This window comes from Ixodes scapularis, unplaced genomic scaffold (genome assembly GCF_016920785.2).
Source record: "Ixodes scapularis isolate PalLabHiFi unplaced genomic scaffold, ASM1692078v2 PGA_scaffold0__279_contigs__length_252992795, whole genome shotgun sequence".
Taxonomy (NCBI): Eukaryota; Metazoa; Arthropoda; class Arachnida; order Ixodida; family Ixodidae; genus Ixodes; species Ixodes scapularis.
In genome coordinates this window covers 251,035,936-251,162,280 of record NW_024609835.1, presented here as the reverse complement: position 1 = coordinate 251,162,280, position 126,345 = coordinate 251,035,936, and the positions used below count along the sequence as shown (strand labels likewise).

General features: G+C 47.0%; 1 protein-coding gene across 1 annotated transcript; it reads right to left on the bottom strand.

Annotated features, from left to right (window-relative positions):
* Positions 1-4,751: 4,751 nt before the first annotated feature.
* On the bottom strand, positions 4,752-74,336 carry LOC8026581 (venom protease). The gene is made up of 7 exons (XM_042291244.1): positions 74,267-74,336; positions 52,702-53,040; positions 47,696-47,772; positions 41,777-41,895; positions 41,028-41,305; positions 8,869-9,014; positions 4,752-5,034 (listed from the first exon to the last, which is right to left on the bottom strand). The coding sequence occupies exons 1-7, from the start codon at positions 74,334-74,336 to the stop codon at positions 4,879-4,881; spliced, it is 1,185 nt and encodes a 394-aa protein (XP_042147178.1). The 3' UTR covers positions 4,752-4,878.
* Between the last annotated feature and the right edge of the window lie 52,009 nt (positions 74,337-126,345).

The following is a 126,345-nucleotide window of genomic DNA, read 5'->3' as shown; positions in this document are numbered from 1 at the left end:
CGAGTCTATGCGCTCGCTCAAAGTCTCCTGGGGCGATTTCAATGTTAACCATTCGTTGAAGTATGTCAATTATTTTAATTTCCGGTTCCGACCGTGTCTCTGATCTTGAATCGTCCACACCATAAAACAGCAGATATTCACGCCGTGATCTATCCTCAAAGTCGTCCAAACGGTCCCGCTGGGAGGTGTTCTCTTGTTGTACAGAGGAAACCATTTTTCGTGTTTCAACCAATTCTTTCTGAGTTTACTCGAGGGCAGATGTGTCTGATTCAACCACTTCAAGTCTTTTGACAAAAGCTGCGATTTTATTTATAATCGAAGCTTGGGTTCAACTTGATCACATTAACTGTTTGAATAAGGTTAGACTGGCCATTTTCAATTTTAACCGAACGCGTGGCTAGGTCTTGTAGCAAAGTAAACATCTCATGAAACTGTTTCACTTGAGCCTCTGACATGGGTCCCGGCTTAAGTTCCACATCCCCGGACAGCTCTAGCAGCATCGTGCGAAAATAATGAAGACACTCGGCAAGTATACACATAATTGTGACGGGTCACGGCAGCACTAAATAAACAACATTATTTCTCTTAAATACATCTATGAGATAGTACTTCTTACTAACCTGCACGATAACAGGAAGAAGTTTAGCCAACATGCCACGTCTCGAGCTGCCCTGCCCACTCGTGAAGTCGTGATGAGCAGATTTTTTTGTAGGCGATGGGGGGCCCTGGCGTCGATGCTATGAAGCCGAAGAGGGTGTAGTTCATGTGACGAAAGTGGTGTACTGCGCCGAATCCATGTTGTGTAGATGACGCATCAGGAATGGAAGCGCGTCCGTTGCCAATCAGTAGAAGCTGCACGATAGCAGTAAGTTTAGCCGACATGCTACGGCTCGAGCTGCCGTGCCCATTCGAGGCGGCTAATCGTAACGGTCCGTCGGCTACCTAAGTATAGTTTGTTAATTAAGCTTTTAATTATTGAAAATAGGCTCATTGTTCCAATTCGAAACTTGCTGAGTGTCATCAAAAACCACTAAATTAACACTCTTTAAAACAATATAAAGCAGGGGCAACCTTTTACGGCGTTCTAAAGAAAAACGCTGAGTTTGGATGCCTTGTTTCAAGGTGTCGGTTTCTTAAGGGAGCGCATCTTTACGCCCGCTGTCGTGCTCCCCAGTGGTCACTGCGCGAGGCCACCACTTCGCCTTCCTGGTAGGATGGAGGGAAGTAGGGCGCCCGTGTGTTGCGGGTCTCGGCCACAGAGGACCAGGACCGCAGGCGCAGGAATGCGCTCCGATAAGAAACCGAAACCTAGAAACAACGCATTCAAATTGAGCGTTTTTCAGAAGGCCGTAAAATGCTGTCCCTGCCTTATATATTTCTATAAAAAATTCGGTTGAGTTTTTTTTTTTTTTTTTTTATAACACTTAAAAAGTTTCAAATAGGACCATCTCTCTATGTGCACTAATTAAAAATATAATTAACAAGCTTTACTTAACTAGCGAACTGATCGTTCCGATTATCCCCTGTACTATGTCCCTCAGGCCGCATAACTCACCTGCACAAGCCGCATAAATGTAGCTTTCAGAGCTTCTTTTTTTACGAACTTATAAAGATGAATAAAATATGTACGCTTTAGAGTTACACTCTTTTGTTGTATGATGTTGCACATAGCGCTAGACCTTTTCGGGTCGTTTGTTTAGGTTACGCTCCAACTGCCTGCGGTATTGATACTGGTCGCTAGCCAGCAGCTTTTTTGTTAGATCTCGACATATGCTCTAGATTTGTACCAAAAACCTAGGCCGCATTTATTTTTTTTTTTAGTAATTTGTGATAATGTAATGTTATTCTTAAGTAATATTGAAAATATTTGGGAAACCACTTAGGCTACTTTTCGATACGTTTGGGGCACTGAGGAACAAACAACTTCATGGCATCATTTATGATCGCTGTGAAACTATGCACCATGGAATCTACATCAGAGTATTGTAAGGTATCAACCCAATCATATTCACCAAAATATTTGTAGAAACCAAAGTATTCGCCAACGCTCTATGCGTACAATAGTGAACCGGACGAGACCCTTGCTCTTAAAAACAGGCGAAACGAGACTGTAAGTCGAGGTTGATAAGCGTCAACAGTGACCAGCGGATCGTCTACACGAGTCGCTTCCGAAAACGGGATGTTACATAAAACTAGATCCAAAATATTACCGGAACAATTTGTGACCATATTGTATTGTGTAAAATTGTTGAAATTTATGAGGTTAAGGAAACAATACGCTTTTTGACGTGTGCAGTAGCTTTCGCGGCATGCTACCGAGGAAGTGGTTGCTAATACAAGATATTAATCTATTATGGGCTGAATTCACATCATCATCAATACTCTTAATGCATCAAGTTACTTTTGACCAAAAAGAAAGTATTTCAACCAGGACCTGCCAACCATCTTTGAGAATAACTCAAAAACGTTTTGTAATCTAATTTCACCAAAATGCAACAGTTGCTTATTTCAATTAATCGATGAGAGCGGAAACCCAGTCGACGAACAGCTATGCTCCGAGGTAATGAACAAATTATCCGCTTCCACCTTTACAAATGTGAGTTCTGTAGACATGCCTGAGTTACCAACTTCCCACTATCAACCTATGCCCCCCTTAGTGTTCTAGCAGCCGGTATGGCCGCCCTTATCAGATGGCTAAAACTCTCATCGTCCTCAGGACCAGATAACGTATCATCCAAAATACTGAAGAACACTTCGGCTATATCTACTTCCCAATTACACTTGAAATTCGAGTAGTCACTGTCCGAAGGCTGCCTCCCGTCTGATTGCAAAATGGGCAACATTGCTCCGGTCCACAAAAATGACGATCGCTTAATGCCCTCAAACCATCGTCCTATCTCACTAACCTCTGTCTCATCGAAGCTTCTCGAACATATTACCTACTGTCATATAACGTCTCATCTAGACAGCGACAACTTTGTTCTACAAACCCCAGCATGGGGTTTGTAGAAAAAAGTTTCCTTCACGTCCTTCATTTTTTGAGGTATTTCGATCTCGCGATATACCGTGCTAACAATCTGAGAAAGATATATATGTATATATATATGTTGTAATTGACGAAGCGCGTAATAGTCTCGATGTCATCCCACTTGCTGTCAGCTCTGTCGAAGACTGCTCGGCGTTTTAGATTTCTTCAGCATCGATCTTGAGCGCGCTTCCCCGAGATGCAACAGCAGAACAGCGAGTGCACGTCCCTCGGGGCCAATGGCAAATTTTCCTGCATGACTGGTATGAAGTTCTTCTTTGTCTTGCACGAAATATTTGGTGAGTGCCGTAGGCAAGAGATAGAGCTTCCACGAGCAAGCCGTTGTCGACCTCGGCAGCACACATTATCAACTTCGTCTGACGTCCCACAGAGATCGAGGGTCCAGCATAGACCCGTACTTATGTAGATGGCCACATGGATAACGACCAAAATAACGAACATCGACCAATTTTGAGAGATTTTAACCTTTCTTGACATGGATTCCAAAGGCGTGACAGTTCACGTCGAATTTTGAAATCCTTGTGGAGACAGGCCAGCATTGGTTGATGAATATCTCCAAGGCGGTTACAATTTTTTTTTTTCAATTCTGTAAATTGATTAGGTCCTTTCCGGTTGTTCTCTTCAAAATAGAAACTGCAACATCGGACATAAAACAAGAAATTATCCAGTTAATGAGTACATTTGTGTTAATTATATAGCTAATTAGTAATTTTTCTGCGTTCCCAGACGTCCGACGAGGCTGGGAATTTCTTCCAGCAAGGTTATATTTGAGCTCGAACCGTACTTTTTATCAAGTTTTGTCAGTCTTCGCTGAAACGCCCGGTATATCTCTCCTACGATTTCCCCACCTCTTCGCTCGTTATGCGAGGCCAGTATCAAAACTTGCTTTGAGGTCATTCCTATTCTTTCATTTTTCCAATTCACGACAGTTGGAATATTGTCACTTACCAGTTGGGACAAATTCAGTCTATTGCCATTCGACCTATTCATTATTTCATACTTGATTCAATCAATGGTACGCCTGATTGGCGCATGATTCCCGAAGTGGGTGACCATAAAAGAAAAATAGTTTACGGGCTTATTTTACACGGTGCATAATAAGGCCAAAACGATAAACCCTAATTTTTTCGCCCTGGTAAAAATATTGTAAGGACGATCAAAGTTTTAAATTATTCCCTTTCATGAAATGTGCCCGCGAAATATCTCCAGAATCACTAGTTGGATACAAAATTTGAAATTGACGAGTATTTTACGTAAGGCAAGACCACAATTTGAACTTCACCGATGGGCGTATTTTAGCCATTATCAGCGAGAATTGTCGGCGTACACTGAGCCAAACTGGCGACGGAGAGAACGGCGCACATGACGATGGCAATCATGGGGCGCCATCTACGGCCCAGCTGTTCTGAGGGCCGGATCTGTTATACGTGTGAAGCGGAAAGACAGCACACTGCATTTTGAGTGATCATTACGCTTCCTCGTTTCCCCGAATGCTAAGTGGCGCTGTGGAAATTACTCTGGCCCGACTGCTCGCTCAGAGGGAGACGACAAAAGACAGGATTACCGAAGCAAGGTAACCCAACCCCAGGTTTATCCGAATAAAGGAAAACGAAAGCTACATGTCTGACACCGAGTACAGCAAAGACAAGTTCGCGGGTGGACACCGGCTCCATCCGCAATGTCGTTTAGACTTGTAATATTTGTGTTCTCCGCACGACGCTTTTATTCCAAGCCCTCTCGCTGCGCTGGTTCAGCTGGTCTCACACTTGCTGTCATTATGTCCGAACGACGCAGAGTGAGCCGATAATGGGACACTGAGTGGAAGGGCCTTTTCAGTTGATGATGCCCTTGAGCCAGTCCAGGTAGCTGGTCACCCTGGTGTAGATGCCCGGAAAGCCCGGAGTGGCGCAGTCCTTCCCGGACGACACCACGCCGAGCACGTAGTAGCGGCCCTCGAAAGGAAGCACCAACGGACCTCCGGAGTCGCCCTGAATTCGGGAATAGACAGAAGCAGAAATGTGAAAACGTCAGTGTAGCAAAGATTCTTCGATGTACTGCCTTTACTGGTCCAGAATGCGTGCCTTAATAATGTAACATATCGGTGAAGATACCTGAGCTTCATGCACCAAGTAATATACTCCGTTTCACCGGAACGTAGCAAACGGAGAAGGCTGCGGTCCTAGTGGGCCAATCAGCGCGTCGGAGGGAGGCATGGGACTATACTTTTTCTTCTTAGCTGTGCGCATTGCTGTCAGAGCCACGGGCGGAAGAAACGGGAAGGGAGTTTTTTGTACAATGTTTGAGTGACAGGCTAATCTCACCAATCTCACTTTTTTAGTGGGCGAACCCACTAAAAAGGGTTCGGGTAGCAGCGCTATGTGTTGGCCAGTCTCCTAGTTTGTCATCATCTGGAGCGCTACCTGCTTTTGAATATCCAGTACCAACTCGCCCAACAATCTTCACTAATGGGGTAATAAGCGTTCCTCCTTCTCCTCTTCTCCATTGCAACTGCTTGGGTTCTGCTCTCGTACCGTACCTATGGTGTGGGGTGTCCCTTGCTTCACCTCCTTTGCTTTCATTGGTCCAGAGAGGCCGCAGCGTTCGATCTTTGCCAAGGTACGATAAAACAAAGTATATATAAAAATATCGACGCAGACTTTTGTGAAGACCACGAGGGTAGTAACATGGAGTGTAAGGTAAGGCGTGCCTGCCTCCCCCAAACTAGAGCACTGCACGGGCCCGGGCCAGCCCGAAAGCCCGAGCCCGGCCCGGCCCGCGGGCCGGGCTCGGGCCGGGTAGCACGTATTTTCTCGGGCCCGGGCCGGGCTCGGGCTTGAACAAAAAAGTTCTCGGGCCGCGCCGGCCCGGGCCGGCCCGAGCCGTGCCTGGGCAATTTTATGCCGTAAATCATAAATTGTTGTTGATAGCAAGAAGTTTGCTCATTAATCTTTTAGGTTCATTGAATACAAAAAAAGCGAAGTGCAAATTCACTACAGCGTCGTTAAAAATAATAACTAAAAGACATCTTGAAGCTAGAAAGCCTTCAAGCTTTTTCCGTGTGAGCGAGGGTTGCGTTATAAGTTGTAAACAAAATGAAGTCCCAGTCATATGCTTGTCAGCCTGTCTGATTCATCCCTCTCAAAAATATCTAGTTCACTATTAGGAAGATTTAGAAAAACGTACGCAAGCGCTTTGGGTACCGTAAAAATAGCGTTGCGATGTAAAACCTTTGGCGATGCTAATTTTAGCTTGCCCAAAGTGCTTGAGTATGTTATTCTAAGACTCCCTTATTGCACAGAGCGCGACACTATATTAGCGCGAACAAGCGATCGTGTTTTTATGCTTATCTCATAGAATCAAAACGCTGTTTTCAAAAATATTAGTGTCTTTAGAAGTGCTCATCTGGGCCACAGACCTAAGCGGTATACTTTGGTGCCTACTAAAACCATTCCGAAGTAAAATTCGAAAAAAGAGCCAACGTCCTGTTCGCGGTATCAGTGTCGCGCAGAGTACAAAGTCCGTTCCGCGCTTGCACGTTTTGGGAACCGTCTTGAAACAAATGTTTTAAGGGATTAACTAGGAATATATTAAACTTAAGTTTGCCTGAAAGGGTTGTATATTTTAAGAACGCGTTGACATGCAAAGCTACTTCAGGACATATTCTTAAACAGAAAAGGTGCGCAGACCAGGCTTAGAACGATGGAGACTTTTTGCGAAGAGGTTGCGATGTGCAGGGCCTTATAAAAGTAGGTTGAAACGGGACACGTTCAAACGCAAAGGGTGTTTCGGAAACTGGTTCAAATAAGAAGGGCGTTTAGGGAATAAATCGAAACAGGACAAATTCAAACGAGAAGGGCGTTTAGGGAACTGGTCGAAACGGGACGGGTTCATATGGGAAGGGTGTTTAAAGAATGGGTCGAAACAGGACGGGTTCAAATGGGGAGCTCGTTTCGGGAGCGGGTCGAAACAGGACGGGTTCAAACGGAAATGGGTTGTTTCGGGCTACAGCCATCGGGCCGGGTCGGGCGGGGCCTTGAAATTAACAATTCTGTCGGGCTCGGGCTGGGCCCGGGTCGTGTCTCTTTCGGGCCGGGTCGGGCCGGGCCTAGAAATTTAAAATTCTGTCGGGCTCGGGCCGGGCCCGGGCCGTGTCTCTACCGGGCCGGGTCGGGCCGGGCCTAGAAATTCCGGCCCGTGCAGTGCTCTACCCCAAACACTCACCCTCAGAAAGCCACTGGAAGGCTTCGCTGGTTCCATTCAAACCGCTGAAAGAGGCCGATACATTTCACGACTGGGGAAACCACACCTTGTTCCTCTCTTCTCTTCTCAGCAAAATGCTAAAACTATTGATTTGAATAAATACTGTCAGATGGGCCAGTTGGTACATGATCTCCTTTGACAAAATGCGCCGCAAGACAAGGAAAGAGTAATTCGTTGAAATTAGCACTTCCTGTTGTCTTCCACCTCCAGTACCTGTCTTGCGGCGCATTTTGTCAAAAAATATTGATTAGAAGCACGCCATAGAAATTTTTTTTCTTCTCATGGACCCGCGAAGGCTGCAGTAAATTGAAAATAAATTTGAGTTCCGGAACTGCTGACCCTTTCTTTATATTTGCCGGAATATCTCTAGAAAGCACTAATAGGATCTGTAATACGCGATGGAACCTAAAAATATAATATTTCAGTTACTCGATCCGACATGTATTTTCTGTACAGAGCCTGAACAACTACAACTGTAATGTCTTGAATTTTCGACCGCTATACTGAAGTCACTAACCATTATATTTCCGAGAATTCGAATAGCTTTGAACCTATTGTACATACCTCGAATAAAGTTTCAATATTTCCGTGCGATATCTTTTATTTACATACGTATAATAGGATGTCCGGCACTCCATAAGAAGGTTCAGTGTGTACCTCTAAGAATTAGTGGAGAAACTAATTAATGCGACCACGGCTTGCAGGCGTGCATAGGACTCCATCAGCGGCCGTAACCAAAAATAATTACTTGGAAAATTGGGGGCTCTTGCGTTTTAGAAACTTCGGGGGCGCACAAGATTACACGAAATACGGCATATTCAGCATGACGCTTATCTACACAAGGACGTTTAACCTACATAAAGACTGCAGTTGCGCAACGATTGAGCCGGTGATTACACTCGGGTTCGGGACATTCTTAGGGCTAGAGCTACGAAGCAAGCTACGCTTAGAAAGCCGACACTTCCCCAATTGCTTCGAAGCCGAAGCCATTTAGTTGCCTATTGCGGGGTGGGCTTAATAAAACTTTTGTAAAAAGTCTCAAAATTGTGCGTGCAATGTCGTTCAAGCTCCTCCTGGCCCCTGTAGCATCTACCACGTGAAACTGACGATAGGAAGAAATAAAAAAAAAGGGATAGCAGGTCAGTTGCTGGCCTGCTTTTTCCCAATGGCCACCGATTCCTCCGTCGACTCCGACGTCTACTACAACCGGCTTTGTGTAGATAGTTCTTGGCATTCTATTCGGCGCAGCAGACGCCGCAGCACGCTTTTCAACACATTCAACGGTTCTATGGCGATAGTTGTGATTCGAAAATGGGATGTTCTGAGCTATAGATGCGAAGTTAGAAAGCACATATGATATCGTATCGCGGTCTAATTTAATATTTCTCATGAACGGATAACTGCTTCGTGCGGTTTCGGATAAGATGCCGGTAAGTGCATCAACGATTTGAGGCAACAAGCCGACTGAAGTGCCGTTATACTCTGAAGCGGTGCCTATTTGGTGCTTTCAATGTAGGGGCGTATGAGTTGGCGAGAAGGGCGACTGGTGACGCCGGGCGTACCTGGCAGGAGTCCTTCTTGCCGTTGGCGTCTCCCGCGCACAGCTGAGTCTTCTCGATGGGCAGGTGTCTCTCGTACGCCTTCCGGCACTCGGCCTCCTCCCAGATGGGAATCTGGGCCTCCCGGAGCACGCTGCTGCCTTCCCCGGCTGTGTGGAGAAAAAAAAAAAAAGAGCGTCTTGCACTCAGCGTGTCTTCTATACAACCACAGCTCTATAGTCCCTGCTTAAGAAAAGGAGGGAGTCGTGAGTTCCAGAAATCCTATTATGACCGTGCAGCCACTGCGAGCATCTGCTGATGGAAAGGTCGCAGAACGAATCACGAACAAAATATTGAGAACGTAATGAGCCACCCCTTGCGTTTAATTAAGCTGGCACTGACTATAGCGATACATCACCGGTGCTCATTTCACACCAAAAACAAACGGGAGGCGTCATTGCTAAAACAGCCTCGAATACGTTGCATGCTCAAGGCGTTAATAGATACGAACGATGAACTAAATGATCACGATGAAAAACTGACGCACAAAAACACGAGGACCGGGACAGGAACGCAACACAGAGGAGAGACACGCGCTAGCTCACAACTCAAATGTCCGTTGAAACGAAGGAAGAAGCGGGAACGTGCAGCAGGTTCGAGGAAAAGAACACTGCCACAAGAGGCGCGGCAAGGACAGGAAACGCATTCACCCGGATGGCCCGGGATTCAAAATCACCGGGACGAGGGGCGCCGCAACGACTTTGAACACATTCGGTGCTCTTCAAAAGAAGCCATTTACTTGCCAGTTAGTGACGCCGAGGGCTGGCTGACACAGCGGTCTCCCAAACCGGAGATGTTAAACGTTTCCAATACTTACCTTGTGGGTATGTCTCTTTATTGACATAATAGAGTAGTTTGATTTGCGTAAGCTACGCACGAGAAGGTTGCGCAATGCAATGGTAGGTGATCCTCACTGTAGACTCTAGACAGAGATTATGTTCATTAAGCCGATCATTCAAACACCGTTCAGTTTGACCGAAGTAAGGTCTACCTCAGGAGAGGTAGGTGTTATATATAACCTCAAATGAACAATGAAAGATACATGTTTCTTTAAGCAAGTGTGTTTTGCAACATTTTCTGCTTTAATTCAGACCTTAAAAAAAAAATGCCTACTTTTTTTTTTGAAGGGGGGGGGGGGGGGGTAGAGAGCACTAAGGGGACACCATACCGATTGGCCACCTGTTTGAGATTAAGAGGAATCTTATGAAGGTGCGGGCATGACCACCGCCATTTTATTTTTCCCTCTTGACTGGCTTTTTCGGCCCCTTTCTTTGAGGGTACCACCACTTCTGCTAAAACCTACGACGGATAACTAGATGATTTTAGTCTTATCAATTTTTGCTTACAAACTAGCTTTGATGGCATGAAAACATGACTTATGTAGTGTCCGTGATAGGCAAGATGTAGCTCCGCTCCTTTTAACGACTTTAGAATCTCAGAATCTGCAATGTAGGATAGCTTTTTTTGAAGAGGGTGAAAAGGACCGGCAGAGGTTAATTGGGTTGGGAAGATATCGAAAGTCAGAAAAATGCATAATGCCTGTTTTAATCACTTCAAAAATGAAGTAAAATTAAACACCACAGCTTAGGAAAATGCTCAATCATTAGGAACTATATTGTCTTCTGTGGGTCGTTTGCAGATTAATAGGAAGTCACCTACACATCGAAACCGATTTGTAAGTGGCGGAGAGTAAATTAGGACTTCCATAGCGCTGTCAACCCTTGAGATAAATATGGGACTAAATGATCAATTTACATCTAAAACACACACAAAAAAGACACAGGTACACAGAAACAAAACATTTTTTTAAATACATGAAAGTCTTTAACTCTACTACCAAAACCCAAATTTTGTCCGTCCGTCCGTCCGTCCGTGAATTTTCCGCTGAATTCAGCGGGGAAAATGGTTTCATTTGACGTCACCTGACGTGACGTGACCTACAAACGTTGGGAAAGCTGCACGTGACCTATATGTCAACTCAGCGTCTGCGCTAAGTTTAGCGGGAAAATTCACGTCTTGTTTCCAAAACACCAATTTAGTTTCCCTGCTAAATTGAGAGAGAAATTCACGTAACGTGACCTAACACCCACTTAGTTACAAGATAAATTTAGCAGGAAAATCCGCGTTTTGTGATCTAGACACCAATCGAATTTTCCCACTTTATTTAGTGGGAGAATCGGACCTTACGTGACCTATACAACCATTCACTTTTTCCGCTAAATTTAGAGGGGAATATATACCAGTTCCCTAGCCAATTCTCTATAATGCATTTCATGCATTATAGTGCGTCGAAGGTAAATTCGCTAATAATTTCTACCAATATCGTATACGATAGTAGAGTATGGCGAATCGTAGGCTTCGATACCAATCGCGCTGTTCTTGCTTCTAGGCAAAAACTATTACTGTAAATAGGGAATACAATTATTCTAAACGTAATTGGAAACATCCTGCTAACGGTGGTTATAAAAAAGAGGTCTAGTGACTAGCTTCCCTAAGCGGATGAGGGTCACACTTATAGAAATTGAAGGTTTTCATTTATGAAATTAACATTGATTTCTAGTTCTTTGGCGGTGATATGATTCTATTTTAAGGTATGCTTCACTAATGCAGCTGATATTCAAAAATAGGCTTAAGGGCGTATAAAAGCCCCCTTAGGTATAGTAAAGGTTATTACAGAGTACTTTCGAGGAAAGAAAGCTTTCTGTTTTGGTTTTCATTTTCCCGTCCCGAAACAAAAGAGCACGAAAATACGTATGTATCACAGAAAGAATCGCCAAAGTGAAACCGTAGTAGAGGCATTGTTGCTGAATGAATACACAGGCAAGGATGAAGCACTTTTGGGGTCGGTCACTTGGTAAGTCTTGAATGCGGTTTCCCTAGTGTTTGTCAGCGAGCTCGCTACCGACCGCATTCGACACACCCCTTCGCACATACACATGTTTAATTTCGTGCCATGTTTTCCGATTACTGTCGGCTAGGGAAAAAGAAACGCGCACATAACTGCAAAAAAATATTAAGGCACGAAATATTGTGGCACCGTTGTGCCGCAATATTTCCCAAGCAAAGCACGGACAAAAACTAAAAATAAAGAAGTGATTTTTTCTTGTTCTAACCTTTCGTACACCCAAGGCGGGCAGTTGCGCCACATATCACTCTTCTGGCAGCCTGCCCTTCGTTGTTACAAAATTAAAAAAACAAACAAAAAAACAGAAAAGTAAACTTAAAAAAAAATTTTAAAAACACTTATATACACACTTCTCTGCGCTCCACACACACCGCATCTTGCGTTGCGTAATATATTAAAAATATGAAGCCCTGAGCGCTTAGCTACAATCCAAGCTCTTTCCTCTTTCTATAATTTTGCGAAATGTATATTTTATCGAACGTGCATGAGCCAGCAGTAGCCAAATCTGTTTTGAACGCAGTATATGGTCCTTAGTTTCCTCGTGTGCGGAAACGCAGTAGTTTTAGCCCTAGCAAGTTTTTATGCCAGATGTGTATCTGATCTACAGGGTGTCACAAAAAAGCAATTGACAAGGTTTTTTTTTTTTTTTTTATTGCAAAAATAAACCAGGCATTGCCGAATGCTCATTCTCCGCCCAAAGGTAGCGCTAGAGGTCACAACCAGATACCAAAGTTTCCAGCCCGATCCAATACCTTATTCAAAAGTTAAAAGTCATTTTTTGAACATTTCAATGGGAAAATGGCGGCCGACAGAGTTTTCGAACATGTCGGGCTCTATGGCACTGGAAACTGAAATCGGGCAAAAATGGGCTGCGTTTTCCCATTTAATTTTTCATAAAATCACTTATAACTTTAGAATAAGGCATCAGATCGAGCTGAAACTTTGGCATCTTGTTTTGTGACCTTTCGCGCTACCTTTGGGCGGAGAATGCGCGTTCGGCGGTGCCTAGTTTATTTTTGCGATGAAAAAAAGCCCTGTACATTTTTTGTGACACCCTGTATTTCGAAGAAATTTATTGAAAACATACCCAGGCAGCACAAAACGTCGTGAAAACGTCGAGAAGAAGTCCCGGACGTCCGTGACGTCCCGCACGACTTCGATCACGTTTTTTCGATGTTGAGGTGACGTCCTTATATAACGTTCCATTAGAGTCCAATCAGTGACGTTGTGACGACGTTGTATTTCAACTCGAACGTCGTCGACGTTCCCACTACGTCGATGCACGACGTTCTCACAACGTCCAACGCTCACGTTTCTTTGACGTTGAACTGAAGTTCATAAATGACATTCCTTTATCGTCCTGTCTGTGACGTGCTGGCGACGTCTCGTTTCAACTTTAACTTCGTCATGGTCACTACGACGTCAAGACAAGATGTTTTAGCAACGTCGAACACTCACATTTCTTCAAAGTTAAAATAAAGTCCAGGATGACATTACATTATTACCCCGTCAGTGACGTTTCAGCGACGTCGCGTTCACACTTAAATGTCGTAAACGTCATACAAGACGTGCTGGCAACGTCGACCACTCACGTTTTGTTCGACTTTTTTAGATTTTCCAGCTCCACCTCCAGCCGCAGAATCACTGTGGTCAAGGTGACAGTGCTCAAGAGCCGCAAACAAAACTTGATTTTTGAGAGGTTGAGGAATTTAATTATTTATACATTAATTAGCGTATTTCAAAATGCTCTTGATTGCACATCGATGACGCTAGGGAGGGCATTTACAAAACTCAATGTACACGGAAGAAAAAAAAATATTATGAAAGCATGTTGGGAATATCATTCCAGTTAGGTGTGCTTGTTATAATTTTGGTTTGTTTAAAATATTGTTACGGGTTTAATTTACGACTAGAACGGAGCGTCTAGAACGGATCGAATTGTGAAATTCTTGCATTTTGTATCACTATTGCGTGGTGCACGTTAAGACGCCAGGCTAGCGGTTGTACTGCACTGGCTAATTTGCTCATCTACAGCGAGAGACTCGTCGCAACTTTCAATGGCTGACCAACTAGACGCTGTATAAATATCCCCATAACCCAACTTGCTTTTTGCACGCGCGTTGTCGTCTTTCATGGGTCCTGGGCCCTGGCACGCGCCTCAGGGGCGCCGCTACACTGTCCCCTCTCCAGGTGATTTCAGGCCTGCATCCTTTCCTAGGAGCATCCATACTGCTCCGCGACCAACCGAGATCGTTTTAAGGTTGGTCAATTTCTCTTTGTATTTTCTAACCCATGCTCACCTGCGCACAACCAAAAAATTCGTATCAACATCACAGTTCATCCACAACACCAACTTCCAGCGCCTTAGCGTTTTCGGTAGATCGGGACGCAAAGTCACGTGACTGTCAGTACAGATCTGGCTTTCGTTGCCACTGGTGACGTACCGAAACGAAAATCACATGCCAGCACAGACTATATCAGAGCACAACTTTACTGCACACTTGCGCATTTTTGCAGTTGACTCAAAAAAAAAAATGGCCGGCATGACGAAATCCGGTAGATACTGTCAACTTTTTGTGGAAACTGAATGGCCCAGATGACGGTCCAAAAAGCATTCAAGGCCAGTCCGCACCTACGTGTCGGAAAAAAAAAAAACACAAAAAAAGGAAGAAAAAAAAAAAAAAAAAAACCGGCACGGCGCGAAAGAGAGGGGGAAAGGTAGGAAGAGGAGATGCCAGTGGCATCCCCATAGAGCCCCATGCGATGCGTCGGGAAACTCGGCAAGAAGAGGGCGAGAGAAAAGTGGGGGAAGATAGCGACGGACGAACAATTGACAAGCGTAAGTTCCGGGCGCACGCATTTTCTCAGTCGTTCCCAAAATATTTCACTGAATGCTCTGTTCTTCGAATTTGCCCAGAGAGAACAGCTTTGGGACCCGCTCCATCTTTTTCCGAAAGCCAGTCACTAGCACCGGCCGTCACGTCTACTGGTCTACGAGGCAGGCTGCTGTATCGGCGTGATTTTTTTTCGAGTCTGCATACAGTGTGAGTGCTGCGGTTGGATGAGTCGTTCAAGTCGCCCCTATGAAGAAGTCGGTGATTGCCAAAAACGCCGTCGTATTCAGTCACGGCTCGAGGACCTTTTTCAAGGCCATAACGTACGCTTCACACGTTGAATCGTACTACTGCTCGGATCAAGGTGCCTGTGAGGATATGAATGACGCCCCCCAGAAAACAAGTGGCAGTGCACATAACGGCGCGTCAAGTCCAGTCTCGGATCAAGACCCTTCAGACGCCTCCGACGATCCCAGTCAAGAACGCCCAGCGGACGGGATACCACTTCTGAAACCATTCCCGTGCACGCAGCGAGAGTACCAGCTATGTGTGATGGGGTGGCTAAAGCACGCGCGTCAGCACATTAATCAAAAGCAGAACGAGGTAAGCGGTGGAACATTCCGCGCTGCGTGACATCGTCTCTTGTTCATTTATTTACATGAATTTGTTTGTTCGTTTATATTTTTGAGGCTGGCACATCCAGGGACGTCTTTTGGAGGCGCTCCGTATTGTATCTCGTGTCTGAAAATGCTCAAATAAACAGTTCGTACCAAACCTGTGTTTTAGTTACTTCCTTCGTACTTGCATGATAGCAACTTGCCTTCGCAATAATACTAAAAAATTACTATTTTTTTATTGGGGGGGGGGGGGGGGGGGGGACACAACGTTTTCCCACGACGGCTAGGGAACGTAATTTGGAAAGGTTTCTCGACGTTCTGTGAACGTCGTTGGCAGTCCGGATGTCGTAAACACACGTATCATAAACGTCGAAGGAGGACGCAACGGCCCACTGAGACGTGCATGTGACGTGCGACAAACGTCATTTCGAACGTCCCCTCGACCTTCTGTGCACCTTTGCTCGCGGACATTTAAAGGTTTCATCGACGTCGAAGGAAGGTAACGTCCGGACCTTCGACGTTTTACGACGTCACGTTACAGACGTCTTCGACGTTATTTCGACGTTTTCTTCACGTTTATGTGCTGCTTGGGTAGTCTTAGAAGGAAAACCTGTAGACTTATTTTTATTATTGATTTCTGATAGTTATACAACAACTTGCGACGTCAGACTGCCGCTGTGGCGCAGTTCTGAATGTAGTACACGCGCAAGCACCTTATTTCACTCGAATAATGCGAATGTGCTCTACCTACACTTTGTGTGAGGAAACGCGGACTTTTGGCAAGCAGCTAGTTTGTTTATATTGCTTTTGTTGATACAGAAAACATATACATACTAATGTAAATACAGGCTGCTCCAACATATTACACAGCTAGTCATCGTCTCTGTGTCTCGCAGTCTGCTTAACAAGGTTCTTAAGCCTCGCAGCAACGTCCAGCAGCGGCGTCCTGTGCGCGGATATAGGTGTCAGCCAAACTAAGTCGCGGAAATTCCAATAGGTGCTGCTTTCAGGCGAAGTACCCCGCTCTGCTCCAATGTTTTGCCGGATGAATGGATGAATGGATGCAAATGGCTGAACCCTTTAAATTAGGCGGCGGCTCGCGCCACCCAGCCAGTGAATTTAATACTCATATGGTGTTATGTCAGGTGATTAATACCACGGCTCGCTTTATAAGCTTCGGGATATATTGGTGCTTGTACACGGCGATTCTAAATGTTCACTGACGCTGTCATAATTGTGGTGTATATCACCTTCTCAAACTTCAAAGCATATGTCTAATTCTGTAGAAAACTTAATCCAGCAGCATTGACATGCTGGACGGCGAGTGCCGGCAGAAACTTCCGAGTTTTCCGAGGATCGCACTTGTGATGCTACCTTCCGATAGGCGCATCGAGAAGGCGACGGCGTCATCTACTTTCGACCGAGAGTGGTTTTTGCTTGCTGAACCTATTGGGAGATGATACCACCAGGCCTCGACATGGCAAACTAATGTTTACTGCATTTCACCAGATCACAGGAATTAGTTTTAAGCTCAATCTTCGCCTCTGTCCGGTTGGATTTGCATAAACAAGGTAGCGACATGCGATTCTGAAATTCCTTCTAGAGAATGCTAAGCTGCAACCCTACACACCAGTCCTATGTCAAAGGCCAAAATCTTTAGTATAGCAAAGACAACAGGCACCACCGTAAGGCAGATCAACTTCGTGCTCTCCTCTCATTTACATGACAGCAAAGTCTTGCAGAAGCGTTATGACGACAGTCTGCATGATAGCTCAACCAGAGTCCTCCAATACGCTACTTGCCCCGAAACTTGGGCCAAAGTTTGGTACAGGCTCAAAAGGTTCTGCTAGGTGAGCAACTGTCTTGAAAGGGGATTTTGTTTAGCCTCTTTTATTAAAAATAACACTTCAGCCCTGATGCGTTATTTGACCCTCTCAGCGCTTCAAACCCCTTAAGCCCGTTAGACCTCCAGACCCCATCAGCTGATTAGACCCTTTAGCTTTTAGACCCACTCCATCCTTTAACCCTTCAGCTTTTAGACCCACCCAGTCCTTCAACCCTTTAGACGCCCAAATGACAGTGAACCATAGACCAAAAACGCAGTTTAAAATCTTATTGGAAATTTATTTCAGACCAGTGTTGTGCCCGTTACCGAAAAAAAGTAACGAAATAGCGTTACTCGTTAGTTTGGTAAGAAGTAACGCGTTATCGAGCTACGTTACTCTTTTACAAACGTAACGATATACCGTTATCGTTACTTTTCAAAAATAACGAACGTTACTTTTACGTTACTTTTACGTTACTTTTCTGTTCGAGTACATATGTTTGGCAGAGATGTATGATAAGCCTCCTCAACAAGCTTGGATAAAGATAAAAATTTACAGAGTGGTTTCATAGTCTTTTGATACGCGAAGCAGCTTAATTTTCGGCATGCAGATTAGGCATTGAAACTGTAAATTACCTGATTCTGTCTCCTTTAGTTGATACATTTCATTCAGACCTGCTGATCTGAATCATAATTCAGACCAGCAGGTCTGAATTATGATTCAGACCTGCTGAAAACATAATTCGGCGCGGGAGCGGCTCGAGTCACCGTAAACTTTTTTTCAACGTGGATTTTGTTTTTTAATCTGACTGAGGTACCACTGGCAGAACACGAATCGCATACTTGGAAAGTATGTACCGTTCTATACTCCATCTGAAAACTCATATAGCTGGTTGAGTCAATGCAATACTATCGCATTGGTTGAAGCTCGATTTGTTGATTCGAACTTCAACAAATCCCCACACGCACCCATTCTCCCTATTTCTGTTTACTCAGCCATAGTCGTTCCCTCACGATGCAATACGAGTACAAGTAACGGCAGTTTATGCAATCTTGACGTTGCACAGCCGTGATCGCACAGTTTTTAGAAGCGCTATAGAACGAGCACAAGCGTCGAATTTCGGTACACTGGTTTAGTTTTTGTCTCCTCGCCGTGACGCCACACAAGAAAAGCGATTTCGTTCTTGTCTGTGAAATTAGGAACACAGAAATGAAGATATAATCCCGGTAATAAAACAAAGCAAAATGGCTCTCTGCAGCCAATACCAAACCGTTCACGAGGTGACTAGGCAAAAGCATATATTACCTCCGTGCCTTTACCCTCTGCACACCGCCAGAGAGGGTCACACAAACTCATTTGCGCTACTATCAACACAATTGCGTTTGGAAGCCGGTAGTTTGACCCGGCTGGGATTCGCCCCTTCCGGCTTTCTTAGCCCTGTATGAAACCAGGGCCGGTTTTCTCGAAGCGATGGTAAACCCATTTTGGTAAACCACGGTGCCTAGGAAGGAAAAAGTACCTAGGTACTGTAATAAACGGCTGGATGTAGAACAATAATTATTTTTGATCGGGCAATAAGATGCGCCATCTATCGGTGAAACAAGCCAGTCATTTTGTTTATCCTTTTTTTTTCCGCTGGTTGTCATCGATCTAGTGTGGTATTTTAAGTCAAAATATAGTAATGTTGTACTTGAAGACCAATTTATTTGCTTCCGATGGTACGAAGAAATTTTAGCTACTATGCTAGAGTTTGTCGACGAATATTCGAAAATGTAAGAAAAATTTCCTTCAATATGTTTCGCCATAAACAACGCATAACTTTCCCGCGTTTCTTTCAGTCTGGCAACGCCGGTGCTGCAGTCTCGTTTTCGTTCCTTGCGACGCACGTTTCTGCGATTCCTGCTGATCTCAACTGTTTGCCCTCTCTTCCGTTTGCCCAACTGATTCACCGGTGACGAGAAGCTAAGCTTCTCGTCACCGTTGAATTGCTGGCCACCGGGGATATGTGGAAACCTCAATGCTGTCGGCATACTGCGAACAAAAAACAGTACAATGTCCCAGCTGTTCACCCAGAACGAAGACTTTATCGAGGATAACCCCCTTTCTCCGCAAAGTAATCGCTGCTCACGAGTTGGCGTGCATAGTGTAACAAATTAAACGTATTAGTATAAATATGTACCAACACTCGTTTGCGAAAAATTTTTTTACTCACCATAAAAGCACTTGCAAGGCTTAAGCACCGTCATATGTCTTGGATCCCGGACTGCTGAAGAGTGATGCGTTCGCGGAATGCTGCCGTCGGTTAGTTTAGTAGTCCCTCTGAACTATCGCTTTGCTTGACGTGCTAATAGGTTGATGGTGAGTCATTAATATAACAGCCAGATCGAAATGAATGTTCAGCAGAACCAAGCAGAACTATTAGCCCTCATTAAGCGACGCTGCGGCCATTTTGCTTCTAGGTACTGCTCCTCCCTCGGCGCCCCTGCTCTCCTCAGTCACGTGACCTAGAATTCCTTCTTCTAGCGACAATAGTTAACTTTAAACGACGGTTCGCGTTCGAGAAAACGGGCCCAGAAGGGTAGATACTTTTCTACATTGGGTGGGTTTGCCCGGGGCCTCCAGTTATTTACGGCCAAAATCACACTGGAGGCGCTTCAGCAATGTTCACTCTGGTCGACACATGTGCTCTCTAAAAATGCATGTCGTCTACATTCCCAAAAGATACTTGAAGAGCCAATCATAGAGACCGACGAATAACGAGGCCGAAACTATGCTTATACCTAAAAAAAAATTATAGCACAACTTTGGCCTCGTCATTCCCAAACTGGTTGCCGGACGAAATTCTCTATGCGAACTGCAAGCCAGGGTTGGTAACAGTAACATAAGATAAGTATACGGCAGAATTCCGTGCCATAAAAAAAAAAAAAAATATGGCTCACACCAAAGTAACGCGAAATAGGTGCAAAGAGTTTTGCGAAAGACAGCGTAAACCGAAAAAATGGGAAAAAAAAACAACCAGAAGAAAAGGAGAAATAAGAAAAAGAAATCTTTGGTGACGTGGCCAAAAACAATTTTCTGTTCATGTGATTTTTCTTGTCACGTGACCGAACAAAAAGAATAAACGAAATAAAAAAGAACACGAGAAAAAAAAAAAAACATCCTCTGCCAGGTTTCCAGACTATGCCCTCTTGATCGTGAAACTAGCGCGCTATCCGTTGCGCCAACATAACTCTGCCTGCAATGCTCACGCATTCTCACATCATAGCAGAACGCTTCTGTTGCCTTCGTAGTTTTTCATGCATGTATTATTTTTATTTGTGGCAAGAGTTCACGTTCCAGAATGCTTTTAGAGTTTTGGAGCAAAACGAGTTTTCTTCATCTGAGTCACCTTCTAGAGCCAGTAGGCCGCACTGGGTCGTCCAGCTAATCAAGCAGCTATTTTCAAATTCTCTGACGTGTCCGTCCTCGCATCCGAGGTCACCGTTTGACAAGCTTATCTTTCTTCCACCTGTAGCCGGAACCCCCACGGCAGCTTTGTTCCGTCCCCACTCCCTCTCGAGAGGATGGCTCGCCCCGAGGCTAATCCCATTCTCTAGTCTAGACGCTCTTTCCGTCCAACGCTAGCCCTTTCCCTCCCCGTCCCCCAGCTTTGGGAGAGAAGGTTCTTGTTGTGGCTTATGCAAGCCGAGTCATGACGGCAACATACACCTTTAATGGAGACAGGCGTTCTTCAGTGACCATGGCTGGTTGCCGATGATCGAACCACACGAGCGCGGGGGCAGCTCGCGCACCTCAGAGTTCACGCGCCGGTCACGCCTGCCGGTCATGCAACCGCGGCATTGTTGCACTATATTACATTCCTTCCCCCTTAGGTAGGAACAGTTCCGTAGCGGATGACTGGACGTCGCTCTCGTGCTGATCTTCTGAGCGGCTGCTCCGGCTGAGCCGCTGGCGATGGCACAACCTGAGGAACAGGTCTTTCTGGGTTTCGCCTGGCAGGAGATGCATGTGGCGTTCCATGTCCAGGCGCAGCCGTTAGTGGCAGCTTGACGTCGTAGTCAATGTCAGCTTCAAGGTTCTCATCCCAGTCAAGCCAAGCCTTCCTGAGGTGATCACGATGACGGCGATGAACTTCTCGATTGGCCAGCTGTACCTTGTAGGATACTGGTCCTGTGACTGCAACAACCTTTGCTGCTTTCCATCGTGGTCCCGTCACAAAATTTCGGGCGTAGACGGTGTCGCCTACGTAGAACCGCTTGACCTGTGGTTGATCCGCTCCTGGATCTCTCTGGAGGTCAGGATGCAGTCTGTCCAACGGCGACCGCAGCCTCCGGCCCATCATCACCTCTCCCGGAGTCTTCCCGGTGTCCGAGTGTGGTGTCGTGTGCTGCTTAAACAAAAAACGTGAAATCTTGCACTGTGTGTCGCCTTGAGTTAGCTTCTTTAAGGCAGACTTGACTTCCCTCACCATTCTTTCTGCCCTGCCATTGCTCGCAGGATGGTACGGGGCTGTGTAGATGAAGCGAACAGCATTAAGTTTCAGGAACTCTTTCATTTCTGCACTTTTGAACGCCGTTCCGTTGTCCGACACAATTACGTCGGGCAACCCATGTGTCGCGAATAGCTTCCTCAGCGCCGTAATCACTGCAGCTGATTTCGTGGACGGCATAATCTCGACTTCGGCCCAGTTAGAAAAGGAGTCCACCACAACGAGAAAACTTTCACCTCGAACGGGTCCAGCGATATCTACGTGCAGGCGGCTCCAGGGCTGTTCTGGCTTTATCCAAAAGTGAACAGGTGCTTTTGGATCGCTCTGCCTGTTTTCCTGGCACTGTTGGCAATGGCGCACAAAGTCTTCGATCGCTTGATCGATTTTAGGCCACCAAATGTACGCCCTGGCCGACGTTTTCATTGCTGTCATTCCTGGGTGGTTGGCATGAAGCAATTGTAGGACCTTCCTTGTGGCTTGCTCGGGAATGACCACTCTATTTCCCCACAGAATACAATCTCGATGCAAGGAAAGTTCTGTGCGTCTCACCTCAAAAGGTGCAAAAGATCCTCCCACGGTTTCTTGTGGCCAACCCGAGAGTATCCATTGCTTGACTCTTGCCAGCGTAGGGTCTTGCTTTGCCAGCTTTCCGATGTCTGCTGCCTGCAGTGGAGGGTACTGGTCGGCCTCGAGGAGGAGTACGTCACCTGGTGGCACTGGCTCGTCGACATCGCTTGGTGCTGGAAGGCGGCTTAACCCGTCTGCGTTGGTGTTGTCGATTCCTGATCGAAACACAAGCTTGTAGTCGTACGCTCCCAGCAGCAAGCTCCACCGCAGCATCCTCGGTGACAGGATTTGTGCCATTGGCTTCTCTGTGTCAAAAATCCCAAGAAGCGGTTGATGATCGGTCACGATCGTGAATTCTCTTCCCGCGAGATACTGGTGAAAGTGCTTAACACCATAAACTACAGCAAGCCCTTCTTTGTCGATTTGAGCGTAATTACGCTCACTTCGCCCCAATGTTCGTAACGCATATGCTATCGGCACTTCTGCACCATCATCGTCCTTGTGAGAAAGAACTGCACCAACACCAACCGGTGAAGCGTCACACGACAAGACCAGTGGACGGGCTGGGTCGTAGCGTACTAACACTGCGTCGGAGCTGAGAAGCCCTTTTAGGTTCCGGTACGCTTTTTCATGCTCCCGCGTCCACGCCCATTTTCTTCCTTGGTCTAGAAGGCGGTGCAATGGCTCAGCAACTTCAGCTTTCCCTTCAAGAAATCTGCTGTAAAAGTTGACAAGTCCCAAAAAAGCTTGTAGTTCTTTTTTGTTCTTTGGGCTCGGCGCACTCTTGATTGCAGTCACTTTTTCTTCACTTGGGTGAATGCCAGTAGAATCAACTCTGTGACCCAAATACTCTATACTTGTATTACCGAACTCCCATTTGTCTTTGTTTACCCGCAAACGCGAGTCTTGCAACCGCTGCATGACTGCTCTTAGTCTTTCATCATGCTCTGCCACGGTCGAGCCCGAGACAACGATATCGTCAAGATATACGACGACTCCAGGTATACCTGACAGTAAGCTGTCTACTACACGCTGGAACAATCCTGGTGCGACTGATATACCGAAAGGAAGTCGGCGAACTTTGTACAGCCCTTTCAACGTATTCACGGTGAGGACTTCTGATGACTCGTCGTCAAGTACGAGCTGCTGATAGGCCTGGGTTAGGTCTAGTTTCGTAAATATCTTACTGGACCCTAGAGTGGCAAACAACTCGGTGACAGTCGGTAGTGGATAGACGTTGCTCTTAACCGCCTTGTTGATTGTGCTACGATAATCTCCGCACAGGCGTAAAGTTCCGTTTTTCTTTCTCACCACGACGAGCGGTGTGGCCCAGTCGGAGTACTGGGTCGGCTCCAGGATGCCTTGCTTCTCCAGGCGATCTAACTCCTTGCTCACATCCTCTCGAAGGGCGAACGGCACTGGCCGACTCTTTAAAAACTCGGGTTGCACGTCGTTGAGCTCGATGTGGATCGGAGCTCCCTTGAATCCGGGCAAATCGGTGCGAAAAACCTCGGAAAACCGCGCTGTTAGCGCTTCGTCGGACGTGCTGAGGTGTCGGAGGCCGTGTAACTCGATACCTAGTGGTCGAAACCAATTTCGTCCCATCAAGCTTCTTCCGTGCTGTGCCACAACCATGATTGTCAAAACAGCCTTGCGTCCTTTAAACATGACGCTCACCATTGCTTTGCCAAGTGTAGGCAATGTCTGCTTTGACCAGGTTAACAACTTGGTGGGTGTGCTCTCGATGGGAATCAGTCTCTGGTCTATCTGGCGAAACGTTTCTTCACTCATGATAGAGCAAGACGCTCCAGAGTCAACTTCCATGATTATTTCTTGTGACTCTATCTTTACTGGCACTAGAAACTTTTCTTCGGTTTCGTGCACCTCGCAGATCAAACAGAGTTCGTCTACTTCGTAAACGCTGTCTCCCTTTTTTGTGTCTTTTCCTTTCTTTGATGTGGCTGCCTTACTGTGGCATGCCTTTGCTATATGCCCCTTCTTCTGGCATTTGTAGCAGACGGAGTCTTTAAATTTGCACATGAAAGGTTTGTGCTTACCGATGCAACGGTGGCAGTTTTCGCTGTGTGGTTGCTTCTGAGGTTTCATAGTTGTCGCTTGAATTTCACCATCAGAGTCAACTTTGCCGCTGTGTTGCCGTTGCTTTCTGATGTCTCGCTGTTGGTGTGACGTTGCCTCTGCAGTGACGGCCAAGTCATAGGCTACGTCGAACGTCAAGTTCCGTTCAGCCAAAAGCCGTTGCTGCACTCTCTCGGGCGCGATGCCGCAGACGAACCTGTCTCGCATCATGATTTCAAGTGGCAGTTGTCTATCTCCGAAACCGCAGTCTTCTGCCAGCTTTCGGAGCGCTGTCACGTAGTCTGCAACTGTCTCGCCGGCGTGCTGGTCGCGCTTGTAGAACAGGAACCTTGCGTTGAGTTCCGACGGCCTTGGGTGCAGATGAGCCTTGACTGCTGTCACTATCGTGGTATAGTCTGCTGCTGTCGGTCTCGTCGGCTTCACCAAGGTTACGATTAAGGAGTACGTTTCTTCTCCGCAGCAACTCAGCAGGACGGCACGCTTCTGCTCAGGCGTTGTCAGACTGTTGGCTACGCAGTACATTTCGAGTCGTTCTACGTACTCGTCCCAGGAAGCGTTGGTGCTGAGGCGATACTCGCTGATACCGCCCACAGCCATCCTTTAGGTCCGGACAACGGATGCTTGCCCGTTGTCTTCGTCCGCTTCGTCGCCAATTGTTGTGGCTTATGCAAGCCGAGTCATGACGGCAACATACATCTTTAATGGAGACAGGCGTTCTTCAGTGACCATGGCTGGTTGCCGATGATCGAACCACACGAGCGCGGGGGCAGCTCGCGCACCTCAGAGTTCACGCGCCGGTCACGCCTGCCGGTCATGCAACCGCGGCATTGTTGCACTATATTACAGTTCTTCCCTGCAGAACGTCCCGTTTGTACAGCAGCCTTTAAGTTTTCTTTCCAGGTTTAAACTTTTTTTTTTTTTTTATATTATGACCTTAGGGAATTAAAGACTAATCAAGCGAAAGATACTTCTGTGTACAAAAGTGGGTCAGGAACTTTCAGGCAGCGAGGGGGAGAGCGAGGGTAAAAATATTCCACAAAGGGTGATTCTTTTTTTTTTTTTTGGAACTAGAGAAATGAGCAAATCGCTTCGCCACTAGTTGTCAACTGTCGTAAACGGATGTCTCTCCACGGCTACCCCCCCCCCCCCCCCCCCGCTGTCCACTTCTGCTGCACAAAGCAGGGGGGGGGGGGGAAGAGGAGGGAGGGGAGGAGGCTGTAACGCAGTCGTTCGTTCAAGCCTTATGGGTGGTGACACTATGAAAAAAAAAAAAAAGAAAAAGGAGGATGAACGGAATTAGCTGGTAGCCGAAGGTTTTTTTCGCCTTCGAGAATTCAGTTTTTTTTTAACTTTACTGTGACGGATGCTGGTTCCGTGCAGCGATAAGCTGGTGCAGGATTTTGAGATAAGCTTCTGCAGGATTTCACCAGTTCTGGTCAAAAGTAACGAGTAACGAGTAACGAAATTTGACAGCCGATACCGTAAAAAAGTAACGGAAATACTTTACTCGTTAGTCATTCAGAATACTAACGAGCACGTTACTGCGTTAGCGAAAAATGTAACGCGTTACCAGTAACGTCGTTACTAGTAACGCGTTACCTCCAACACTGTTTCAGACTGAGTTTCACATACATATTATAACTCATTAAGGTGACAAGAACAAATGTTTGCTGGAACCCGGGCGCAAGCAGCTCTACACGAAAGTGATCAAACCAAATAGGGACAACTGAGTTCTTTGTCGTAAAAAATATATTTCAAGGTACTCATAATGCCGCCCCCTTATATGTACGGTAGTGTAGCTAATAAAACCGAGCAGGTGTACCACACGTGCACGTGCACATTGTCAGTAGCACGTTTAGCGAAAACAACGAACGCGCAGCCAGCATCCGCTGCCGTTGAAAAATACTGAGCACAGTCGCGTTGTTGTCTCCTGCGTCTTTTTTTCTCGATGAATGCTTAGTAAGCCGGACGGACGAAAAGGCGCAAGAAACAGGGCAATGGCAGACCTGATCTGCACACCCAGTTGCTCTAGAAGATAGGTCTCACGGAAGGGATGGAAGGCCGACCATGAGCGTTTTTTGTTGCCGTTGTTCATTTAGTTTGCGCTCGTTGACGGAGACAAAAGCAAGGCGGCCAACTTCCGACGAAGGCAGAATTTTGACTGAATTAAAACAGGATCTCTTCAAACAAATATGGAAACATCCAACTACTACTTTCCCCAATCACCCTCTCTCTCTATCTTTTTTTTCCTGTGAGTGGTACAAGGTAAAGAAAAAGTCAAAACCGGGTGGAAGCTACGAAAACTAATTTGGAGAGGAACCGTATCCTCTCAAGAGCGGCTTTTCTCGTGTTCGCCCGTTTCCCCTTCGGTGAAGGCGCCTCAGGGCCACGGCGGAAAAGCACGGGGGAACGTCTCCTCAATTTCAAAAACTCGTCGAAACCGCCCGGAACAAAATGGGCAAGCGGCTTCCCCGACGGATATATCCTGAAGGGTCACGTGATCTCCCCCACAGTTCCGTTAGAACGATCCTAATGGGTGTTCTGTTTACAAGAAAAGAATTAGGACAGACCCCACATGCTTCTAAAAAAATATGGAGTGTTTTTGACACCCTTTAGGAATTCTTAAAGGAGCAATGCAACAATTTTCGTACTGTGCACAAATACCGCTTAAAACGGATCCCTAACGTTAATGACCTATGAAACACGCGTTCGTTTTTCCCCCCACGCAATAGACGCTTCACACACGCGCCAGATTGAGCCGCCATAGCTGCCCTTCTCTTGTCTTACCGAGATGCCGAGCCACTGAAGCGGGCGTTGACGGGTCTTCACAAGGGCCTATGCTGGGCACGAGAACACAGTAGCATCTAAAATTGCAATAACCTGTCCTACTGTGGTAATGATGAAGTGAAGCGAACGGAATAAGAGGGAACAAAAACTGAAGGTCAGTTATGGCGGCGCCCATGCACAGCTGCTGTAAAGCGTCTATAGAAGTCCCAGAAAAAAATTTAAGAAAAACAAGCAGCGTTCACCCCCTCAACTCGCTGCCAGAACAAGCGGCCACGCGATATGGAGCCGATTATATGCCGCCAGTGTTGATCATAGCCACGCGCTGGGGTTGGCAAAGCGCAGGACACGCGCCGAGTTCCCGACACTGTTATGGCTCGGCTGTTGTCGTCGTTGCAGCGATTGGACACGGGTCACAACCCGAATGCTTCTCGAGCTAGCAATTGTCACGAGCCCAAGTCGAGTGCCCACGCAATGCTCGGGTCCAATCTATGAACCGCATTCAAATATCGTCACTTGGGTGTACTGCGATCCCCGAGTTACGTCATCAAATTTTGCAAAGGAGAGATTGAATGAAAATAATCGCTTTTGTCCTTGAAATTACACCGCAACAAAGGAGTTTCTTGGCCAATGGCGTTGCGTGTGAGTATCCTTGAGTCCCAGGTGCGCCAGTAAGCTCGTGTAGAGAGAAAAACATTCCAATTGAATATCGTTGCACAGCTCCTTTAAATAGTACGTCAGACCTGATAGGAAACAATGACGAACATGTCAAACACGTCAAACATTTTTCTAGGTATATTAAAGGGTAACTGCAAAGAAAAAAAAGTTTTTTTTTAAACAGCCTAATTGGGACAAGCATGTCACAAAACAAATGTTCCGCGAAAAAAATTATTTTTGTTATCAATATTTACGCCACAGGACGTAATTTAGTAGAGTGAGAACCTCTCCACGTTTGAAACTCCCGCTCTTTCGACCCCCGCGGAAGAGGAGTACGCCCCGCCCCTCACTCTCCTTGCGTTGCGGAGTTGAACCGTTGAACGACGCAGCGTCTCGACCTCCGGCAAGATCTGGCAACTACGCCAGGCCGCGGTATTGTTTTAGTTGTTTTGGTTTGACGCGGTTTGCGAGCACATGTAGCGAAGACGTGACCGGAGAAGTGCCCCTGTGATGTTCCCGGAAGACGGAAAGTATCGTTCGTAATCGTCGTGCGCGCTTTGAAAGCGAAGGGAGTCACAGAATCCACGAGTGCGCAACCACAAGCCAAGGTTCACGACAGCGCTGCGTTGGTTTCGGCGATCTCGTTCTGTTCGGTGCAACACGGCGATGCGACAGAGCTGAAACGTTCGTGGTGTGTGTAATGCGGTGCTAACACGGAGCGCAAATTGGTTGTTGTGTGGTTGACGTTCAACCAGATGAGTCCCGTCGTCGTCAGCTGATCAAGTCAAACTGGTCCGGGAGGACGCTGGGAGCGTTTTTAAAAGTAAATCTGCCTCGTTCTGTTTCAAAATGTGGAAGTTTCCCGACGCATACCGTGAGTAAAAAGCTGCGGGCGTTTTCAACAAAATTACGTCGTTTTAATTGGACAATGGACTCCGAATTGTTGTCCTAAATTTGCCGTTTTTATGCTTTGTGTTGGACTGCGTTTGCACAGCGACGTGTTGCATCGTGCCGTGTGAATAAATTTGGGCACGATTTCGTACCTGCCTACAGATGCATGAACTGAGACCATTTTTACGTAGTGGACATAGTGCTTTTTTATTTTCTGTCTAGTCGCGGACGTTAGGTGCACACGGGGCGAATCTCGACAGCCTCCAGAGCGATATGACGAGAACGTAACTAGACACGTTGGTCGCTACGCGAACGCCCGATTGCCTCCAGCCAAATAGCATTCCTTTCGGGGCGACATGGCTGCTGGAAGGCTCACTGTCGGGATCACGCATCTGACATCTCTGAAAAGTCAGCATTTGCACGCGCGAACAAGCAAAACAAACAACAAAAAAAGCACGCTAAGCAAGCAAAGAGGAAAACGAAAGAACCGCGCTATGAAAGCCAAAACCCCGCGTCGCTTCCTATCACTAACACCTGCGACAGCTGCTAAACACACACTACTTCACTTCAAGAAGTACCTGGGTCAGCACGAAACGACGAAACACTGATCACTTCGGCGAAACGATTAGTCGAGACAGGCGGGAGCAGTGACTTCGGCGGCCATGAAAGGATGGCGAAGCTTTTGTTTGTATGAATCCAAACGGAAGTGCCCGTCTTGTAAAACTTTTGTAAAGAATAATAACTCTCAACACATGGGTTATTCTTTAAACGTAAAAATATGCCGCTCAAAAGGAAATTGCAACATATGACAAAGGTTTAACAACCAAGATCTAAGCTGCCAATCAAACTCTTAGCCAATGAGAACCTTTTGGGATTGACGTCACATAATCACAACTTCGTGGCGCGCGATTTAAAACGAACGAAATAGCCGCAAACTAAAATGAGTCTCACGCAATAAATATTGCTGTAAAAAATGTTTTTTCTCGCGGAAAAATTGTTTTTTGACATGCTTGTCCCAATTAGGCTATTTAAAAAAAAAAAAAAACTTTTTTTTCTTTGCAGTTACCCTTTAAGACATTTCAGAAGCCCTGGTGAGTCCCATAGACGGAATATTAATAGGCACCCCACTCTTGGGGCGCCTCCCTCAAATTTGTGATTTGAGGGAGGCGCCGTAGCCTAGCGGTTATCGCGCTTGCCTCCCACGCGAAGGGCCAGGGTTCGATTCCTGGCCGCGGCTACGCATTTTTTTACTGTTCTATTTGTTTTTGTTCTATTGCCACCCCCTTGTATAATGCCCCACGGGCCCTCAAGGAAAATAAATGATGATGAATGATGATGATTACAAGTCGTTAAAACAAAACTTTTGGTACATTAACATTTTGTAACCCATATAAGTGATCACTGTGTGCAAGCACCGTTCATTCTTGATTGGGTCCTAACATGAACACCACCAGTATAAAATTTCACTACCTGGATTATGAAAGTGGAAATCTATCTGTATTCTATCTGGATTTGAGGCTTTCACAAATCACTCTGTAATTCAAGTTTCAGGTCTCCAGAAACAAATTTTCATTTCTATAATCTACATAGTGAAAAAATACTCTGTTCTCCGGTAGGGTACCTTTATGGGCTTAAAAAAGCTTAGCACGCCAGATTAGGAAGGTTAAATCCTAACTTGTGGCAGAGTATTTTGGAAAATTAAAGCGGACTGTATCTTACATTCCCTTCCTCGAACGCTCACAGCGAACCTGAGTGTATGAATGGGTGGACTAATAAATGAGTTGTGGCGAAACTTTCAGGAATGGGCGGTAGCTTGGGCTACCTGAAAACGTAACCGTAACATCCACAGTGTCGGAGTATTTGTTCCACTTTTGTTCTAAGCATGTCAATGGACGCAAACGATAAAATTGTCGATGAATGCCCTTAACAGAAACGACCGAATTAAATGACTAGTTGTATAAGCCTCACAGTCAACGAAAACGAGAGAGGTTTCTCCATTTGTAGTCGAGAAGTTGCATTAGTAATTTTTATTACTTTGTTTCCAGCATTTTTTTGTTGTTGTTTGCAGCCGAAATTTGAACCTGTCGTTCTGCACTGAGTAATCGCTACTCCAAGTCCGTTTCCGGCGCCGAAATGGCTACAGCCTTCGTCGGGCGAGTTCTCGTTTTTCTGCGTGGGCGTCCCGGCGTTCGGAACAAGGCCCACACTTTCACTATACCGGAACATTTTAAGCTGCCCTTAACTCAGCTGCGACGTATTCATAGCCATGGCGTTGACGTGCCCTTCAATGACAGACCTCCCACTACCAGCGACTTCCCGGCGTAGCTGCACTCCCGCCTTCTAGCTGCAACAGGGCGGATGTCCGCGAGATTATCCGGGACGTCGTGCGGGAGGAAATTCAGAAGCTTCCACCTGCCGCCGCAAGCCCAGCTTCGCCATCAATCGCCGAGATTGTGTGGGAAGAAGTTCATCAGGCGCTGCAGCCAGAAGTTCGCGTCGGCGCCACTCTCGAACCGCCGACGCTGAGCTAGGCCGCAGCTACCCGACGACCGCCGCCCCCAGCTCACCAGTACACGGCCCCACCCCAACGTGAGCCTCCAGCGCCGCAGTATTTTCGACACCAAGAAGATCGGGCGCACGTCCGCCCAGAACAAGCTGCGCCGCGAAAGACCGACGTGTGCAGGACGGCGGATCGACGCCGTTGTGCTATCCCTGCGGTGAAACCGGGCACATTTCCCGTCGATGTCCACACCGAACACTCGGGCTGCGCGGGTTCCACCCAAAGGTCTAACGCCCAAGGTACGACAAACACCCTCGCGACATCGAGGAGTACCTCCGAAGTTCGCCATCCTCAGCGCCGCCTCTCCGCCGTGAATCCCGGTCACCGTCGCCAGACGATCAGCGTCTCCAGGGCCACGATCCCGCCGAGAGAGCCTGCCTCCCCTGCGTCGCCGGGAAAACCAAGTGCGGCAACGCCTCGAGGTGGCGTTGCCAAAGACGACCGAAATAAAGAGCCTCCATGAACGACGGAGCACTCCCAATCTCCCGACGCTACGCACCACAGCGACGCTTCTGCATCGGTGTCCAACAACCTAAACGTTATCATCGACGGCCACGACGCATCGGCACTCGTGGACACCGGAACAGACTACTCAGTCTTGAGTTGGAGGCTCTCTCGCCGCCTGCGAAAAGTGATAACGCCGTGGGAAGGCCCCCAAATACGAACCGCCGGTGGGCACCTCATCACACTAGTCGGGGGATGCACTGCTCGCGTTGAGATCCATGGTCGGACTTGCCCTGTCAAGTTCGTCATTCTGCAAGACTGTTCGAGGGGCGTTAGTCTCGGAATGGACTTTCTCTGTGAGTATGGCGCCGTCATCGACCTCGGAGCCAACCGGTTAACTCTACGAAAACCTCTTTCACCACCGGAGGGACCCAAAGCGACGTCATCCGCGGTCCGAGGCCTTGCAAGTAACGTGAACGTACCGTCGTAGTCGAGTGTTTTCGTGCCTGTCGGGATCACCGAAGCTTTCTGCTGCGACGTTCCGCTCGAGGGGAGCCTTCGGTTGCTTCTAGGAACAAGAATAGGCGTCGCAAGAGGGGTAGCTGAACTTCAGGATGGCCGCACTCTGGTCCTCGTGACCAACTTTCGAAACGAAGCGCGACACCTCACGAAAGGTGCAGCCACTTGGCCACGTCCAGGAACTCCGAACCTCCGCCGATATTGCCGCCATTACTGACGAATACTCGCCACCTCAGCAACACAGTACGTCGCCAGCGCAGCTCGACATTGACCCTAAGCTTCCGGGCCCGAAACGACGTCAGCTGATTAACCTCCTCGCCGAATACCGCGACTGCTTTGCGACGTCGTCGAAGGTGCGCCAAACCGCCGTTGCGAAGCACCGCATCGTTACCGAGAACGACGCGCGCCCTGTGCATCGATCTCCATACAGATGATTAACGTAGACGTTAATCATCTGTAGGGATAAACGAATAAATCTTCAGTTGAAACTTAGCGCTGTGTCCTGTGGTTTCTTCTATTTCGTCCTTATCTTTGCTCTGTTTTGTTGTTATCATCTCCATACAGAGTCTCCGCTAAAGAAGGGCAGGTGATTTAGGAGCAAGTTTAAGGGATGGTGAACGACGACATAATTCAACCTTCAAGCAGTCCATGGGCCTCTCCAGTCGTACTGGTTAAGAAGAAAGACGGGACGTACGCTTAGGTTCTGCGTGGACAACCGGCAGCTGAACGCAGTGACGAAGAAAGACGTCTATCCACTCCCCCCTCCCCCCCCCCCCCCCCCCCCCCCCCCCCCCCGACGACACGTTAGACCGGCTGCGCCACTCTCGATACTTTTCATCGATGGACCTGTAGAGCTGCTACTAGCATGATTGAAGTCGACGGACGGGATCGAGAGAAGACAGCCTTCGTCACATTGGATGGGCTGCACGAGTTTAAGGTGATGCTATTCTGACTATGCACGGCGCCAGCGACATTCCAGCGGGTCATGGACACCATACCGGCAGGACTGAAGTGGCGGAGCTGTCTTGTCTTCCTCGACGACATCGTAGTGTTTTGCGGCGACTTCGACGAGGACTTCCGACGACTCCGAGCTGTTTTCCAAGCCACACGGACCGCCGGACTCACCCTCAAGCCGTCAAAGCGTCGGTTCGCCCATGACGAACTGAAGTTCCTAGGTCACGTGCTTAGTAACGAAGGCATTCGCCCAGACGCAGAAAAGACTCGCGCCGTCGCAGCATTTTTAGTGCCAAGAGACAAGAAGGCCGTGCGAAGGTTCCTTGGAATATGTGCCAACTATCGGCCCTTCGTTCGAGATTTCGCAAGGATCTCCGTACCGCTCACAAACTTCACGAAGGACGCCGAGAAGTTCGAATGAGCGGAGGAGCAGCAGCAGGCATTCGACTGTTTGAAGCGACGACTGCAGACTCCTCCTGTTCTTGGTCATTTCGGCCAGCATGCGGAAACCGAAATTCACACGGAGGCAAGTAACGTAGGACTTGGCGCGGTACTGATTCAAGTACAAGAATGCACCGAGCGAGTGATCGCCTACGCAAGTCGGACATTGTCCAAGGCGGAGAGAAATTACTACACGACTGAGAAATAATGCCTTGCAGTCGTCTGGGCAATCACGAAATTTCGTCCGTACTTATACCCGTTCTGCGTAGTCACGGACCACCACTCTCTCTGCTGACTTGCAAACCTCAAGGACCCGTCAGGACGCCTCGCTCGATGGAGTCTCCGACTTCAAGAGTTCTACATGACCATGGTCTACAAGTCAGGCCGCAAGCACAGCGACACGGACTGCCTGTCCAGAGCTCCCGTCGAAACACCTTGCGGCAGCAGCGACGACGATGGCGACGAGTGTTTCCTGGGCGCAGTGAACACCGACGACATGGCCCGACCTCAACGAGACGATCCTGAGCTGCGCGCACTAACAGAGTACCTGGAAGGGCGCGGCAGTCGATGCCACGTGTTTTTTCACGAGCCCTGCCGACCTTCGCCATTCGACATGGTGTACTGTTCAAAGAGAACTTCGGGAACAACAACTCGCCGTGGCTGCTGGCAATCCCGACCGACCTTCGGGAGGAGATCTTTTAAGCCTGCCACGACGACCCGACACCCGGACACCTTACGGGCCAGTGTCCAGACATCCGGACACTGGCCCGTATTCGTGAAAAATATTACTGGCCCAAGCTTCCCAAAACCGTCCACCTATACACACGATCATGCCATGAATGCCAACCACGCAAGAAACCTCCTACGAGGCCGGCCGGACTCTTGCAGTCAATTCCTGCGCCAACAGCACCCTTCCAGCAGATCGGAATGGATCTACCTGGCCCTTTTGCACCGTCAACGTCGGGAAATCGCTGAATTATCGTCGCCACAGATTATCTCACTCAATACGCCGAAACGAAAGCCCTTCCTTCCGGAACTGCTGTGGAAGGTGCCAAGTTTTTCATTGAGTCCATCGTCCTCCGGCACGGCGCTCCCGAAGTCCTGATCTCAGACCGTGAATCCTCGTTCATGGTCCAGCTGACACAAGAAGTACTTCGCCTCAGCCACACCAGCCATCGTCACACCACGGCGTACCAGCCGCAGACCAATGGTCTAACGATAAGGCTCAACAAGACGATCGCCGACATGATTTCCATGTACTTGGACGTGGAGCACAAGACATGGGACGAGGTGTTGCCGTACGTCACCTTTGCCTACAACACGGCCGTGCAAGAGACCACCGGGGTTACACACATTCAGCTGGTTTATGGTCGCAAAGTGACGACAATGCTGGACGCGATGTTACCCCACGAACCGCCTGTCGACGGAGTGACGCCGCCCAGGTGGTTGCCCAACGGGCAGAAAAAGTCCGTCAGCTCGCCGGACTCCGAATTCAAGCCCAACAACGTATCGACACTGGCCGCTGCAACCTTCGTCGTCGGGACGTCCACTTCCAGCCCGACACAGGGTGTGGGTGTGGCGATCCGCCGCCGTAGTCTCAGCGAGAAACTCCTGAAGCGCTACTTTGGACCCTACAAATTGCTTCGTCGACTCAGGTATCTGAACTACGAGGTGATGCCCGACGGAAGACGGACTCCATTACGCCGCCCTCCACGACCGGAAGCCGTCTACATCGTGCGCCTCAAGCCGTACTACGATGTTTAGGACTTTTAATTCTGTTTTGTAATACGCTCGATAGGATTGTGTTGCACAAGTCCACGTAGTTTGCCATTATTTTTGTTTGTTTTTCTGTTTTTGTTTCCTGGTACGTCGCATCGACACGATGCGCTGTTAAAGGGGTGGGTAATGCCACGCGCTTAGGCGTGCAAGCGCGTGCGTGGCCGAGTGGTTACCGCGCGTGACTGCCGCGCGGAAGCTGTATATGTATAATATTGTCACGGTTGGTGACCAAAAGAAAACAGGAAATAAACAGGGAGAAATAAACGTTTAATGTGGCGAACTTGTGCCAAGAAACAAAAGGGTACAAAAGATAATAACGGAGCGTCGCGGGCGTCGAAATCGGCGTAGCAGCAGAGTCGAACGCTGGGCGAAAAACTGACTCGACAAGGTCGCGGGCGGCCTCTTATCTAGAGTGCGCCGCTATCTCGAAGATTCGGCGAAAGCGGTTCGAGCGTCGCGTGATCGGGGCGAGAATGAACACGCACTTTCTAGAAAACAAAAGCAGGGATAAATGATAGAAGTTACGTGCGGTACATGAATAAACGGGAACTTTCTGGAGGACCGTGACCGAGCGTTGCTTTCTCAGCCTTGCGCGCGGCATTACTCCCCCCTTTAAAAGTGCATCGCCCCGATGCAGTGTAAAACAAATCAAAATAAAAAAAGAACGATAAACTAAAGAGTCTTTTGGAGCACAAAAGGTCCACAGTCCTATCGAGCGTAGTACGGCTTCAGGCGCACGACGTGGACGACCTCAGGTCGTGGTGGGCGGCGTGACGATGTTCGTGTTCCGTCGGGCATCACCTCGTAGTTCAGCTCGCCGAGGCGACGAAGTACCTTGTATGGTCCAAAGTACCGTTTCAGCAGTTTCTCACTGAGGCCGCGGCGACGGATGGGCGTCCATACCCACACCCTATCTCCGGGCTGGAAGTGGACGTCCCTGCGACGAAGGTTGTAGCGGCCGGCGTCGACGCGTTGCTGGTCTTGAATCAGGAGTCGGGCGAGCTGGCGAACTTCTTCGGCGCGTTGAGCAACCGCCTGGGCGTCGTCGCTCTCGTTGTCAGATGGCTCATGGGGCAGCATGGCGTCCAGCATGGTCGTTACCTTCCGACCATGTACCAGCTGGAAAGGGGTGAATCCAGTGGTCTCTTGAACCGCCGTATTGTAGGCGAACGTGACGTAGGGCAGCACCTCGTCCCACGTCTTGTGCTCTACGTCGACGTACATAGAGATCATATCGGCGATTGTCTTGTTGAGTCGCTCCGTCAGCCCGTTGGTCTGCGGGTGGTACGCAGTTGTACGACGATGGCTGGTGTGACTGAGTCGGAAGATTTCTTGGGTCAATTGTGCCATGAACGATGATCCGCGATCTGTAATCAGAACTTCTGGAGCGCCGTGCCGGAGGACGATGGACTCAATGAAAAACTTGGCAACTTCCACAGCAGTCCCCGAAGGAAGAGCTTTCGTTTCGGCGTACCGCGTGAGATAATCTGTGGCGACGATGATCCAGCGGTTCCCCGACGTCGAAGGCGGAAAAGGACCAAGTAGATCCATTCCGATCTGCTGGAAGGGTGCAGTTGGAGGAGAAATAGGCTGCAGGAGTCCGGCCGGCCTCGTCGGAGGTTTCTTGCGTCGCTGGCACTCGTGGCATGATCGTGTGTCCAGGTGGACGGTCTTGGGGAGCTTGGGCCAGTAATACTTTTCACGAATACGGGCCAGTGTCCGGCTGTATCCAAGGTGTCCGGACGTCGGGTCGTCGTGACATGCTTGAAAGATCTCCCCTCGAAGGTCGGTCGGGATTACCAGCAGCCACGGCGAGTTGTTGTTCCCGAAGTTCTCTTTGTAGAGTACACCTTGTCGGATGGCGAAGGTCGGCAGTACTCGTGAGAAGACACGTGGCACGGCACCTCCACCAAAATGTCACGGTTGGTGACCAAAAGAAAACAGGAAATAAACAGGGAGAAATAAACGTTTAATGTGGCGAACTTGTGCCAAGAAACAAAAGGGTACAAAAGATAATAACGGAGCGTCGCGGGCGTCGAAATCGGCGTAGCAGCAGAGTCGAACGCTGGGCGAAAAACTGACTCGACAAGGTCGCGGGCGGCCTCTTATCTAGAGTGCGCCGCTATCTCGAAGATTCGGCGAAAGCGGTTCGAGCGTCGCGTGATCGGGGCGAGAATGAACACGCACTTTCTAGAAAACAAAAGCAGGGATAAATGATAGAAGTTACGTGCGGTACATGAATAAACGGGAACTTTCTGGAGGACCGTGACCGAGCGTTGCTTTCTCAGCCTTGCGCGCGGCAATATTATAGGTTCGATCCGAGTCAGCGGACTGTCCTTTTATTTCTCGTAAGTTGGAGAACATTCTCGTCTGATCAAGTTCCCAATAGTCTACGCACCGAAAGTCCTACTCCGAATGATCCATAAACCTACGAGGGTACATAAGGGACTCCGCAAGGCGAGCGGAGTCAGTCTCGCCCCAGCGTTCGGTACGGCTGTTATGCCGACTTCGACGCTCTGGTATTATCGTCTATTCCCTTTTTGTTTTGGGCACAAGTTCGCCCCATTAGCGTATATTTCTTCTTGTTTATTGATTGTAATTTTGGTCACTACCCCTCACAATACACCATACTTGCAGGCTACTTTAGCCTGCCAAATATAGAATGGGTGTCTTTCCATCTAATAATTCAGACCACGTCTATTCTGTAAACAGCATTTCGTGAAATGAACAATGCACACTCATTATTACAGTTCGTGGAAACACCAACAAAACTTGGCCCTACAAGTGATATGTGCTAGATTTATTTTTATGCCATGACCGCAATCTTGTGCCCTCTGTCTTTACAATACCCAGTATAAGTGATAATGAGGTTGTTGTCTCAAAAGTACACTGTAATTCAACGCGGCACCGCAGTTCACAACCACGGAAAGTGCTTTTCTATCAAACTGGGGACTACGGTTCGCTATCGCGTGAACTGGGCGCATTTTTTTCCAGAATTCCAGCTGCATATTTCAGTTTTAGATATTAATTCAGCGTGAAACCTCTTTAAAACAAAAATGTTTTTGATCGAGACGTTCGTCCCATCACGTATCATTTCGGCTAAGCGCCGAACCAATAGACCGTGGATGAATAGGAACTTCGAACCTTGATAGGGATAAAGAACCGTTTGTTTCGCCGGTATTGTCAGTCGAGAGAAACTGTACTGTACTCTAAGATGAAAGAACTAAATAAGAGCATAACAAAGGAAATGCGGAAGGCACAAAACAAGTATGAAGGAAATCTCTCTGAAAAACTCAAAAGAAACCCTAAGAAGGTGTGGGAATGTGTCGAATTCTAGTGTCACTATTCCTGATGTATTGGATGGTATAAATTATGGCAACGATCTGGAAGGCAAGGCTGAAAGCTTTGACTTGTACTTCCAGTCAGTGTTCACACAGTCAGGCAGCATGGTTAGTGGTCTACCGAATTACAATGGGTTTTCACTAATGAATGACATAGAATTGTTAGAGCACGGCGTCGCGTTGCTTTTACAGAAGGTCGAAATAGGCTCAGCCCGTGGTCCAGATCGCATCTCGAACTATATTCTGAAAAATTGCGCCATATCTGTCGCTTTATATCTAATATTGTTGTTTAGAAAATCTGTTGAACAGGGTGAATCACCTCTTAATTGGAAAAATGCAAACGTAGTCCCTATACGCCGAAGTGGAGACAAAACAAAGACTTGTAACTATAGGTCTATCTCTCTGACAAGTGTTTCCTGTAAACCATTAGAACACATTATTTACTGTAACTTAATCAGTCATCCACAATGTAATAATTTTTTTCACCCAACGCAACATGGTTTCAGAACGTAATTTCCTTGTGATACAGAAGTAGTATAGTTTACCCATGATATTGTTGCATCGATAAGCTGTCGTAGCCAAGTTAATTTTGTCTTTCTAGGCTTCAGAAGCTTAGCTGAGTTTCAGACGTCGTCGTGTCAATTTTCTGTCCCTTCTTCGTTTTCACATGGTTAATATTCACCAGCTCGCCTGCACCCTTACGATTTTTTTCTATCTTCAGAAAGGCCTTTGATTCGCTATCACACGCATTGTTGCTGCAAAGGTTACCTATTATTCATATTCCAGATACTCTTTTTAAATGGCTTGCAGCTTATCTCACTGGAAGAAAGCAAAATGTGGTCCTCGACGGTCTAAGTTCGTCAAACGAAGCGTCTTATCGAGTGTCCCTCAAGGATCTGTCCTCGGACCCCTACTTTTTTATATACATAAATGATTTAGCTGGAAATATTTCTAGTCGCGTCAGATTATATGCAGATGACTGCTGTGTTTACCGTGACATCACATGCTAAGCGGACTCTGAGCTTTTGCAGAATGATCTTAACTTTATTTTATTGTGGTGCCAAAGATAGAAGATGACTCTGAACTCAAACAAATGCAGTCTAGTCAGGTTTACTAACAAAAGAGGATTTCTGCACACAGAATATTTTCTTGGTTGCACAAGCTTGTCTGTTGTTCCAGAATATAAGTATTTAGAGGTTGTGTTTTCCAGCGAACTGTCCTGGAACGCTCTTGTTAAGTATCTGTCCTCTAAGGCTATCCGCACGTTAAACTTTCTTAAACATAACTTCAGGCAGAAACCCACAAAACTCAAAGAAGCTTTATATACGGCGAACGCGCGTCAGATTTTACAATATGCTTGCACCGCGTGGGATTTTCAGACCAAGACAAGTATAGATGAGCTCGAACGTACACAGAAACGTGCAGCGCGGTTTGTGTCAGGCGAATATGATTTCTAGAAAAGCTCATCTATTATATGTAATAGGTTAGGGTGGCCTTCGTTTGCAGACCGCCGAAATTATCTTTGACTGTCCTTATTTTATAACCTATTTAATCGCAGAAATGGCATTGAAAAAAAAAAAAAACAATACATAAACGAACCAACCTATGTGCCTCCCCGTACAGATCATCCTATGCATGTCCGCGAATGAAGGTGCAGAATAAATATATTCAAGTATAGTTTCTTTCCCCGTACAGTACATGATTGGAACAATTCACCAGCTGATATTGTCTCTGCTCCATATTTCTCATTTTTTCCAACTCATAATTTTTTTTGTTAAATTAATTATATTTGTTTGTTGATATTCTGTTATCGGCTTTTCTTTTTGTGGCGTTTATGTTGTAAAGTGGCTGTGGTGTTATCATGTACATATTTTTCTGTTGCTGTCATTGTGAATCCTCCCGCATCCTAAGCCTTCTGTTTTTCGATATGTACTTCGCATTTGTGTAAATTTCGTACTGTCTTCTTCCCTGCAATAATGCCCTAGCCAGGGCGCTGAAGGTAACCGAATAAATAAATAAATAAAGTATTATCAAGATTTCTGGGCGCCGCATTCAGAAGTGGTTTAAAATTCCGACACGCTTCGTTGTTGCCAGACTGCAAGTAGTGCTGGCTAGATTGGCGGCCCGTAGGCCCCTTGTCAACGCCAGCGTCGCGCGTGGTCGTGTACGAAACTCTCCCATAAGGTTACGGGGAGGTTGCGTGAGCAGCAAAGTGTTTAAGGAGTCTGGTTCAACTCTATGAATCGTTTTTAGAGGGGTGATACTGTCTATACCTCGGTTAAAAATTGCAATAGAACGGAAACCCTCACGTTTCTAGATATGGTGCGGTGCAATTATAAGAGAAAAGTCGGTGTGAGCTGGCGTTGACTACGTTGCATTATTTCGCAGGTAAAAATAAGAAAACAACACTGAACTCACTAAACTGCGTGGCTCCCCAGCCGGCGATGAACCCGTGGTATCCGGTCACATCCTTCTTGGAGATTTCCCCGAAAGGCAGGCACACGGGCTGCACGAACTGGTTGAAGGAGACCTCCTTGCTCAGCTCGAGCACAGCTACGTCGTTGCTGTATGTACGGCGATCGTAGCTGGGATGCCTGTGCACCGCGCTTACATCCACGTCAATGGGAAGAGTGTTGTCGTCAGCCGACGACAGGTCGTGGTCGCCCAGACGCACGCTGAAGACCCGCGCCGGAAGCCTGGACGAAAAAAGGGCGACCTTAAATTCAGCCCACGGGTTCCAGTAGGCCGCCTTTATTTCTCACCGGTGTTTAAGAACGGAAGCTAATACCCAAATTTCCGAACGCCTGTCTTGGGAAGTTTTTGTGAATTTCATTTTTCTCGGTTGGCTCGTTTCACAAATGTATCAGCCTTAATTTAGGGATGTATTTACCGTGGCGTGTTCTTACACAATCATTTTAAAATACTCGTTTTTTCATCAAAGACGTGAAAATAGTTAATCCTCCTACTTATTATGATACAAGGGCTTTGATGTGACCTACTTTGTAACACACAACGGTCACATCCAACACGCATGATTGTGCGTTGGAAAACACACAATAATGCGTGTTTTTCAATAAACAATCCAGTCATAAGAAGCGCTCGGTGTCCTCTTGTTCTTTAATGCGCTTATTATTCTTACGATAAAGAGGCCATGATTTTCGACCTACTTTGTGGCGCGCACACCGACGCTGACGCAATGCGCGGCCGTCAGGATGTGCTTGGGGGAAACTAAGGCGCCTCCGCAGCCGATCTTGTCCTTGTCGCTCGTCTTCAGGTAGATGGCGGCCTGGGCAAAGCAAAGAAAGCACTTAGCAGCCATTTTATGATCTGGATATTTAGTGAAACGCTCAACGTGTCGTCCGTTTTAAAACCTATTTCTTACCCCTACTGAAACAAAAGTCTCACCCATACCTACCATAACGCATAATACCCATAAAATATTCGTATGGCACATAGTACGCATTTTTCTAAATAAAAGTAAACGGATTAACTTCAAGTCTCGCATTGGCTGTCTTCTTTCCCCTTCCTGCATATTGGGCATACATTTCATTGTTTTCATCTTGCCTTTAAAGGGAAACTGACACCGCTAAAAAAACGTTTTTAATTTTCTTGCCAGGCGATTTATTGTGGTGTCGAAAGACTACCCAATTTATATTTTCCTAGAGTCACGTATATATATATATATATATATATATATGTGTGTATATATATTTAAAGCCAAAAAACGCAACTGCTCAAAACCGAAGCTGAAACCCGCGCACGGAGGTCGGAGGAGTGGAGAGGACAGAGCGAGTGGCGGAAGTCACGTGGCTACACCCGATCGTTTTTTCTGTGCGCAGCAGACGACATGCGTGTGCGTGGTGGGAACTGTTTACAGTGCGATCCCTTTGCAGTTATGTTCGTTCCGTTTGCTGTTCTCTACTTCAAGATGAGTTATTGTTATTATTAGAGCTGGAGATGACTAGTGAGTGCCCGCGGTGAATTCCCGTGATCGGCTCCGAAAAGAATACCCCAAGATGTTGCGTGAAGACCTGGCTCACATGTCTTGCGTTCAAAAAAAGTGGCATTGTGCGGCAGAGTCTGCACGTTTCTGAAAGATCAACGGGATCGGGACTGATGGCTGGCTGCAATTCCTGCAGAACCTTTACGGGCTCCTCGGAAAGCGGACGCTACCCGATTTATATGCTCCTTGCATTTTGTGGAAACTGATTACATTGAGTTCGCAGGTGTCAAAAAGGAAATCCCACACCATTTAGTTCAGCGACGTTTCGTCCACGACATTTGTTGTTTGGGTTTATTTATTTATTTCAAAATACTGCGACCTCGATGAGGTCATCACAGGAGTGGAAAGAAAACATGCATATACATTCAAAAAGGTCATGGATTAAATATGTACACACCCTACGAAACAAAACTTAGAAAAACGTGAAAAATGCAATATAAAAAGAGTACAAAAACAAACGCATACGCTTCAATTACAGATTCCAGGCACTATACCAGAACACCTACTGTATTTCTAATACAAACCTATCAAAATCGAGACAACGAACTGATCCATTTATGTTATTCCAGTTTTCTATCGTTCGAGGAAAAAAGAATATTTAAGACAGTTAAGGTGGGCTCTGTACGGTACAAGATTTAATGGATGGAAGCTTCGAGTGCGTGATTCAGTAACAAAACCAACATATTTTTCCCGATTAAGTGCACAGTTATTATTGACTCTTTTGTGTAGGAGCTCGAGCCGTTCTACAGCGCGTCTAGAATCAAGAGGCGTAAGTCCTATGTCAGTCATAGTAGATGTAGGAGAAAAATTGCGGTCATATCTATTACAAATAAATCTAGCTGGCTTTGATTGTATTGCGTCAATCTGCTTAATATCACCCTTTAGATACGGATCCCACACCACACAACCATACTCTATGATAGGTATAATCAAGGTTTTATACGCCGTTATTTTAACTTCCCCAGTTGAAGATTTTAAAGTTGTCTTGACATATCCTAGCCTTTGCAGAGCACGAGAACAAATAGAACTGATGTGCGTATCCCATTTGAGACTAGGCGTGAAAAAAATACCCAAATAATTGTATTCGTGAACTTGCGCAGAATTATATTACTAGTACCATACCTAAAAACAGACGGTTCCTTCTTATTAGTAAATGACATTACTACAGATTTATCAAAATTAATTTCCATCTGCCACTGTTTACTCCAATTAAAAAAACTGTTCAAAAGAGTCATTTAGCAAGGCATGGTCATGTACCGAGTTGATTTCGTTGTACAAAACGCAATCATCTCTATACAGGCGAATTTTAATTGGAAGACCATTTGCGACGTCGTTAATGTAAAGTAAAAACAAAAGAGGTCCTAAAACTGATCCCTGTGGGACACCGGAACTAATTGAAGCATTGCTAGAATGAACATCCCTGTATGAAACAAACTCTGATCTATTTTTTAGATAATCTTAGATCCAATTAATTAATGACGTATTATTTAAAATCGCTTGTAGTTTCTGAAGAAGCTTATGATGTGACACCGTATCAAAAGCCTTAGAATAATCTACAAAGATGGCATCAAGTTGTCCTCTTTTATCTAAAGCTAAAGCTATGTCGTGAGTGAATTCAAGAAGTTGGGTTGAGGTGGAATAGCCACGACTTAAACCATGCTGTTGCGGGCAAAGAATAAAATTAGTCTCGAGGTACTCAGATACCTGTTTATAGACAATATGTCCCGAAAGTTTGCATGAAGACGATGTGAGCGAAATGGGTCTGTAGTTTGTAACCACCTGTTTGTTGCCTGACTTGAAGAAGGGGATAATTTTAGCCGACTTCCATGACCAAGGTTCTGTTTCAGTAGAAATAGATATTTTGCAAATGACATGTAGACATTTCGGAACTCCAAAGTGAATATCGGCGAAGAAAAGAATTTGGAATTCCATCAGGGCCAGGGCTTTTCTTACAGTCAAGGTTCATTAATAGATTGAGGACACCAGAAACACTAATTTCTAAATCAGATAAAGCTGTGTATATACCTTCAAAGAAAAACTCTGAATCATTGCCGTTATCACGACTGAATACAGATTTAAAATAATAATTAAAACAGTTCGCTATCTTTGTCGGCTCACTTACAGATTCACCTTTTATAATAGAACTTTGTGATATGTTACATTTTGTAAAAATAGACCTCCAAACATTGGCAGGATTTGATTTAATAAATTCAGCCAAAGTTACATTAAAATATTTGGTTTTAGCTGTTAACATATTTTCTTTCAAGGTTGTTTTAAGATATTAAAACGAGGTATGAACTGATTCTGTGCTATGTTTCGTTGAACGACCTCTCCTCTTCGTTTGCCGCTTCAACTGCAGCACCTCTCTTGTAATCCAGGGGTGCGCAGGGTTCTTTTTCTTCCTAGTAATAGGTACGAATTTGTTGATGCGTTTATCTATAAGGGAGTTGAAATATCTAAGCAGCGTATTGACATCAGCGTCTTGACTTATGGCACAACAATCATCAAAATAAAAACTAAGCTCATCAATAATTGATACATCGTCAGCTCTGTTGAAATCAAGGAACGTGACGAATTCAGGGTTCGAACGCTTGATACGAATGTTAGGGCTGACAAGGACCGCTTTGTGATCAGAAATTCCCTCGACCACCTGGCAGTCATAACCTAGGTTTGTGTTACTATGGGTTAGAAAAACAAGAACAAAAACAGAATTATCTCTGGTGCACGTTTTGACAACCTGATCTAGGTCGAATGACACAGCCGTATCTACTAGAGCATCACAAATGGCCCTATCGCGACAGCCAACCACTAGCGTTTCCCAGTCACGATGACCGAAAGAGCAGCGCGATCTTTCGCATTTCGTGTTCTCGATATGGGGTGCGTCCTACTTGCAGCGCTGAACATTAACTATTGTCAAGGAGCAAATAGAAATATTAGAACTTGGAGAGTGCCGGGAAGCTGGCTAAGAAAACGACACTTACGAGAAGAAAAAGAAAAAAAGTTTGTAAAAACGATACTAAAACGACACTTGACTAAAAACCCCGAGACTGGGACGAGTAGGGACGGACTAACACAAAGTCTCGAACACAGTCTCGAGGTATTTAGCCACCACCAGCTCGTTTGCGCCCTAACCTCTTGTGCACGGAATCTTAATCCGTCGTCCCCGTCTCATGGTTCACAAATAAATGGGTCGTCTAAGGACAACCTGTTTTCGGGAGTTCGCCTTCACATCTGGTGAACACCATGTAAAAGTGCGGAAAATAAAACTTTTTCCGGATGGCACTTATACCGTTAACAGAATACAATCTGACGAATACAAAATTGAACGAAAGAATAAATCAAGCGAACAAGTTGCGGTTTCGTATTTTTTACGTAGTTATCGTTATAAAATAAAAGGTTTCGGTGCTATTTTATATCCCTCATTGTTTGCTCATTGTTCGATGCACGTATCGGTGCATCACTGATAGATATGGGCGGACTGTGGTTATTATCAAATAGCACTGAGTGACTCATCAGTTTTACATTGCTGAGAAAGCCATGATATACAGGCTCTTTACAGTGTCGAAGCTATAGAAATGATGCAGCGCTCTTTGATTCAGAGCATTATTCGTCTACCCCTAATCAATGTTAGGCATGTTATAGATTAGCGTGGAACGTGATTGGACCTGGCGGCCCTTGGCTTTGGCCTTTAGTCCATCGTAGGATGAGACAAAGTATAATATTACACAACGTGCACAAAGGGTGTATTGTGAAGCGGTTTAAAGGGATATGGGTAGCGACGGCATATAAAAATAGGAAGTGGATTAAACGTTTAAAAAAAACTTGCAACATTGGGCCACTCTATACCCCGAAATATCAAGTGATGTGGACCGCAGCACTGGAACGCAGGCAGGGTTCCTCGAGGAACACTAGAGGTCCGAGGACACTCTAAAGTTTTAAGATGTCATGCTCTCGGAGTATCATAAGGCGTATCTCATTCGAATGAACATTTTGGCTAGTTGGTATACGTTCATGATTAAAAACAGCGCGAAACACAAGTGCACATCTGTCTCCTCGTGTTTCGCGCTGGTCTTCATCATTAACGTATCCCACTCACCACAATTACTCCTAGGTGCTAGCAATATCCGTGGTACAATCACTGTGGCACAAACTCTACATATACGGTTAAATATTAGCATTGTTCTCCCAACAGACCGTGTTTTTTTTTGTTTTTTTTTAAGTCAGTTCCTTTTAGTTCTAGCCACATTTGTGTAGGACGCGCTTGACTAACTAATTCAATGATTTGTGTCAGAAGATAGAAAAAAAAAACACGCGCACAGCCGAATTCGGCTAACTAGTAGAGATTGCAACTTAAGGATTGCATTTCTGCAAAAATTGCATTGCCCGCCGTAAAAAAAAAAAGAAATAAGTAAATAAAAAACATCGGCACGTGCACTCGTTTTAAATTAATCTCGCAACTGTAGCATCTCCGATAAATTATGCGCCGAAAGAGTGAGGGAAATGAGAAGACGAGAGCGCGCGGGAACGTCAGAACATCGATCTCTGGTTGGAACGATTTGAGAGTAGACCTTAAGCTAGCTGGCCTTCGTCTTCTCTGCGCTTGTCGAACGCGCTTCTCTGCGCTTGTCGAACGCGCTCGAATGCGAGAGTCAAAAGCCGGACGCCTGCGTTCCTTGTTCTAGCGCCTCTGATGAGGGCAGAGGAGAGAAAGGCAGCTACATTTAATTCTACCCTGTTGTCATTCCAACCGGAGCTCGGTGTTCAGACGTCCACTCTCGTCTTATCCTCTGCCGCAGTTTCTCGACGCAAAGTCACGGTAGGAGTAGGAACGACTCGAAGGCGCTTCAGATGTCCCGCATTCAGCGCGTGCTTTCTGGCTTCGCTGACGCGTTTCGCGAACTTTGATCCTTCACGCGCAGCCAAAGCGCGGAGAATGGCAACGAGCGCCTGCTGGTGGTCGGGCGTTCGAAAGAGACGCCCCGCCGTTCTAACCTCGTCAGTGAATATTGCTAGCGCCCTTAATTTCCAAGATACTTCCGCACAGCCGCGGTGTTCCTCGAGACAGATAGGAAGACTGACGAACCATCCAAGGCCAGGCCCCCACTTCCGAGATTTTTCCAGCAACGATGCGGATGCTGCTAATGTTCGAGATTCCACAGCCTGCAAAAGTATCGAGAGAGAAGAGATCAGGTCTAAACATTAACGCCGCATACATTTCCTAGGCAGTGGATAATACTGAAAACAGGAGTGTCACCCGGGGGTAAGAGGAACTTTGAAAAGCTGCCTTCAGGGAAGATCTGAATTTAGGTTTCCTTCATTGCAGCACGGCCAGCCGCGGACATCGCTGACCTCTCCCTCGCACCCCAAAACAGCGTACCCTCGCCGTATATTCATCGACGTGTACACTTGATGCAATACGTATACCTTTATATTTGTGGCTTTATCAGACAATGAGGTATTGAGGCGAACCCAAACTGCGTCGCGACAATAGAGGTGATAAAATAAGATGACTTAGCAGTGATAGGTTATTTAAATACGGTGTGAAAGCCCGATGCCCCGATGTTAATCTTTGGGCCGTGCTTCCTCGAAGTTTGTCGAAATCGAAAACAAACACACACCGAGTTGGTGCGGAGGGAAGCGTACCTCCCGATCGCCGATGGGTTTAATTTCGCTGTGGCCACGTGGTTTGCTTTCCCCCTGGGTGTTTACGGCCTAATAAAGTCGCGATGATGATGATGACAGTAGAAGTAGCAGTAGTACTAGTACAAGTAGGAGTACGAAAATAAAAAAAAACGTGAAAGACAAGTAGAAAGCGAGACTATGTGTAGTGTTCCTCTTTTCCTTGTCTTTCGCGCTTTTTATTTTCGTAATGTTTAACCAACTAGGCCAACAAGTTATTTTGCTCTAGTAGTAGTAGTGGTAGTAGTTGTAATTTTAATTGGCGAGCGTAGATAAAGTAAGTTCAGTTCTTGTGACTGGTCAAAGCCACCAAGGACTTGTAGGACGGGATCCAGCATTTAAAGTTAGCACAGTAGACGTTAGTACATAAGCACGTGCATGCAAAAAATACGCACGTACGGACACACATAAACACAGACGCAGATGGCCATGTCTTGCCACAGTGCAGCGGAGAAGTTCAAGTTTGCTGCTAGAGTGGTTGCAGCTTGAATAGAACTACGAACTACAAACACAGAGTAAAACAAAATGGCGCAGTATAAAATTTGGTTATAGTTCAGTTGGAGAAGGACGAGCTTTCAAGGTCAGTATGCATGCGCATTGGTGAAGAAAGTCCACACAAGCACTATATATATAAAAACGTCGATTCGTACGTTTAGTCCGTTTGTTTGTTAGAGCGGACACATGGATCAAAATAAAACAGGAGCCACGGCACAAAAAAAAAAACAACATTTTATTAAGGAATACGGATGCGGCAGAGTTTATGTCGGACTGATCAAGGTCATCAGGGGATTGTAAGACCAGGTCCAGCTTTATGGGAGAAACATAATTCCAAAATGCAAAGCAAAAAAAGAAAAAAAAAAGATGTTTTCAGTATGCAAAGGTTAGTGCCATAATAAAAAAAAAGTGTTCATTTATTAGCAAGTTGGAGATGAATTGCACCATATAAAACAAAGTTAAAAAACTCGCGCACGCACATAACCACATGCACACCATCAGGATGAAGAGAGGTGTGCTTTTACGAGGCGTGGATGAGAGGATTTCGTGTCGGTATTTAAGAACACAAATTTGCTCGCTTTCAAAAAAAAAGACAAAAAAAAAAACCGCACATGTTCACTCCCTACTACGACGCAGTTTTCAGGAAAACATTTCTTACAACATGCTTACATACTACTCCGATGCGGGATTGAAAGTTCGAAGAGGTGTTCCGTAACTAGATAAATTTCCATGAGAAAAGACACTATTTCAATTTGACGGGAAAAACACAGATTCGCGAGTTCATCAGAAAAGAAACAGACAGTACAGGGACGAAAAATAGAAGTTAGTACATTTGAAATTACGTATCCGTTTGCATTATCCTGCATGATCGTGTGCAAAAAATCACAATAAACAAGGTGAAAATAACTGTCCAGGCAGATTTCCCATTGTGATCAATATTGCTCTCGCAACACATCAGAAAACTTAGATATCAGACTTTTTGTTTAGTGTGCAGCTGGAAGTCAAAGAAAGCAATGTCTCTGGAACAGTATTGAAAATGCTTCGCGCATAGAATGCGCACACTTTCACCACTACCACCAGTTCTCACTCTTAACATTGAGAAACGGTGAACTGCTCGAAGTGGGGCGGATGTGGTTTGAAACTTGCTCTCCCAGATGGCGATTTGTACGAATAAACGACGGCGATTCGAGAAAAGCGAACACGTTTTCACTCCATGAGTGTTCTTTGCGGTAAACAACACTTTTTAATATACTTCCCAAAATGCGGTCGATCTTTGCGTGCCGTAAGAGAGGACAATTGAGGAAGACAATAATGCCAAACCTCAGAGTATGCGTTATGTTTCTTCTTGTAGAAAAGGGTACAAAACATTTTAGATTATGCAGCAGACGAGAAACGGTTCTCATCCGTTGACATAAGTGCGACACATGTGTGCCCCATGATAAATCGCAGAGTGAGTGCCTAGATATTTCATGGAACTAACATAATGAACGGCTTCACAATTTGTGCGTATAGAATAATAATAATAATAATAATAATAATTAATCCAGGGCACACATAACGTTATAAAGGCCCGCCAATCCACACACACCTATTTTTTCACTGCATCACTGCACATGTCGATCATCCCAGGAAAACTATCGGTGAGGAACGCTGCGGCGAGGTGCGAGGTAAAATTCCGCGAGTTCTGCTGTTGGTCGAGATATGATGGAGGAAACCGGAACTCATTTCTTCGATGACAAGTGTTTTTCATAATGACCCTCAACAACTATAGCGGGTGACAGGTGAAGAACGAAGTGGAAGCTCCTCCCACCCCTTTCCACTTCAGCGGAACGAACGGTGGAGAGGAGGTCGCCTCCTCTCCAGAGTTCGCTCTCCTAAAGTGGAAAGAGGTGGGAGGAGCTTCCACTTCGTTCTTCACCTGTCACCCGCTATAGTGTCGCTATGGTTTTCCACATTGCCCATTACTGTCCAGTTAATGCCGACGCTCTCGTGTTTTGAGTTGTTTTCACAAAGACGTGCGTGTGCGCTTGTTTTTATCGTGGAGCTAAAATATGAATTTAATCGAGCAAAGCGCTTTCGGGCTGATATGAAAGTTTCTTCACAACTAAAATGTTTGTTCACCACTAAATGTTTGTTCACCAGTAAATGTGTGTTTTCTTGTTCACAACTCCATGTTTGTTCACCAATGAACGGAGAATAATCTAGTCAAAGCAGCAGCGGCACTAATCTAACGTTTATATAGGGTTATTCGGGCAGTAAAACACAAAGCATGATCACGTCATGTTCGTCTTTCTGAGTCATTGCTCAACGGGCTCCGCGTTTCTGCGTTAATGCGATCCCGTGCCTGAGTCATAAAGTTTCCTAGACTGACTCATGATAGATTACGAGACAAGGCTTCCCGCCATCACGAGCCAGTGAGTAGCCCCAGGATAGAAGAGTCGAAATCGCGAACAGTCCGATCAAAGACGTTATATGTGATTTATGAAATACGCGGTAGATGAAACATTACGAAATCCGGCACGTTGCGTTTTCGACACTGCTTGATTTGCGCTCTCCGTTCAGCGCCAAACGCAATCTGAGTTGTGTTAAAATGAAGCGCATATTAAAAGGGTGCCTTTTTTGTCCACAATGGGTGCGAATGAGTGAAAGTGATAGCTGTTGCACATTGGGCCAAAGCGGGCGAAACGGTGCCGTCGCGTACCTGTACAAAGTACGTGACGATACCATATCGCCCGCACTGCGCGAACGTGCTCAAGCTCTCGCTTTGACTTCTACGCACATTTACGGAAAAAACCTGCGCCGGCGCAGGCGAAGGCGCAGGCTTTCCTTGTGTTCTTCAGTGGTGAAGGGAGGGATTAACGTTGAGTTCAGCGATGAGCGGAGAGGGGACATGAAGAAGGCGAAGAGGGCGGAAGGCGACGGGTTTTGGCAGAACATAGTTTACCTTTCGAGTTGTGTTGGAGACGTAGAAACGCTACAGTCAACTCGAACGCCGGTGGAAGCTTCTAAAACCCTCCAATATTTTGCGTAGCAACCGGAAGTTGCCAAAGTGTGATTTCGTATAACGGTAGTAGTGTTTGCAAACACTTATTTTTAACTTATCGTTACCAGATGACGGTTCCTCGTGGTCGCGCCCAAATCGACGGGTCGCCGGGCTTTTTCCTCATCCTCCTTTGCGCGGCGCGTCTAATGGGAACATCCGACTTCTTTCTCCTCGCGCCATGAAGGGGAGGGAATAAAATATTTTTTTTCTCTTTCCGCTGCCACTACAGACAACAAACACCGACACCGAAATTCCTAAAAAGTATCACAGGTAAAGCTACCGCTTTAAGGGAGCTGTGAAATGCCATTGGATGCGCCTGCGGTCAAGACAAAAGGAAAAATAAAAAGAGAGGCCGAGAAAGTAAGGTCAAGAAACATTTTCGAAGACCAATCCCCCAATCTTTAAGAAGATTGGGGGAGGTTGGCACATTCTCAGTGCCATGTACACGGATAAGCCGGATACACATTGAGGATGCGACAAATACACTGCACAACACATCCGCCACGGCAGTGAATCGCTCGCCGATCAGTCAGTAAAGACAGTAGCCATGTTGCGTTATGTGACGCCTAGGCTCGTGGAACAGCAATACCTTGCAGGAGGGAGTGCGAGGGCTGGGCACAGTAACCAATTAAAGGGCCTGGTCGGGCAAAGGTATGCTTTTCTGTTACCCGCTTGTTTTTTTTTTTTTTGTTTTGTAGGTAGAGAGTATGGGGGGGGGAGGATTGATTTTCACACTTCAGCGCGTCGTCCGCTTGGGTACTGGACTCTTTGTGCATTGTGGAGGGAACACTGGTTGGAGGTAACGAGGGTGTGGGTGGAGTTTCTAGCGCGTTCTGAACATGTACTGGATTATAGCCAATACTCTCACTTACCTCCTGGTAGGAAGCTCGGGTAGTTCTTAATGGGTTTGGGTGGCTCGAGCGGCTTGATAGCGGCGCCAGAGTTACCGGCCGCCTTGGGGGCTACCAAGGTGAATGGCGGAGGTTCGGGTGCAGCGGTGGGCGATGTGGGCGCGGGCGTGGTGGTGGTAAACAGCTGGGCAAAAGGCTTGCCCTCCTGTGACGTCGTAGGGCAGCACAGTTTGGGCTTGTTTCTCCGAAAGCCGCATACGTATCGGCGTAGCACCGTCTGGTTGGTGATGACGTTGTCCAGAGTTGGGCAGGACCCCGTCAGCACGCAGTTGCCTTCCTCCTTGAATGGGGTCTGACAGTCTGCGCGTGGAAAGCCGGAAACCATTGAGACATGTGAGGCTTTTTTTTTAATTTGGTCTATGTGCGCGTTTTTTGGTTTGTCATTAAGATGAATAATGAAATTGGATAAGTAAATATTGCTGATTCATCGTATTTGCCAATCATTTCATTCACGACTCGAATGCCCTCCAATTCTATGTGATAAAGCGAAAAATAAATGTTGAATGGAATGCTACTTTTCCGCGATCTGAAGGGTAATATTAGGAATAGCAGTGCAGCATACAAAAAAAAAATGAACGACTTTCATTTTGTGTTGCAGACAATCGACAGCCCTCTTCAGAAAAACTACGCCGGCATGACCGGGCACAAGGGGATAAGAGTAAAACCAAATACAATATAGCTTCGCCAATACTGGAAACTCCTCCGAAAACACATAGGAGCGGCGGCGAACGTGACAGTGGCACCTCTAGCGGACTCGGAGTCTACGGAAGCAGTCGTCGCAATGGAAAAGTATAGGCTCCGCGACGTCCTCGAGCTTTACAAGCCCCGTATCGTCACCCTAACAGCAGAAACAATTTATTACGGTCAGTTCGCTTGCAAAGCGGAATCCACTGATCGCAACTGCAACGACAATCGAATAACAACGCGCGCATAAACAAAGATAGAGCAGTTTATTTAGCGGTCTCAAACGCCTCTCAGGGGATCACACGCGTTTGAAACGCGTCTCGGAAGCGGAAAAAAGGCGTTTAGCTACTCGAACTACGTCGTAATCGTTAAAACATGCAAAAACGACATGTTAATATTATCAGAGCAAGCGCACGAGCTGCTGGAGCATAAAAACAAAACAAAAAGTAAGGATAAAAAAGAACGTGCAGACACTTACCGAACTTTGCAGAAAAAATGGTGTCGCCATTCCCGACGAAAATAAGAAGAAACGGGAAAGAGAAGCGAACAATGGCGAATAAAACAAAGAAGCTAGCAAAAAACTATTTCAACGACGACGATCATTGCGGCGCTTATAGAAAAAAAGAAAGAAAAATGGAAAGCAGCAAATGAATAGCTGGTGGTCGCCACCGGTGTTGAGTTCACGACAAACAAAGCGGAAGCAACAGACGAAACGAATGAAAAAAGAAGAAAGCGACCCTTTTTTTTTCAGCTGCTTGTTGTACATTTCTTTATTTGCTTTCGCGGCGTATGTACGAACTAAAAACAAAACATGAGAAATAAATAACGTAGTGCAGCTCACACTGCCCGGTAAAAAAGAGTCGCAGAAATGTTTTGGTCGCAGGCAGCAATCTTCTTTCAATATGTGCTAGCAGTGAGTAACCTTTTTTTCCTTTCGAATTTCTTTTTCCAGTGACTTTGGCGGGTTGTTCGTTCGCTCGCTTGACGAAGAAGTTTAAAAGTGCATTCAAGTACTTGTTGACGTAGGTGTCCGTAGGTCGATGTAGGAAGCAGAAGAAAGATTTTCCACCACATCGCACAAACTTGTTCTTGAATGCGGCCGGTTGATTAACAAACGATGACCCGTAGCAGACGTGCCGGCCGGAGTACACAAATAAAATTCGAATAAAAATGGGTAACGAGCTTACACTTCTAATATATTTAATAAATATCAAAAAGCACGTATGACGATTTTGGATTAGAAACTCAATCGAAGGCGAAAATAGGAGGTTATCGGAGACGACAGTGGAAGAAAACAACAAACACAACAGCAAAGTTGCAGACGGCCCTCAAAATGCCCGGGCCTAGCGCAGACGAACCGGGGGTAGTAAGCGCCGAAGCGAAGGAAAGGGAGTAAAAACGAAGCCAAACAAAGCAAGGATACGCAATTGTTTACACGTCGGGCAAAAAAAAAAAAAAAAAAAGAAAAGCAAAAAGCAAACAAAAAATATACACAGCAACATATAAGCAGAAGGAAGAAATAACGCGGCAGAGTGTCGTCGCCTCAAAAATATAAAAGAAAGAAGACTCAAAAATGAAAAGAGTGGAGACGGTTCAACGGGTGTCGGCCTTTATCGTAGAAGAAGCAGCGAAGCAGAAGATGTTGGTCGTCCCCGCGCTAACAATCGGAATTTGTGCACTGTAAATAACGTGACTGAAATCATCTTTTTTCGCGGGGCTACGACGCTCTCCCCTTCTTTCTTTGCAAGCACGAGAGTGTCGGCTTTTTTCGTAACTCCGCTTTTGTTAATATATAATCGCGTCAGCTTTGCATATGCACAACGGCTTCTTTCGGAGCATACTGACATCGCCGTAACGTACGTGGTTCGAAATTGACTTCTGCTTCTTCATCCGGAGACAATCTTAACGGGATTAGCCAGCTCGCCTGTTCGACGAAACGGTTATAAGCGAGACATTAAAGGCCGGCCCGCAAGCAGAGAGAAGGAACCCGACCCTCACTTTGCTTCTCGCCACTGTGAAAGGAGGAAATCGCCTCTCGTTTCCTCCTCGCCATTTTCCGATTTTCTTTTTTTTTTTTTTTTTTGCCAGCTGCCTGTTTTTTTGTTTGTTTTTTTTTTCTTTTTTTCTTTTACAAGTGTGGGGTGGGGGAAACGAAAGCTTCAAGGATTTGAAAAGATTATCCAGAAGCCAGCCGGCACACCTGCGACAAGGAGCTGAACCAACCGAGTAGCTGTTTTGACTCTTGAGCGAGCTAGAGCACTATATAGCTCCTACGGAGCAGAGTAGCGCAATCCTTTGAACCCCGTGTTTTGCCGACAACAAGGCCGACAGAGCGGCTCGGCGCGAGTCACGTGGTACTCAGGGTTCCAGGAGGCGGCCCGCCCTATGGGAGAATACATGGAGATCGACACAACACGGCTGATTAAAAAATGAACGGCGAGTTCACACTTTTCAAAACTAGTCTGTCATTGAGACTTTGTGTTTGTCCGTCCCTTTTTGTCCCAGTCTCGGGGTTTTTGTCGAAATGTTTAGTCTGTCGTGAAGTTAGTAAAGCACTAAACCATTTATCAAAGTTTTAATAATATCGGATGCGTGTGCAAATTTTGAGAAGTCAATTTCCAAGGCAATGGCGTTTGAAGCAGACGATTTTTGCTCGCAGCGGAGATGGGCTTTTCGGGTTGGCTGGAGCGGGTCACGTGAATGGTGTGACGTCGCCGTGTCGTCTGCTGCATGATGCCGCTCAGGCAATTTTTTAAAAAAAGTCACGTCCTGGCGGGGCACAAAACTTAGCACAAATTATTCTAAAATGTTCCATTATTATGTCAAAAATAATTGCCATTCCGTACAACTCCACAATACTGAATAAACAAAGATTTTCTCACGTTCTCCATGCATTTCTGACCACAGTTGGAACCTCCGGGCGTTCGCCGCTAGTCGCCGAGAGTCGACGTTCTAGATTGCGCTACTCTGCTCCGAAGGAGCTATATAGTGCTCTAGAGCGAGCTTGGCACTTGCTCTTCCCAACGAGTTGCATTGGCTCTTTTTTAGCATTGGTTTGGAAGACGATTTTTTGCTGTTGTGAGAGGACACATGCCTTGTTCTGCTCAAAGAAGTAGTAATTGAAGTATTAATTTTAATATAAATATCTGATTTGGCACCTTTCGTTGTTTAGGCGGATTCATGGCGACAACGGGAAGAACGAGCGGCGTTTTCTGTATATCAGGGATGGCGCTCCATAGACCAGTGGTTCTGAATCATCATGGTTCGCAAACCGGCAGAGGTGACGGAAGATCTCATCCGTAGTGGGTTTAGTACTTTTCGGTGTAGAGCGTTTTGCTGTAGGGCATTTCGGTGCGGACCTTTTCGTGCACAGACATTTCAGTGTACGGACTTTTTGCTGCAAAGACTTTTCGGTGTGGGACTTTTCGGTGCGCGGATATTTCGGTGCACGGACATTTTAATGCATGGACATTCGACGCTATGGTTTGCTCGCCGGTATCTCTTTTCCAACGTACGCAGACACGCTTCACATCGTGTTTGTGCGTTGAGTTGATAGAGATAGTCTCCTCTATAAGGTTTTGGCTTTATTATTGGTCCTGCGTGTAGGAAACGACCCAAACAGCAATACGTTTGAAGTTCTTTGTGTATTCAGAACAATTTTGAATATCTTCAAATGCGCCTCCTCCGCGTAATCGCATAGCTCCGATTGTTAATAATAAATTGTGATCACCTCGCACGACAAAAGAAAAAAAACATTGGAATTATTACTTGTAACTCATTAAGGAATAAAGTAGGCGTGTGCGGGTACAAAATAAGTGTAATCAAATCAAATATCAATTTGAATCAAGTAAACAAGCCGAATTTGGTGAATGCTAAATCTATTTTATTTGGTATCAAATGTTTGCTCATTCTCGTACGAAAAAAAAAAACAAAAAAACAGTGACCACAGATCATATACAGAGTGTGATCTGTGGTCAACGTCTCCTTCCATGCCGTAATGATGTCGCCGGACGTAAAGAACTGCCTTACAATCGTGCTTATACAGGGCGATTTTTTTTAACGACTAGACATTTTTCTAAAAAAGACGTCAGAGTTACGCAATTGCGGTTTGTGCCTTATCTGTCGTCATCAAAAACACCAAATCATTTATTTTAGTGGATGTGAAATGGCTCACGGCGTCCTAAAAAGCCTAATTTGGACGCGAATCGTGTTACCGCAATCCCTTCGGCCACCGCACTCCCCGCCCCTTCTACAGTGGCGTTCTCACAGCGATGCGCATGATTTGTCGCTTTGGCTTCATGGCGTTAGGCTATGCCACGCGGAGATGGAGCCCACATAAAATCAGAACGATATTTTCGCGCCAAAATTAGGAGGACGCCGTATAATAGTGTACGCGCGTTACATCTTTTTAAGAATGGACGGTTTGGTGGCTTGCGATTATGGCCAACAACTTTCTAAATACAAGATGCCGTTTTCTTTTCTAATTAAAAGGTTAATTAGCGAATTTTAGGCAATCGGTCGGTTTTAGTTGCGTTCGTTATTGAACCGAATCCTCGCCTGGCCGTATAGCTCACCTACACAAACCGCAATGGCGCTAATTTCCACTGGACAATTTGGTAGCTTTCGATTACGCCCAACAACTTTATAAATCAACTATGCCGTTTTCTTTTATAATCAAAAAGTTCATTAACAAATGTTAGGTAATCAGTCGGTTTTTGTTGCGTTCTTTCTTGAACCCAATCTTCGCCTGGCCGTATAGCTCACATCCACAAAACGTTAATTTCCACGTTTTTTCTAATCTCTAGTAGGTAAAAAAAAAAAGAATAAACGTTGTACATAAAACAGAAGGCAGTTCTTTTGTGATATAAATAAAGCGTGGGGCACCGCGTCTTGCATACTTCTTTTTTTTTTTTTTTTCCGGCCTATGAAAACAAATCCCGGGACATTCGAAATTGAGTTTTTGATGGGGCGGGCGCTTTATCACAGGGTATTTTGTCATGTTTCATAAGCTTTATTCCTAGTCAGAAGGAAGCAACGCGAGCCGTATCACGTTGCAAACAACTAATCGGGTGTTTCTCAAGCAGCTCTACAACTTTCCAATTGACATTGTGGTTCTTAATACATCTAAAAAATTTGGTACTTAGTCCTAAACGTTTAATTTATTAGGCATAATTAAAATACTGCAACTCTCGCAAGACGTCTGCCCAAAACATAAAGTTGGTTTCATTGGCGTAAAGTGGCTGCAACTCCTGGGTTTTTTTGGAAATGGCCTTCGCGCACCCTGACAAAGCCCCAAACAATTATGTAAGGGCTGCAGAGGCTGTCTGGGCATTCCATTTCTTAATCAGGGAACAAATGCGAACAGAAGAGAATAAAAACCTCGTAATACCTGCTGTCTTTTAATAAATGGCATAATATGCTACTATTGCTAGTTGCCCTATTTACGCGAAGAAAATTGTGATTTTTCGGTTCAATCTCCGTGTTCCCCGTTCTCTTTGCTGATACGCAAGATATTTGTCGGGTGTCAAGTTTTCAGTTACATTTGTTGACAGAAACTAAACGCACGTTTGGCCACGAAGAATTTTTTTTTCAAATGTTGAAGATAGATGAAATATACCATAAACTGTTTCAGTTTTTATGGAAGTTTGTTTTTACTCTTCTTAGTAGCTTCAACCAGGCGGCCGTCACTCTAGAAAACACCTGTAGTACGAACCTATATATTATGCCCCGGAAATGGTCAGACTGTGTCCCTCTAACTGCAATATCTTTGACTTGTAATTACTCATGATTATTAGTTTGTACAAAAAACAGAAAAACAAAACAGAAACACAATAGCGATAAAATCACTATTCAGTGTGCCGTTGTTAGAACGACAAATTTTCAACTCTCTGTTTAGAGCTCAAAGATCGAATAAAAATACCCATCTTTTTTCCTTCTGCTGTGATGTTCAAGTTCCGTTCACTCGAGATAAATATGCGGTGTTGTAGCGTGTGTGGCCGCGTGCGGAAGTATCTGAATGTAAAAGAACTTGTTGTTGGGCTAGTTGGTGTTGACTATCTGAGTGTTTTTTAGAACTGCAGAAAAAGAGAAAAAAAAAGAAGAAAAGCGAGCCCCCCGAACCCCTCCGAGCTCATATCCAGCCTGCCTAACTAATCCCTGGTGTTTGGGATTGAAGCAGAGAACCTTGAAGGGTTACAGAGATTTTGTCGGGGGGCCGGTAGCCCATTAGCACTCGTGCGAGAAGGCCGTAAAAAGCGAAGAGGAAAGGGGAGGACGAAAAAAAGAAAAGAGGGGGAATCTTCTGCCACGCTGAAGAAAATTTTGAGCGCCCGCCTTTGATGAGAAATGGGAATTGCAACAAGAAAACGAATTGACTGACAAGAACAATAAAGTTGAAACGAAGCTATGTGATGAAATGTTTGTACATTTCCCTTTTTCACGAAACAGCGCGAAGGCATACATTCGTGTTTTGCTTGGCTTACATAAGTTGTGACAGAATGTTTTCTTCGGGAGAACTCCGAAATTGCACCCAGAAAGCTGTAACATCTTTCCCACGGGAAGAGAATGTCTTTCACTCATGAGCTGGCACCCATTTTTTAACTTTCAAAGCAGCGAATGTCCGTGACAATTTTTTTCTCGTTGGTCACCTCGCACGGACATAGGCAAAACCAATGCATTTCGGAGAATTTGTCTGCCAGCGGAGACTCCGAGCTCGCCAGGGGCGCTGCAATCACTTTTCGCCCGTTTTCCGCGGGAGTTGCCAGTATTGGCTTCCACGGTATTTGGTAAAACTTAAACGACTTAAATATTGCTCATGCGAGATACAACAATTTTTAATTAAATATATATATATATATATATATATATGTATATATAACACATTTTAGACACTACATAATTTGCCATAATATTGGGGAGGGATTTTAATTAATTTATACAGTCATAACGAGCTTTTATTCCCAAGAATAACCTATACGCTACGATGAAAGTAGGCACTATCCGTATTGGTAATATACAGTCTTGTACACGTTACTAAAAAAACAGTAATCGATTAGAATTACTGTTACTCTTGGCTATTAAGTATTCGATTAGATTACTTGATTACTCAACAGCAAAAGTAATTGGACATTACTTCAGGAAGTAACCATTACTTTTCCGATTACTTTATTGTGTGAAGACTTAATCTTTAGCGCTCATAACAATGAACCACCTCCAACCTCGAAACCTTGCTTGTCACAAAGACCATTTAGAGGAATTATGGGATCGTGACGTGTATTTGAACTGGCTTTGTTATATTTTGCATCCGCTTTAGACATTTTTCGATTCCGGTTCTCCTATGGGCTGCAAGTAGGTACCGCAAGCAGGATTGTTTTTTTTTTATTTCTGTGTGTGTGTGCGAGGGACTACTTTGGAGGAAGGACTTACAAAGCTACATTCTGCTCCCTCAAACGTCACCCTGAATGGCCTTTGTCACGCATAGTGGCTTCCCTGGGACTTTCCACTCCCAGTCCCAGCTCACGAAAAAACGGACATTTCACAGAAACTGTACATGCAAAGGGGTTCACTTCATTCCCTACAGCTCCGCAAAAATCTTTTTTCCGTTCGAAAAAAGATGCAAATGTTATTTTTGTTATTTCAGAAAAAAAAAAAAAGGTGCGTGCGGTTTGGGGGGGGGGGGGGGGGGGGGGGAGGTTGGTCCCGTGGAAAAATAGTAACGGTGAGAAGTAATTTTTATTACTTCAAAACTAATCAGATTACTCTTGTGATTACTGCCTAATAAAAGTAATCAACTGATTACAAAATTACTCCCAAAAGTAATCGATTACAAGTAATTTGATTACTTGTAACGCGTACGGTACAAGTCTGGTAATATATAAAAAAATTAATTGAACTGAGGAACCTGCAGTTTACACGTCATCAAACATACCTTAAGATGATGGATTAACCTTGTAACTGCAAGTTAGCACTCGTCCTGTGTCCCACTTCTTTGTCGCGTCTTTTTTGCTCTACTCTTTTTACAGTACACGTCATCATCTTGAAATTTTGACAGAAGAATAGCGGCATAGGCTAGAATGGAGCAGTGTTATGGCGTGTTATGGAAAAAATATTATATTAAATAAATGGGTCGTTATGGGAGTGCTGCCGCAACCGTCTAAGATATGGCGCAAGCATACGATGGCGCACATTTCTGGGGATGTAAAAAGTTTCATTACCTTTTGTCCACAAATATTTGTTTATTTATTTATAAATACTGCAGACTCATCTTAGAGTCCATGCAGGAGTGAGCATCACAAATATAACATCAATACCAGCTGCAAGACCTAAGAACAAAGTAAACTTGGAGGAAAACACCAACAACAAAAACATTACAAAACAATCACATGAGCCCAACTTTCAAATTTGAAATAAATTCCTCGACACTAGCACTCTCTACTATATCTTTTGGCAGCTGGTTCCATGCGGTTATTGTCCTGGGAAAGGACGAAAATGTAAACGTATCAATAGGCACACGAAACTCCCGAATCATTTTGCCGTTTTTAAAACGAGTATTTGCGCGCGATACTCGGGATACTATATTTTTTTGTTTTTTTTACTTCCTACAAAACATCAGCTCAGAGTGGAACCGCCTTGCCGCTTCATCGCCTCTCATCTTTCAAGACCGCAATAACTGAACACCTTCATTGCCATTCCCCTTTACAGCGCAACTGCTTTTATTATACACAAGACCAGCTCAGAGGGGAACCGCCTTGTCCCTTCATTGCATTTTACGAAAACATCTCATCCTTCAAGACCTCAAAAACTGAACACCTCTTAAGCCTGCACTTCAATACTTTTTTGTATTTTGTTTTTTTGTTTAAATGTTGTATTCTTTGTTTATGCATTTCTAATACCTTGTACCAACCCCCATTTCTAACGCTTCTGGGGGCTCCTCGGTATTGTAATCAAGAAATAAACTCAAACGTTAGTGTCCATCATACGAGGTTCTGCATTTCGCTGCGTGTGCCCCACTGGAGACCTATCAACATCTCAGGCAGAAGCAAAAAAGTCCTCGCATATCTCCGTGTCTTCATAGGTATCATTAGAAGGAGGGTGTTAAGGTGAGCAAACATGTATCGATTAGCATAGATGTTTCAAAGCGCGTAATATGTAGATGTATTTATGCCCCGTTTATTAGGCTGTGCTTAATTTTAACTGCAATAAAAGGCCTCAAGCAGTGGACTCCTATTTGAAGCCACACAATAGCAGTACCTTTCAGTTACACATAATACTCATGTTTCAGCTACTCCAGCTTCTGCTTAGGCGATATACTGAATATTTTACCATCTATCTATCTTAGATTGGTGCTGCTGAGCCGCAAATTACCGAGATGTTTTTTATTTTGTTTTTTAGAATAATCTTCGCACCCAGAGCATGACTCAAGCCTTAAACACGTACTTAAGGCGCATTTTTATCGCATTAGCGTTGCACGGTAAAATGAAACTTTGATAGTATTGTGCTTGTCTTCAGTGGGTCAAACTTCGTTAGCCACCAGTGTTGGCGAATAAACGCAAGTTTCGCTTGTTGCAATACAGCGGGAAGTGGCCTGAACAGATTAACCCTCAGCGTTGACCCGGACTTTCAAAGTTGATGACTGTAATGCCTGGGATGTGCGTTCGACAGCTCAACCAGCTAACGACAATTAATATGTGCCGCTGTATTGTCCAGAAGTTCCAGGGACATGCGGGGTTATCACGCAGTGTATGTACCGCAAGCGGCCGTGATTTTGCTCTAAACAGATGTAAGTCGCAAACCCCGCTTTACGGCGGTAGTAGCCTTTCATTATTGTTGTAACTTAATAACGTACCCAGTTTATCTAGTTTATTCTAGACTAACCCTATATAGGTAACTTATGAAGACCCCATCTTGCCGTGGTTGTTTCTATACTGCTGTAGCTCTCAAGTTTGGGCAGCCCCTCCTGCGAGCGAAATTCAACGTTTCTCGGGTCCGTTTTGCTTGCTTGTTATTGAGCTTTTTCAGGTTGCTCGCGGACACTAAGGTGGCAATATTTTATTTGTTAATAAATATTTTGAGAAAAAAGACAACAAGTAAAAGATGCTAAAGGAAACACACTTATTGTCTTGACCCTTACATTGAGAACTTTATATTGGTTTTCTTTATATAAACCTTTTTTTGCATCTCCCGGACGCTCTCTTATCGCGCCTAAACAGATACTGACGCTCGCTTGCAAACAATCGTGACTTTTGCATAAATGATCGGTGCAGTGGTGCTTTATGTTTGATGCCAACATTTTAATGGAACGTCTTACCGGCGCGTTCGTGCTCCCTGGCCGAAATAAACAGGCCTTTTGAAGCCTTCTCACTGCAGCGACCAAATTATGTACACAAAAGCCCCTCTCCATCACCACCCCCCGCTCCCGAATGATCAGGAAGGTTAATGTGACAGCGAGCTAGGTGAGACACCACATGACAAAACAGTAGGTAAAGTAAGCAAAGTGCCTAAGTGTAGTCACAACATGTAGAACGCAAGCTAAAGCATAACTGGTCCACCAAGTAAGCCTCATCCCTGACCTTATTTTGTTTTACAACATATCTCGTGGTCTGCTTTTCTACAAGACTTGTGCATGTTGAACAGCACTAAGCTGTGTCAAGCTTAATCTAAATTTCGAAACAGTATGGGTGAAACTAGGCTGCTTGTGATCTACTTCAAATAAACATGAAACAAAATACATTTCTTTTTTACTAAATGAAATTACGCAGATTTCCCCTCAAAGGTGTGTTTCGATGAAGCTTCTGATTGCTCGAGGCCAACCAGGCTATAAAGGTCGTCCGCTAATGGAGCGATGTTTGGCTTGAATCCGGCTAACGGAACCAGATCTTGGGCCTCTTGCTTATCTGAGCCGAAGTTGAAGCAAGTAAATATTGCACGAGTGAAGTCGGCTAATTATGAATAACCAAATAGGTGTGCTCGCAGTTTGCATATGACATACATTACAGTTAAATACTTAATATCTACAATAAGGAGCAAAGGGTTCGGCGCTGCCTTTTTTGATAACCAACAACACTAAACAAACACTATAATTACGTGACGTAAGGTGACCTACCGGAAGTTGTGTGTAAAGTTCATGTTAAGTACCCCATTTTTCTCAGTGAGAACAGGGTATTAGATAACGATGCAGGTCAGTGATACCATCTACTCGGTTGTCATTTCTTTAAAAGACAAATCCGGCCCATAGTTACGATTTTGGGATTACGACTGGTTTTAGCTCAGTCAGCGTCCCTGAATTACAAGGTGTATTTTTTTTTTCTCGGTATTGTGCGTACTTTTAAAGGTATCGACGCCTCAAAGTTTTCCTTGCGGCGCGAGCGACCAAACCGAAACTAGCCGCTCGAGGCCCCGGTCACACAGGAAATCGGCCGCTAGGCAGACGTGATGTCATGGTGGTTCTCGTTCAACGAGTACGCAAACCGAGCGACACCTACCTCTGTTGCGCTAGCTGGCGCCAAAGATAAAAGGTAAGCTTCTTTCTTTTTAAACCTGCGTACGTGGTAAGTATTCAGCACATGTAGAAAGAGTTAGTGCGTATACTCAAAAGCTAGCGACTGGCAGGCAAGTGAACTCGTTCGGTGCCGGTGTAGGACGCCGATCTCACTACTCCTCCGCTTCGACTTCAGTAGTGGTTATGGCGTACGCCAAAATCAATACCGTAGTCATTTATTTCGCTAAAACGACGGCAGTTACTTTCTGCGGCAAAATACCCTGATTGTTTGTTGTTCTTTGTACCCGGCGTCCGTCGCTGTGCCTGCGCTCGTCTGTACTCGACTCTAGGCCTAAATAGTCATCGGAGCTTCGTGGATGGAGCGGCATTGCTCTGTAAGGAGCCGCATCGCGGGGGTGCGGGCCGATGGCGGCGCGGGGTCGACCTTGAGAACAGGTCTCGGCGGGTTGAAGTAGCGAAATGTGTCGTCACGGGTAAAACGCGGTGACGTCATCAGGGTCACCGGTGGAGAGGGCCTCGGCGGAAACAGGGCGAGAGTGAGCGTGACCGCGGCAGGCGGGGGCAAGGGAAAAAAGGGAAAACGGACGGGTGGCACGCGGAAGGGGCACTTGGTCCCGAGCACGAACGGACGAGCCACCCCCAAAAAGACGCTGCCTGCCTTGGACGGCGGGTGCCCGGGAACGCTACCAGCGAGCTGCTCGACAGCCGCCGCCAGCCCGTGACATGCCCGAGAGCTGCCAGCCCTGGACCTGCCCATGACAGACGAGAACGGCGCAGCCCTGGACCTCCCCATGACAGACGAGAACGACGCAGCCCTGGACCTCCCCATGACAGACGAGAACGACACAGCCCGTCGACCTGTGCAACAACCCCCTCAGTAAGCGACCCGACGACGGCGACCAGTTCAGCCAGCAGTATTAAATTCTTAAAAGTGTTTCCTGTCTCCTGCTTGCTCTCCACCGAGGGAGGAACCCCGTCAACTGAGTTTCGCATCGAAACTTTACATTGGTGGCAGCGGTGGGATCCTAACTCCTTCGGGATTTGACGGGACAGAAACACCCCCGTCTAAGGAGAGAGCAGGCTGGAGACGGGATCGTGAGCATTTTGGTGCGGGATGAGCATAGAACAGGCGGTCGCGATGGGACCCAGTGTGCTGGCTCTGAATACTATGGTGCCAGTATTCTCCGGGGATGGAAAGGGAGTTAACGTCCACGATTTCTTGGATACCATTGAGCAGGTTGCGTTGATGGGAGCGTGGGAGGACAAACATAAGCTTGGAGTGGCGAGGTGCCGCGTCTCGGGGGGCGCATACGACTTTGTTTGGCGAGATGAAAAGGCTAAGGAAGCGAAAACGTTCGATGCGCTCAGGGGCGTCCTCACGGCGAGATATGACACCGAGCCGCTCAACATAAAGCTAAAGCGTTTCGCAGAGGCTTCTCAAAAACATGATGAAGACGTTCGCACGTTCGCCACGCGTATACAGGCGCTTGGTTCGGATACACTGCGTAGGAAATGGGAAGGCAGTACGGCAGCTAAGGATGAACAGAGAGCAAAAATTGCTCGAGAGATGATGAGGGAACAGTTGTGTTCACAGTTTGTACAGGGGCTTCGTGATCCTGTTCGCCGGCTGGTGCTGTCGCATCGGCCTAAAGATTTTGAGGAAGCGGTTGAAATAGCGTCAGAGGAAGAGGCAAATGAAAATCTGGTCAATCAGGTTCAACACGTGAGAATTGTGGAGACGGACGAACTAACGCAGCTTAAAGAAAGATTGGCGGGTCTAGAAAAGCTCCTCACTGAGAAGGAAGAACGTGAACAAAGGTTACAGAGAGCTCCTAGGCGTCGCTACACGGGCTGCTTTGCCTGCGGGGGAAGCGGCCATTTTGCTCGTGAATGCCGTTCCCGGAAATCGGGGAGTGGCCTTGAGGGCGCGTCGATGGCGGACACGGCGCCAAAAAACGTGTAGCTCCCCCTCATTCTTCGGTCCCAAGCTCGAAGGATGGGGAGGGAAAGAGGGTGGGGGAAAGAAGGCAAGCGATGTCGAAGGGGAATGGAAGGTCGGGTGCCGGTCCCAAGGTCGAAGGGGAGACAGAGACGATTATTCTGAGGTACTCCGAGGAAACGAGCCCCGTTGTGGAATGTGAGATTAACGGGACGAACATGCGACTTTTGGTTGACACCGGCTCCCGCGTCACGTTGCTCAAAGCCGTGGGGCTCGGAAAAATGAAAGACAAAAACTTGAGACCCTGCCCCGAGCATGCAAACAAGAGGTTTCATGGCATTTCGGGAGGACAGATTGACGTTCGGGGATGCTATCGGTTGAAACTTGCTCTGGGAAGGCACCGCTTTGAGCACCCGTGTTTCATAATTTCTGACGACACCGCCTTGCCGCTCGATGGCATCCTGGGTCAAGATGTTCTGTCGGAGCACAACATCGACGTGCTCGTCAGCCGAGGTGCTCTCTCGGTGCGGGGTGACGAAGTCCCATTTTGGCGGGAGAACAAAGGAGCCGGGGGCGCGGCGCAACGACTGTTTTCTGGCGTTCCTGTCCGCTTGAGTGCACCTTGTGTGCTGCCGCCTTTGTCGGAGATAATCTGCTGGGTAAAAGTGGATGTACCAGAGGGAGAACTGGGAGTTTTGGAGGAGACCAGTCTCCACACCCACGGGATGACAGCTAAGGGGGCATTGGTTACGGTTGACCAGCACTCTAGGGTCCCTGTGTCGCTCATAAACTTCAGCCGCGAGCCGTTGTCGTTGCCCAGAAACAAGACGGTTGGGAGGTTCCACAGCGCGAGGGAGGCGGAAGTTGATTCAGTCCGCGGAGTGGCTGAGTCCGGGAGTGACCAAGAGAATGTCGCCTCGTTGTTCGAATTAAGCCACATACAGGCAGAAGAAAGGGGGCGCCTAGAGTCGTTGCTAAACGGGTATAGCGCTGTTTTTGCGAGGAGCAAGCTAGACTTGGGCCGGTGTGATGTCATCAAGCACAGAATCAACACGACAAGCGATGCTCCTGTATATCAGCGGGCTTACCGAATTCCTTATTCACAGCGAGACGAGATGGCAAAGCAGATTCGGGACCTTGAGGAGGAAGGCATTGTCGAACCGTCTAAGTCGCCTTGGGGTGCGCCGGCCCTTTTGGTTGAGAAGCCGGATGGCTCTTCCAGACTCGTGGTAGACTACCGTAGGCTCAATGCGGTCACACGGGTCGATCCGTATCCAATTCCTGACATACAGGAGACCCTTGCCCAGCTTGGGTCTGCCCGGTACTTCAGCGTCGTGGATCTAGCAGCCGGCTTCTGGCAGATAGAAATGGACCCCAGGGACAAAAACAAAACGGCCTTCAATACCCCTTCCGGCCACTACGAATGGAACCGAATGCCGATGGGACTGGTTAACAGTCCGGCCGTCTGGCAGAGGACCGCCGACGTCATCCTCGAGGGACTAATTGGGCAGAGTTGTCATGTGTATATGGACGACATAGTCATATACAGCCGGGACTTTGACAGCCATCTGAGGGACATCGAGCGAGTATTGAAGAGACTGCGGGCGGCCGGGCTGAAGTTAAAGCCATCAAAATGCCAGTTCCTCAGATCACAGGTTAAATACCTGGGTCACATCGTTTCTGCGGATGGGGTAAGGCCCGACCCAGAGAAGGAGGAGGCAATTCGGAACTTTCCCAGACCGACAAAAGTTAGGGAGATCAGAGAGTTTTTGGGCCTCGTGGGGTACTACAGGAGATTTATTGACAATTTCGCCAAAATTGCCAAACCTCTGACCGCACTGACATCGAAGTACGCCACGTTCCGGTGGGGGGACAGCGAAGAAGGCGCTTATTGCAAACTCAGAGATAAGCTACTCACCGCTCCAGTTCTCGGGTACCCGGACTTCGGGAGCCCTTTTATTTTGGCCACGGATGCTTCCCAGTACGCATTGGGGGCCGTCCTCTCTCAGGTGAAGGACGGTATAGAAAGACCGATAGCGTTCGCGAGCCGACAGTTGAACAAGGCTGAAGTTAACTACAGCGCCACCGAAAAGGAATGTTTGGCGGCGATTTGGGCTACACGGCACTTCAGGTGCTATCTGTACGGTCGCCGGTTCAAAATAATCACGGACTGCAGACCCCTGCGCTGGTTGATGAATGTAAGAGACCCGGGATCACGCCTCGCCCGATGGAACCTGCAACTGCAGGAGTACGACTATGAGATCATCCACAAGCCCGGAAGCGGTCACACCAACGCCGACGCCCTCAGTCGTGCCCGAGATCCCCCCTCCACCGTTGGCGCCGTCTTGAATTTTGTACCCGTTTTTGAGGACGGTACTATTAGGGACGAACAAGAAAAGGACCCAGAGCTAAGGAAAATATCTGACAGACTGGCAGGCAATGATAGTGACGATCAGGGCTACTTTCGGGACAGGATGGGTCTACTGCGCAAAGGAGGAACCGGACAGGAGGTGGGCAGAACACGGGAACGAACTGTAATTCCAAAGAGCCTGGTCGAGAAGGTACTGTATGCCTATCACAACGCCCCTTATTCGGGGCACTTCGGCTTCAAAAAGACTCTCAGAAAAATCACGGCGAAATATGTGTGGAGAGGGATGCACCGCGACGTGAAGAGCTATTGCGCTTCCTGTGAGTCGTGCCAGCTGCGAAAGTCGGGTCAGAGACGACGAGCGCCCCTGGAGCTTTTCGGTGAGGTCAATGAGCCTTTTGAGAGAACGGCCCTCGACGTAGTTGGCCCGCTGCCCATCACCACTGAGGGAAATAAGTACGTCCTGGTATTCGTGGATCATTTTACTAAATTTGCGGAAGCCTTGCCTTTGAGAGATCAGAAGGCGGAGACTGTGGCCCGGGCATTTGTGGAGCGGATTGTTCTAAGGCACGGTGTACCTCAGCAGCTTCTAACAGATCAGGGCACGAATTTTGTTTCCGGTCTAATGAAAGAGACGTGCAGACTGCTCGGTATTAAGAAGCTCACAACTACAGCTTACCACCCCGAATCGAACGGGGCGGTGGAGAGACTAAACAAAACCATCAAGGGACTGCTCTCCCATCTCGTCGCACGAGACCAGAGGGATTGGGATCTGTGGATGCCCTACGTGTTGTTTTCATATAACACTGCAGTTCACGAAAGCACCGAAGAGACACCCTTCTATCTGTGCCATGGGAGAGACCCGGGGCTTCCTCACGAGATCCTTGACGCTCCAAGTGTCCCTAAGTATGCCTGTTTGGAGGACTATCGAGCAGAATTGACACTGAGAATGAGGGCGGCTCACGAGGTCACGGGGGAGGCTCTGCGAAAGTCTCAGGCTTGCAGAAAGACCCAGTACGACCGGAAGACGAAAAGCCCAGAATTTCGGGAGGGCGACCGAGTGTATGTAGACGTCCGTTACCCGGGGAAAGGGCTATCACAAAAACTAGGCCAGAAGTGGAAAGGCCCATACCGGATCACTAGACTGGTAACGCCGGTAGTGGCTCAGGTAAAGGAGATAAAAAGGGGGTCGGTTACCACAGTGCATGTCAACCGCTTGAAAAGGGCGGCACCCGAGGGGCCCTGTCCCACCAAGGACGGGAGCGCCTCTCTGGTGCAGGCTGATGCGACAGAACCTCTGGCGGTACCAGAAACCAGTAGAATAGATGAGAACGATGCTGCAGTAATGTGGGAGGCAGCTGAGCACTGGGAGCGCCGAGAATTGCCGCCCGACAGTGCGCATTCGGGACAAGCAGCCGCGTCGACCCCACCTGCGCAGTTTACACCTTCTCCAAGCGCTGTAATTGAGATTGACGAGAGAGTTTGGGGAATGTCGTATGCACCTCCGAGTAGCGAAGGAACCTAGGAAAGGCAGGAACTAGGTCATGTGGAAAATGAAACTGTATTGTGTCTCTATTTTCGTTCAGGTGTGTGTGCGCGTGCAAAAGGGGGGGGGGGGGGGGGGGTCATAGAAGGATCGCCTGTCGCTCATCCCCTCCCAAATGTTGGCTAACGTCGTAGGTACCTCGTTTGGAGCGAAAAAGGCTGGACTGTGTTGTTGTCGGGGAGCTTAGGAGTGGGCTTTTGTGGTGCGAAGCATGACGATCAAACATTGAGAGCAAGGTGTCAGTGCTGTGTCGCGGGAACGTGCATACCGGTCGAACGTTAAGACCAGTGCATGAAGGTGAACGTGCTGTGTCTCGTGATTTTCTAGCACAGGACAAAACTGACTCACTAATCTCGAAAAAAAAAATATGGGCGAGTGTAAGGAGCCGCATCGCGGGGGTGCGGGCCGATGGCGGCGCGGGGTCGACCTTGAGAACAGGTCTCGGCGGGTTGAAGTAGCGAAATGTGTCGTCACGGGTAAAACGCGGTGACGTCATCAGGGTCACCGGTGGAGAGGGCCTCGGCGGAAACAGGGCGAGAGTGAGCGTGACCGCGGCAGGCGGGGGCAAGGGAAAAAAGGGAAAACGGACGGGTGGCACGCGGAAGGGGCACTTGGTCCCGAGCACGAACGGACGAGCCACCCCCAAAAAGACGCTGCCTGCCTTGGACGGCGGGTGCCCGGGAACGCTACCAGCGAGCTGCTCGACAGCCGCCGCCAGCCCGTGACATGCCCGAGAGCTGCCAGCCCTGGACCTGCCCATGACAGACGAGAACGGCGCAGCCCTGGACCTCCCCATGACAGACGAGAACGACGCAGCCCTGGACCTCCCCATGACAGACGAGAACGACACAGCCCGTCGACCTGTGCAACAACCCCCTCAGTAAGCGACCCGACGACGGCGACCAGTTCAGCCAGCAGTATTAAATTCTTAAAAGTGTTTCCTGTCTCCTGCTTGCTCTCCACCGAGGGAGGAACCCCGTCAACTGAGTTTCGCATCGAAACTTTACAGCTCTATACGCCGCGCACCCAGCGACGTACTCGGGGGGCCCTCGCCGTGCGTTCGCTTGTCCGTACTCGTACCTAGGCTTCTCGCTTTCGTGCTGGGGTTCAGTCCCAGACACGAAGCTTTGGGGCTTCCGGCGCCGGCCACGCCGTCCGAACACGCGTGTGTTGGGCTGTCAACGTTTGCTTTTTTGTGTTTTCTTTCCTCAGTCGCGTAAAATGCGAATTTTTAAGCTACGACAATGTCATTTACTATATTAGTTCGCCGAGGTGGCGCATCTAATTTGTAAAAATAAAAAAAAAAAAAAAAAAAAAAACTTGCCGCACTCAAAAGTAAAAAACAACAACAAAAGAAACAAACAAACATGATTGGAGTTAGGTTGCGGTTGTAGTTTACATGACCACCATTCCCTATGCAACGGAGCGTGAATGCTCCATGTTCAACACTGCATTTGACAATGACTGCTTTATTGATCTGGATACTTTTATGATGTTTACCTTTTGTGTGCGACATGCCACTTAGTAATGCGAAGTTCATTGCTATGTGGACTGCATGTTTTTACTTACATCTTCACTGGGGTTCGGCTGGAATCATCCTTTTCACTAATTTAATGCAGGACGTATATCGACAACCCACAAATGTTGCCTCCTTTCTCTATATGAGATAAATAAAACAGTTGATTTTGAATCCCCCAATCAAGGTCGTACGTGCCGATTTCCGAACTAAACAAGCTTCTTTTCTTTCAGCAGACGCGTCGTTTAGTGAAGACTTTGAAGACGACGGCAAATGGAGCCTTAGCCCATATGCACATGACCCGCTGCCACCTGCTGACGAACTTCGCAGGGAAAGTGCTTCTCTCTAACACCCTAAAGGGGTGTCCAAACAGGACACTACAAAACCCGCGACTCCGACAAATCGTGAAAATTGAAGCGGACGCTTCTATTTTTACGGTCTGTCGGAGTCGTGAAAATGTTTGCAGGAGTCGTGAAAATTTTTACGATCACGACTGCTCTCCTCTTCAGATTGACGTCACACGCCACCTGCGTCTGGCTCACCTCGCCAACGCCCTCGCGTACCGCCGTCGCCTCGGCTCGAAGGCCAAGGAGGTCCGGCTTTGGGTGGATTTGGGACATTCCTGCGTCGAAGGGTGCGTTTCGCCCGCCTCGGATCTGCTTTCTTTGTCGAGATTCACTTTCGTCGTGATGGCGTCCAATGCGGTTCCGTATTGTGAGCGGAGGCCTTGAGCAATTGACCGACAGCCAACAGAGCGTGTGAGTGGCTCTCCGGATTCACGTGATAAGCAGAGCAAGGCCGCCGTGGAGGAAGCGAGGGGGAGATTTGACGGAGGGAAGTTTCCCCCCGGGAAGAATTGACGGAGGGAAATTTCCCTCCGACGGCCGGAAGCGGATCGCGGCAGAGCGCGGCACGATTTGCCGGAGTCGCGGGTTTTGTAGTGTCCTGTTTGGACACCCCTTTATGCGCGCGAGTGCGCACCGAGTTGCTCGCTAAAACGAGCCTCGGTGTCCTCACAAGCAAATAAACACAAGGTTATACCGAAGCAAAGCGGGCTACAGATAAAATCAACGACTCAACCCGCCAATCACCAGCCGAAGTAGTGGCGGTAGCGCCTCAAAGAAGCGCACTTTACGCTGCTCGACTGCGCAACGGGTAAGCCCCTCCGGACCGGGGAAACAAAAAGAGAGCGACCATGACGTCACGGCCCAAGGTTGCTTTAGCGATCGGTGATCCGCTGGAGGCCCGCTAAGGAGCGGCTGCTCGCAACGGGTCGCATTTTTATCATCGGCATTAGTTGGGAATGCCACGTCCCCTTGACGTAATATTTTGGCTGGGGTCGTATCTTGTGTCACTAAGGCGGTAGCAATAATTTATTTCCTTTTGAATTTTCGCCGCAGTAGCCCTTTAAATCTGACTGTAGTCGGTAGAAACCAACCACAACAGTTATATATATATTTTTTTTTAATGCGCGATAAGGCCAGATTACATTCCAGATTGTTCCGGTGCCCAACCACCCAAGGGCATCTGGGGGCATGAATAAAGTACTGGAGATTATTTCGGACTACTTGGCCATCTGTAACTTACAACGGAAAGACCAGTTCAACGGCCGAGCCCTCGGCAACAATATTACTCAGATGGGGGGAACCCTTGACAGATGTGTGACCATCGCCATAGTATCTGAACGCAGGCAATTTATCTAAAAAAAAGTGGTCCGGCACTTATGGAAACAGATACCTGTATTAAAGCTCTATCACAAAACTATGGCACATTAACATTGTGTGCTTCTTGCACTAATTTGAAATTGGGCGGTGTGCGAACTCAGCAATGGCGAAGGAGCTGCTTGCGAATCGACAATGTTTGGTATAGTGATCGGATTAGAGTATCCGTCTTTGACTGTGATTGTTTACGTTATGATCACGTGCTTATTAACAATACACCTAGCTTATCCAGAACACGAATTGTCAAGAACTTACTTCCATTCGTCTGTTGTGCCACAGCTTGATGGGCCAGGAATGCGGCCAACACCATATTATAAGCTGCCATCTGAAACAAATAGTACATCATAAAATACAGCTGTAACTTTCTCTACCACTTTAAAAAGTGCCTTTTCAGGTAGTTTTGTTGTGAACGAGATATTCTGATTACTACCCTATATGAGCTATTTAGTAAATCATCCTATTTTGCAGTGATAATCTACATAGCATATTCCACAACAATACTACGTGTCATTTGGTGAAAGTGAGACCTGGCAGTCTCTGATGTGCTGCACTGAAAAAAAGCTGCCGATAATGATATTCTCAATTCCGGCAATAAGAAACGGAAGAATGCAAGCCCAATTCGGTTTCCCTTTTGAAGAATAAGCCGCAGACGGGAAAGGAACGGCGGACTGAAACGAAGAAATATTAGAGCAGTGGGTCTCTTCAAGGGGATGGTACTCGACTAAGTATAGGTACTACAATTGCTTGTACGGCAGTTGATACGCAAACTGTTTGCTTAAAAAGAGCAGCCTGTTTTTGCCCCTTAATATTAAAACATAATTAACGCGGAGACCTTTGATTTCGTCTTAAATTATACCAACTGCCGTAGAGAGGTTAATGACTTAGAAGATGCGCCGCCACTAGCACGCGCTTTTGCCCTCCATCGGGTTTTGGCTAAGCGTGCGACCTAGTGTTATGTATTGAAGAAAGCTCCATCTTGAGCAAGCCTGCCACCGACTATAGGTTTTAAAATTGGATTTAATCTCAAAATTATTTCTACCTAATACAAAAAAATAAAAGCGGTTCCTAAAATGTATCCGCCCACAGAAGTTGGTGCCATCGCGTGCTTGCGCCATATATTAGAGTGTTATGGCAACACACACATAGGAGCCCTTGTACTCAATATAAAGATATGAGAAAACACCTTAACATCACACTTTCCAAAATTTGCCATGCGACTGCTCTAATATATGACATGCCACATTGCTTTGTGACAAAATTTCAAGATAATAATGTATGAACAGCAGAATCTTCAACCAAAAAGTCTTTTTGAGGTATTGCTACCACGTATAGTATCTTAGTTAACGAAGTGCACTATGTGTTCTTACACGAAGGCACTCGTATAATTTTGCGTTTTAAGTACAATCGTTAACCAATATATGTCGAACATTGTGGTTCCTAAAATGTTTCTTTGCATGCATGAAATATTTTTGGAGACACCTTTCTCAATTTTTCTTTTTTTTAAATGGCCAAGTTTATTGCATGAAAATTGAAGATGCAATGAAACAAAACATTTTATAGTTAAACGTGAGCGCGTTGGTTTTGATGACTTGTTACAGAAAGAAAAACAGAAAGGACGGACAAGGACGGACATCTTTCGACTTTCAACAACATGTAGCGTTCTTTATTAGAAGTTGGCATCGAGATCGGTGAACCTAGAGAAAAAAGGGGGGAAGGAAAGGACAAGTGACAGAAGGGAGGGAGAGGGAAGAGGGAAAGGAGTAAAAGGGGGGAAGGAAAGAAAAAGCGAAACAAGGGAGGGAGAGGGGGAGAGAGAATCGGGGCAGCGGAGGAGCGAGGAATTGTTAGCCCAGTGGGACAAGAAGGGGGGTCGGCATGAGAAAGTCGGGAAGTTGTTAGCCCGTTAAGATTAGGAGGAGGGGAAGGAGAAGAGGGGTCATCTCGAGACACAGAGCGGCGCCGCATCACCGCACTGTCAGGGAGCAAGGGCCCCCCGGGCCCGCGTCAAGGCCGCAAGTTGGGGGCGCAAATTTTCTTCTGAACTGTTTTTGCCCAGAAGAATGACTAACTTGCAAAATACGCTTAGTTTTAATCAAAGTTATTCACTTGGGTTTTTTAGACTAATTTGCCAAACCAGGTGCTTTCGTGCTGACGTAAAAGTGACTCTCAAGTGGATTCTGACATCGTGTATCTATGGTGATAACTCAGTTTACGGGCTCTAAACTTAAAAAAACAACCGAAATTACACTCATGGGAGGCCGATTTCCCTATTAGAACTCCAACCAGAGATCATGACATGCGCTTATTTTTGCGGTTTTGCGCAGACACCAACTGTTTCAAGGCTGCCGACGGATAACGTTGAAATAATTTATGTATTGCGTCTTCTAGACCCAAATATTGCACTTTTCTATAATATAATGCGTAGCGCACCTAAAGGTGCTAGAATAGTACATTGAAAATATTACGTAAATAAATATTTTCATTGGTCAAAATTTGTGGAGGTGGTAGGGACCCGAGGGTGGCCTCAACAAGAAAAAATAGTGTCCGTGTATCTCCATAGCTGTGAGCTTACAAGGATACCTTGCGCTCTAGAACTGGTCATTTTTATTGACTGAAGCCCAACAAACAATATGCCATCAAAGCCAAGCTTCTACAAAAAGTCCTTGAGTGCCCATTTAAGAATCATTTCCAATAAGAAGCTATTTATATTAATAAACGAGCAAACAAAAAAGTTTCCAGGTTACGTAGAGATACTTTCTGACGACACAAAATGGTTTTCTACATATTTAACTCTTCTGTTCAAAACAAAGTTTTCTTTTCGTATAGAATAAGCAAATTTCTTTGTATGTTAGAGGCTGCTGATCGTTCTTGGAAATTTATTATTTATACGTAAAGATATATAAGTTCAACCATATAATTCAATATGTATAAATTAAATATATTATCCTTATTACCACGCACGCTAGCTAGAACAAAGAGATGACGAGAAATGGTTGTTCAAGGAGTTAACCCAGGTAGCACGCCAGAGAAATGACCAACTTGAGCAAAGGTCTGGCAAACGTAAGGGCCCAAATTGGGCCCAGCTAGGTTTTGCACCATGCCGTTCATCAGTGCCAAACTATGTTGCCCAAGTTGGGAAAAACTAGGGCATGAAAAATTTTGGCTCTTCTCTGGCCCGCTACAGGGGTGCCGAAGTAGTGCCATACTAGAGCCATAACTGCCAGAGCAACGCCTAATTTGGGTATATCGGATAAGGCAACGTTTGGTGTTTTGCTTATCCACTACAGTTGTCCCAAAGTAAGTGCCAGACTTGAGCCCTATCTGCCGAACTAAATCCTGAATTAAAAATTCGGGGCAAGCCGAGGTTTCGCTCTTCCCTGGCTAGCCACTGGAGTGCCAAAAAGAGACAAAAGTGCCAAAGAAATTCTAGAGGCCTGCTGAAGATTGTAATTTCTTTGGTGTGTCACAGAAGTGCTCTTTCGAGCGCTCCAGAGGAGAATTCAAATTAAATAGGCGAAGGAAGCACGCTGGTCAGATCTCACCATCTGCTTGCCCAAGCAGCACGGCGATACGTGGCAGCGTAGTACTAGTACCGGAAGAAAGTTGGTTCCAACATCTCTCAAATGTCTAGTTTTGCACCACCGTTCCATATCCGGCAGCTACTGCCCTACATTTGTTTTGCCCCGGTCTAGAGTTCGCGCAATATCATGCGAATACTCTACGATGCATCTGGACTGTATTGGCCAGACGTCGCGCAAGTTTGCTTTCTATAGGACATCGCATATGATTTGTCGCATATCAATAACGTACGCGGAAGAAGGAATTTTTTTTCGAACGCTCCCAGTAGTTTATCAAATCATTGTTATTACACACAGCTTAATCTCGACATATTTAAAGGCCATACTTCTGTGTAAAATGAAAGGTAAATTATAAAATACAATCAACACCCATTAATTCCCAGGAAAACTTATAAATTAAAGCACAGAGAACCGCGAGAATTGAGAGGAAAACAGAACTATCAGAAGCGTGCTTGCAGTGTACTTACTAATAAAAAACGATATCTGGTAATCCTTGGTAGATGCATAATCCGACTCGGGCAGCCCAAAAACACAGTCGAGAAAGAAGGTTCCGCACATTCAGCTGACGTCTTGTCGTCGGCGAGGAGCATTTTTTTTTTTTTTTTGTCGAAGCGCGTCCAACAAACACAACTCAAGAATTCCACGGACTCCGGCGAAGGCAAGCATTCCACGCACTCCTCCCCGACCTGTCTTACCCTCGCCCTTCGTTCTTAGGTTGCAACGGACTATACGCCTCGCAAGTGGGCTCATTTTCGTCTTCTGCGCATGAGAAAGGAAGTAGCGGTGACGTCACAACGCCGAGCCCTGATTGGCTGATCACGACCCCCTATCTGAGCGTCGTCTGCTCCTTTGCAACGTCGTCTGCTCGCAACGTCGTCTGCGTCTGTCTTACCTTTCCTGCGACTTTCGGAAATTGAGCGAGCTCGACTTCGCCTTTCAGAGAGGGCAGACGAAATAACTCGAACGGTACGTTGTTTTTCTCTAACAACTAGCAGACACGCATAAAGGGGGGAAGTCAAAGGACTCACTGGCGAGGTGTCCCGAGGCGCCGAGGTTTGTTTGCTAAGAACCGAAAGTGAGCGTGTCAGTGTCCGCAAGTTCCTTCCCAAATACTTGTTCCCTCCTTTCGTGTGCGGCGAAACCCCTCACTCTTTAACGGCGTCGGCGGGTTGGCGCAGTTAACGTCGTCTGCTTTACGTCTGCTAGTCAAAGCGATGGCTGCTTTACCTTTCCTGCGTCTGTCGGAGATTCACCGCTTTTTCACCGGCGAGAGGCACCGTTGCCTCGGGAAAGAAGGAGATAACAAGAGGAAGAAATTGACCTTTTAATCTGAAATTGAGGTCAACGATCAAAGTATAATACGGGAAGGGTTCACAAGGGTCGCGCGGGCATATTCCATTCAGCACGCCAGCCGGCCGTGGGCAGACGGTCGCCGAGTCGCGGAGTGCCTGCTAGGCCTAACTGCGGAGCTCGCTTGGTCGCGTTCGGTGGAATCGTTGCCACTGGAGCTTTTTCCGGGCGTTTGTGGATCCAGCGTTCTTGTTCGTCGCGGTCTGTTGCAAGTGCTTTTTACTTTTTTCCTGCTGCTTGAAGTCGGGACGTGTGAGAAGCGCACGTAGAAAAATAAACGTCCGTGGGTCGACTCGACCGCGAAACTATCGGCCATGCTGATTTGATCGTAAGAAGTGCGTAAGACAGCTTCGGAGCTGTCGTAGGATTTCGTCGTAACCTGCGCAAAACTTACGAAAATTTCGTTTCGTGAATACGAATTTGTTCTTAAGTTATGTCTTACGCACATTTTTGGCGTAAGAACGTTTTGTGAATCTGGCCTCTGCACTTCCGAAAGTCGCAGGAAAGGTAAGACAGACGCAGACGACGTTGCGAGCAGACGACGCTGCAAAGGAGCAGACGACGCTCAGATAGGGGGTCGCGATCAGCCAATCAGGGCTCGGCGTTCTGACGTCACCGCTACCCCCTGCGCAAGGAGCAGACGAACTTGCCCTCCGCATAGGGAGTTTTCGTAGATCGTTTTCGCCAACCCGCAAGGCCCTCCGGAACCCGCTACGATAGCGGGAACTCCCAACTCAAGGCTATCGGCGCGCAGGCGCACTAGCAACTTCTTCGTTGCGGAACGCTTAGCGGAGGGGGAACCGCGGTCTGCGAAAACTCCCTACTGAAGAGGGCATTTCGAAAACCGGACCTACGTGGCCCGCCTATTTCTGTAACTTGGCAAACAGCGCAAACAATAGCCCCAAAAATCCCATCCGCGCGACAAAGAGAGTCTCGTGACAAATTTTCACCCAAGCGTTGTTGTACAACGCGTCCTACGGAGTGAGGTCACGCGTTTCACTCCGCCCTTCTGATTTGCTTTAAGGCCCGTTCACACTCTTGCAACCGAGTACGACCGAGAGAGACCAAACCGGTTTTTAAGCCTCTTGCGATCTCTTAGGACCAGCTCCGCAGCTGCAGCGCATCCGGTCCTAAGAAGTCGCAAAAGGCTTAAAAAGCGGTCTGGTCTCTCTCGGTCGTACTCGGTCGCAAGAGTGTGAACGGCGCTTTATGCGGCCGTCGCGCTCGCTGGCAGCCACAAGGAGAAACACAACCAGGTGGGTGGCTTTGGAAAAGGCGAGGTCAAAGGGGCACGAACAATGTAGCTAAGCTCCCTCTGCATTTTTGACTGAAATTGAACACATTCCCCCCCCCCCCCCCCACCCGCCTCCCCCCTAACCATATATGGTTAGGGGGGAGGCGGGTGGGGGGGGGGGGGAAGAGAGAGGAGTGAAAGACTGTGAGGGAAAGGAGTGTCTGGATTGATGCTGTCAAATGCTTCAAGTTAACTTTAAAAAAAGTCATCCCCGCCAGGCTTTTACCTTACTTCCCCGAGTATGAACCGGGCGCAATACCATAGAATCAAGGGCATGCGTGGCCGAGTGGTTACCACGCTTGACTGTCGCGCGGAAGGTGTAGGTTTGATTCCAGTCAACGGACTGTTAGTTTATTTATTCTTTCAGCTTGACCTTCTCGTAACTTCGAGAACATTCTCGCCTGATCGTCTTCAGTTGTTCTACCCACCCAAAGTTCTACGCCGAATGATCCAGAAAACAACGAGGCTGCATAAGAGACTCCGCAAGGCCAGCGGAGTCAGTCTCGCCCCAGCGTTCGACTCTGCTGCCCGCCGACTTCGACGCCCACGACGCCCTGTTGTTATCTTCTGTGTCCTTTTTGTTTTGGGCACAAGTTCGCCCCTATTAAACGTTTCAATTTCCTCAGTTATTCCTCGTTTGTCGCATCGTCATTTGTGACAATATATACAGTCAGCGTATAATCGATAATCGTGTAAGGTTTGCAACTTGTGGGTGAATAAAACCAATTGCATCTCGCATGAAAATGATTTTCAGAAGCGCTGTTGAGCGCGGAGAAAAAATGAACACCTGAATCGGGTTAATGTTATTTAATCGTCCAACTTACCGTGACGACTATCCCCCTAAGTATGTCCCCCTTATCGTGTAACTCTTCTGCTCACACCGCATTAGTGTATTACTAAAGTATTCGCGGGTAAAAAACGATCCGTAAAGACTAAACTGAATATCCTATATATTGCCGCGTGTATGACCGAGAAGGAACGCTTTTCGGTACATCTTGAAGTTTCGTGTTCATTCTTACCCAGAGTGTAAAAGATAAGCAGGTAAGAATGACCTTGCCTAGTCATTCTCGCCCTAGTTCGCTCCCGGACATTCTAGGCCGAATATTCGGAAAGCTGAGTGTAGTAAAGAGGGAGCTGACCGTGGCTCGCGGACTAAGTCCGGCTCTCCCGATTATGAGGCACATTCAATTTCGCGCGAGCCAGCCGTCACGCTGATACACCGTCGCTCCCTATACTGCCGCCGTCGACGCTCGCTTCTGCTTTAGAAACGTTCGCGCTGTCTTTTTTTTTGTCGAACGATTGGTATATGAAACCTTTATTTTCAGGTCATTATTCATCGCCTTCACCTGGGGCGATATTATATATAAACGAAATTAATTTAATACTGTAGTACTTTGAGACGTGGTGTAAATGACGGATAAACGATACTTTCTTTTATATGCCGCAACAGACGGAATGAGGATATAAAACAACGCGTAGAAAATTATGTGCCGGAAATACACAGGCCGACTCCATCTTTAGATACGTCCTATACCAAATCAACCACTGATAATTGTGAGTATACGTTTTATGTCACTACTGACAGCACAGTTATGTTTGATGGCACCCAGCCATATCGCCCACAATTGTAGGAACTGTATAAATGCTTACCATTACTTGTGCGAGACTGTTTAGAAGTTAAGGTGTTCCTCCTCTTCTCTCAATATCGATATGAGGTGGTAAGAAAGAATGATAAAGGTATCAATATGTTGCAACCGCAAGGAACTCGTTGTCTAATTTTTCTTTAAATATTATTATTTTTTGCATGGGGCGCTCCGCTTTTGCGGTAGTTTTCAGGCGGCATAATATTTGATGTTGAACACATCCGTGCAGGGAAAAATAAGTTAACTAGAAGTTCCTGTAGCAATTTTCTAGCCTTGAAATAACATATCTATAAAGAAATTAGCTAAACTTTTTGTACATCTACAGGTGCCGCTGAATGGTTTCTTAACAACTCCGAAGTTTGCTTCTAATGTCTGGTCTTGGAAAGACTAAAACTTGAACTTGAACTTGAACTAAAACTTTGTGCAGTTTGAATCGTTAATGCTATAGAGCCTGTCCCCGGAAAAAAAAAAGAACTTTACGGTGTTTTTATTTTTATCGCAATTATAAAGTACATCTCACCCGACTCCGTCCAAATATAGTACCAGTGATACAAACCACATGACAAAGTTTCAAAACTGTGTTCTTATTCGAATTATAATTTTTTTTTGCTTTCAATGGAAAAATGGGGGCCCGTTCCTGGAATCTCACGTCATTCATCTACATGTCTTCCGCCACCAATTCGTTTCAAATTTTTCAAAAATCCTTTGTAGCTTTAGAGCAAGCTCTTAAACTTCTAACACCAGGTGGGGACCGCTCACGCGACCTTTGGGAAAGACGGAGCGTTTGGTGATGCATAGTTTCACTTTTGCGGTGGACCATCCCCGTAAGTATTTTTAGAGGCGCCCTAGTGTGTAACAAAAGATGTTCTGCGAGGCATAACTTATTTATTGTCTAACACTGGCTCCTACAAAAATCACTCTCTTTTCTCAAAAAAAAAAAAAAAATCAGCTTTTTATCAGCCCCTTGTTTTCATCATCCGTGTTTCTTTAATATATTGTGTTTTTATCCTTCTACACTGCCCCATACCCTGAAGCTTATTACCCGGGAGGAACGCAGAAAGTTTGCACGCTTCAACATAATGGTGACGACCGAAGCTCTGACTTATTGGCTGGTTTATTCCGTAGAAATATGAAATGTGTACAGCCTGGGGCATCCCATTACTGACGGTTTCAGCAGCCGCTCACAAATTTTCGTGCGAAGAGTTGGGGATAAGCTTAGATCGCCGGTAGGCAAAATGGCGTCGTTGCTCGGGTCCAGCCGCGATTTCAGCCTCGAGCAAGCGGCCTCCCCTACTCGGTTTGCTCCATTGAGCGCTCCCGTCGTGGATTATATATATATATATGGATTATATATATACCCTTAGAAAAGCATTGACATTAGATATGACACTCTTCACTGGTTTTTGTATACAATTTGTGAGTGCTGTGCCGTTTTAATGGAAATAGAGAGTTTTAGTAGATCGTTAAAACACCTCCGATGCTTTCGATAACGATACCAGATAACAATACGCAAAGGCGGCGGCGGAGTGTCCGGATTTTTACCAGAGGCATGGGAACGATTTACGAAAACTCTAACAGCAGTGTAAAGGTATCTTTAAAAAAAGTATAATCCTCGCTCTGGGCACAGCAATAGGTTTTGCCGAATTTTAGTTGCGTCATTACAATTGCAAAGCAAAATATTAAATACCCCAGGGACAAGCTATTGACTTTTGTCCTGTAAAAGACGCCACTGACAGCTCCTTAAATGCGGCGCGGGGAAAGTTCCGTGCCTCTTATTAACGGTGTCAAAGAGATTGCAGCATTCGACGTTAAAAAGGCGGTGCAATGTTTTTTTATTATTATTATTTGCTCAAATACCGCATAGAACTAATCGCTGAAGTTGTTGACCTACGAAACACGAGTTCGTTTTTCACAGCGCACAATATAAGTCGCAGAAAAAGTAAAGGAAAGAAACAGCGCTCAGCCCCTCAACTCGCAGTCAGAACAATCGGTCACGTGATACGAAGCCGATTATGTGGTATCAATGTGGATCATAGCAAAGCGCTGGGGCTGGATACGTACAGGAGACGCGCTAAGTTCCAGATATAGCTATGGTTCGGCGATTGTCGTCATTGCAGCGACTGGACACGGGCCACTACCCGAAGGCTTGTCGAGTTATTGATTATCACGAGCATAAATCAAACGCTCACGCAATCCTCGGGTTCAATTTATAAGCCGCATTGAAATATTGTCACTGAGGGTACGGCGACCTCGCAATTACGTCATCAAGTTTGGCGGAAGAGAGATCGAAAGGAGACGCTCGATTTTTTTCTTGAAATTATACCTCTACCAAGGAGTTTCTTGGTCACTGGCATTGCCACTCACGCTTTTGATCGGGGCGCTTTATCGTCCTCCCGGTGCATCGTTTTATTTGAATAATCTTCTTTGTAAAGACTTGTGGATGCTGGTTTTAGATCACAGTGGTGAACGTATTTTTTCTGGCGATTTTAACCCTCCAGGCATACACTGGAAGGCATCGTGTCTCACTTGTTTGGGCGGCACTAATATTACGAGCGATTTTGTAGGCCTCTGTTATCCCTTCAATCTGACCCAGTTAAGAAATTAAGAACAGCGCGTAAAAAGACGAGGACAGAGAGAGTATAGCACAAGACGAGCGCTGACCAGCAACTGAAGTTTTAATAGAAAAAGGCTCAGACAAAAAAAAAAAAAAAACACCACAAAGCCAACAAACGTTGTAACAACCAATGGCATGTCGCTCACCAGGCATCTATAAGCTCTATCTCATTTTGTGTGGATAAATTGAGGGCTGGGTGACGCAATGTCGCGAGCCAGATTTTTCTGTTCCTTGCGCTTTCAGCACTTCTCTTTGCCAAAAGTCAAATTTGGAGGTTTTACGTGCCAAACCTACGACGGGCATCTGGCACGCCCCAGCGGAGGACTGAGAATTAATTTGGACCACCTGGGGATCTTTTGACGTGCAATCGAAAGCTCGGTTACACGGCGCCTTCTCCCCAATAAGCCTCCGTCATATTGCGGGCACCTCGGAACCACCGAGGCGGCTTCCGCTTTGAATGCCCCGTGCCAATGATAACGGTATCTTCGAAGATATGTTGACACAGACAGTTTCTGCAGTGAACGTACAAGTGACCTCGGTAATTCAACGTAAGGAAAGGGCATGTTCCCGTATTTTCTCATTTACATAGCGTCCCGATTTCCCTACTCTCGTGTTCCTCATCTTTTTGCGCGCCGTTCCTAATTTCTTAAGTCGTAAACCAGCTCGCCTCCATCGCCACCTTAACCCAGTTAGTTAATTTTCTCATCAGAGTTGCCGGAATTAGCTCTATTGTTTTTTATTTGGTACTCACTACTGACCCATCTTTAATTAATTCTTTGTCTCCTCTAGATGGCGTATGCGAACACTAAGAACTTCATTGCTTATAGATGTTAAGCCACCAAAATAAGTGCCCATTAACAAAAAAAAAAAAAATAAAACGGTTGTTTCATAAAGAAGACTATGAGATAATAAATTCTGAACTTTTTGACTACTTTGATACTTTTAATGAGAACTTTAATTAACACAATGACAAAAAAAAATTGGCCACTGTTGAAAGACAAACTATATGACGTTGCCGAACGTTACATCACGTCCACAACTATTCAATCTATTACTTCTAAACCGTGGTTTGACCTTTCACTCCGTCGCCAATCGAACAAAAACAAAAAGGTTGTTTAGAAACGCTAAAACGGTAAATGCAACGGAGGCCTGGTTAAAGCACATTCCATTATCCTGTTATTACAAAGGCCTGCTGAGGGAGCGTTAGAAAAATATTTTATGAGCAGACTTTACCAAAAATGTTAATAAACAACCGAGGTCAATTTTGGATTGTTACTAATCCAAAACCCTCTTCCGACATCAAGATAGTTTGTAGTTGTGGGGATTATATCCTGATTTATTAGTGTGCGAATGTTCTTAACAATGCATTTTCTAATGGATTCACTTTATTCATGCCAATAACTATGACCCTACTGAAAAAAACCATTTGAAATTCAAACGGGTGGCAAACTGGTAAATCAAACGGGTGCAAACTTGTCGACCCGTTTGGATCAAACGTGATTATGGGATACGGGTAGCCGTTTGAAGCGGTACCCGCTCGAAACGGTGCCCATTTGAAACGGTACCCACTCGAAACGGCACCCATTTGATACAGGTGCCCGTTCGATCGTGCACGTGACCACACGTTTGAACGTGCCATTCGAATCGGGAAATTATGCGCTAGCCCCAAATGGGAATCGTCTGGTGGGTTGGTTATCTTAAACTTATTTAAGACGTTCCAAAACTCATAAACCTATTTATAACATGGAGGAAACACGTAGAACAAATGCGCGCACGCAGGTGCTTGCAAATGGACAGGAAAACAGACACAAAAGATTGTTTTCAATTCTCCTCAAAGTTTATTACGTCTTCTGTAGACAAGTACAAACGTGCAAGCGATCTGTGAAATGTGAGAGGCACTCTAAGCTTTTATACAACTGAGAAGATAGCAAACCAAACAAGAACGAGGTAATTCTAGACTATGAAGGTAGACTTTCGGGAAATTATTCGCCCGGCTGCCGCGAGAATAGCGGCTGCATAATTATATAGATAATCTGGAAGAGTACGAGTAGAAGAACGGTCGATCGTTGCCAAGTAGGTTGCAGTGCACTTACCATAAAAATAGCGGACTTGAAAGATGTAATCCGTGATATTTGTCGACACGGCCAACGCAGGACAACCACACAAACACAAACGAGATGGAACGGCTCCTTGGAAGTTTCAACACGATGTGACGCACAAGCTGTCATTTGCCGAACCCAACCAAACCGCAAGAATTCCTGACTTCTTTGAAGAATCGCTTGTTTCCGATATAGGCGTGGGACTTTTCGAACACTGAGAGCTTTGGTGCACATCCAATACGTTGTCGAGAGACATCCTAATAAGACCGCAGGGTTAGGCGACATATCGAAGCAGGTGGACGCGCGAAGTTCGAGCTGGAAATGACAACAAGCAGACAAAGAAAAAAGCGGCTGTCAGGCGCACCCTTCCGGATCACAATGCTTATCAGCGTGTAGCTCGTGCGTTGCTGCGGGTCACGTGACAGGGGTGACGAGAGAGGAAGGAGGGGGCGAGGTCAAGGCGCCCGGACCACCGGGACAGCCCCTCTCCCTCTCCCCAGGCATTCCAGTGAGATGTGTTTTTGTAACCTCGAAAAAGAAACACGCGTGCGCGCGCGCGCGCGCATTTTAGCACGCTCGAACCTTGGAAATGGCGGCGGGGCGGCCAGAAGCTCGGCTTGCGCCCGAGCGAAGAAAGTACTCTGCGCGAGCTCGTAGCTTGGCTGCTGCAACGGCGGGCGTGCTCTCGCAATGCTCGATGTTCTTGCAGCCGCTTGTACGCGTGCTACCTTCGCTGCGTCTTGAATTAAAGTGAAACGGAGTCTAGACGTACTATCGGGGAAAAATGAAATGCGAACAGAGGAGCGCGTGGCTCGCGGTACAGGCTGCGCCGCCTGGAAGTGAGCCTAGAAGCGAGGGTGCGTGGCCTACTCCGACATGTTCACGCCTGTCCCTCTGCGCTCCCCAAGCTTCGGCAGTGCGCCTCTTAGTGCGCTGAAAGCTATCACCGCTATCTTTGCTGGCTCAGCGCGTGCGGTGCAAATAAGCTCGCCGCACTCGCCGAGTAGGCAATGATAGCGGTGGCAGCTTTCAGCGCACTGAGAGGCGCACTGCCGAAGCTGCGGGAGCGCCAATAGAGGGGCGTGAACACATCGAAGTAGGCCACGCACCCTCGCCCTTAGGTTCACTTTCAGGCGGCGCAGCCTGTACCGCGAGCCACGCGCTCCTTTGTTCGCATTTCATTTTTCCCCGATAGTACATTCTTTCACGCGGTCGCGTCTTCTGCGAGAGAGATTCGAGCTGAATAAGTAAATTGAGGCAACAAAGATGGACAAATTTTTAAAGTTCTGTCAAAAATATCGGCTCACCAACGTCGCGCGTTTACGTAAAACAACAACAAACAAAGGTTTTAGTTTTAGTTGCAGTATAAGCGCACATCAGCGCACTTAAAGTATAAATAAAATTACTTGCATTACGCGGACGATCTGAAATCGATGAACCGGCGCTCCCAGCCTTCCGGAAACATTGGCTGCCACGGATGAAACGCTAGGCGTGCCCACGCCGCCGATCTGTACGTTCAATATCAAACGGGCTCCGGAGAGCCGTTTAATTAGGCCGGTACAGTTTGCAACATGGTCACCGGTTTGCGGAAACGTGCGACAACTTTGCCCAAACGAGTCGCCCATTTGCCCAGACGAGCGACCCGTTTGCCAAAGGAGTGACCTCTTTGTCCAAATAGGTGACCGTTATGGCTCATACGGGGGACCCCTTTGAGCCATACGGGCGACCCCTTTGACAAACTGGTGACCGGTATGGTTAAACTGTTATCAGTATGGACCCGTTTATTTTCATATAGGCGCCAAATGGTTTTTTTTCAGTAGGGGACCCCTTTCGTAACTTGTAATCTTTTCCCTGCAGATCCTATTGTTCTAGAGTTAAGTAGCGTAATCAGGAAACTAAAATAACTACAAGTGTCGTCATCGTATGAAATAGATAATATTGATAGCAAACTGTTAATGAGCACCAAATTTTCATCTCGACTGTTTTTCACTAAACGTTTTCAGCAGTCCCTCGAAAGAGGATAGGAACCCTGTGATTTAAATCTTAGAAAGGTTATTCGAGTCGGCGTGTCCGTCAGTAAATCCTCTCCACTCAATCACCGCCCGATATTACATGCATGCATTTTCAGAAACTCTCCTGGGGCATATTATCTACAAACACCTTATTAACTTCCTGCGCTCCTGCGAATTCTGGACATACGCCCACAGCATTGCTTTCACAAAATAATTCATGTGAGGCGGAACTTTTCCTTCTTACTATCTTGTAAGGGTTAAAATCTTGGCTCTGGCCTTTCTACTGAAACTGTTTTCCTTGACTTCGCTAAAGCATTTTTCAAAGTCCCACATATTAGTCTTTTGTTTAAACTCACTTCACTAAAATATATATAAAGGTTGTAAGGATTGAACTTTTCCTTAGCCATCGCTATTGATCTGCTTTCTGCTGAAAACACTGTTTCCTCCTTTGCTTCAGTTGCTTTCAGCGTTTTGCAGGGAACTTTCCAGGCCATTTGCTTCTTTTGATTTATATTGTCACGAATGACTACTGATGAGGCGATGATAAATGAAGAAACTAAACGTTTAATGGGGCGAAATTGTGCCCAAAACAAAAAGGAAACAGAAGAAAACAGCAAAACGTCGCGGGCGTCGATGTCGGCGAAACCGCAGAATCTAGCGCTGATGCGCGACTGACTCCGGTCGCCTAAGATACCTTATGCTTATGCACACTCGTTGGTTTCTGGATCATTCCGCGTAGAACTTTCGGTGCGTAGAACAATCGGAACACAATCAGACGAGAATGTTCTCAAACTTACGAGAAGACCAAGTTGAAAGAATAAATAAAATGACACTCCGCTGACTGGAATCGAACATATACCTTCATCGCGGCAGCCAAGCGCGGTAACCACTCGGTCACGCACGCGCTTGCTCACCAACGTGCGTGGCATTTCTCCCCCCCCCCCCCTCTTTAAAAGCGCATCGTCTCGATGCGACGTGCCAGGAAACAAAAACAGCAAAACAAACAAAAATAATGGCAAACTACGTAAACTTGTGCAACGCAGTCCTATTGAGCGTATTTCAAAACAAAATTCACAGTCCTAGCGATCGTAGTACGGCTTGAGGCGCATGACGTGGACGACTTCCGGTCGTGGAGGGCGGCGTGATGAAGTCCGTGTTCCGTCGGGCATCACTTCGTAGTTCGGATCCCCGAGGCGACGAAGCACTTTGTAGGGTCCGAAGTAGCGCTTCAGAAGTTTCTTGCTTAGGCTGCGTCGTCGTATCGGGCTCCAAACCCACACAACATCTCCGGGTTTAAAGCGGGCGTCGATCCGGCGAAGGTTGTACCGGGTAGCGTCGACCCGTTGTTGATTTTGAATTTGAAGTCTGGCAAGCTGGCGAACTTCCTCGGCTCGTTGAGCAACAACCTGGGTGTCGGGGCTTCCATCGTCAAGTGGTTCGTGGGATAGCATCGCGTCGAGCATGGTCGTTACTTTTCTGCCATGCACCAGCTGAAACGGTGTTACTCCTGTGGTCTCTTGTACCAACATGTCCTAAGCAAGCGTGACGTAGGGTAACAAACACCTCGTCCCAAGTCTTGTGCTCTACGTCGACATACATAGAGATAATGTGGGCTATATTTTTGTTTAGCCGTTCTGTTAGTCCGTTTGTCTGTGGATGGTACGCAGTGGTTTGACGATGGCCGCTGCCACTTAGACGAAGGATCTCTTGCATCAGCTGGGCCATGAACGAAGATCCACGGTCTGTGATGAGGACTTCAGGGGCGCCGTGCCGAAGACTCGATGAAAAAAAGTGAAAGCCGTTTACAACTACCTGTAACGCCGAATTTGAGCGCAGCTCTTGAGGAGGAGGAGGGAAGGGTACTGGGGGGATCAGTTGACCTCGGAAGGGGGGGGGGGTCACGTGACCTGGGAGATCACGTGACCTCGAGGGGAGGGGTCACGTGACCTGGGGGGGGTCACGTGACGATGACGTCATCAGTGATGATGACGATGACGATGCGGATGCCGATTACGTCATTGCCATCCGCATCGCCATTGTCATCATGACTGATGACGTCATCGTCACGTGACCCCCCAGGTCACGTGAGCCCCCCCCCCCAGGTCCTCCCGAAGGAACCCGAGGTCCTCCCGAGGTCCTCCCGAAGGAGCCCGAGGTCCTCCCGAGGTCCTCCCGAAGGAACCCGAGGTCCTCCCGAGGTCCTCCCGAAGGAACCCGAGGTCCTTCCGAGGTCCTCCCGAAGGAACCCGAGGTCCTTCCGAGGTCCTCCCGAAGACACCCGAGGTGCTTCCGAGGTCCTCCCGAAGGAACCCGAGGTCCTGGGGGGTCACGTGACGATGACGTCATCAGTGATGATGACGATGACGATGCGGATGCCGATGAAGTCATTGGCATCCGCATCGCCATCGTCATCGTCACTGATGACGTCACTGATGACGTCATCGGCATCCGCATCGTCATTGTCATCATCACTAATGACGTCATCGTCACGTGACCCCCCCCCCCCCCCTAGGTCCTCCCGAAGGAACCCGAGGTCCTCTTGAGGTTCTCCCGAAGGAGTCCGAGGTCCTCCCGAGGTCCTTCCGAGGTCCTCCCGAAGGAACCCGAGGTCCTTCCGAGGTCCTCCCGAGGACCTCGGGAGGACCTCGGGTTCCTTCGGGAAAATTTACCCATAATGCACCGCGCGGTTACGCCGACTTCGACGGCGACGCCAACGCCGCTCAAGCCGGAAACGGGCGCCTAAGAGCTGCGCTCTAAAACTTGGCGACTTCAACAGCCGTGCCAGCTGGAAGGGCTTTCGTCTCGGCGTGCCGTGTGAGATAATAGGTGGCGACGATTATCCAGCGGTTTGCCGACGTTGACGGTGGGAAAGGGCCAAGTAAATCCATTCCGATCTGCTGGAACGACATAGACGGGAGAGAAATCGGACGCAGAAGTCCTGACGGCTTCGTCGGCGGTTTCTTGCGCCGCTGACACTCGTGGCATGATCAAATGTAGAGGTAAACAGTTTTCGGTAGCCTCGGCCAGTAGCACATTTCTGGAATCCTGGCGAGCGTCCTGCTGTAGCCAAGGTGTCCAGCCGTTTGGTCGTCATAGCATCCTTGGAAGATTTCGTCTCGAGGGCTGGTAGGAATAACCAACAGCCATGCTGTGTGGTTGTCGACGAAATTCTCCTTGTACAGCACCCCTTGCCGCATGCAGAAGGTATGCAGGATTCATAAGAAAGCACGGAGAACCGTACTCGCTTGTCCCTCTAAGTGATCGGTGAGAACTCGCAGTTAAGAGTCGTCTCGTTGGAGTGCTGCCATGTCGCTGACATCCAAAGCGCCGAGAAAACACTCATCGCCGTCGTCTTCGATACAGGCAGGACCGGTCTGGACTGGAGCTTTTGACAGGCAGTCGACGTCATTATGCTTCCGGCCGGACTTGTACACAACGGTCATGTCGAACTCCTGCAGTCGTAGGCTCCACCGGGCGAGGCGTCCGGAGGGGTCTTTCAGATTCGCGAGCCAGCAGAGCGAGTGGTGGTTCGTGACCACGCGAAAAGGACTTCCATACAAATATGGGCGAAACTTTGTTATTTCCCAGACGACAACAAGGCGCTCCTTTTCCGTTGTAGAGTAGTTCCTCTCCGCCTTAGCGTCTGACTGGCGAATGCGATGACTCGCTCTGCCCCGTCCTGCCTTTGAACTAGCACCGCGCCAAGTCCGGTGTTACTGGCGCCCGTGTGGATCTCTTTATCAGCGAACTGGTCGAAATGGCCGTTAATCGGGGGCGTCTGGAGTCTTCGTTTCAGTTCATCGAATGACCGCTGGTGTTCTTCTGTCCCTTCGAACTTTACAGCGTCTTTCGTAAGGTGCGTCAGCGGTGCGGACATCTTGGCGCAGTCCCGAACAAATCGCCAGTAGTAGGCACAGAGTCCGAGGAATCTTCTCACCACCTTCTTGTCAGACAGCGGCGTAAATGCAGCAACGGCGCGGGTCTTCTCGGGATCAGGGAGAACACCTTTGTTGTTTACGACGTGGCCAAGGAACTTAAGTTCACCACAGGCCAATCGTGACTTTGTTGGCTTGAGTGACAGGCCGGCGGTCCGTATGGCTTGAAGCACGGCTCGAAGTAGTTTCAGGTGCTCGTTGAAATCTCGTGAAAATACCACGACGTCGTCGAGGTAGACGAGGCTGCTCTGCCATTTCAGACATGCCAGCATGGTGTCCATGACACGCTGGAAGGTGGCTGGCGCTGTACAAAGCCCGAACGGCATCACTTTGAATTCGTACAGTTCGTCGGGAGTGACGAAGGCAGTTTTCTTCCGGCCGCGTTCGTTGACTTCAATCTGCCGGTTACCACTCTTCGATTCCATCGACGTAAAATATCGGGAGTGGCGCAGTTGGTCCAACGTGTCGTCGATGCGGGGCAGCGGATAGACGTCCTTCTTCGTCACAGCGTTCAGTGGACGATAGTCCACGCAGAACCGCAGGGTTCCGTCCTTCTTCTTTACAACGACGACTGGGGACGCTTATTGACCTCTTGGAGGTTGAATGATGTCGTCGACGAGCATTTCCTAGACTTGATCCTGAACTACCCTACTTTCCCTTAAGGAGACTCGATACGGCGACTGGCGTACAGGGAGCGCGTCGCCGTCGGTAATAATCCGATCTTTCGCCATTGGTGTTTGGCAAACTTTCGACGATGTGGCAAAACAGTCACTGTATTCGGCGAGGAGATCAACCAGTTGCCGGCGCTTAGGAGCTGGGAGCTCGGGGTCGATGTCGATCGGCGGCGGCGGCGTGCTGTTCTGCTGTGACGACGAGGTTTCTTCGGAGATTGCGGTGACCACGGCTGGCGCCTGAAGCTCCTCGATGTGGCCCACGGTGGTAATCTTCGTTAGATGCTGCGGCTCCTCTCGGAAGTTTGTCACAAGAACAGTTGTACGTCCTTCTTGGAGATCCGCTGCTCTCATGCGACGCCTATTCCTTTCTCAAGGAGCAGTTGGATGCTGCCTACCAGAAGAGGTTCACCGTGCATGATTGCGTCAGCTATGACGGTGACGAAAACACTCGACCGCGGCGGTAAGTTCACATGGTTGGCGATAACTCGGATCGCGGTTGACGTCGTGTTGGTCTCCACCGGCGGTAAAACAGGCTTTCGTAGCGTCAGCTGGTTTCCCCCGATGTCGATGACAGCGCCATACTCGTAGAGAAAGTCCATTCCGAGGATAACGTCCCTCGAACAGTCTTGCAGAATGACAAACTTCACAGGGCACGTCTCATCGTGGATCTCGACGCGAGCAGTGCATCTCCCGACTGGTGCGATGAGGTGCCCTCCGGCGGTCCGTATTTGTGGTCTATCCCACGGCGTGGTGACTTTTTGAAGGCGGCGGGAGAGCCTCGCACTCAAGGCTGAGTAGTCTGCTCCGGTGTCCACGTGTGCTGATGAGCCGTGGCCGTTGATGACGACGTTTAGGTTGTTGGACACCGTTGCAGGAGCGTCGTTTCGGTCTCTGCTAGCGTTCGAGTGGGGGCCCTCCGACGTTCGTGTAGGATCTTGGCGTCGGTCGTCTTCGGCAACCCCACCTCCAGGGATTTCCGCGCCTAGTTTCCCCGGCGTGGCGCGAGGGGCAACAGGCTTTCACGTCGGGGTCGGTGCATCGGCGAGCGAAGCTGGATGTCATGGCGAAAGCGACCGGAACTCTCGGCGGAACGCAGGCTCGGGGCACTGAGGTCGTCGCAGGTACTCGTTGATCTCCCGAGGGCGTTCACCATACCGGGGGCCCGGGTAGTTTGAGCGGAATTTGCACAGCCCGAGTCGTCGGTATGGGCATCGGCGGTAAAAATGGTCTGCTTCCCCGCGTCGGTCAGCAGTCCTCCAGACGTCTGTCTTCCTCGGCGCAGGTTGCTCTGGGTGAACGTGCGCCTGATCTTCCTGTCGTCGGGGGGTACTGCGGCGTTGGAGCGACTCTTCGGGGTGGCGCCGTTGCTTGGCGGGGAACTTGCGGCGGTCGTCGGGCCATGGTGGCGTAGCTCAACGTCGATTGCTCCGGTGCCACCGTGGTAACGGGAACTTCTCGTTGGAGCGCCGGATACACTTCTTCTCGGACAGCCTCGGCGATGGAAAGCGTTGGCGGACGGCTGGTGGTTGGCAGCAACCTTCGCAGTTCCTCCCGGACGACCTCCCGGATAATTTCCCGGATGTCCGGCGTACCCGGAGTGCTTTCGCCGTTAAGCAGCGTGGGTGCAGCGACGCCTGGATGTCGCTGGTAGGGGTAAGCGCGCGCTTGGAGGGCGCGCTCGATGTTGCTTGCCTCCGTGACGAAGGCTTCGACGGTGGTCGGCGGGTTCCGGACGGGGCCTCCGAAGATGACATTCTTGAGAGCTTGCATCTAGATCCGCAGCTTATTTTCCTCTGTATCCTGAGGATCGGCGCGGGCGCTCAGGCGAAGAACATCCTAGACGAAGCTGGTGATGCTTTCACTCGGGCCTTGGGTCCTTGTTCGAAGGATGTCTTGGCCCTCTCGCGTCGGTGCTGGCTGGTAAACGCCTTCTTTAGCTCTTGCTTGCACACCTCCCTCGAAGTTGAAAAAGCCTGGTGGTTCTCCAGCCGGTACCTCGCAGTCCCTTCCAGCGAGAAGTAGATGTTGTGCAAGCAATGCTCAGGTGTCCACCCGTTATGACGGACCACAAGTTGATGATGTTGTAGCCAGTCCTCGATGTCTTCGTGGTCGTCCCCTTGGAAAGGCGCCGAAGTCCGGGGTGCGACGGGCAGGTAGATGAAGGCAAGAGCGGCCGGGGTCTGCGACTGGTTGCGCATCGTCGTCATCTTCTGCCTGGGCTTGTTCTTGTTCGGCAGCAGACCCAATTCAGGGGACTGACTTCTGGTACGACGGCTTCTTCGGGCCTCGGCGTCTTCGGCGAAGGGTAGCCTTCCGGGGCTGAGCACGCCGCTTGGCCGGGATGTCTCCGGAGGGTACGATTAACGGGCATAGATTGGAATACCCCTCACCTCCACCAAAATGCCACGAATGACAATTGATGAGCCGATGATAACTGGAGAAACTAAGCGTTTAATGGGGCGAACTTGTGCATAAAACAAAAAGAAAACAAAAGAAACTAGCAAAGCATCGCGGGCGTCGATGTCGGCGAAACCGCAGGATCGAGCGCTGGGGCGAGACTGACTCCGCTCGCCTTATGTACCTTATGCTTATGTACACTCGTTGGTTTCTAAATCACTCGGCGCAGAGATTTCGGTGCGTAGAACAATCGGAACACGATCAGGTGAGAATTTTCTCGAACTTACGAGAAGGCCAAGTTGAAAGAATAAATAAAATGACAGTCCGCTGACTGAAATCGAACTTGCACCTTCCGCGCAACAGTCAAGCGCGGTAACCACTCGGCCACGCACGTTTTTTCCCTTATTGCACTCGGCCACGCACGCGCGTCCGTGGGAATATTAACGATCTCACTCTTCAACTCTCATCAACCACTCAGTTTTTTTTCTGCTGATTGTGTGATCTACCAACCAATAAAAACTCTCAAAGGTCATCTTATTCTACAGTATGATATCAAAAAAATGAAAGCCGCTTACAACTCCCTGTAACGCCGAATTAGAGCGCAGCTCTTGAGAAGGAGGAGGGAAGGGCACGGGGGGGGGTAAACTAACCAGGGGGGGGGGTCACGTGACCTTGGGGGTCACGTGACCCCCAATGCCGATGATGCCATCACTGACGTCACTGATGACGTCATCAGTGACGATGACGATGCGGGTACCGATGACGTCATTAGTGACGTCACTGATGACTTCACCAGTGATGATGACGATGACGATGCGAATGTCGGTGACGTCATCAGTGACGTCGCTGATGACGTCATCGGTGATGATGACGATGACGATGCGGATGCCGGTGGCGACATCAGTGACGTCACTGATGACGTCATCAGTGATGATGACGATGACGATGCGGATGTCGGTAACGTCATCAGTGATGATGACGATGACGATGCGGATGCCGGTGACGTCCTCAGTGATGATGACGATGACGATGTGGATGCCGGTGACGTCATCAGTGATGATGACGATGACGATGTGGATGCCGGTGACGTCATCAGTGATGATGACGATGACAATGTGGATGCCGGTGACGTCATCAGTGATGATGACGATGACGATGTGGATGCCGGTGACGTCATCAGTGATGATTACGATGACGATATGGATGCCGGTGACGTCATCACTGATGATGACGATGACGATGTGGATGCCGGTGACGTCATCAGTGATGATGACGATGACGATGTGGATGCCGGTGACGTCATCAGTGATGATGACGATGACGATGTGGATGCCGGTGACGTCATCAGTGATGATGACGATGACGATGTGGATGCCGGTGACGTCATCAGTGATGATGACGATGACGATGTGGATGCCGATGACGTCATCAGTGATGACGATGACGATGTGGATGCCGGTGACGTCATCAGTGACGATGACGTCATCGGGGGTCACGCGACATCGGCGGGGGTCACGTGACCTCGGGGGGTCACGTGACCTCGAGGAGGGGGTCACGTGACCTCGAGGAGGGGGCCACGTGACCTCAGGGGAGTCACGTGACTTCGGGGGGTCACGTGACCCCCACGAGGTCACGTGACCCCGGTGGGGGCTCGCGCGGTGCATTATGGGACATTTCCCATGATGCACCGCGCGGTTACGCCGACGGCGACGGCGACGGCGACGGCGACGCCGCTCAAGCCGGAAACGGGCCCCTAAGAGCTGCGCTCTAAAAACAAATGCTGACTCTTGCTGTGCTTGGCAAATGTCTTTGAATCTTACCGAGCGCATGCGTCTATCCTTTAAGCGCTCCTCTTCTCTGCCCATAACTGCATTAGCACTTTACGACATTGCCCGCCGGAACGAAACCCTTTATAGATATCTAACCTAGCCTATCCTGGAATGTTCATATTAATAAAACAATTTCCTCATCGAATCAATACATTGGTTATATCCGTCGTAATTTTATATATGTTCCTTTTCACCCCAAAACGACTTTTTATATCCCTTTTGTTCGTCCTAAGCTAGAATATATTTCATTATATAGTACCCTCACCAATCTGCATAATTAATGCAATCGAAGCGGTTCAAAATCGTGCTGCTCACTTTCCGATTATTCCCGTTTTTGAAGTGTTGATGCGTTCAAATCACAACTAACCCTTCCCTATATTTCCTCGAATCATAAATTTCCCGGCTTTGCCTTCTTTATAAAGTGTATTATTCTGCACCTAAGAAGAAAAAAGTCCCTTCTTAGCCCTCCTAGTTATATTTCAGCAGGACCCAAACACTCCCGCACGTTTTCGCGGCCCAAAACTATTTCCACGGCATCCCGACATTCTCCCCTACCCGCTGCCCTTGTGGACTGGAATGACCTACCCGGTGGAATCGTCACCATCACCGATAACACCAGGTTTCACCTGACCAATACCCACCCACTTCCCTCTTTAATGCCTCTCGGGTCCCTGAGGGCATTTGTAAATGAATAAATGAAAATAAATAAGTTTGTTTGAGTCGCACTAGGTAAAGTAAGCTCGTGTAAAGTGAAAGAAAAAAATATATATTTCAAGCGAATATAGCCATATAAGAAGAAATCAGGAAGAGAGGAACGTGAGTGACATAACCTTTTCAAAGCTCTCGGTGTCAAAGGTGTCAAGTCACAAGCCCCAGTTAAATAAGAATCTGCCAAGTTAAACCTAAATTAGAATACTCAGCTTGACCGTGGCTTTTGTCTGCCAATTGTTATGCTGAAACTCCGTTCTTAATTTTCATAAACAAAACGTCTATTTAAAGTATATATTAAGTATAGGTTTAATATGAAACATATGCGTTTGAAATATTGTAATTTCAATGTACTTCGTATTTGCGGTCTGTGCGTCCACCCTGCCTGACAACCCTAGGTGCACATATTGAAAAGTACAACTTTAATGTACCATTAGAAAATTAAAAAAAAAATAGTTTTTTTTCACCAAAGGAGACACGCTGTGATGGTGTACCTAAATAAGAAGGAAAGTCCGAAAGATGCAGCTCCAACCTAATCTCGAAAGGAAACCCGACGGTTCGAAACCAGCTCGGTTTTTGAAAAATCATTTTTTAGTTATGCAGACGGTCATCATTTCAGCCTTCCTGTCATGTCACGGAGGCAATGTGCGTACACAAAGGGAACGGCGCGTAGGTACCTCTTTAGGTATTCTGGTACATGCTGGATTCGCCACGACTCCGAGAAATGACTTCTTCGGATATTTGGCTGTGTGTCAACCCCGTGTGCGTTCTCGAAGTCAATGCAATGGTCTAGGGCAGGGGTGGCCAAGCTGCGGCTCGCGGCTCCCTCCTTTACATCCCCCCCCCCCCCCCCCCCCTTTCCTCCATCCCGATCACACGAGCACTGTCCCAAAAAGAGAAATGGAACGCATTTTAAATCGAAAGACAGGTTGCGGTTTAGTAGTCTTGTGCTATTGCTAACTTACGTACAGTTGGACTGCTTTTGACTCCAATAAACCGAAAGTAGTCCAAGTTTCATTTATTGCTCTAAAAAAAAAAAAAAAAAACTTGCCCCACCCCCTTCCTTTTATGAGCGGCTTTAAGCCGAGTTGTAGAACTTATCAAAATAGCTGATGTACGTGTGACTGACTGCAAAAAAAGTAATCGGAGTTGTTTAGGCCGTACTGGAAAACCTCAGTGTTTTCTTTCTGTGGTTTCTGTACTGATTTCGCGTTATTCAGATGAAATAGTTCCTGCAATTTAAATGCACTTTAAGGCCGCATTATAACTCGTTTTTTTCTCCTCACTACTTTCTATAACTGTCTGGAACATTTATCCGGTCATCGTAACCCTCTTAACGCCGAGTTATATTTAACTATCAAATTGTATCATAACCCTAGATTTTAGTTGTTAATAACTTTCTTCGTGTTTTAAAAATCTATGGCTGGGTGCCCGAGCGATGGGAGCGGCCGGGGAAGAGCTTGGCGTTCCGGGAATATCGGAGGGCACGCGTTTTCCGCTCGCAGCATTTGGAAGGGTGTGAACACACCTCGGCGAAGTCACTCACATACTTACTCACTAGAAAGAAGTGACACTCACCGCGCGGTCAAGACTGACTTCGCAGGAAGCACGTAAAGGAGGGACAACGTAAGTCTCACGTGGGGCGAAAGGGGCTATACAGCCCCTGCAATACCCCCGTGGGTCTCGGGTTTGGGGTGGGCATGCCCATTTCGGGCGGCCCGTGCAATGCCCGCTCGGGTGTCACCTCAATTATGCGAGGGCAAAGTTAACGTGGTTGTGGGCAAAGCGTGGGCACGCCCTTTTGGGCTCCCGATGCACTACCCCGGGAGTTTCACATAGGTTACGCGTGGGCTTGCCCAACTTGGGCTGCCCGTTCTATGCCTCAAAGTGGTCCCTCCTCGGCTATGCAAGGGCAGAGTTAGCAAAGATGTTGGCTTCAAAGGAGAAGCACGTAAGCATGCCTGTTCGGGCTGCCCGCCCGTGAAGGGTCAGAGTTAGCACTGAGGTGGGCTCTACGGGGCAACGCGAGATCATGTCCAACTTGGACCTCCGATGGACTCTGAGTTTGTGATTAGGTACGGGGACTTTGAGCGGACAGTGTTTTGCTAAAACAATACTGATACCGGGTTTGTGCAGCCACTTCAAAAGCCTGCTTTGGTATACGATTCCAGTAACGTGAGGGAGACTAAGTCCAGTATGTGATGTTTAGGCGAAATTAGTAGACGACGAGCGACTGTCAAGGCTGTCAATGCAAAATCTAGTTATAAACGCATTGTACTTCGCAGTAGTTTAAGCCGCCTCTCCGACTGATCCAAGTTAAAATTAAAAGGCAGGCTTGTTAATGAGAGGCAAAAAGATATAGCATATAATTTTGTCTCAAAGATAAAGGTATGACGCGAATTTTTTTGTAAATTACAGTTTCGCTTAAATTCACTCATTAATATCTTGTTTTAGAAGGCAGCTTTTAAAGGGCAACTCCGCTCAATTCCGAAAATTTTAGGCTTACATGTGATTCAAATTCACAAAGCACTACGAAACAACTCTACGTCTTCGAATTCGCTAAATGTGGAATATTATTTGTGTAATCCTAATTTAAACATCAGCTTGTACCGAAACCGCAACTTCGGTTGCGTCAGGCAACATTGGTCTCGGGTCGTCAGAGTCATGGCCACGTCACGTCGAACCACGTGGTCTTCTGACGTTCGGGAGGGAACGAGAAACAGGACACGTGACGCGCGGGCAGGTCGCTTCGCATGGGTTGGACGGTGATGGCCCGAGGGAGATGGGGAAGGGGAGAAGACGAAAGAGGAGAAGGGGAGCGGAGAAACAGACCGATAAGCGCGCAGGGCAGCGCAAACTAGCGCATCCGCGTTACGGTGATCACGTGAACGCCCGGTCAGCCAACACCGGGAGGAGAAACTCATAACGTCATCGTTCAATTTCGCTCTGAGAATTAAAAACAAACAAAACGTGAGAATGACGTAGTCATGCCTCTGACGTAGTGGCTCAATGTCGGCTGCTCCAACTCCGTGGCATTGATTGCGCAGATTGCACCTCGCGCCGCACGCAAGAGTTGGCGATATTCGGCGACTTGGCTCGCTTGAAGGTTTGCTGGCCAGTTTATTAAATATATAAACGGAATTAGATCGTAATATCTGACATGGGGTCTTCCTATATGATACTGAAGAGGGCTACATAATTTTCCAAATGTAAAAAAATGAAGCAGAGCTGCCCGTTTCCAGCTAAAGCGGCCTTGCCGCCGCCGTCGACGCCGCCGTCGGCGTAACCACGCGTGCATTATGGGACGTTTCCCACAATGTCTTCACACGTGACGTAACGTGTGACGTCACGAGGGTCACTATGGTCACAAGCGACGTCACGAAGGTCACGAGTGACGTCACAAAGGTCACGAGGGAAGGTCATGACGAAGGTCACGACCTTCACAGTGGCCTTCACGAGGCCCTCATAAGGAAGGAGGGAGGGCAGGAGGAGGGAAGAAGGAGGAGGGAGGCAGGAGGAGAGGAGGGGAGGACGAATAGTAGGATAGAGGAAGGGGAAGAGGAGGAGGAGGGGAGGAGGAGAGGGTAACTTCCTCTCCGTATCCTCCCCTACTCCTCCTCAAGGTGTGGGCTCTAATTCGGCATAACAGAGAATTGTAAACGCCTTTCATTTTTTTAGTTCATATAAAGCGTTGATGACACATTAGCATTTGGCTCCAAAAATGCCCCGAGAAAATTGCATACAGCAAGACCCAAGTCGAGCCTAGGCTTGACAAAATGGTAAAGTGATCTACCTGTACCACTGGGGCTTAAAACAATCGAGTTCACAGACTTCTAACTGCCGTAGTAAACATATTAGTGATGTAACAGTTACTAATAGATTCCAAAAAAATATTTCAGTCATATTTTAAACGGAAAACCATGAAGGTTACTATATCCGATGATCATGAAGAACTGTTTGAGGGGAACAGCGCAAAAAACACGTAAGACCAGGACGAAGAAGCACACCCAGCCTTGACCACGACTGTGTTTAAGTGGTTAAAGAGATTGTGGACATTGTTATTGAATGTTTCCAGGGCCTAATGTCTAAGGTTGAGGTCCCGACAGAAGGGACTTTGGAATTTTCGGACATTAGTCTCCGCCTTGGGACGTCACAAGTGTTTTGGTCCTGTGACCCCAGATCGAAGAAAAGATTACTTCCTTATGACTCGGCCCTCTCAAAATTGGTGAAAAGTGCCACTGCTGGGTCGTGCCTTAGGGCGCCCTTGTTAAAATCCTATCACCATAGGTATGGGTTAAGTTTTGTGACTCAGGTTGAAAGACTTGCATCTGCTGGCTTCCCTTCGTTGGTTGTTCTGGGCGCTGCTGAGTGCCTTGTGAGAGTGTTTAGGGGGTACACTAGTCCTATTAAAAAAAAACAAAGGCCATAAACCAGACCCGTTGTATTCCCGTATATCTATACAATGTCCCACCGCATCAAGCACGTTTCGAGTAAGTTTGAGGTGCCTGTCGTCATCTCGGCACCATCTAAGCTGTCCCGCCTTTGTCCCGCTGGGAGTAGAGAGAAACCTCCTTCCGTTCAGTGTGACGTCAGGCATCGCACCCCGTCCAGATCCCCCTGTCCGGCGGCCGGGTGTATATGGGTCGGACTCGGTGGTGTGTGAACATTAGGGCAAGCGAACATTCACTTTCTTTGCGTTCCTCGCCGTCTTGGAACTTAGCGGTTCATTGTGATAAGTGTGGCTGCTCGCCGTCATTTCAGAATATAAAGATTTTGTCTCGTCCCCAAAGCAAAACAGCAGGGAGATAGACGAAGCGTATTTTATGGCGTCTATCGGAGCTGACACGTGTGTTAGCGCCCCTTTTGTTGCTCTTGCAGATGACGAGATAGATTTTGTTGAAAAGCGTAGCAGGTTTGTGTGACCGCGTGTGAGCGTGGCTGATGTCGAATGTTATCGGGTTGCTTTGTTTGTTCTCTTCCCTTCCTCCTTTCTCTGTTTATTTTTTTTTGTAGAGAGCAATAAGCTTCCAGTTGTAAATCAGCGCCCTCTCTGGGTGTTTCTTCGCCCTGGTCCTTCGTCTTTTTGCGCTGTTCTCACCAAACAGGATGTGCCACCAACTTTCCCAACTACATGCGTCATTGCAGATTATGAAGAATGCATCCTTTTGCGAATTCCGCAGGATATCATTTTAGTTAAACTTTGAATATTTTTTTTCAGTTAACAATGCATATGTACGCGTTGCATGGTAGCCCGTAAGACTACAAATTTCAATTGCAATGCAATACATAAGGAAGGCCAACGTGACAGCATAACGTCCGCAATTAGCATGATTTTTTTAATAACTAGATGTAAAACAATGAGCGGATTGCCTTATATGGTACCCATTTGAAGCCCTTCGGTACTTCCGACAAATTACTATATAGGTCAAAGAGGCTATTTAAAATAGCCATAAAGCAGCGACAATCCGTCAATTAGCTTTTTAAGTACAGTTAGAGGACTAGGAAAAACAGTCTTACAAAAAAAAGAAAGAGCAGGATACAAAGTGTTCAATGAGTTTAATAGTTTTAACTAAATGACGTCAAGGTGAGAATGCTTCAATTCATGCAATTTCCTTTTTTTTCGCTTAACCTCTGATAACCCCAAGCATTTAAATTTGCTTCGAAAATACCTGCCTGCACATTCCATACCAAAATATTGTTTTCAAGCAACTATGAGTACTTAAGGTAGTTTACTAAAAGCGTGCCCACTGCTTCGCAGATTTTGTATATGCCTCTGTTTTGTTTCGAGTATGATGAACGCAAACTTGACGCCCCCCTCCCCCTCCCCACGCACACTCATATAAACACACACCAAACGTCTTGATCTATAAGTTCTTTAAGAAAAATAAGAGTTATTGATGAGCGAACCTTTTTTTCCTCTGCGATGCGCGAAAGTGGTGCAAAGAAGTGGAACATGATCAGTGTGACCACTTCTTCCCAGTGGCGTAACTAGGGGGGGGGGGGGGGCAGGGGGGTACAAGTGCCCCGGCGCCACTGGGGAAGGGGGCGCCGAGCCGAGTCTACCCATATTATTATGATGATGATGATGATGTCATTATCACTCTCATCATGAGGGGCGCGAAATTTCATTTGCCATGGGCGCCGTCATATCTAGTTACGCCACTGCTTCTTCCAGCAGTGTTTTCTAAGACAGGTGATTACTAACGTAATAACCGAGACATGTGTGATATATTATGAACCTTAGGGATTGCTTTTCAACACTATTTAGAAAATCACGAAGACCGTTTTATGCTACCTTTGTATAGGAAGTATAAATAAAAAAGTGTATATTAAAAAAAAAAACATTGGTTATACAATTTAATAAATCGCATGTGTTTCACTATTAGCTTAAATGCAAAGTAAAACATTGTGTAATCTAATATCCCACAAGCAGTTATTGCGCAGTTATTTCTCCAGGATTATCGTGTAACTCGACGCTTCGAGTATGAAAAGATCTTCGAGTGTTTAGCTCCAAAACTTTTATAGAAGCTACTCACCGTGTGCAATGTTTATTCCTTGTTTTACTCCGGGTTAGTACGCAGTGCACACGACAGCTCTGGAAGAATCCTGTCGCCTTAAATACCTTCGTTGAACACAATTCAGTTGCTTCTGTTCTTGGGTTCGTCGGCTTCATTATTGGCATTGGAAATTTCTTAACCAAAGAATCTACGCATAAATGGCATCATGAGCTGATGTAGTACCGCAAGTTTTTCAGGCAGGAATAACTTTTAAGATGACTGAATTTGTCCGACCCCCAACATGAGTGTCTTACAGCATGCTACCATCATGATGCTCAAATAGTTTGCCGCCTTTTTGTGAGATATGACAAAGCATCCTCCCTCACTTCACAATCAATTGTTAACAATGGTGCAATCTTGTGACACGGCTAGAGGCTCTCAGGACATTGTGTGTATGTTATCTTTCCAGAAATCCATTAACCGGGGCTGAAAGGAAGTGCATTGTGGTTGCTAAAGCATTAAAGGATGGCTCCGTGGCCCCGGACTTCCCTTATGAGTCATTCGAGGAAATGGTATCCTTCCAGTGAAAACCAAAACCAAACATGAAGTATATTATTTTGACATTCTTCGAACTTTTAGTTCCCAAAACTTCCTGGTGTGCAAAGTGCCCAAAATGTGACTCATTGCAGTTGAAGAGAAGCTTGACTCACAATATCTATTGACCCGTCAAAGTCTAACCTTAGCTGTAGCGCAGTAAACAAGACACATGCAGTCTCACCATTTGTTTATCATTAAAAAAAAATCAAGTGGGCCAGATATTTCATAAGTTATTTTAAAAATGCTGGCCAGTGATGTCACGCAGGACTGTACGCGTTTGAGGGATCCTTTTCTTTTAATTTAATAATGAAGCCTCATAGGAATATTGAAATTATATGAGGGCAAGGTTATTTGCCTGCCAAACCAACCTTCGGAATGCCGTAGTGAATTGCGGAGTAATAAATTACAACACAAAGTGATCTATAACAGGTGTCGAAAAGCTCGGTTAGATGCTTCGTTCAGTGCAATGAGCGTTCGTGTGATCGGGGGTACTTCAGTCCAAATTCAAGCCTGCCGTGGCCACAGTGCCTCAAAACCATCGACATGGATTTTTGCTCTAAATGGTGACAGTCGTGGAGGTCAAATTTTGACGTGTCAGAATGTTGAACTTGGTGCACTGTCGTGAGCATTATTCATAAGAACAAACCATTATCCGTATTTGGCGCACCTCCCAGCCTGCGATGAAGATCGGGACCAGGTAAGTTCTTGAACGCCAGGTTCGCGCCCCAGATTTTTTTTAATTTTGTGGTACAACAACACAACATAGAATTTGTTAAAACCACATACCCAGTAAGATGCCCATAAGTGAGCTGCTCTTCTAAATGTATGCTCTCTATTATGGTGTACTAATGGTGCGAACTGTACAATCCAAATTTTAAAAAGGGGGTGCGCGAGGTTTGTTACTAAAAGGCGCATCTAATTAAAATCAGTCCCGTAGAAAGTCATAAATAACCGCCTCTCCAAAGCTCTAACTCTGTTATATATATATATATATATGTATATATAAGATAAATTATTTTCTTTTTTATAAACAGTCCCGAGCTATGGTGAACAGTACAACGCTAAAAAGGGAAGGAAACAGAAAGGAACATGCGCGACACACAAGCGCTGACTTGCAACTGAATTCATGCACAAAAGAAATAAAAGAACGTACTGCGCTAGAGCGTGACACACACCACACAACTCTTATCTAAGATGTTTTTGCCCCACATATATTCCTGTCTAAAAACAGGTCTCTGGTTGAGGTTGAAGCAGTGCCACTGATGCGTGGCTAATGCAGCGGTCCTCGAAACTATTTATACAATCCGCTTCCAAACTTTCGCCAGTCGTCTTGTCACTATAATGTCCAATTATTGCTGTGCCGGTAATGTATGGAGAACACCAGCAAGTATCGCAAATGTAAGGAGAGATGAACGCCCACCGTAGGTTTCGGCGAACGATCATGTTCGAGAAGGGAGTCATGCAAGCGCCAGCATGTTTAGCACCCATAGCTTCTACCACACGTTAGTGGAATTATGGACACTACGCCAGTTGAACACGGCACATAGGGGAGGCTGTGGTGTTTCCGGCTTGCTTTTGTAAGGCTTTCAGCAAAAATGCTTAATTTTTTTTTTTTTTTGGGGGGGGGGGGGGGGGGCAAACACACCACAGGCACATCATACCTTTTGGCTACTCTTTTAAATTATCCGATATTTCTGCATATCTGGAACAGCCACACCTCTCCTTTCTGGTATCTCGATGTTTGCTTTGCTGACTTTTTTCGATCTTGCGCAGCCAATGCCCCCACCATTTCTTTCAAAACCAGTCGCGGGAAGCCCGACGAACGACGTATTTTAGCTTGAGTTATAGAACTATCCCGGACGGCGTGAAAGCGGTACTTTGTTAGCGCAGACCCAAATATGGAAACTAAACCACAATCCTCTGTTTAGGAAATTTTGAATGAGCTGATGTGCAATGAAGGAGGCGCTTTTACAACCAAGGTGAAAAACTCCGGCAGATATGGTTTGTGGGAAGAGATAACAAAATATCTAGGAATTGTAACTTCCCCTTTGAGGTTTCTTGAACTGTGAACTTAAGACTAAACAAACACTTGGAACACACGCTTATACCCGTATCAGCATTATCATTTTCAGCAGACTCGGGATACACAAGAAAAAAATCTTCAACGTATCGAAGCACTTCAGACACTTGTGACCTACTGAGGACGCCATCAATTGCGCGACCGACACTTGCTGGAAAAACATAGATAATAATATAAAATGCAGTTCAAAAGTGAAATAACTTAACTAATGACGCTGTGACTTTGATGACATTTAATAACATTGTAGATGCTAAAAAATTTCACTTTAGCTAAATATTTTGTTTGTGCGCTACTGCATTTGGCAGTTTTGTGTTCTATATCCACTTCTACAATAGTTGCTTGAATGAAGACGCCAGTGTTCCCTAAAAACATAGAAACAAATCACTGGGAACGGGGGCTACACAACATCACATGCACGCACCTGACCGCTGTAAAATGTAAGCATTTTCCCCCCAAAGGTTATAAAGTTTAGATAGCATTGCAGAAGTTCCAAAAAGTCTCCTAAAGAAACGCCGCCAGAATTTTTAAAGAAGGTTCCCCTTGCTTCTCAATGCAGGACTTGACTGAGGAGAGTAATGCTTTCCGCAGAAGGTAATCAAGAAGATCTTGTACATAGATGCTGAGCACGCAGGAATAAACTTCAGTTGCCAGTCAGCGTTGTGTTCGTTCACTTCTCGTTCTTGTCACTTGTCTTTCTCGCGCTGTTTTCAGGTTTGCATTATGAACCAACTAGCACGACTTCACGCCTTGTTTGTCATTATAGGTTGTTTGCTTTCCGGAATCAGAACAAAGGACAATTTCTTACCAGCCTCAAGAACTGGAAGGTTATTATCGACCAAAACAAAATCAGAGGACGAGGATCAAATGCATGTGTAGGCTGAATATTGGTGCTACAAATAGCGTCGACTCATTGAGCAACATGGTATTGGCAATACAGCGCAGTTGAATCAATTCATTTATATGATATGGTATTCTCGTAATTATCGCCGGAAGCTCAGGGGGTTGCAGAATCGTTTGAAGGCAGAACTTTGGCCCAAGGTCTAAAACCTTCTTGAGCTCAGGCGTAACAGGAACGTCTGTCAAAGCAGTATATTGACCTCAAGCGGAAGGATCTTCGTTCTCTCTAGTAACCGTAGTAGTACTTGGCGTCATAAAAACTCTGAGACACCTCATTGAACATGATTGAGACAAGACGACTCGCGATATTTTTGATGCGCATTTTAGTACTAGCTTGGGGGACTTCTTTATTAGCCACCAAACAGTGTCAATGCTTCAACCAGAAACCTTGCTTTTAGATAAAATTTTAGGCAAATACATATTAGTTAGATGTAGCTGTGTGATGTGTGTAACGCCTTGATACAGCGTGACTCTCAGAGCGCTTTCTGCATCCTTTTATGTATAAATTCAAGTGAGAGTCAGCGCTCGTGTCTAGCATGTTCCTTTTCTCTGTCCTTCTCTTTTCGTGCGCTGTACCATGTCATCGTACCAACTCGCCCAGCTTACCACACTTCTGCGACCACAAGCCAATTCTGATGCAAATCGAATACCCACTAGCAGTTTTCAATTTATAGATATTTAAAAAATATTGTCGCAAGGCAGCTAGCAAAGTTTAGGGATTTCGGAAGCCTATATCTTGACGTTCTTTTCACGCTCTTTGCCATTTCTAAACAAGGTGTCTTCAAATGTCGTTCCCAAAGTTGAAAGAAAAAAAAATTAAACGAAGCGTCATGTTTTGTTTCTAGCTTTGTCGAACTTGCATGCCACTTCATTGTGCGGTACGAGCAACTATTAGTATTTGCATTGTACAATTTAGTCGAAACACTCTTCGTTGCTTATCTTACTGTAATATCCACTGGTATATATATATAATTCTTATAATTAAAGCGATCACCCCTCACGTAAACGTTCAACAACTATAGGCCGACTCGCTGTTTGCAAATAATCCCGCGTTTGCCCACACCGGGTGTGGGCGCTGCGCGTGCCCAGAAATCAAATTCGCGTGAAGCGTCTGCGCATGCGCAGTACCGTCGTCAACGGCACCGCAGCTGCGTGACGTCTGGGCCGCGTGTTGGTCTATAGCGATACATTATCAAACTTCCAAACTGTAAATAAATGGCACGCAGCAGGGATCAAGATAATGAGTGCTTTGGTCAACTAGGATGTAAGTTTTCTTCATCTGAGACAAGAAGCGCCACCAATTTTCACATTTCTTATACTGTCAGTGTCACAAAAAACGGGCGTCCAAGCGATCAACGAGTGTCCACTCTTGCGCTCTTTTTTAGCGACGACAGAAATCAGTACTTTCAAAAGCACCCAGCTTACGTGATAATCCACATTACCGAGGCACGTAATCGAGTAAAAAACAGCGGAATGCAACAAAACAGTATCAGACTCACCGCACTTGAAAGTTCGGACACGCCTTCCCGTCGGGTGAAAGTGTTGTCACAAACCTGCACTCCGCCTGCAAGAGACTCGATCACCGCTGCCAAGGCACGTGCGTCATTCCGCTGCGTTTTAAAATAGGAGGGATCTGGACGCGGCACGAGTCGTAAGAACGGCTAGACGGCCTCGAGACGGCAAGACCGAATGAAGGTAGATCGAGCAATGTGTTGCTCGACCAATTGGCGGGGGCGACGAAAGTAAGCGTCGCGGCAGTTCGCCGCCGACAAGGACGTGCTCTACGGTGCTGGAGGTGACATCACAGGTCATGTGGTCGGCAGTCGGAGGCAATCGTGCGCTCGCCCTCTTTTCGTTGTCTACTGAGCGAGAGACCGTACCCGGTGCGATGGCGCGGAAACAAAACCGGTCTCTCGAAAGCAAACCATTTTGTGCCAAAAAAATAAAAAAAAAACTGGACGAGATTGCCCCGTGTTTGTCAACCGACTCTCTCACAAAGATACGGGGAAGGCCTAGGGGACCACCGCTAGGAGCGTGATAGAGCTTCGCCACACAGTACTTGCACGGGAAAAATCAAACATTGTTTACTACTGCGATGCCCGAAGACTGTTTGGGGTTGAAGCACGTAAAGATTGACCAGGTGTTCATAGCGATGCAAAAATGAATGGCGCGCGCTTCTCGTCTCTAACAAGAACAGCGGCGAAAAGAGAGCACACACTAACACCTGAAACCTGAGCTTTAATTTGCATTCCTTCGTCTAGTGAGCCAACGGTGGTTGTAAATTAGTTTAGGTAATAGAGGTCGAAACGTTAGAGAATGGCACAGCGTTCGCTTAGACGTTCTGAGCGCTTCAAGGTGTCCCTACCCTTTTTTTGCATAAAATACGTAAAACAAAGCCCTGATATTTGCTACCCAGAATATTCAAGAATTTTCAAACTTTTGTATTTACCCTTTTGAATTACCCACAATGTAATCTGTATTAAAAAGAAAACTTACAAACCCCCTCCTAGTTACTTTTAACAATTTTCAAACTCATGGAAAAGCAGCTGGAACTTAATATGATCTCAAAACGTATATGCACAAAAAAAGGATGAAACGTGGACTATCGTTTGGTTATTTAAAGAAAACGTACATTTTATATTCATTTGCTGTATTCTAACGAACTGATTTCTAATACATCAAAGAGTAACAAGCTTTTTTCTTCACTGCCAACTGTTGTGGCTTTGGACATCTTTTCGGAAATCATCGAACACACAACAATATATTGCTGCAATATGGGTACTCGTTCATTTGACATAACCTATATTAATTTCTCTTTTTTTTTATTTTTCAGCAACTAAGCTGTTTCCTCAAAACTTTGACAGTCCCCCTCAAATAACGCCTCTTGACGAGGGGTTCCAAACGATTGACAATATTAAAATCCTTCGTCATCTACTTTTACCTCAAAAATACTTAAAAAAACAAGTGAGCTGGTGGTGAATCACGGGAATAAAAAAACCCGAGACTCAGAAGCACAAACCGGGACGAACACTACAGAACGTCTCAAACGCAGCTGAAGGTTTATTCGTCATACACTCGTTTAAAAAGGCGAGCCCCCCATGCTCAAACAGACATCCACAGTCCCGAAGGTCAAACCGCTTGCGCCTGTCCGGTCTATCGTAAGCAGCCCTCCTCGCGCCTACACTTACATGCACACGCGCCAGGTGCCGCAGCGTCAACAAGAAAGCCCACGCAGTTGACTGATCACCCACCACTGCCACAACCGCTAATGCCCCATTCCGCGCAAAGCTTCTTCGCCCACCGCCTTCGCATCGTACACAAGCACACCTCTCCGATATACCCCCCTCCCCCCCGTTCCTTACAGTTCCCGACGTAAACACAAATATCGAGGACACATGTGGAAGCCCACTCGGTGACCCAAAATGAACCGCAAAGTAATCTATAAGCCTTAAAACTTGTACCGCTATCACCCGACCATCCCAAAAAGCCTACCGCCCCCCCCCCCCCCCCCCCTTCGTTTATTTCCGTCTCCTTGCGATGCCTTCACAAAGGACCAAAATCAAGCCTAAACGAAAACACACCAATGTTTTTTAACCAATCGGCTGGAACTCACCCGTCATGAAGACGTTGGCCAAGCAGGAAGATGTGTAAATGACAGCTCATTAAAGCACAAAAGGGCAGTGGGATTGACGGCTCCAAATTCTGAAACAGTCAGACACGTTGAGGAGTGCAATGGGCGCAACCCCGAGCGGGCCAGGGAAGAAATTATCTACGGCGAAAAAGATCCGACTAAAAGGATATTGAGGGAGACCATTAAAATAGGGAGTATTGGAAATTGCGTACGCAATTCTTTCGTTTCTTTGGACAACCTAACCTGATCCTTTATCAGAAATGGAGTTTCCGTCTCCACGACGGTGAGTTCCAGCCGAAAGGTTAAGAAACGTTGGCCTGTTTTGTTTTAGGCTTGATTTTGGTTCTTTCCGAAGGTATCTGAAAGAGACAGAAATAAAGGGAGGGGGTAGGCTTTTTGGGAAGCTCGAGTGATAGTGGCACGAGCTTTAAGGCCCGCTTCAGACGTGGCAATTTCGCCCAACAACTTGACGTAACAACACCAGCAACACGGGCCGCCCGCATTCACACGCAGCAACCGAATTGCTACGACTTGCCAGCATCCTCATGACATTTTATTTTCCTTGCACTATTTAGACGCTCGGGTACATGCTAAAAACATGTTTTTATATCCTCATATTGCGTTGTGTGTAATAACTCATCCCCTTTCTCAAACCCTTTATTTCCAAAAACGATTCATGCCAAGCCAGAACCCAGTCTTTAGTTGTCATCATCACCACCACAGGTGTGTCACGTGAAAATGTCGCTTTTCTGATTGGCTGCTGCTGCATGAAACGTTTCCGAATCGTCTGAGTTCCTCGTCCGTTTCGAGCGGGACCCGATTTCAGCAATTCGTGCCGATCTAGGTAAAGCTAGGGAACAACCAGCCAGCAATCCCCGAAATGGAAAGCCCCGTCTGAAGCGAACCTAAGGCTTTTAATTTTACTTTGCGCCGCATTCTGGCTCACCGTGTGGCCTTCCACACATGTCTTCGATATTTGTGTTTACGTCGGGAACAGTAAAGGGGGGGGGGGGGGTACAAGGGTATATGGGAGGAGAGTGCTCGTGTACGAATCGACGGCGGTGGCAAGGAAGCTTTGAGTGGAATTGTGAGATTAGCGGTTGTGGGCAGTGGCGGGTGACCAGGCAACTGCGTGGACTTTCTCGTGGACGCTGCGGCGCTTGGCGCGTGTACATGTATGTGTGTGCGCGAGGAGGGCTACTGACGATAGAGCGGACAGGCGCAAGCGGTTTGACCCTCGGGGCTGTGGATGTCTGTTTGGGCATGGAGGATCGCCTTTTTAAACGAGTGTCTGACAAATAAACCTTCAGCTGTGTTTGAGACGTTCTGTTGTGTTCGCCCCCGTCTGTGTTCCTGAATCTTGGTTTCTTTTATTACTTTTACTTCTCGCTTCTGTTATTACCATAATCAACACGGTTGAACGATAAATTTCGGAGGTGGTAGTTATAGAAAATTTGTCTAGGGTGTGTTCAGATGAGAGCGGTTAGAGTTTTGTCATGCCCATTTTTATTTGTTTTCAATTAAACATTTATATGTAGAAGCGAAACATGTCGACGCAATTAAATGGATCTTCCTTATGCAAAAAAAAAAAAAGAATTGTTTTCATAAAACAAAAAGACCCGGTCTGAGAAGAGGTGCAACACACATTTCCACCATTGAGTGTAGATGGAACTTCTAGGGCCACATCAATAAAGTGTACAACGTAAATATGTCATGTAAGACGCACGTTAACTGGTCTATATGAAGGAGGCAAATTTGTTTTATTTACTTCTATATTTTAAGTGAGATAAAATGATAAAGATGGCTGTTTTGCAACCCTCTCATATTAATAGTCGATGACATCTGCACTTTAGCAGAGCGAACACTAGAAAGGAGGCTGTAGGAGCCAGCACCGAGAGATATCGCTGCGCGACCTTCCTGATGTGCGAGAAAAATGAAAACGAACAGTTGAAGCCAGAACACCATGGGGCTCGGACGCCTTTTCCACAAACTGGTGGCACGGAATCCCGAAGGCCCCACGCCGTCTCGTACCACGACAGCAGCCGGCATGAAGAACCTGGCTCAAGACGATGCCACTACCGGCGACGGCGCGCCTCTTCGTCCCCCCGATGCTGCCCTCACGGCCACCCAGCTCCGGCTTCCCCCTTTTGGCCGAAAAATCCGCGAGTCTAGATAACTCGAGTCGAAGCTCAGTTTCACCTCCACCGTATAACATCCCAGCTTTCTCGGTTCTACTCTGTCGTCGCCTCCCTCCCTCCGGCCGTCGCCGACAAGCTGGACGACGTTCTCTCCCGGCCTGCCCCTCACGAAGCCTACAACTACCTGAAGGGCGTCCTCCTCGAACGAACGACCGCTTCAGGGCGCACGAGGATTCAGCGGCTGCTTACAGCCCAGGAGCTTGGAGACCACCGCCCATCTCAACTTCTTCACCAGATGCGGCGGGTGCTCGGTTAAGTCTCCGGCTCCCTGGACCGTATTCTTCAGAGCTATTCCTCCAAAAAATTCCGCAATAAATACGCATGGTTCTGGCAGCTGCGGACGACATGCCGCTGAACCTCCCGGCGATGCTTGCGCACCGCACCGCCGAGTACGCTTCACTGTCCATCGCGACAATAACATCGCACGAACCACCTGCTTGGGAAACAGACCTTACAAGACTTGAGGCGCGCATCGATTCGCACTTGGAATAGCTTTTCTGCACTGTTACAGCTGTGACGGCGTCGCACAAGACACCTTCCCGACGAACGAGGTGAGATATGTCTCAAACCCGTTCATCCTCGCGACGCACCTAACGGTCAGCCGACAGATCGCTGTGCTGGCACCACAGGCGGTATGCAGAACTGCCTGTGGTATGTTCCTGTTCCAACCGTGTTCCTGGGCGAAAAAACCCACGGCCCGTCACTAACAGCAGCAAGTGACTACGGCCAGCACCCGAGCCGCTTGTTCTACGTCATAAATAAGATATCTAGCCAACGCTTCTTGGTGGACACGGGGACCGAGGTTAGCATCCTGCCAGCCTCACGACTTACCCCTCAGCAGGCGCAGCACAACAGACCCCTACGAGCAGCAAACGGCACTACCATCGCCACCTATGGCCAGAGATCCCTCACCATCGACATTGGATTGCGACGACTTTTTCGCGGGGTCTTCATTGTTGCACACCTTCGCGAGGCCATACTGGGAGCGGGCTTCTTGGCCAACTTTGGCCTGGTCGTTAACATACGTGGCAGAAGCCTCACGAATGCTACGATATCGTTCACCATTTAGGGTATTTTTTCATCATTTAAAGCTTCACCAATACGCACTTTGGTGGCGTCTTCAAAATATAAATCCATCCTCGCAGAATACCCTGCCATAACCCGACCATGCAACATGGATCTACCAGCCAAGCACGCCGTGACCAATTACATCATTACAAACGGCCATCCAGTCTCTGCGAGACCTCGTCGACACTTCGTCAAGTGACTTAACATCGCGCTCAGAGAATTCGAACACATACTGGAGGTTGGCATCATCCGCCGCTCCTCCAGCAGTTGGGCGTCGCCTCTTCACACGGTCCTCAAGAAAGATCCAAACGACTAAAGACCGTATGGAGATTATCGAGCTTTGAATGCGTGCACGGTACCTGATCGGTACCCCTTGCCACACATTCACGATTTCTCCTCTGGCTTATACTCCGTTTCAAACATCGCGTGCAACGCTGGGAAAGCTACTGAAGTAGTGCGCATGAAAAAACACACAAAATTGTGTTACTCCGCGAGATTTCGTGGACGAGCGGTACAAAGCGCTGCTCTGGCGATGCCGGCCATGCCGACATCGCGGTGGCGCGGTGGTTCGAATCCACTTAGGGCGCAAAGTTTTTTGTTTTTTTTTTTCTTTTTTTTTGACCGATTTTTTGTGCAAGATTGTGCGTATTGCGGAAGTGCATATTTCAATTCCTCTTTTCTTGTAGATTTTTATTTATAAGAAGGTAGACCAGGGGCTGGTGTTCCGCTCGAACTTGCGCCGGCCTCGTCAAAACGGAAGAACGGTCGAGATCCAGGTTGTCTCTATTTAAAGCCGTTTATTTACATGGTAGCGTGAAAATCAGAGAGTACCTTGGGAGTGTGGTGGACGGTCCTTTATATAACGAATATGGTGATTAGGGGACCGCACTGCCATTGTTCAGACGGCTTGGCATTCCCTCACGTGATGTGACTTCATGGAAGTTTCTTTCAGAGTCAGAATACTCGCCGGTGTATGGAAGAAGTCATCCAGACGGCAGTATCTCGGTGCTCTGGTGCCGGCGCCCCCATGAACCCGGAGTGATTCACAATAGACGCGTACACAACACACGGCACTCGAGATCAGTATCGAGTGTTGTTTCCTTTTCGAGGAAAGCAGGGGCCTCGGAATACAGGCACGGGCATGTGCGTCGTTTACTTAGCCGGCCAAGGTTAAGCTGCCTCAGGCAGACGGAGCCGACCATGGTTACGGTCCCGCAGGCAGAAGAACCCAGACACTTCGGAATGCAATCACGGGCACCGCCTGCTGTAAGGTCCCGCAAGCAGACGGAGCCGTAGGCACGATTCATCACCGACACAGTTCCTTCTTGAGGCTTGTTTCATTTTGAAGCCATAAGGCCGATTTTAACACCAGAAATAACAGGTGGCAGTTCACAACACTGTCCGCGTGCTCGGAACTTTCACGTTGCGAGGTCTTCGCTTCGGGGACGCCACCTTGCCAGACACTCCGGTGTCGTTACTGACCGTCTCCAGGACCTCACGGACCGACGTCTCCGGGAAACACGTTCTTGAACCCGCGTACACGTTGGCGATCACCTGCTTGCACTTTTGCGAGATCTTTACACAACGAATCTTCGAAAATATCCGAGCAGGAAAAGAAAGCTTCCCGCGTAAGACGCCATCTTCACGAAACCGGCGAGGCAGGGGCAGCCGCACAACCCGAAAACCCGAAGCGAGTGCGAGTGCCGCACGAACGAAAACGGAAAATAATTTCGAGTAGTTTACATTATCTTTTCCTTTTTATTGAAAAAGAATCGGTGTTCCCTCGAAATCATAACGCATTAGTTATTAGCTCCAAAGATGTACACTTTTCTACTTTTTGTTTTTTTCAGGGGCCGCACTATTTTGTGGAGCGAACGTAGTCGCGGTCGGCTGTGCAAACCGGCGCGCTAGCTTTGACTACATTGCACGCTATGTTTGAAACGGAGTATAGCTGGCACCAACGTCTACAGCAAGGTAGACCTTATCAAGGCCTACCACCAGATCGCAGTCGAGCCGGCGGATGTGCCCAAAACCGCCATCACAACTCCGTTCGGACTCTTTGCGTACGTTCGGACGCCCTGCGGCCTCCGAAACTCCGCACTGACTTTCCAACGCCTCATAAACGAAGTCACCAGAGGCCTTCATTTCATCTCTGCTTATGTTGATGATGTTCTTGTGGCCAGAGGCCCTCACTTCAACTTCGCTTATGTTGATGATATTCTCGTGGCCAGCTCCTCTCCGGAAGAACACGAGCAACCTCTAAGACTTTTGTTCAACCGGCTGCAGGAGTACGGCCTCGTAACGAACGCGAAGAAGTGTGTTTTGGTGTTGACGCGCTGGACTTTCTAGGCCACCACATAACATCGTCGGGCATCCTACCACTCGAAGAAAAAGTTTCGTCAACCCGCGAGTTTCCTCAACCTACCTCACTTCGAAAGCTTCGCGAGCTTGTCGGGCTAGTAAATGTTTACTGTAGATTTATTCCCCACTGAGCCGAAATTCTTCAGCCTATGACGGACTTGCTGAAGACCGATAACGTGCCATCATCACCACCTAAATGAACCGATGAAGTTGCATCAGCTTTTTCTGCCGTGAAAGAAACCTTGGTCAACGCAGCCCTACTTGCCATCCACAAACTGAGGCTGCTACCGGTATCATGACCGACGCGCCCAGCGCAGCTGTAGGTGCTGTACTACAGCAGCTTCTCGGCGGCAAGTGGAGGACCCTAGGTTTCTTCTATCACAAACTGAAACCCGCGGAAACGCGATATAGTACGTTTGGACGCAGACTTCTTGCCATCTGACTTGCCCTAAGGCACTTCACGTACATCCTGGAAGGTCACGAGTTCCACGCCTTAATGGGCCACAAACCCTTGACTTTCGCGTTTCATGGCGATCACACAGCCCACTGATCCCGAGAAATCCGACAACTCACCTGCATCTCAGAGTTCACGGTAGATTTCCGTCACATCAAAGGACAAGACAACTCAGCAGCGGACGCTCTTTCCCGCGTCAAATATCTTTTGGCGCTACCTGGGCGAGTAGACTTCAAGCGCATCGCTGCCGCGCAACGAGACGACCCTGAACTAAATGACCACCCTGATACGCTGAAGTTTTTGGTATTAAAACAGACTCATACCACCCGTCTGCCAATGGCATGGTGGAAAGGTTACACCGACAGCTGAAGGCAGCAATCACTGCACGAGATGGACGACTTAACTGGGTCGGTCATCTCCCATTTGTCCTTCTCAGCATATGATCCGCCTTCAAACACGACCTGGAATGTACCTCAGCTGAATTGGTCTATGGATTGCCACTCCGGCTCTCTGGGGTTTCGACATTACCAAGTGCACTCCGAGAATTCCACACCAAGCGTACCTAGGCGACTTGAGGTACCTCATTCAAGAACTGCAACCCACATAACCTTGGATGCCCCATTCTCAGAAGATCTTCGTAAGTCAAGAATTGAAAACTTCCACGCACGCACTCGTCAGAAAAGAAATTAAAAAGAAAAGTCTCACGCCACCTTACAATGGACCTTTTAAGATTCTCGAGCGCACCGAGAAGACCATGACTCTTGATATTAACGGACCCCAAAAAATCGTCGCTATGGACCGAATCAAACCCGCATTTCAGGACTCAAATTCTCTTCCCTCATACTCAGAGTACAGTGTTCTAGAGGGTGTAGTGGCAAGAGCGGCGCCCGCTTACAATGAAGCGCTTGAAGACGGTCGACGTAGATACCGCGAGTGCCGCTGGAGTTCTGCGCCCTAGGAGAATTAATGGCACGTGTGCGATGAACGAAGAAGACGACGAGGGTGACGCGGTACGCTTCTCCAAAATGTAGCACCGTAGAATTTCTTTTGCAGCTATTAAGCCTGCAGCCCAAGTGATAGCGTTGCTGAACGACGTATCACTACTGGGGGGGGGGGGGGGGATATTAATTAAATAATCTCCCTCAAAACACGCGAATATTTCATGTAGAGAATAGTACACACTCTAGAGGCATTAGTCCGAAGGCAGAACTACAATTTACTACAGAACTACATTAGCAGTTGTTTCGCCCCGCGAAAAGCTCCAGTCAAACCACAGTAGTAAGCGCCGAACAGCGCTGATGATGGGGCTGACGGGGGCGCGCTCCTAGGGCACAGAACAGCAGCGCCATGGTGTCGTCTACGCGCAAAATCTTCACAAAGCGGCCGCCGCTCTTGCCACTACAACCCCCTCTAGAACACTGTACTGAGAGCAACTTTCAACACTCCAGAAAACCTGAAACCAAGAAGTGTTTCACGGGCCACATAACTCCCAGCACCTTCTTCTTATTGCCACCACTGGATCATCTGTAATATTATTTGTATTTCCGTGATCCGTGCTGCCAGGGAAGCTCTGGAGGAGCCAGCTCCGAGAGATGAAAGCATTTTTTTTTTTTAAGCTCGCTGCTCGAGCTTCGTGATGCGCAAGAAATAAAAACAAACAGTTCGAGCCAGAACACCGTGGAGCTCGGACGTCTTTTCCACAGGGGAGGCCTCCTCCCTAGCCTTAGCTCTGCCAAAATGAAAAGAAAGGGGGAGGAGCTTACACTTCATTCTTAGCATTTTACTGACTATAGGAATTTTTCGGCGATTTTTAACGATCTTAGAAATAAGTTCTTCAAACTGGATCTTTTTGATCAGTCTTTCATACTTAATTTACCTTTTCAAAAAAGATAACCCTCAACTTATGTGTGTTTTTTACAGCGAAGTTGTGCGACTCTTTGGTCATTTTTTTTTTCGTGTCCGTCCACAAAACAGTAGTCGACAGATAAAATAGTCAAAAGTAGACCCACACGCGCGCCCTTTATCACCGTTCGCGCACGCCATATCTCTTATCTTGTGTTTTTGACACTTGCTTCAATAGGAAAACCACAAAAGAAGTGTCAAACAACGTGAAATTGCTTTTGGATGAGCTGCCGCGGCCGCGGCAGAGTACCAAAGGGGGAGTGACGTCACTAGTCTCTCTGGCAATGCGAAGCACCTGGCACTCCCCGCATGCGTTTTTCGGTACAAATTGCGTTTGCAGAAGCTGCCGCGGCAACGGCAGCCGTATGAAGTCTTTCATATATAAAAACGTTTTGGTAGAGTGCATTTACTTTTCTTTCGTCGATCATTCAATATACACCCTTTTCCTGTTTACAAACAAGAACTACCGCTTGCGTCCCAAGCGACTTCCGGTCGCTCCGTCTTTGCAAGCCTGTCGAGATTGCTTGTGTCACCAGTGCTAAAAAGCATGAATGCCATACGGACTGCAAAGTTGGAGATTTAACGAGGGCCTTCGGCTGTGCATTATTACATCTTGGATAAGGCAAGTAGGTTTACGAGAATGCTCGAAATATTGTAACAGATATCTCATTCCTTCGTTTTTCTGGCGTTCACCTGAAGAAAGGGTGGTTAAGCGTTTAATCTACATTTGAAGCAGCAGTGCTGAGGTCGCCCCGTTGCTATGGCAACTCGCCCTTCATTCGTTTGATAAATTGGAAGTTCTCCGCGACGTCATATATTGGAGCACCACATGGTGGCGTTTGCAATAAATGGGGTCTGTAGTTCAGTGGGCAATCGTTGCAGTTGATACAAGACCTTCGCCGTCCAACCAGCTCCACAGCGTGGATTACAGCCTTAATTTTCTGCATTCCACCCTGAAGTTATCTTAATATCGAAAAAGCAATAGGTGTGCAATATTTAAATATTTCGCACCAATTAAAAGAAATAATCATTCTCGATTTTCTACAGACTTCCTCCGACAAAACCTTGAAAACTGGTTGCGTGTCGTTGTCGCGTGTTGCGTGAGATGCTGTTGTTGTAACGTTGTATCACGCAACAGGTAGCAGGATGCGCGATATTGCTTTAGATGAGGAAAATATACTTTTAACCAGGTCTGAGCTGCAGTCTATCACCGTTGGAAGGTCTCTGTCTTAACCCCTATTTGCACTTGGTCGCATTACCATCGAAACACCATAAATCTTTACACAAAAATGAGCCCATCTTTATTAGTGATGTGGCTGATATTGGATAGTGAACATTGCGGCGCGTTCGGCCTTGAGGGTGTTATAGTTGGTTGATTACGCTGCACTGCGCTACTTTCCGATGGCAGTACATTAATGTGGGTAGTCTGCCGACAAAATGGTTCGATTCATTTATCTAGACATCACTAACTCCGAGTCCAATCAGGAAGGACTGTAGCGGATATTACGAGCAATCTCAGCAAATTTAGCGCTTCAAGTGACAGCGCTTCCCTGCGCCTCTCTCGAAGGTCTCGTAACGGTCCCCCTTGGCACTGGATTCAGTTGTATGTATCGAAACACACCCTGTGGTCCATCCGGGGGTACAAGAGAGGATATTAACAGAAGACATTACTGATGGCCTATTCTTGACGGGCACACCGCACCCGTGCAGAGCAGTGGAACCTTTCCACTTTGGTACATGGAAGGATGGTGGGGAGAGAAAAGAGCTCCACTCTCCCCTCTAGCATTCCCTGTACCTTGAACCCAACTGTACCGGTGCTATACGGGCCTAGACGAAGTGGCCATGAGTAATGCTCCAACCAATGGAGGGTGTGGCGACAGCAAAAGGGTAGCAAGTTGCATCCAAATGCAAAAATGATCCGAAAAGAAAAGTGGAAAGCTAGTTAACGTCATTGAACAAATGTTGCGCAGTCGCGCAACTGGCGTCTTTGATGTTTATAACGCCGCTACGCGGATAATATTTGGAACACGCAGCGGAAGTCTCTGTGGAGTTTCAAAAAAGGGGCTTCACGGAGGAGCTGTATCTCCTTCCTCAATCATACATGCCGCATGTGAATAAAGGGTGATATAATGTAACATAGCAGATACAAATTTAAAAAAAAAATTGTTTTTAGGTAATGTCAGGAGGCTTTGTTTTTCGGTCTGCTTCGATGTTTGCGCAAAAATATCTGAAAGTTCGAAGGGAATTGCTTATGTGACATGTTTGAGTGTTTTTTTAATAAAATTTAAGTAGCGTAATGAACAACTAATATCATTAAGTCAACTCACCTGTACCCGACATTGATTCTAAGAATGTATTCACTTCTCCTAACTGCAAGTTGTACAATAATGTAAGAAAGTTTGTGCGTGTGCAAAGAAATAAAGTTGTCAGCATGCACCATTCCAAAACGCGGTTTGTGCTTGGCGTTTGCGCAGTGGCGACGACGCTTTTTTTTCTGACGAAAATCTTTGAGGGAATCCCTGCTAAATTAGCCTGAAGTAATTACTTACGTTAATTACTAGCAAGCTTGACCATCCCGGCGGTGCACGTAAATGCGAGTGACAGTCTAGCTCTTCAAGACCTACAACTTTTTGTATCCGGAGATTCGTTTTTATACAAACATATATTTTGCATTTGATTATATCATGAATTGGGCAATGTCAGGTAAAAATATCGAGTGTTTTAGAAATTACTATTTACCAACTGTTAAGTCTCACGTGAAATCAACCGACGCCATGGTACGTGTCGGGAAATTTCAGCCTTCAGTGGCGTGGTGAAACATCGCCCGATGTGCAGTGACGTTACGAACACTAGGGAGTCACTAGCGCGATGGCGCAACGTTGGTTCAACGACGCTACGCAGCTTTCCAGTTCTTTGTCACTTTTGCATTTACTTTTTTTAGACGCAGCCTGCTGTGGTTCTGCCCTCGCCACGAATACGATCGGTTGTGACATAAGATTGCGGGGCTTTCTTGAGCTTGTAATGTTTTATACTTGCCTGAATTAAACGGAGTAAAACAATCGGCGTCTTTGCACAAGATCTGACGTTGGAGATCGCTGTGACGCCTCGTCACTTGATACACGGAGTTGGCTGAGATAACCCGTAACGTCCGCTACAGTCAATCGTAAGGGGAAATATAGTATAGTGATGTCCAAAGAAATGAACCCAAACATTTTGTCAGTAGAGTACCCAGATTAAAACACTACCTTGGGAAAGTAGCGCAATGCAGCCTAATCAACCGAACCCAACGCCCTAAGCAGCAAATACGTAGAAAAGTTTAGTTTTCATAGTGGATATCAACAATATCATTAATAAAAAAACTACTTTTTTTAAATGCTTTATGGTGTCTGGAAAATAATACGACAAAGTACCACCCCTGTGGATGCGGTGCTTGGGCACCACTATTCGTTGAGACAGACCCTCCAATCGCAATTGACTGCAACAAAATCCTACCGAAACGTTTATTTGTTACTAAATTCAAACAATATAATGCAACATGTTTCGGTGGATTTTGAATTACCCGGTGTTACTACTTCATCGAGGGGAGTTTAGGAAAAAACAAGGACTACTATTTTTTCTAATTTCTTTGCAAAAAATGCATAATTATGACGTTCTCGATATTGAAAACTTCATTGCATCAATACAAAACAAACACAATGGTTGAGCACCAATGTTTTTTTGGTAAAACTCAACAAAGCATGAAATACCCTGAACAAAACTTTCAGTTTAAAAGCATAAATTTAAGATGTCTTAAAAAATTCCAGAGGAATGACTATATATAAGAACGTTCTGCAACAGCACAGTTTTTTAGTTTCATTTTGCTTGAAATATAAAGAAAGATAAAATAGATCTACCTGCTTTATGTAGACCAGTTGGCCTGCTTTATACATGAAATATATACGTTGTAGGTGTTTTATTTTTTATTCCTCTGGACCTAAACTTTTTGTCAACTTGTGATAAAGAAAATAGTTTTTGCACCTCCATTTTGACGCAAAATTTTGTACGAAAACAATAAAGTTCACAGCAAAATTCAGTGCAATTCGTTTTATGGACATGTTTTGCTACGTCATCTAAAAATTTGATTAAAAAAATAGGCATGACCCCCCTATGATCGTCCTTCTGACAGAAACGATATATCAAATAGATCTTTGGCGAAACCGATGAAAATTGGGCGAATTAACTGCACAAAAAGCGGCTGCAGAAAACGACGGAGTTCACATTGGAGGTGACGGACGAAACTTCGGTGAATGAGTGAAGGTAAGTGAGCTACTGCGCCGCCCTCTCCCTCTCTTACTTTCTTTCTTTCTTCAGAACCATGTGTTCGATGCTGTGGTGGGGAAGGAAGAGCATTGAGGATGTTCCTATGATTCCTTGCTCGCTTCGCACCCGCCTTTTGAAATTTATGCAAATGGTCCATTGGTTTCTAAAGGAGCAAACAAAAAATGAAAGCCGTTTACAACTCCCTGTAACGCCGAATTAGACTGCAGCTCTTGAGGAGGAGGAGGGAAGGGTACTGAGGGTCACGTGTTCTTGTGGGGGGGGGGGTCACGTGACTTCGGGGGGGGGGGGTCACGTGACCTTGGGGGGTCACGTCACCCCCCACGAGCTCACGTGACCCCCCCGAAGTCACTTGACCCCCAAGGTCACATGGGGGGTCAGTGATCTCGGGGGGGTTCACGTGACCTTGGGGGTAAAGTGACCTGGGGGTGTCACGTGACCTCGGGGGTCACGTGATCTCGTCGGGGGGTCACGTGACTCCCCAGGTCACTTGATCCCCAGAGAATTTTTTCCCGTAGATTTGGGAAATTTTTCCGCTAAATCTAGCGAGAAAATTTTTCCGCTAGATTTAGCAGGAAAATTTCTCAGCTAGATTTAGCAGGGAAATTTTTCCGCTAGATTTACCGGGGAAATTTTTCCGCTAGATTTAGTGGTGAAATTTTTTCACTAGATTTAGCGGGGAAATTGTCCGCTAAATTTAGCGGCGGAAATTTTCCAGTAGACTTCGCGGGGACATTTTTTCGCTAGATTTAGCGGGGAAATTTTTCCGCTAGATTTAGGAGGGAATTTTTTCGCTAGATTTAGCGTGAAAGGTTTTCCGCTAAATATAGCGGGGAACTTTTTCCGAATATAGATTTAGCGGGGAAATTTTTCCGCTAGATATAGCGGGGAAATTTTTCTGCTAGATTTAGTGGAGAAATTTTCCCGCTAGATCTAGCGGGGAAATTTTTCCGCTAGATTTAGCGGAGAAATTTTTCCTCTAGATTTAGCGGGGAAATTTTTCCGCTAGATTTAGTGGGGAAACTTACCCATAATGCACCGCGCGGTTACGCCGACGGCGACGCCGACGGCGACGGCGACGCCGCTCAAGCCGGAAACGGGCGCCTAAGAGCTGCGCTCTAAAATAATGTAAGAAACGACGTCAGTATGAAAAGGAAAACATAAATGCGCGAAGATAGCCTAGCACTAACGGATAAAGAGACCATCACTTCCTGCCGTAGCAAGACATGCATCGCAATCTTGCGGAGCCGCTCTCTACAGCCTGGTTTCGTGGTTGAGTTCTCATTAAAAGTAATTTATTCAATAAGCCTTCGAGTGGATACGAGTACCGCTCGGTCGGCTACATACTTCTCTCTTTGTTAAACGATTCTGCTATCGGCGAAACCAATTTCCCTTAGGATAAAGTCATGTCTTAATAAAACAGTGATGACGCAAGCAGCTGTTGCAGATTTAGCATTTTCTTACACAACATGAGACTAGGTGACAAATCCCAAAATTTCAAAGTGGGAGAGAGAGGACCAGACTGTCAGAAGGCAACGCCTCAATTTGTACCCAGCTTCAGGTGGTTTAATTAAATGCGAAGTCATATGTCTCGAAAATTCGGGGCTCGACCGCGCCTGAACGCGTTTAATAGTTTGAGAGCGCAGCTCTTAGGCGCCCGTTTCCGACTTGAGCGGCGTGAGCGTCGGCGTCGGCGTCGCCGTCGGCGTCGGGGCCGGCGTAACCAAGGTCACACCAAGGTCACGTGACCCCCAAGGTCACCCCAAGGTCAAGTGACCGCAAAGTCACCCCAAGGTCAAGTGACCTCAAGGTCACCCCAAGGTCACGTGACCCCCAGGTCATGGGACCCCCGAGGTCACGTAACCCCTCCCAAGGTTACCCCAAGGTCACGTGACCCCTCCCAAGGTCACCTCAAGTTCATGTGATCTCCAAGGTCACGTGACCCCCCAAGGTCACGTGGCCTCGGGGGGGGGGGGGGGTCACGTGACCCCTCCCAAGGTCACATCAAGGTCACGGGACCCCCCAAGGTCACGTGACCCCCGAGGTCACGTGCCCCCCCCCCCTCCGAAGTCACGTGACAACCCTCCCCCCCCCCCGAGGTCACGTGACCCCCTGCCCCCGAAGTCAGGTGACCCCCCGGAGCATATTAAAGAATGAGGGGAGGAGGAGGAGGAGGTGTCTACCCTCCCCTCAGTACCC

What these genes read in the sequence shown, in the direction of transcription:
- LOC8026581 (XM_042291244.1), bottom strand. Translation starts at nt 74,336, where the DNA reads ATGGCAGCTTATAATATGGTGTTGGCCGCATTCCTGGCCCATCAAGCT. An exon ending in CCCGAGCTTCCTACCAGGAG is followed by an intron (nt 47,773 to 52,701) that starts GTAAGTGAGAGT and finishes ATACTTTTGCAG; the next exon opens with GCTGTGGAATCTCGAACATT. An exon ending in CTGGGGAGCCACGCAGTTTA is followed by an intron (nt 9,015 to 41,027) that starts GTGAGTTCAGTG and finishes TTCTCCACACAG; the next exon opens with CCGGGGAAGGCAGCAGCGTG.